Source organism: Agelaius tricolor, unplaced genomic scaffold (genome assembly GCF_023055355.1).
Source record: "Agelaius tricolor isolate 1412-34295 unplaced genomic scaffold, bAgeTri1.0.p SCAF_9, whole genome shotgun sequence".
NCBI lineage: Eukaryota > Metazoa > Chordata > Aves > Passeriformes > Icteridae > Agelaius > Agelaius tricolor.
In genome coordinates this window covers 4,703,786-4,826,885 of record NW_027269269.1, presented here as the reverse complement: position 1 = coordinate 4,826,885, position 123,100 = coordinate 4,703,786, and the positions used below count along the sequence as shown (strand labels likewise).

Below are 123,100 nucleotides of genomic sequence, written 5' to 3'. Positions count from 1 at the left end.
CTGCTATAAAAGTTGAGGAGAGATATCAGTCCCTAAAGAGAGGAAAAAATATGTAGAGCACTGTGGCTTGGGGAAATTGAAACATGGTCATCATCAGTGAACAGTCCGTAGGCTCAGGAAGTGGTGTAGACAGCATTGCATCCAAATTTGTCAATCCAGAGGATTTGCTTTGTAGGCAGTAATTTGATGAGGAATTTTTGCCCCTCATGAAGGCAGCTGGATAAGGTGCTTTTCCTTTTTTTTTTTTTGGATCCTCAAAGGCCTAAGAGACACAGCTTTGTTATATATATCTAGTATCAATCACAACCACTCCTCCAAAGCTTTTTGTCTCCCAGCTGAGTAAGGGCAAGAACTAGGATGACAGCTCTCCAGAAAAGGTTTCCTGACTTTGACACTTCTCAGAGGTAATCCCTTCCCTGCCCAGCAGCCCAGACAACTCTTGCCTCCTGCCCATGCCCTGCCAGGAATACCACATCTATCCCCACCTCCCTTGCAGGTGTCTCTCCAGGCCTCCCCTTCTCCCTGTCCTTTCTGAGGGCTGTTTTTCTTTGCCTCTAACCAGGGACAAACATCCAGATCGTTCCTGCAGGTCTCCAGCCTGTGCTCCCTGGCCTCTGGCTGCAGCAGCAAGCCTGGTGAGCTGTGCTCCCTGGCAGGGCCAGAAGCATTCCACATCTTGCCTGTGGGGTGCAGCACAGTCATATAGACCCAGCCACAGAACCAGGGTAACTTCCCTTAATTTCTTTTTTACCCTCAGTACCACCTACTGAAGGCTGCTCTGCTCCCAGAGATGGGACTTCTTCCTCTTGTGTCCCTTCTGGTGTGTCTTTCCTGCCTGTCTAGGTTTGGCTTGTCATGAAGGACTCTCTGCTGTGCTTCCCCAAACAAACTTGGCTCTTAGTTCTAATTTCCCCCCCTCATTCTGTGCACCTAAACCAATGCTTTTTTTCAATCTTATAAACAGAAAAGAAGGTATATCAAAAATACTACTTTTTTTCCTCACCGAGAATTCCCACACCATCAACCTTGTCACACCTTACATAAATATTGATGCAATTGTTGATCATTAGCCAGGCTTTCAGTTAACAGGGGGAGGAAAAAAGATTCTTTTCCACATGCTCAGGCCTTAATTAAGTTTTCACAGTCACCTTCTGATTTCATCACCCCTCCAGTGCAGGCAAATACAAGTGTGTATACACACATATGTATGTACATCCACAAACAGGTACTACAGCATCAGAAAGCCAGCTCCTTTCCTGTAGTGGCAGCACAAGCCTGATTTAACTTCTGCAACACTTTTGGGAGAGGTCCTGGTGTGGAAGTTAATTCCCTCAATTTAAAGAGTGAGGACAACTCACACACTTTTTCAATAACCTGGGCAGCACCAGACATAGTCCTCCCTCTGTGTTTGCTATCTGACTGGAGCAGTTGTGGAGAATTAAATTTTACTGTACAGCTCTGCTCAAAAGCAGACACACTGGGATGCAGCAGGAACATATTAAGCATTATCAGCAAGTTCTCACTTTTGCAATGGAAAGCAGGAAAAATGTGGAGGTCTCCGAAATCCTGTTGTGTCAGAGCAGGTAAATGATGAGAGCTAGGGTAGTATTCAAAGAACAGCACTATAAGTAATGCAACAGATAAGGTTCAACCTGCTAAAACCAAAACAATCCAATCATCTGCCGCTGTCTAAGGCCTCGTGTCTGGACTTTGTGCAACTCAGATGGGTTGAAAACAAGAGTATCAGTTCCCCTTGAGGAATATGCCTTGCAAAACACCCATGTGGTGTTGTGCACCTGGCCACAAACACCTGTCGGTGGTGAGGGGGTGCCTGGCTGGCACACTGGGGCAAGGTCTTAACTGCCTAAGGGCTGGCTTTGGAGGGCCTGGGGTGTTTGAGACCCTCTGGGGGGTATTTCCAGTCTCACAATTATGGAGGAACAGCCTTAGGCAACCTTACCAAAGCAGCCGGACAGACAGGATAGGATTCATCCAGCCAGGGAAGGAGGACATCCTGGCTCCCACGCCTGTCCTTTCCCTTCTCATGCCTCAACAACCATCAATGCCTTTGCAGGCAGGCAGTGATTTGGGTCAATGCACAGTCCCTGAACAATTTAATCCTGGAAAACAGTAATTAGCTCCTGGTGGTTGGGCAAGCAGGAATGGATTTCCCTGCAGTCACAACTGCTGTGATGCAACCGACAACCTATGGCGTGGGACCTGCAGCTGGGGGAGGAAAGGTGGGAACATGCAGAAGGCTCTAGATTGGTTTACAATAATTTCATAAGCAATCATTAGAGAATGTAACCCCAGGCTTTAAGCCAAGAATACAATATGCTAAAAATTATGGAAGCATCTGAACACGTTCCTGTTGGGTATTCTGCAAACTATGCTTTCCTTGGCCCCTCCTCAGGATAAATGCCTGTGTGGCAGAGGATCTTATTCCATGGACCATTTCCCATGCAGACACATTTGTGCTACTTTTTTTTAAAACTCTTCAACTTGATTTAGGCAAGACAGGTTCAAAGAAATTCCTGGATCTGGTCAGCTCCTGCTATGATGTCAACTGCCCCTTTGTAAAAGTAGGTATTAGTGTAAGAGAAGCATAAGGTTTTACATTTAAATTGATATAGGCAGCATGAGCCAATGTCTTCCTGGCAGAAAATTGTGCTCCTTTGGACTAACACACACGTGATTCCATAGTGTGGCCACTGGATATTGTCTTTGCTCCTTATAAACACCACAAGATCTGTATTATTGTCCCATGGGGAACAACAAGGTACTCCCAAAACAGAAGGGAGATCCAACACCAGCTACAGCTGTTGATGGAGCACATGCAACCACCATGAGTGCTGGAACATTTGAATATTTGTTCTCAGTGACAACTGAGAACAAAGCAAATGCGACATTTTACAGGAAATTTAAAGAAGCCAGGGTACTTCAAAAAAAACAAGGAAGCCTGGACTCCAATTATTGTTCCAGTGGTTAATAAAATCTTCAATAAAAGCACAATGGGAATCACTAGAAGTAATCCTTGTCATTTATCCCTTTGACAACCATCTGGGAAGTTTCATTTCACTGAAAGACCTATAATTGTGTTCAATCTCAGGCAAAGTATTTCCCAGATAAGAAAGCACTGACCACCTTATTAAGGGGCTTCCTGGGCAGAACAGTTGGGATGCTCCTTTGACAACAAATGGGATTAGGGGGAGAAGCTTCTGTTAGCTGACACATTTGATATACTTTAAAAAAAAAGAAAAAGAAAAAATACTAAGAACCAGAGCAAATGAAGGAAAAGGCTATGGTTTTTTTGTTACTTCCCAGATGTTTTTGAATACTGAAGAGCAATTTTGTGCTGTGTTCAATCTTTTCTGAGAGCAGGCACTGCTAGGAGATGTGATCTCCCTTCTCACCCTTCCCTTACATCTGATCCAGCACTCACATGGGCAAAAGGCAAAAGCTGAGCTTGAGATTACTGTTGGGAAGGACAAACAAGATGAGAAGACAAAAATAATTAGCCTTTCTGTGTCTTGGCAAATGAAGAAATCTATTGTAAAACTGTACAACCCCTAAATTCTGTGCAAGGGAATTGGTGAAACAGCCTCTAGTGGAAGCAGCCCCCAATTAAACTAAATAAAGCACAACACAAAACTGTACTCTGGCAACTTTGCTTGTTTCAGGTGATGGCTGTCTCTTAAGAACCACTGTTTGCTACTTACATAGCTACTGTTTATCCAACCTTACAGGCCAATGCTGTTAAAGAGATTCACCCCACAACAAACCAACTTGTAAAATTTCTTTTGCATCATTCCCACTTTGACAGGTTTCTAACTTTACAGTGCAGCTGGATGAGCCTTTCTCCAGCAGCAACACTGGCCTAAGAGGAGTTTTACCCTCCTCCAGCCCCATGGCTGCATCCTTGGTTGTTCCAGTATATCAGCCACACACCCACCTGTCCCACCCTCCATGCTACAGCAGGATTGCATCCAGGTGGGTTTTCACTGTTTCCACAGAAGGAGACTCCACTGCCTCTGAGCAGCCTGTTCCAGTGCTTACACTTTCACTGCTGTCATTTCCCATTACCCAAACTACTGTTTGGGACATCCTGAAACCTAAAAGTTTCAAAGGTGAAGTACAAAAAACTAAAATTAGTTTTTGTTTTGCTGCCATGATTTTATCTATCTCAGAGCCATACTTTGCCTATAAAAAAGAATACAAATACAAACAACAATATTACATGTATCGGAGTAATACTGAAGGCAAGAAAAACAAAACTGATGCATACAACTTCATTTCTTGATTCCAAAAAGTCTCATCCCTGTATCATGTCACAACAGCTTGAGTAGACTAGAAGACTCTAAGATTTCAATTGTTATATTGAAGATAATTATTAGTTAATAATGTGTAGCAGAAAATTTTAATAGACAAGCAAAATTATGCAAGTGCCTTGCAGTGAGAAACCCAGCACTGCAAGGTACAGCTCCATGCTTCCCTAATGGAGGAAAGCACAGTGGAGTGCTGAGTTGTTCTCAAGTTCAGGGAAAAGACTTCTCTAAGCCCTTTTGTGAATTTCATTAGTTGAAGGCAGGGGGAATACAGCAAGGTCTGTAGTATTGCTGCTTGTTCCATTTCATGTCAAAAGGCTATCTGGCTTGCTGCAGGGCAAGAAAGAGACTGCAGGCTGTGAAATCCCTTCTGTTTAGTGTGGGTAAATCTGTCTGGTTGAAACCTACTTGTTCTGCAGCAAGAATACTTTGTACCTTTCCAAAGCCATGAAATTCCAGGACCAGCATTCACCCCACTGGTTTTTTAATCTATGAAAAAGCTGGAAGCAGGTGTGGCCTTCAATCTTGGAGGAAGATGGGTAGAACAAATAAGTGTTCTTATAGCAGACACCAAGCATTTGAGACAGATTTATTTCATATCCAAAAGTGTTAATTAAGCTCACAGACTGACACATTAATATATACATAATTTTAAACAGAAACTACTAGCATTTTCAATGACAGGGTGCTCAGGTCAGAACTAGTAGAAAATCACTGTCTCCCATCAATTTGATATACATTTATCCTGGAAAATGGCTGTAATAGCAAGGAAAAGGAATCTTTACTTGTTAAGTTTTAACCAGGACAAGTCTAAACAAATGAAGAAATACTTGTGGGCTTCTCTAGACATTTGCATATCTTGAAGACTTAAAAAAAATGTGGAGGTGAGTTCAGAAAAACATCCACTTATCCCCATCTCCTGTGATAGTCTCTCCCTTCTCATGTGTTGCATGTTTGCCCTCACATAAATGACAGAATTTCAGTCATCAAATGGAAGACAAATAGTAAGAATAGTCCTGGAGTCACTTAGAGGAACAGCTGACACTGGAAACAGCAAACTGGCTCCAAACAAGGATATGGAGCTGGGTTTTCTGGTGGAAAACAATAAAAGTGCTGGTAGAAAAAAATTCTCATTACTATGACTACCAAAAGAGTTCCAAACAGCTCTGAGAACTTCAGCTTGGTCAGCTACTACAGGGTTAGATGTGCACATTTAGAAGTGACATCAGCACTGAAGAGACCACAGCAGCAGCAGGAGAGGAAGCAATCACCTACAGGCCTGCCACCAAATTCCTCCAAGCAGCTGAAGATACACATATCCAGTAACAATTGCACATTTTCAAATGATTCACAGTAGAGTGGAGTCACCTTCCAGAGCTACAAAGAAACCAGATGCATAGCACCTGATACTATGTTGATGCATAAAGAAAGAAGCTGCACGGGAAATGCCTGTCTGTCAGAGAGGTAACAGTCAGTCTGATGCAGAGATGTGTCAGATACATCTTAGCACTGCAGAAAGGACTAAAAGCACAGAACTGCTTTAAACAGTAAAGCAGGAATTGCTCTTCCAATACAAAACATATTTACTTGTTTCTGTTGAAGATACCAAATACTGTTGAAGCACCAGACTTCAGCCCTGAAAGGATGCAGAGTCACTGGAACAGCCAGAGATATCCACTTTTGAAAACAATATACTGGACTTTCCTTTTATTACAATCTAACTGCACTCTCTACAGCCTACGGCAAATGCAATCCTACACAACAAACAACTGAAGCACCACCTTGTACATGGATCTCCATTCCTCTTTGAAGTGCAATATATTTACAACCCCTCAATACATTTTGCCAATAAAGTCAATAGAGAATTAAGCACAAGCTGTTAGTTCAAACAAGTTTATCCACATAATGGATAAAGAATTGTTCTCATTAAAAAAGCCTGCTCTTGGTATGGCTCTTTCTTCCTACCAGTATTTCCTTTTGCTCTTTGAACTTGCTATGATTTGGTGATAAGATCCATGAATGTGAAAGTTTCAATGTGGTCTTCAGTTTCATTTCAGATGTTTGTCTTGAAAACTCCACGATATCCTCTAAAAATATACCCAGACATGTTCATGAGCTTATTTTAATCATATTTTGAATTAGCAGAAGACAGAAATATTGAAAACTTGTCTTTTTTGTCTTGACAACAAAAAATGAAGGGTCAGCTAAAGTGAGATTACACCAATTGATTCCAACTCCCAAGTATAGTAAGATATCAACTTTTATCTGTGTCACTCTGGTTGTTGTTCCTTACCTGTGCCTTGTACTTCCTACTTAAATAATCTTTACAGACTCTAAGTTTAACAGATAATCAATAAGCATTATATTACATTGAATCAGGAATATGTATGCTTTGATAAAGTTGTGATAAAAACTTCTTTATATTCAAACTGATGGTATTCTTTATGAAACTATAACTCAGTTGTTCTAAGATTACTCATACATATTGTAGCTTTTCATTTAAAGTATTTTGTCTTTACCAAAACAAGTTTGAAATCAATTCTCATTTAGATACTTTTCACCAAATTCTTTTTGTTTTATTACCTAAATTTACCCAGAAAGCATTCACTGGTGCTTTCATTGCCACAAAGCAAAGTATACCTACAGATAAACCTACAGTAAAACTCTGCCTTTTTTTTTATTATTATTATTTAGGAGGATCCAAACACACCACCAGCTATAATATTTGTTCTTTACAAACAGGCAGTTATATGCCATGCCGAAGGCCCAGTTATTTAGTCAGAGAAACAAGAGCTGTTTTGATAGTCAAATAGCAAGCAACTATGTGAATTTCTAAGTGCATTAGTGCCCCTTTGTACCTCCTACAAATTAAATTACTTAACCAAATTTGTGAAGTGTAATCATACCTGTTCTCTTTGTTGCTGTAATCAGTGGAACCACTTTCATATCTTGTAGTATTTCCTGCCTTGGTCTCCATTTCCTTGGCTTTAGAAGAGTCTACCTTATGATTATATTGGGAAAGCATCTATAGGAAACATTAAACAGGAATAAAAAGAATTACCTAAGAACTCAAACCAGATAGATTATAGATAGAACTAGGCCCTTTTAATTCTAGTATTTTGATACTAAAATTTGTTAGGGGAAAAAAGCATATTAGCTAACCTTTAGAACATTATCTGGTATCCTTGTTATTTCTGGAGGTGGAGGAGTATTGAGTAAATGGTCATAGTGTTCCAGTTTGGGCGGGGAAGGGTCCCCAGTATGTTTAAGATACCCATCAGAGCTTGCAGCAAAAGGAATTCTTTCTTCATTGTATGGTGCATCTTTTGCATCATTCTTTGTCACTGACTCAAGCTTTCCCCCTGGTGTTACCTGCTGCTGCAAAAGAAGTATTAAACACCTTCAGTTAATTTACGTATGTTAGGTAAAGTATTTAGTAAATGTTCTTACATAATTACTATTAGAAAGAACTTTTATAGTGACATATGTAAAAATAGTATTGGAAAAGAACCCCAAACTGACATTTTAAAATCTGCTTATGGCAAAGTGTGTGAAAATGTACATAATTGCTATTTACTACCTTAGCTTCTGCTTTTAGCCATCTTGTTTGAAAATCTGGACACTGTGGTGTTGCTGCATGACTGGGAAGAGGCAGTTCCTTTGTCTCTGGTGACCTTGATAATACTGTATTATTTGTTTTGGAAGAGTCCTTCACATCAGGAGTACAGAACACAAATACCATAGGAGAAGCCATCCAGTCAGCTGCTGCTATCAAGGGTGAGCGAAATAAAATTAAAAATATGTATGTACACACACACACACACATATATAATTACTACCAGTTCCAGTTTCATTTTCTAAAACATGTGTATCCTTTAGTTGATATTTTGCTTGATCCATCCAAATTACAGTATTCCTTAAAGGCAGGTAATGCAAAGTAGTCATTCTAGTCCCACTGCAGAATATAACTGAAGAAGCCCAACTTAAATCAGCATTGCTTTACCTTCTCATTTACCCAATTGTCACTATGTTGGTCTCAAGATTTTTAAAATAACCTATTTCTCCTTTCAAAGAAGTTTTAGCATTAATTTTGACAGTCTTAAATTACTGTCTTGCTAGTCCCTTTCTTTCCTGTCTTTAAACACATCCAATAGGTATTCTCAGGAAGAAAAAAAGCTAAGTTGGCAAAACAGTATTTTTATTTCAAACATGGATAAGCTGCAGTTACAAAATTATTAATTCCTCTGCATAATTCTAATTGGATAGGAGTACAAGAATGAGAAACAATTTATAGGAAGTAAGAAACTTTCCCATAGAAGCCACCAACATTTTTGAGACATTACTACTCATACAATGACCTGCCTTGAATTAAACATATTTAATCAGAAAAACAATTAAAGTTAACCAATCTGTTTACAATACACTTGCACATGCATTCTGTAAAAATGCATATGTATATTAATTTAACAGATTCTTTACTTACCATTCTCAGCTCTCTTACTTGATTTTGATGAAGGAGTAACCATGATTTCTTTGATGGTCATTTCTGGCAAATTCCCTCCATTATCATCTCCTCTTTTAACAAACCTGAAAACCAAATCCCCAATTAGCTCTCAAGTACTATGAAGAAGTCACAATTAAAGGAATATTGCCAACCTAGCCACTTTTCTAGTATTCATTTATGAATAAGCAAGTAAAAATTTAGTTTTCTCAAATATGAATTTTTTACAGATTTTTTCATGTGTGAGTCTACTGCAATTTGTGGTATGCAAATATTCAGTCCAGCCACAAATGATCAAATATACTGAGATTTCAGTCTAAGGCATTAAGAAAAAACCAAACCTAAACCAGATGTCCAGGGTACAACAGATGCCACAGATGATCAAGTCTGTATTAGGGGTTTTATTTTGAACTGCCTGTTGACTATGAAATTATATTGAACAAGAGGAAATCTTTTCTGCTTTTAAACTAATAAGGTCTTGTAAACAGGAAAAGATTTTAAATTCAATTTTTATGTCTAAATAAAATTGTTTATCTTAATCAAATACTATAGAGCTTTCAAGTAATTTTAGTAATTACATAACTATTTATAAGGAGAGATCCCCAAATTATTTTAAAATAAAATTTAGTGATTTCAAAGTGACAAGCTATTTAATATTGATTCCACAACACCGGAAACAGAAATTTTAAAAATTATTTTTTCGTATCCAAGATTTTCTAGTGAAAAAATCGCATATACAGTTAAGAGAATACTAGGCAAAAAGTGGAAACTTATCTAACCTACATACAAATCTGTGTCTTTAAAGAAAGTTATTTTAAATGTCTAAAAAGTAATCTTAACTATCATAACCAGATTTAGATCTTCTCTACAAAATGTCTAGGCTGCAAAACAACCCCACAACCCCAGTAAACAGTATAGGCAGTATATTTTACTGAGATGAACACATCTTAAACTTTGGGTTAAATAAAAAAGTAACTTTTCAAGTCAGTTTTGTCTTTGAAGTCATAGAGGTAGTTGAAATCATATGATTTTTAGTTTTTACAATGAGTAGAACCACTAGAATTTTTAAAGTGGTTTTCATGCATATGATCCTTGTTTTCAAAACAATTTCTCCAAATATCAAATATTTAGGTAAATTTAAAATGGAACTTATTGTTAATAATAACTATAAAAACATGACCTATTAACTATGTGCATGACCTAACTGCTGCAATTATTTTCCTTTATAATTAGAACAGTAAAAATCTAGAGAAGTCTTTTCAACAGAAGACTGGAGCAAAAGGAATAAACTGTAAGGTGGGGCTTATGTTAGGGACAATACAGTGCTTCTAAAAATTTACTGAATGCTTTACAAACTGTTTTCTGTTTATATTAATAAAGCTTCTGCAACCTTTACACTGGCTGTGTAATATCTAGGGCAGACAAGACCAGGCTGAAACCTTTGGTCACATACATTGTATTTTTCTCTTTGTAAATACATTGTGTATGGATGATTCTTATGGTGCACTCAAGGCAAGGAGCACAGCAGATGTATTTCATGTCAGCATCTGGCACTGCAATGGGTATGTGAAAAGATGTGTAGGGAGTTAAATGACACAGGACTCAGCACCTGAGAGATAACAATCACCCACCTCAAGACAAAAGAATGGCAACAGGAGCAAGAAATTAGTACAGCAAGAAGAAAATACAGAAGATTCAGTAGAGAAATAATCTGAATTCCAGCAACTTACTTTTTGATAGCCTGAGAAGTTTTCTGAATAAGTGACATGGTATAATCTTCATTCATACACATGGTGTGTTCACTAATGCCGAAGTGCTCAAGTTTCGGTGTCGCACACTCGTAGTCATCCATCTTCAGCTTACATTTCGGTGTTTTGGGCAAAGCCTGCGGTGTCTGCAGTCTCAGTGGAGTCTCACTCTTGGCCTTGAGCCAACGGGCACTCGAGGTGTGCTGTGCTTTCAGCGCGCTCCAGGGCCGGGAGAAGGCGTACTGCGAGAGACCAAAGTCAGAGAGCTGCGGGTTGCGCAGCGGGTCTTTGGGCAACGCCGCCTTCTCTGCAGAAGCAGAGAACTGAGGCACAGCATTTGCTTTTTCTTCATCAGATTTATTCTGGGCAGACATTGCCGATTCACTGTTAGCTTCATCCTCCTCTTCTTTTTAAGAAAAGAAATGAAAAAAAAATTATGTCAGAAATTTTGACATTTCCCCAGTATTCAATTTTTTTTTACTTAAAATAGATTCCTTCTTTCACTTTAAAGTACTGAACCTGAAGCTACACTCATATGGCTAAGCTATATTTATAAGTCACACATTTACTGAGTTTCACTCTATTGGTAAATATTATTTTCAGGGAAAATGAAATTCAAAGATTTTTACATAAATTTTTTTTTACTCCCTGCATGGAGATGAAAAGGTTTTTGGGGAAAGAGCAAAGGCTGCATACAGTACTAAAACGCTCATTCTTCAGAAAAACAGTATTGAGGAAAGGTTATGAAGCAGTAACTGAAAACTTGTGGAAGGGGACAGCTTTTTCGGTAACAATAGTTCACTGCAAAAATATGTAAATGCATAGTTTGTACATTTTTGGAGTTAGATAAAGCAAAACACCCCAAAATGTCTGTCAATTTCTGCATGATGTAGTAAGTAAAGGACAATGAATATGGTGAAGGGTCTGGAGCACAAGTGCTGTGAGGAGCAGCTGAGGGAGCTGGGGGTGTTCAGCCTGGAGAAAAGGAGGCTCAGGCTCTTCTGCCAGGTAACAGGTGATGGGACCAGAAGACACAGTCTTAAGCTGCAGCAGGGAAGATGCAGGTTGGACATTAGCAAGAATTTTTTCACGGAAAGGGTAATTAGACATTGGAATGACTTCCCAGGGAGGTGGTGGAGTCACTGGAGGTGTTTAAGGAAGGACTGGACATGGCACTCAGTGCCGTGGTCTGGTTGACTTGGTGGTGGTCAGCCACAGGTTGAACTTGACAATTCAGAGGTCTTTGCCAACTTAATTGATTCTGAGAGGCGGGGAGGGAGGCCATTTAAAGTAGTATACCTTCTGGTGTGCAGTGGTATTATCTCTTCAGATACACTTAGCTTAAAAACACAACTTAAAAAAATAATTTCACCTGTAGCTCTCTTTGGAGACTTTAAAGGCAAAGAGTATAGAAGGAAAGGCACTATAAAAAAAAAAAAAAATCAGAGCTTTCTGCCCTATCTATGTAAAACAGCTATAGGAGCTTAACTTGGACATCCATATGGTTCACAACCATAATTTTGTTTTGTGTAATGACTGGATAATGCTCAGAGCAAGTTAAGACTATGTCAAAAGCTTTTTGAAACCTGATTGGGCCCTGGGTACCAAAAGGGGTATGTGCAGTATTGACAGGTGTAGTACTTTAACTCATTTGGCACAACTGGATTTTTCAGACGGTTCTATGTGCATTTTCTGACTGGATTAAGGACCTCCTTCCCCTCCAATGATCAAGGTGCTACTGCTTGTCACATGCCACCTAATTCCTGAGCATTCTTGTCCCATTTGTGCTGTGAAACAGGCACTTTAGGATTTTCTCTAGGATGATTTAAGTTAATGAAACCATCACATGTGAATACAAACCAGCTGAGGTGCATCTACAATAGTTCCTCATGCATGAGAAGCTGAAGCAGCAGAAATCTGTGGGTCATCAAAACATGCTTGCTAACATGTTTTCTGAATATAATTATTACTGAAAAAAACCCAAAATGCAACATACACTAACCTAAAGGCATGCCAGAAGAGCTAATTCCAAGTGTTTGTGTTTTGGTTTATTCTCACAGCACCAATCCCAACAAAATCTACCCTCTGGCTATTATTATAAAGCAAATAACATGGGTGTACTTGATCTCCTAATTAGTAGAAATATACACATAGCTAAAGAGAAACATTTTATAAAAATGATACTTTTCTTCACATACTGTATTGACAAGAAACATTACCTGTAGAGTCTTTGACATGTGGTTTGTAGCCATATTTCTGGAACAGCTCTCTTATTTTTCCAAGATCTGCTGCATTTCTTTGCATCAAGATTTCACTTGCCTTCATAAATTCATTAACTGCTTTTTTTTCAGAGCAAATCTTACCAAGACTGGCACTAACATCTTCCTTTGGGGAGAGAGAGGGAAACATAGAAATACTGGCTTTCAAATCATCACATGATAGTTTACACATCAAGCATTTTGGGAGTAAGTATTCAATTGCAATTCAGATGAAGACAAGCAGCGAGGTCTTTTCTATACCTGAAAACTATCAGGTATATATACCTACAGAATACCAGGAATATATAGAACCCAAGTGTGTGGAATCTTATAAAAGTAACTGTAATGACAGTTCACAGCATGCTACCTGCTTACTGGTAACCTTGCCAAGGAATTATATGCTTTTACTCCAGAAAAATATGAGGTAACAGCAATTAGTCTGGACTCTTACTCCATATGTACAAAGAATAAGTGCAGAGAAGGTGGTTAATCTTACTTTTATATCACTCAATTATTTCTATATTGTTCATTTCTATAACCCATTTTTTCTACTTCTGTATAAGAAATAGACAACATTTTTCACATGGCTGAAGGTACTGAAACTTCTGTGAAGATTGATTTTATTCTAAAGGCTGGTCATGGAAAACAAGCAAGCTTCTCTTTTGTTGCAGGCTGCTGTTCCTGAATCATTCTCCTCATACCTTGGCACTGCTCCAACTTCCTTGTAACCTTTGTTCCTTGCTTACCTGAGTGACAGCAGTGACTGCAAACTAAGAAACATTGCTAAACCTACTTTGGGTCACCGAGTTTTTGGGCATTACCCAATATCCATGGCAATTAAGAGGACTTAGGTGTAAGTGAGTAAAAATAAAGGTTATAACTACTGAATTGTGGCTTAATGACCAAAACAGAACCATAAGTTTATGGAACATGCACACACATGTAATTTCTCAAGAAGGAAGAAAGTTGTTACCTTCTGAGTCTTGATTTCGCCACAGAGGTCATGCAAGACTGTGAGCGGAGATTCATCTTCATAGTCTTCGAGATGAATGTTCACATAAAAGAGTTTAGAAAGTAAAAGAGGTGTCTTAGTGTTTTAGCATGAAAGTAACATCCTACACGGCAATTTCTTGCATTAGCAGATGAGCTGTCAATGTGCACTCACTGACATTGAGCTGTGAATGGCCATGAGCTGTCAGTGTGCTCCCACAGCCCAGAGAGCCAAACGTGTCCTGGGCTGCATCCAATGGTGGGCAGCAGGGCCAGGGAGGGGATTCTGCCCCTCTGCTCTGCTCAGAGCCCACCTGCAGGGCTGCACCAGCTCTGGGGCACCAGCACAGGGAGGACAGGACCTGTTGGAGTTGGTACAGAGGAGGGGCACTGGGATGATCAGAGGGATGGATCTCTCAGCCTTTTCTCTCCTGCAAGGAAAGGCCGAGAGAATTGGGATTGTTCAGCCTGAAAGAGAGGCTTCTTCAGGATGAACTAATTGCAGCCTTACAGTACCTGAAGGGAGCTCACAAGAAAGAGGAGGACTTTTTTTACAAAGGCATGTAGTGACAGGACAAGGGGGAATGGATTCAAACTAAGAGAGAGAAGATTTAGATTAGCTATTTGGAGAAGTTCTTTGCTGTGAGAATGATGAGGCTCTGAAACAGGTTGCCCAGAGAAGCTGTGGATGCCCCATCTCCGGAAGTGTCCAAGCTCAGGTTGGATGGGGCTCTGAGCAACTTGGTCTAGTGGAAGGTGTCCCTGCCCATGGCTGGGGGCTGGAATTAGGTGATCTTTAAGGTCCATTCCAACTCAAACCATTCTGTGTTTCTATAATATTAGAGATGTTGGACTCATAACCTAGAGAGAGTCAATATAGACAAAACCAAAGAGAACTAGTTCCCGTCAGGCACTTCACAACACAAAAAACTGCTCTTTGTACAGCGTGTTAAACTCCACAGAGAAACTGCCCAGGCTTTCACCTTAATGTTGGCAGCTAATACTTGTATTAAAATTTTATCCCTAAAGAGGTTGGAATTCGGAAAAAAAGTGATATAGAGACCAGTGAAAAACAAATCTCAGCAGAAAATTGAATTCTTCAATTGTATTTGCACGTGGGCAGATGCATTGCTCACTTACGCAATGCAGCAGACATTACTTTTTTTCACTGAAACCAAGGCTAATGCAAGTAGTGTAAAAGAGGGCACCCGCTACGTGACAAGACATAGCACAGAGATAAACACAATTAGAAGCCTGAGCTATCTGTCCAGAGAGAGAACACACCCTGCAAACGTTTTCCTATATCGATCTACTTAAAGAAGAAGCAAGAACGTGCTTCTTATTTCATCCCATTCACCTTGGTTTTCTCCGTGATAAAAAAACTCAGCCACACACCCACAAAGGAGCTCAGAGAGACAACGAGACGAGGGAGCTCAAACAATTCCCAACCGAGCAATTCCCAGGCTGACCTCCGGGCCCACCACAGGCGCTCCCAGAGGAGCATGAGGGGCTGTGGCAGGCGGGAACGCAAATCCCGCAAGGAGGAACAGCTGCGAGCCCCTCAGGCCCAGGCGTGCGGCCACGGCCGCGGGCTGCTCTTACCGGCGTCCTCCCGGCGCATGGCCCGCTCCAGCTGTTTCAACTCCCTCTCCACCGTGAGGGCCAGATCCCGCAGCTTGCCGAAGAAGCCCCCGGTTACGTCCATGGCTCCGGGCGGGGGAAGCGGGACCGGGGCGGCCCCGAGTGAAACGAAACCGAACCGAACCGGGCCGGGCTGGGCAGAGCCGCGCGCGCCGCTGAGGGGCTTCAAACTGCCGCCAGAGCGAGCCCCATTGGCTCCGCTGGGCCCCGCCCGCCGCCGCCGCCTCCGCCTCTCGCGAGAGCCGCGCTCCTCGCCCGCCGCCATCTTGGCTCCTCCGGGGGGCCGCCGCCGCCGGAGCTTCCCGGTGAGTGAGGCTGGGGGGCGAGCTGGGTACTCGGGCAGCCATGCTCCCACGGATCCCCGTGGCCTCTGTTAGCGGCAGCGCTGGTTTGTGCCGTGCTAGAAGTGCTTGGGTGACTGACTTGGTCACGGCTGACAGAGTTCATGGAGGGTTTGGACAACTCTGAGGTACATGGTGTGGGTCCTGGCGATGTCGGGGGCAGGGCCAGTTGGACTCGATGATCCTTGTGGGTCCCTTCCAACTCCACGTATTCTGTGATTCCCTAAAGCTGATAAAATCCCGTGTAGCGTGAAACGTGGGCATTAGCGGGTGTGGGACTAATGAACAGTTTAACAAAGAGCATTTGTGTAAAGTTTGAACGTCATTCGGCGTTTCCTGCCCCTTACACCCAGCGTGTTGTGGCAGGGTCTATTGGTGCTTTCCGCTTACGCCACTTGGTCTAATTCAGGATATTGCTTCTCTCTACCAACCAGATTTCCCTCGGTCAGGATACGAGACTAGGTAATTACATACTAATAAGCTTACGGAGAGACTGTAGTCCAAAACCTCATGCTGAGGAAAGGCCAGACTTGGATCGAGAAGACAGAGCTGGAAATACTCTGTTTTGACAGCTATTTGAAGAAGGCCTGAGCGAAGTGAACCTTTCACTCTTGAGTATCTGTGACTGGATTTTTCTTAAATAATTTATGGAGGGTATGCTTTAATTGCAGTGTTAGAATAACTGAATAAATTCTTAAATTACATAGATTTTAATTCCCCTTTTCTGCTTCTGAAGTTTCCAGTGTATCTGGCCTTGTGCTGCCTGCTGTGTGTGATGGTTACCAGACTCTGAGCCTGAACCTTCAAACCAGCCAGCTACAAGGCAGTGGAGTGAGTGCAGAGCTTTTAATCTTTCTTGTCAAAGTTGTATTTTTCTCCCTAAGGTAATGAGTATTTATTTTATATTTCTTTTTATGTTTTAAGGCAAAATGTTTTTAACAACAGTATTACTGCGGAAGAGAATTCCTGGAAAACAATGGATTGGGAAGTACAGGCGACCAAGACAGGTTACCATTTCCATGAAGCAAGCAATGATCCGAAGGTTGGAAATTGAAGCAGAGAACGAGTATTGGCTCAGCCAACCTTACCTGACACAGGAACAGGAATACAAACACAACACGGAAGAGAGACGTGCCAAGTGGGAAGCTTTCAAAAGCCTGAAACAAGCCAAGTTTCCTGAGCACAGATACATCAGCGATCATTTAAACCACTTAAATGTGACAAAGAAGTGGACATGTTGAGTAACACAGCATGTTTATATTTGGCACATGTTGTGCACTACCCTGGGATCTGCTCTCATACCTGTTATGGTATTTCACTGTAATTAGCGTGGGTGACAAATAAGATGTTGCTGTGTGTACAAAATACTACATTAAAAGTAGTCCTCTGGAACAGCCTATGTTTTATTATTACTGCTTTGTTAGAGAAGTCCTTTGCATGCCTCTCTACTATCTGCCCACCCTCTGTTCTTCAGGGCTTAAATAGCAAGTTACCAGGTGCAGTGGTGGTGATTTATAGATAACCTAGTTTAGTTTCAGCTATCTATAACCTAGATAGCTTCAGTGATTGCCTTGTGAAAGCCTGGAGAACATTCCTGCTGTGTTGAAAGGGTACTGCTGGTACTGGCCACATGGCTTGGGCTGGTTACTCTCCCTTCCTCAGGGATTGTTCTGTGTACACCAGGTACTTGAGACACGACTATGACACTTGCCATCAGGTATGCAAGGACCAAGGGGAACTAGAACTGCAGAGACAGGGGGATGAGGCTGGAATTCATGGAATGTTATAAAATGTTCCATTTAAAAGAAAATTTTCTGGAAAGAATTGTTGATCTTAATTGCTAGTGTCATTGTCATGTCAGTGTCAACTTGGGTGTTACAGCTCTCTTACACAGATTGTTCCTGATCTAAAACGAACGTGGCTGATTCCTGTTGGAGCAGTCGACTTCTAAGTCAGGCTTAGTGTCCTGGAGGAATAAGATTTAGCCACAAGTCAGGCTTTTTATTCCCCCACAAGACCCAGTGACCTGGAAGATGTGTCAAGAGTGAGTGCAATCTTAGGTGTGTTGCAGCTGGAGTGTAAAAACCAGAGCAATGGTGAAGTTTTTCCCAGGTAGGCAGTTTTTCTTGGTGATCTAATAACACAGATGCTACAGCTGAGCACTTTTCAGATTCTTTCACATACTTTTATTAAGTTGATGTTGCATTCACTGATGAATTCAAGTGCCAAGTCCATTCATATCACTTTGGAAAAGAGGCTTAAAATGGTACTTTTTTATTAAACATGAATTATACTTCAGTGAAGTATGAACAGGTCTGAACACTGATGTACAAAATCTTGAATGCACTTCCATTGCTTATAAATGGCTTAAGAGAACTTTATGGAAAAGTATACATATGGGGAAATTGCAAATACAATTAAAACATGAAGGAACTTCCAGGCAAAGCAATGTGATTTTGTATTTATTCATTTATAAAAGCCCGTTTCAAAAAGTTACTTCAAGTATTAAACTATAAATGGCAACGTTTTCTCTGTGCATAGGATGAGTCCTATCTGTAACATACAAAAAAATACAATAAGTGCATCATTGTTACAGGTATCTTTTACACGTCGTCCCAAACTTAAATACAGCTCATTCCAAGTTTAGGCAGCACAATTAAAAATAACTTTGTGGAAGTAGAATATCTGGGACATTGTGATTAGTGCAAATGTTGATGACCTTGCTGGCAGATACAAAAAGAATGCAGAGATAAGAGGGATGTTTCATTCATCTAAGTTAAAAATGGAACAGATTTAACAGGTGGAATGCTGCCTCTCTCTGGGATAGCTTCATGATTGTAAATCATCATTCAGGAAGATTTAAGTTTCCCACAATAAAGCTGATAACAGGATAAGGGACAGGAGGAATCACAGAGGACCATGCTAAGCGTCTTTAAGTTGTCAGCTAAGCAGTGTAAACGGAAGGGAATCAGCATGTCACTCCCAATGCTTTGGTGACAAAGTAATACAAATTCTTCATCTCTGACACATCTGCTTGACTGCTGAGCATGAGCTCTCTGTTTCTCAGGACAGGGGGTAGGAAGAAAGATGGGGAAAACTCCCAAAACCAAAGAAATGTCCTGTAAACATTATCAGACTTCACTACCTCATGAAAACAAATTCAAGTAATGGCTTCAGAAAACAAATGGCCAAACACCGGTTTTAATCCGCATTAAACTACTTGTAGTTTCATGACGTTTCACAACAGTTACATAATTAAGAAAAATGTGTATAAAAAGCTCTATATACAAAATAAATTGATAGAAATGAGTGTAACAAATGTGTTCAGTACTAAATCCCTTCATGTGCAGCTGCTCTCTTTGGTGCCACTTAGGGATAGAAAGAAGAGCCTCTGAAGTGCACATTGCTGTTTTTTAGGTACTGTGAAAAGACATGTTTGTGAACTAAAAGTAACTGCTCTTTGGAACCTCTCTAAATGCACACCCAAATCCTCCAGTCAGACACAATTTTAGAGGGTGTCCTTGGAGAACATACACTATGAAACTCAAAGCTGTCGTGGTTTTGTTGTTATTTAACTTTTAAATAAAAATCTGGTCAGTCAGTGCTCCAGATCCAGGCAGATTTGGTCAATCTGTGTCAGAGCCAGCACATCTTGGTAAATCTGCCAGACATTAATACTGCTGCAAACGCTGCAGTTTTCCTCCTCTTGGGGCTCTGCTTAGCTACAACTGGACGATACTCCAGTTAGATCATGAAGTCTTTGTGTGCATACTCAGTGGTATTGAAATTCGTCCCAACCCAAAAGATGATTTATAATTAATAAAGAAGAACACAAGACCAAAGGAAAGAAACAGTACCTGAAAACTGTGAGTATTCAGCACTCTGGAGAACAGGACCAGTTTGTAAGAACAGCATACCAAAAGTAGCTTGGTACTTGCAAATTCCACACTCAAGAGGCAGCTTTAACAAAAATATTACCATGATTTCTACTTAAATCACTAAAAATAGAAGTACCCAAACTTCCTCTAAAGTAACCCTCAGATTATTTAAAATGGAGGTTTTTAATCACATCTGACTTATATCAATACAGTCTCAATACTGTAGGAAGTCAATTAATATCAAGTCAATTAATACTCCTCTTCCTGCCCTCCTCCCATAATACGCCTTTGGTAGGCACAGCAATGATGTGTGTGTTGCACACTCTGTGAGTAAATAACAGTAAGAAAAAAAAAAAAGAACAGTATTGTGTAGTTTTAAGTAATTTCTATTTGTGGATTTTCCTGCCTCATATTCACAGGGACAGGTTTTTTCAAGACATTTCAGAAAAATGAAATCCTCCCCTACATCAGGCTTCTGTTTTCACACTGCGCATTTAAAGCCATTTAAAAAAATTTTTGAGTGTATGTAGATTTTTTTTTTAAAGAGAAAAGCAGAAAGAAACAAGAAAGCAGTTTCTAATCACAGCCAATGTCAACTATCCTACAATAACTACTACATATTGCTTGTAGTAGTCATTACTTTAATGGATCTAAAAGCTTAAGGGCTGCTATTTTTAATGACAACTTAGGTATTTTCAAGACTCCCTGATACAGAGTAGGCTAAAGCACAAAACCAGCATTTACAATACAGCCCAATACCCTAAACAGTTGTTTTCTCAGGATCCATCCCCCTTCTGATCTCCTGACCATGGGCCAAAAGTACCCCCTTCCTGCAGCCCCTGCCTCTGCTAGCAGGGACACACGGATGGCTGCTTGCAGCCCAACAGCCCAAGAACCATCCTGCTCCCTCATGGACTTCTGGCACAGCACAGCCCAGGGAGCACTCAGGACAGAATCCAAAGGCAGAGGATGTCATCCTGGCTGCCTTAGCCATGATACCTCCCCCAAAGCCCAGGCCTGCCAGGAGAACCTAACCCCTCCATCCCACTGGCTGGCATGCCCTTAGAATTCAGCAGTACAATTCCCTTAGAGAACTTAATTCCTTTAAATCAGTCTGGGGTTTCTCTTAGTCCCCAGTCCCCCAGGCGAAAAAACCAAAAGGAGTTGGGGGTGGTGAATGTGGGAGAATCATCTTTCAATCATTTTACTACATTTTGTATTTGTAAAAGTGACTTTCAGTAATACCTGCTTTTACACCAACAGTAACTCTGGCCTCAGGATTATCCTAAACCCACTGCTCTCCTTTTCTTACCTCAAATATGAAGAAAAATCTAGGACAAAATATTCCTGTGATCTGCATAAATATGTTAGAATTGTGAGTTCTTAATGAAAAACCACAAAAATGTCCATCAGATATACAAAGAAGTGGTTTTAGAAGAGCAGCACTTGCTAGAAAATGCATATGGAGATAGCACAGTCTGTTTACTTGCAGTTTTTCCTGTAGATTCACTATCCTGACTAAAGAAATCAAACAAGTTCTGATGTTGGCCTACAGGATACATACATTCACGGGGGTGGGGGGGGGCATATGAAGCACTTTGGGGAGCAGGTGGGGGGAGCAAAGACCATATTGCTGAGTTCAGTGATACTTAGGATTCTGACATACATTTTGCTTATACTTCTGCTAGATGATGTCTGTGCATGGATGTATTATTTCAGCTATAATACATGGATGCAGTAAAAGCCAGATGAATCCCAGGCCCTCCATGACAGTTCCACCAGTGATTGGGGCTGCAAATTATGGTACTCAGAACAAGCCATTTAAACACGCAGTCTTCCTTCTCTCTTATCTTCCCCAAGAAATTTTGCTGGTGTGAGACTGCTGAGAGCTTATGTTAAGATGGCCACTTCTCACTTAACACTTGAGAAGAAAAAGCTAAACCTTTCAGATCAATGTGTAGCAAATGCTTTTGTAAGTTTTGGAATTAGCAAATGCAAAATTTCTTGTACAAAGTTTGAAGAAACATCCTGCAACTTTTATAAAACATGCAAGTTTGGACCATTGTTTCTGTCTCAAGAATATCCAACAGTGAAATCATAAGTTCTCAAAGAGTTCTTGTTCCAGAAGATTAATATTTAAGAAAAATTTATTATATCCAAAGACAAAAAATACTTATTTAAACCTTACAGTATACTTGATACCTTAGTATTTCCATCATAAACAAATTTAACTCAAGTAGCAATCAGTCTGGGAGACAAACCAAACAGGTTCTTTTGGACTAGATCATCAATTTGACTACTACCTTCAGTCTGTATGAAAAGGGCTCATGTCTATTTGTAATCAGCAGCAGCTGAACATCAGAAATCTTACAGACAGAAAAATAGTATTTGCCACTTTTTCCAGGTGCAAAATTGCAATACCACCCAAAGATGAGTTAGTCTTCTCTGTAGAGAAGTGAGGAAAAAAAAACCCCATGTTGTTTGCTGTAGGTCTTGAGCTAAGAATGGGATGGACTTGATTCCTCACACAGGAAACACACTTTGCCTTTTGTAAGCAGGTACATTGCTGCACAAAGCCATCAGTCTTTAGCAATTTCAGCATCACTTAAACAGGACTTGAAAGTGGGAGGCTAAAGGATGCAATTTTTCAGTGTGCTAACACAGATCGATGATGTAACACTAATCTTCTCTTAAGTACCTGATATTTGTACTTTAGAACCAATAAAACCTTGTGCCTTTATAAAAAGATAAAACAAAAGTATAAAACAGTATTTATAAACCATCAAGAGTCCCATGGAAAAAGCAGTACTCTGCTTGTTCTGTTTCTAGAAACACACAACTGCAATATGATTTTTCTCAGGAGTACTTTACCATTTTGTGGCTGCCTTACACAGAACACAGCAAACAGTAACAGAAAATGTAAGAACTGTTAATTCCTTTTTGGACTGTCTTTTCCTTGTATGCTGACTGACAATTGTTGGAAAGTAATAATCCATCTTTTTTTCAACTAAAACCCAAGTTTTCTTCTTTGAGCTCTGTCCTTGGTATAGTTAAATAAATCAAGTTAAAATGATGAGGAAGCTCAATCCTATAGCAAAAAAGCAACACCCAAGTTAAAGGCTTTTATGTTGTTGGCATTGCCTAGCTCCAAAGCACAGCTAGTAGAAGGAAACCTCGGTCCCAAAAGACTTGGAGAGCTGTGATCATGGGGTAGACTGGTTAATAGGAAGAGAGGAGAAGACATCATCCAGTCCCTTCCCCATCACCTGGCATCTGAACTATGTATACTCTCACTTCAGACTTGCTGACCATGCTCTAGGCTGACTTTTTTTTTTCTTCCTTTTCCTTTTTTCTTTCCTTCTGTACTCTGGAGACCTGCTATGGAAGTGACTTCTGCAGTGCCTAAGGTATGAAGTTTGCCCGTGAGGAGGTAAGAGTCTCTGCAATCTACCCCCACCACTGCAGCATAAAAGAAATGCATAGTTCCCACTCTGGACCTTGTGCATCCAAGCAGGGCACTTCTGGATCTGGCCCTTTGGTAGCAGTATATAATTCAGTGTTGCATAAATGCACATTAAGAATCTTAAGGCATCTGTCTTAACTTCCCTGCTCTGCGATAGTGCTTACAAGAATCCATTGTACTGTGCAGAAACTTGAATTTCTTGTCTCTTCCTAAAATGTTCATGTTCCATTTTTTCCTGCTCAATTTCTTCCAAACAAAATTAAGTAATATTCAAGCTCAAAATGGGTTGCAGAAACCTAGTGAAACAAAAAAAAAGGTAATTAATAGAATTATCCAATTAGCTTTGAACAAACAAATCATAGTGCATTACACAAATGCACCTGGGTAATATGATTTACAGACTTCTGATTAAGGTAAGTAGTTAAGACAACTGTAGCTCATAAATAGCCTTCTGGGAGGGTGTGGGTTTTTATTTCATACTTCTTATGTTTTGGAAGTTTATCAGTGCTAAGAACATCAATCCATCACCACTGATCTGCATCTAAAGTATTCTGGATCCCTGACTGGCAATTCTATTTTTGAATTAAATTGATAGATGAGGACACAAATGGTATTTGCCTAGGTGAAGCTGGGGGACTGGCCTTCTTCTGCAAATCAAGCTCTGTACACCAGAATCAGCCATGACTTTGCTTCTCCTGGGTGTTATGGGCCCAAAATTCCAAAATACAACTATTGGCTTGTTACAGGGTTTTATGGAAGTGCATTGAACAGATTCTGGATCTCACAGCTACTGTATAGTTGCTTAGAAATGCAGGACTGGAATGAACCATCTTGGCCTAAACTGTGATCAAATCCCACTGAACTCAGAATGGTTCAAACATTGTGTTACTGAGTTAATTTAAGGTAACACATACCCAAATGCTTTTGGATTGAGTGCAAGTATGCACTTTTATTTATACAATTTTTAAAACTAGTGTAGTTTGGGCAAATATAACACAAAGTACAAATTCTTCCTTTATTAAATCTGGCCTCATTTTAGGAAGAGAGGGAGGATAGAAAAGAAATTAATCTCAAACTATTACCAATTAATTGTCTAGCTTAAAACAGTCATCTATGCTCCCTCTCTAGGTCAGTGGAAAGAAAGATTAGGACCTTTCTGTAATACCCTATCAAAGGCTGCTGGGATGAGCTGCTCTCAGAAACTTCTATTCTGCTCCATGAAGAACAGAAAAGCCTTCGTGACCTATTTAGATCAGATTAGGTTTTATATAGCTGGAGGCTGAAAGGAACCTCTTGCTTGGGATATTCTTTAGCACATTTATGTAACATTAAGAAAAGTTGGAAAGGGGAAACTTACCATTGGTGAGTTCTCATGGTTGAGTAGGTTTTTCAGAAGTTGTAACTAACTAGTCTAATCTTGGTTTTGTATGAGTTTACACTGAGCACTCTGACCAACATGAGGCCAAGCATCACACCATCACCCACAAAGGCCTTTTAGAAAGATTTTTTTTCCTTGAAAACAAACCAACTCCCTCCCAAAACTATAATTTTAGGTCAGAAGTCTCCTTAAAAAATAAAAGGAAAGGAAACAAAAGTAATCCTAAAATTACTGAGCTTACCAAATTCAAGTGTAGTGTTTTATTTCTGATAAAAATGTGAATTACTTGCAGAAACATCACCCCCACCACAAAAACCACAACAACAACAACAAAAAAAAAAAAGACAAAAAAAGAGGTGGTAATGACTCAGCTATAGTTTCTACAGCTGTTAGTTGACCAAATAAGATTTGTTTGTCTTCCAGAAAGGAAAACTTAATGGTAACTTATAAGCTCACCACAGTAGAAAGTCAACATAAATGAAGTCTAATTTAGTCATTGGAAATACACCAAAAGAACTTTCATATATGCACCAGAAAGTGCTGTATTTCCTATATGCAAAGTGCACACAGGGCACTTTAATGCAAGAAACATTCCAGAAGACCACTGTCAATTCCAAATGTGATAGAGCAGCCTGTATGCAGAGACCTGTATTCACTTACTGATCTTCCTTCCTCAGGAACATGCAGCTTCCTAAAGAGCAGAACATGGCCCACCAATATATGACTAAGAAAAAGACATTTAAGGAGCTCTTCCTCAAGATAGCGTTTCATCTCAGAACTGCATTTAGCATCAGATTCTTTTCCCTGGTGAGGTAACAAATCCAGCACTACCCACTTTAATCTAAATTACAGGATTAGTCTGACTCATCCCAGGCCTAGCCAACCCATGTTTCCTGCACTACAGCATTACTCCCATTCTTGTCTTCTCAACAGCCACTCTGAATTTTGTTTAGACTTTGTTATTACCCATCCAACATCAGAGGACTCTTCTGCATTCCGTGACTAGTTGATTTTTGACTTTAAGATGTCAATTTTATTCATACATGTACAGAAATAGCAATCAATTATGTTAGTCTTACCTGTTTCTCATTGAGATGGTTGGTTAGTAATTAGCTGAGATCAACTTTCCAATGAAACTATAATATGCTTTTTTGCACCTAGAATGTGAGAAAATCTCAATTATGTGTTTTTGCAGATCTGCATAACAAATAGCAAAGATTTCAAACCAGAAAGCACATTGACCATGTTGTGCCTACTTTTACAAAAATATTTTCCTCCCCCTTACCAAACATAAAAGATCCCAAATCTCAGAACTGAAGTGCAAAAGTGGAATTACTTATCCATATACCATCCACTACCGTAACACAACAATTAATTTTGGAGCAGAACATGGGATGCAAGTTAGCCTTAATTCTAAACATCCTGACTTGATTCCATGGAACACGTTTTCTTCTATATCACTCCAGCCAATTCCTAAGGACTTTCTAGGTGCCAAAAATTAAAAAAAAAAAAAAAAAAAGGAAAACTGAACCACGAACAAAACCACTACCTGATTTCACATTTTCCTCTTCAGGGCCAGTTTCCACCCACTGACAATCACCGGATAGCAACCGATTTTGTGATTCACTGAGTGGTCGAGTGGTTACAGAGCTGAAAAGTAAGCAAAGTCAACAGGAATTCTGTAGCAGCTTCAGACATTTCTAGAATAGTGAAGTTATTTAAAAGCAAAGTTAATAACAAAAAAGTGCCAACTGGAAATGGCTGCCTGCCCCCAGCCCTAATTCCTCTACAGGCTTGTTCCAGTCATTAGTCTAAAATAAACCCCTACCTGACACAGGCCACTCACTTCTAATGGAAAAAACCCACGGATTGAGACACAAGAAATGGCACCCTGACAATAACACTGCCACACAGCTAAAAAAAAAACCTATGCAGTTCCATCTGGAAGAGCAGCCAAATGCTATCTTATCCCATGCAAATGCCAGGGCCGCCTTCTGAACAATCTTCTGAATGTAAAAGGATACTTTTCTGTTTGCACAAGGGTCCTGTTCTTGTGTAAATTCCACAGGTTATGTTGCACTGGAAGTAACTTCTTCTCTGTATTGCCTTTGAATCCTCTAATGTCTGGTAACTCAGGTTACTGCTGTTGGCAACAACCTTCAGCTTACAAATTCATTAAACTATGCAGAAGACTTCTAAGGTGGCAAATGTAAACAGAAACTGCACACAGACTCTTGTCGCTTTGAAAATACATTGAAGATACAAAACATGCAAATTTGAGAGGGATAAAAAGTAATGAGCTAAAAACCCCAGCATGAGAGATCTACTTCTCTTGCAAAATGTCTCAGCATTACTTGCTTAAGCATGCTTGAGGAGATGAAATACAAATAATACCTTGTCTTTCAGAAAAAAAACCCAAACCAAGCAAATAAACATTTTTTTTCCATGGACAATTATTCAGTCTTCCCAAGGACTTTTTTGATTGTTGCTAAGAGCCAGTAAGCTCCCTTACTTTCGGTATTACTTCTTCCTTAGAGCCTTACGTTACAACAAACCAAGACATAGTCAAGTTTTCAGTCTTAATCTATTCTGTCCTTCACTGAAGACTTACAAACTTACTCTGAAGAGACAAGAAGCATAAAGAATTCAAAAACTAACTTTGAAATAATTTTTTCTCTAGATAAGTATGAAACAGTACAAAATCAGTATTTAGGTGCTATAGCTACCTTTTGGCAGGTTCATTTTGGCTTGAGACTGCAAGTTGTTCTTGATCCATAATCACCAAACGAGTTGGGAAAGTACATCCATCTCCCAAACTAAATGAGAAACAAAGACTCAAATCACTGTTGGTAGCTCACTTAAGTGAACTGAACAAGGACCCACAGAAGAGGCAAAGGCTACAGGGTCAAATCAATTAGCTGAGCACAGTGCTGAACTCCAGACTTTAGCAAGGTAGTTCTACCACTAAATCAAATGATCAGTTAATTAAATCTTCGAGCTCAATTGATTCCCACTCTATCACTGAGTATGGATTGCTGTGCACAAGCACAAGTCTGTGGATTTCAGAAACACAGATGTATTTCAGTAGACTGTAGCCCTAATCTTCCCCTAAACCAGCATGCACACATGGCAAGACTCTGGTATTTACAACCTCAGAAGCTGTATAATAAATAACATTCTGGTGGCCATGCTTTCCCCTTCACTCATAATTCTGAAATTAGCTAAGCCTTCCTTTAAAGTTTATCAGGACAAAATGTGGTAGCAAAACAGATCGAGCAATCTACCATGGAGCTTCCGTCTGTAATCACATGGTAGTTGAGCAGACAGCTGAGTCAACTTAAGCTGCTGGTATAACCTCTGCAGTTTGATACCAAGACCTCAGCTTCACAAACAGGTTCAGCAACATTTTTACCTGATACACAGACCCCCAAGAGCAGTGTTGAAACACAGTTCCTACTCTATTCTGCTGAAATCTGGTAGTGGTTGGAGTGTGCAGCACATCAGCCTTGCTTCATAAGGCTTGTCTGCAACTCCCTAATGCTGGCTCAGCTGACATTTTAATTCCAGCATTTTTAATTATATCAGATTTTCCCCCTCCTGTTTCTTATTTACATGCAATTTCTTAGATGGCTTTTGATTCCTCAAGTGTCATCTACAGAAAAAGGAAAGCTGTCAAGCTTTTCCAGGGCCAAGAGAAGGTGTTTTTAAGCTGATGTTGTTAGGATGCAGCTGTTTGAGCTCCTCTGAGTTGCTGATTTCTGCTCTATAATCACTGAGACTATCACCAAAAGGTGTACAATTTTTGCAATATGCTTCTCAAAGCTTTTCAAACTTCTGCATTTAAAAGGCTCTTGTCAACAAGCTCCATCTTAGAATGAAAACTCTGTGTGGAGTTTGATCGTTTTCTCATGCACATTTTCCCTGCACCAATATTTATTTTACTGGATGTACAAGTTGGCTTTTCAGCTGTGCTTGATTTTTTAGTAGAAAAGGAAGCAAGGTGGAAGTCATGGAATCAATTAATTCCCTAATTCATTACTGTTCAGACTGAATACCTGGTAAAGATAGGAAGCAACCAATACTTCTTTTCATCTCCAAAAACCTCCCTTAGATTTTTGCTGCATCCAAGAGAAAAGCCATTTTTATCAGGACCATTTCGAAATGTGGGTGCACGGAATGTTTCTGTAAAATAAAAACATGCAATTCTTTAAGCCACTAAGGAGTCAGGGAGTGTGAAGAAACCAAAACTTCACTGCTAAGGAGCCAGTTTTGGGCAAGGTGAGGTGATCTTGATGTATATGTTATGAGGGGAGGAAAATTTAAAAAATCTCAAGTAATCAGAGGAAAAAAAACCCCACAGAGTTAGTGAAAAATGAGAAAATCAGGTAAGGAGGACAGTCACCTTGTCAACTCTCTGTCTTTACATTTAACAAAGTCTGAGATAAAGCTAAGTACCATCAGCATGCCAAAGATATCCACATACATCCCTTATTCCTTGGTGACTTGCTCTCTCTTCAGCTTCTTTGAGCAGACAACTTTCTCTTTTAAGAGTAATTTACCATAAGTACCGCTGGACCTAAGAGGTTTTTCCACATCTGCCAAATTAGGAAGCTGAATTAAGAGCATCCCGTGCTATCAGAGGAAGATGAAATCTATTATATTAGAAACAGACACACCATGAACTATAGCAAACCACCACCATTTTTGTACTCAGTCCAGTTACGCCCTTGGCCAAGAACTGAGAGGAATCATTGTTCCCCCTCCATACCAATATTTTGTTTTTTAAGATCATGATCCAGAAAGCAGATAAAGAACTGTGTGGCCAATTATGACCACTGACTTTTGGGTAAGGAATATGTTGAAGTTTTCTTCAAAGCTAAAAAGAAACTGAATATTCCTTACCTATAGATATGTCAAATAAAAATAATTCAAATAACTCTCCTATCAACCAATCAAAAAAAAACTAGCAAAAAAATTCTAGCCAAAAATTATTTTACTTTTAATCAACCCACTTATTTTTGAGGTTAGAAATTTAAATTCCAATGAAAAATATAAGATTTTGACTTACTCAGTTGTAGAAATACTCATCAGTCTCTGTCCCCCCACACACTGCAAAAACCACTCTCAAGTGTTTCCTAGCAAGAACTTCAAATACTTTAATTAAATGCACATAGCTTGTTTATGCTGATCAATGCCATTTAAAATGTTTAGGCATAAAAATATGGGAATCTCTTATTATCTAGGAAATGTGCATCAGTGTTCTCATTTTTATCACACTCTTACAAGCCACTTCCTAATAATAATGTTAGGTTTTTTTGACAGGATTTAAGAATACTTGTTTGCATCTAGTTCAAAATGTAGTACATGTTCATGTAGAGTAGAGCCTCTGACTTGGTAGGGGATACCCAGCTACTCTAAGTATTAGAGCAACAGTGATGAGTAGCAATTGGGTTACATCACAGTTAAAATCACAACAAAAATGCATGGTGCCACAGAGGTCTCAAAAATACAAACAAAAGAAATGAACAGTCATCATGAATCTGAATGCTTGGCTCCAGCAGAGGACCCCCCATAGGCTTCACCTTCCCTTTTGTTTCACGTTTAATTACTTCCACCAAATATGCTTTTTATTGCACAATATTGAAAAAATCAATATTGATATACGTGATGACATATTATGTAGGCCTCACATTCTCATTGAATTGTCATTTTTCTGGAACAGGAAAAGTTTCATATCCCAATGGACTGACCTATAGTTGATCTGTTTTTGCCAACTAGCCAGCAGTGGTAGCTGAAGAGTGACAGTATACTGATGAAGAACATGGCTGCCACAAAGAAAAGGAATAGTACGTGGAACTTTGCATGGGTATCTGGCAATTCATTCTGGGGAGAAAGAGAGAAAGAGATTAATATGTTAACACTTCCAGAAACTAAGGCACTATTGTTGCTGAACATTTCCTGCCACACCCAGACTGCTATAGGTCTTTCACCTCAGTTTTCACCAAGAAAGAAAAGCAGCAGCTTTTCCTTTCACGTCATGTTAAACTGGAAAAGGACAGCATTGAAATCTCATGGGTACCCCTTCCCCCAGTTTAGTACTGTGAGTGCACTTGTTCATCCGTGCTTTTCAAATGCATAGTAGGGGGCAAGGCAAAACATTTTCTATACCAGAAAATCTTAACTGTCCAGCCACAGACAAAGAGACATGGGGAAAATATGTCCAAAGCCACTTCCTCTGAAGGGGAAAAAAGTGCAATTCCTGCCACAAGGTAGTAATACTGTACCTAATTCTCAGCTGGTATAATGAACATAAAAGGTAAATGGCTGTCATGAACAAGTCCTAAACAAGACATGGGATAGATGTTCAATTTTTGATCACCTCTAATGTTTAAGCAACAACAAGCATGTACCTAGCAAAACAAATTTGCCACGTCTGACCAGGTAGAAGTGAATCACCAGAAATCTATGTGGAAAACAACAATTTCAGTATAACCACCATAAAGAAAGCAATTCCCACCCATATCAGATTGTCAATTCCACCCCAAACTATTTTCAGACTTTCAAAAGGCCAATGGGATTTGTAATAATACTATTCCAGCTCTATATCCTCAAAATCACAGCACTTTCAAGCAGTTGACCTTTAACAACATTATGAAAGCAGAGAGGCTATTTTTACTCAGCTACTTACTTAGCATTACTGCCATTACTTTTTTCCATTAGTGCATTCAGTACACCCATTTATCTACAGCTGACTTTCTTTTTTAAGCTAAAACACATTTCAATTAAGATCAAGTGCACATAGGTATATCCATTTCCCTGTACATAGCTTATATATTTATAGACAACAGATTACTAGTCTCCTTCCTTCTGTGATGATGTGAATACCTGCCTGGACTAGAAAAATTGTAGTAGGAACCACATTTAAACATTGACAGCAATATTGTATTTTACCTTTGGACAATTCTCTGCAGCTTTCCTGCGGCAAAGCTTTGCGCAAAGAAAGACAATTTATTAAACACTAGTATTATGTTAAGACAGGGTGTTTGAAAACAGCATAGGCTTTGTTAAGAACAAAATGGTTGGTGTGTAAATGTGCTCTTGGATGTGCCAATTCCCAAAGCACATCAGCAGCTTTAGCCCCTGTTCTCCAAGAAAATGAAGAAGTATGCAAGAGCCCACTACTAACTTCCAAGGCATGAAATCTTCTACTGAAGCATAGATGTACTGGAATTCAGATTGTGACTGGATCACTTTCAAGTGGTTGCTCAGCTTGGTCAGCATGACTAGACCAACTTCCTTCTTTGCTAGTTGTTTTCATCACAAATAAGAGTTATGTGAATATTCTGTATGATGAAACCATTCACAAAGGTCTGAAAAGCTCAGAATACTCCTGAGGTATCAAGTAATGGTTTATTAATTAAAAATCTTTCTGACTTCAGAACATATCCATTACCATTAGACGTAGTTTCAGCCAAAACCATAAAAAATAAATTGCCATTCTTTGCACGATTTTCTTCATTTAAAAGAGATCAGATAACAAATCAGTACAGTTTTTCTTCTTCTTAATTTTCTTCAATACAGAGAAGTTTGTAGGATGTATCTTTAGTATAACACCTGAAATTGAACCAGTGCTTGAGAAAACAAAGGAAGAAACAGAAAAGCTGGGTTCAAATTAGCTTTTAAATTCCAAACTTTATACCTTAAGAGTGGTATCTTGGCTAAGATGCCAACACTTAACTAATCTGTTGTAGGCAAGATGTATGGCTTTTAAATTCCATTAATATGTGCAAAAAGCTTAGGGAGAGCCCAAGCATCTACATTACAGTCAGGCAGATATACACAGCATTTTCAAAAGTGCTGGCTGCCATCAGATAATTCTATAGTAAGCAAATGACAGAAGAGTGCAGCTCTCTAAACTGCCATTTAAGTTCAGCTTCCTTTTTACTGGCCATTTTGTTACTTATTTACTGACAATTTGTGCAACAGTCCCTCTTCCACCTGCAGTAGGGATATGTTGTGTTTTGCGATCCACTGAATTCCAGCCTTGCAAAATACTCCACTTGCTGCTTATTCCTAAGCTTCACGTTGAAGCAAAGTAACTCTTTCTACCTCAGAGCACAAGGCAGTGTTCCCCAGCTGCCCAACTGATTTTTGTAACTTGAATTCCTATGGCTTTTTTGAAATTACACATTTAAACAAAATAATTCTCTACAAGGAATTCTCAGGAGCTTATTCTGATGCTAAAAGAGCAGCAGCAGCTTAGTCTTTGTGTGTTCTGTGGGTCAGAAAATCTAAGTTTATTTCACTTGCATCTTCCTAAACCAGCAGCTCTAAAACCTGGAGGATTTTTCGAATTATGCATGAATAATCTGCCTGATCCCCAAGGAGCATTTACCTCTTCTGACTACCCAGCCTCAGCCACTGGTTGTAACTTCCTGAATGACAGTTGCAGAACTGAAGCATCTTTCAAAGAAGGCCAATTCTTTACTGGAGAGAAGCATGCAGACTTTGAGTGTGTATAACAAGCTTATTCACAGTGGTGTACTAGCAGCAGTCCACGTGCCCCCGCATGTGAAAAGAGAGTGAAACTTCAGACACTGGTTATTTAAGATCGTTATCCTCAGCAGCAGCACCGAAGCAGAGACTTGCAGGTGAGAGAGCTGCAGAGTTTACAAAAGGAAGCAATTTGCACAACACAGTCTGGACTACTTAGCACACAATAGGCTGAAGCCAGTCACTATTCAAGAGTCCCCTACAAACTCATTTGATTGGTATCAGGTCATAAAATCCCTCAAACAAAAGTGCTGTCTGAGCTTGATTTGTTCTTCATTTTTCAGTAGACAGGTCCAGCCTAATCTTTGAAAAAAACTCAGATCTGATCTACATCCTTAGTACAGGCAGGAGGAATGAGTTCTAACTAATGATGTGGAACCACTCCTTTTTTTTACCCCCTTATTATTAATACAACCAAAGTTTTGAAGAAGCACATGTTATCCACCCAGGGCATGTATTACATCCTTTATTTAGCTATACTCAGGACTGAAAATTAATCTGGAGGACAGTGAAAGACACTGAAAACATAATGGTTTCAAGGAGGTGGCAGTGCAGCAAGAATAGGAGTAGACACAAATATAAGCTGGGAAGCATCACCAGGCACTGTGTAAACAAGGCATCAAGCACTGGGCATCCAGCCAGTGCTGGTGTTCGTGTCAAAGACATTTGGTTAAACTGGCATTTTATCTTAAACAATCTCTGATGTAGAAATAAAAATGTCATGAATATAGAAAAAGCAGTTATGAGTATAAATAAAGAAATCAGTAACATTCCCTTATCTACAAAACAGATTTTAACATCAGCATCAGTGTGCAAGCCTGTGGTAAACATTTCCAGCCAGTGTAGCTGTTCCAGTATTGTATGCACAAAAATCAAGACCTTTCTTCAGCACTTCTGCATAGAGTATGAAATGTGCTGTGTAAAAGTCTTCCATGTGTAAGGGAGAAATACAAAGGTTTTCTTCAAAAGAAGAATTTGGTAGGTGTGCATGTCTCACAATGTTTCCAAGTATCTGCGTAGGAGCATCATGTCTCTATGCAAGTATTATCAACAGTGCAAAACAATGGATTGCTACATTTGTCTACTTAGCACATACACCTCTCCACAACCTCATAACAAGTTCTTCCCCCAGGCTACATTCCTCAAGAAGCAGTCCATACTTCTTTCCAACACTGGATGTATCCAGCAGTTTGTTGCACAGTCTCTGAAAAACATCTGTGAGGAAGCAAAAAATAAGCACTACCTTCTGAAGGTATACTGTAACATTTCCTGTAGTCAAGCTCTGGGAGGAAAAAACAACCTTGATTTGCTCAGTTTTAGACCATGGTGCTAATAACACCAAGCTTGTGGGTTTTTAATCCCCATATGGGCCGTTTACTGAAGAGTTGGATTCGATGATCCTTGAGGGTCCCTTCCAATTCAAAATATTCAGTGGTTCTGTGCATCTAGACAGCCTTGACAGAAAATGTCCAAACAGCAATCTGTCTGATGCTGTAGCAGACAAAGCTGAGGATTAGCAATATACTGAAGCAATCTACAGACAGCACATGTCAGCAGCATTCTGCTTTGGTTTGCATACAGATGTACAGAGAACCTTCCAAGAGAGCACTTGCTTAAAAGCTTATATACAAGAGACATACAAAAATTTGCAAGCTTACATGATTATGGAGCTGCCACCTCTTTCTGGAAATGTACTTTATTAAGTCAGTTATAAACTCAGAAGTGTCTTAGCTTAGTGAAGGGGGTGACTTAATATGAGTAAAGTGAGTCAGAGACCTATTCTGCTGATAAGATCAGGGCATTGCCAGATTCAGTCTTGAAAGTATCCGGAATTGAAAGCAAGTACACAATTACATTGTCTATTGTTACATTTCAGAAGTAGTCCATTCTTGCAGGAAGCATTTTTAACAACTGAATCAATAATAAAAAAATAATCCCTCTTAAGTTTACTTCCTTTGCTTGAGAGTCCACTTCAACATTGTGTCTGATGAGCTTTGGAAGAGTCCTGCTGCAATTGTTGGTATTAAATGTTTGTTCAATGTGGGCAGTTGTCCTGTGGCCTTTTTTGTCTATAAAGTAATGTAGCAAAGCAAATTATTTTTTCTTTTTTTTTGCTTTAGAACTGACTGGTAAATATGTAAGAGCGCATCTACAGTTTCCTTAGAAATTGTATACAAAGCACTGGAAAGCAGCCAGGCAGATGTTTGGAAATGGCACATTCACAGATTGAAAATTTAACTATTTTACAGCCAAGCAAGACTGAACAGCAGAATCAGACCATTTAATTTGAAATATCTTTTAAGACCCAGCTATGACTGATAAACACATTATGGCTTTCATCTCACAGTACTGACAGCTCAATTCCCACATGGCTCCTTGCTCTCCCGTGACAGGCTGCTATACAGAACTCACAGGTTAAAGGAATACAATACTTTGGCAGATCAGACCCACAAGTTTAGATAACACAAACTTCTTTGCACAGTTTATCTTAACTAATGCCAACTGTCTCAGTACAGCTATTTTGAATACACGATCAAGCTTCTCTTACCCTGACATGGCAGCAACCTTTTGCTCCAATAAAGCAAATACCAATATCTACCACTGCAGATAATTACTACTTTTCCCAGTTACTCTGACAGCAGCCAGCATTTAAGAAATATATGGTATTATTTACCCAAAGATGTGATTGAGACCCTTCCACTTGCGGTAACTTTTTGCATGCTCATTAATGGAAATGGATTGAGGGAATTCTGCCACTAACACTTCAGCCTAGAGATAGGAAGGCACACTACAAGTTTTTCTAGATGAAAGAGAACAACTACAGAAGGCACTGTGTTCAGCCTGGATGTGACTGGAACAAAACTGATAGGTGCAATATAACACTGACATACAAGGATGGTTGCCTTCACATAAATGTTATTAAACATACTAAGATGGATGTATGTGTATTAACCATTTGACAACCCATAACAGTTGCAAAGAACATGTATAGCATTCATACTGTACATATCTTAGCATTCTACTCATACCAGATCATAAAAGCCACTAATATGAAGTTCAAACATGCCTATGTAGGGACTCCAAAACAGAGCTCAGACAGTTCCCAACAAATTAATCTGCCTTATCTGGCAGCAGATTATCCATAGATAAGTCTGGGAAGATACAAAATTGTTATTTATATTTCACATTTGTCGGTATTTATTATACACACACACATATATAATTATACATATAGTAATTGTTTGATAGGGTCTGTTCCTTCTTTAGCTTATCTTTATCTGTATCTCATAGTCTCATAAAAACCTGAGCTGTGCCACTCAATTTTGATGGAGCAGAGAAATTGCACAGTGTCCTCATCAAAAGTCCTTCCCCCCACTTACTCATCCCAGGCAGTGTAATATATTTACTTCATCAAAATTCATAAGGTTCTCCTGCTTCAGTCACTTTGATTGATGTCATTAATGACAGTGAACCGCAGAACAGAGTAAATGGTGAGTGACAACATGCTGATGCAGCCTTCAATAACACATGCGGTATTAAACAAATGAACAACAACCAAAAAAAGCCTTAGAACTTACTGTCCAAAACTTTATGAAGTACTGCAAGACTGTAGCAGCAACAAACAAACAGTACAGTAAGGAATACATTAAAAACAGGAGGAAGAATTTGTAGTTAGAAAATCCCACACAATTATTCACCCTAGAAGGAGGGGAAAGAGAAAAAGGTTACTAAGGTATACAAAAAATAAAACAAACAAAAAACCCACAATACATTGCAGAGCAAAATGTGTATGATGTCAGTGGTATGTCCAAAACACTCTGGCACCAGTGTTTCAGAAGCAATTTAAGCCACTATTTTGAAGGAAATTTCTCAGGCTGAATGATCTGGGCCTCTCCCATGAATTTTACCCCCCATGATTCTGTAGGACAGGACATGAGCTGGCAAAGCATTACAATACAGACAGTCCATACAGGAAGCAATTCCCACTACAAACTAACTGCAGGCACCACAGAAAGTAACAGGAACCTCACCATCAACTTCAGTGCATGCTGCTTGGTTACAAAACCACCTCTAAGTCAACTGGTGGTACTAATGTTTTTCACAGTGGTAGCAGATAATATTTTTACTGACTACCAGTGAACAGAAACTGCAGAAGAGTCTGAGTGAGTCATACATATCACCTAAAATCCAGAAATTACTCTCCCATTGCAGTGGTATCTCCTCTCCTGCTAACACCAACAGAGTAAACAAAAGAAAGAAATGGATTTTCTCACAGGTCTCGTTAATGTCAAGGTTTCTCAATATGAGGAGAAACTGCACGATTTGGACTACTGGGCTTACAACTTTAAAACTGCATCACACATTTATTCCCATATATTAAAGAACTTCTGTGGAAATCAAGGTTTACTCCAGAAGTCCATTTTTGAAGTAGCATCTAATTCATCATTCTTATACTGATTTTTTAAAAAATAAACTTACCATGGACAGTGGTGATCCATTTTTAATACACATCTGAAAGACAGAATTTCCAGCAAGTTAAGACAAAAAGTACATTTTCTTTCCAAGACACATAACTTTAGCTTCTACAGTTTTGGGTGTTGTTTTTTATTGATTGATTTTTTCAAATATTTTGCCCTACTGTATCTTTTTCAAGCCCTTCTCAATCATACAAATTCTCTATACTACAGCAGCTGTTCTTTTACCTAAAAGAACCATTTGAAATTCAGAACAGTTATGAAGAGAGTTTCTTAAATTAGCATTGGGAGCATTACTGAGCAACACCATGTACCAGTTCATTAAGCCACACTAGTTTTATGTGTTTGCACAGAAAACAAATCCAAAGGATCTGTCAGGGTTGTGTGGATAAGGTGTGTTAGCCTGGCATTCACTTCAACTAAGTCTACCTTAGGGTTATTTTTTCTACCATTTTGCATGCTGCTTGTCCTTTTTTTTTTTTTAAGTTAATGGAGGAAAAGATCAGCACAAAGGGCAATTTGAATAGCTCACATGCCACTTTAATCCAGTTTTAAAGTAAACACAGTTACTAGACATTTCAGACACATAGACATTCATTGTATTTGCTAACAAATTTGATTTTAGCCAAAAGATGTGTATTAGGTTCTTCAGTTAACAAGATTTCCTCAAGCTCAGCCTACTGAAGTCTTATGCATAGCCTCAGCCTTCAGTGCCTGTGCAGACTCCTCTGATGATTCATAATGAAAACAGGGGATAGCAATGATGTTTTTGAAATGTTAAAGGCATGTGACTCTAAGGCCAATTTTTGAGATAAACATTTCTAGCAGAACACATCTGTTTCAAAGCTACAGAAACAAGTACAATGAAACAGTTCAATAATAAGCTTTAGCTGGTGCTGGTATCTCAGACCTACCTTTCTTTACTTTCACTCTATATGATTTTTTACTTTTTAATTAATCTATTTTTTAATATAATCTTTGTTTTACAAGGCTACAAGCAGGTTTCCTAAAAAGTTCTGCCACTTTAGACTATAGGGCTGTACCATAATATTGCACCAACAGAAGGAACCGATCCACTGAAGACAGGAACACACTAAAGAGATGATTTCAGGAAAGGGAAAATTTGTAATTCCAGATTCAGACACTTACACGTCACAGGCAGAACAGTGGTGGCAGCGGTCAGGTTTGATCAGCTGGCATCGATCACAGTATCTGATTGCTGTATTTAAGTGCAAGGGTCAGGTCAGTAGAATTCACCTCATTTTATGAAAGCTTTCCCCCTTAACATGAACTGAATCTTAAAAGAGCTTCCTGCCCTTCCCTTCCACACCTGTTCTCACAGACTGTCACACACCTAATCTCATATGATGCGTAGTTTTGATTTTTTAAGGAATGTAACATATTAGAGTATTCAAAACTACCTCTTACTACTCTACTGATTCCATTTTCATTTACTCTTTGACTCCCAAGTCTTGCTATCCTTCATCCTCTGGCACTGATCCCCTTTTCACCTCTGCACAGGGTACTAAGGCATCTCATTGTGAAACTACATTCTGCACTGGCTTTCATTATCCACTTCACCAAACAATGATCTAGCAGACTGGTCAGTAAGTCAGATCTTCCTCATCTTTCCTGGATATTTTTAAACAGACCTTCAGGTTTTTCTCAATGGAAATAAGACACCAGCACAGACAGCTGGAAAGCAGGAGGAAAGGCAACACCTACAGCTAAATAGAAATTATAAGAGCTAGCAACAGCTTCCCAGACCACTCCAGGAAATTAAGACTGGGATTCTCTTATATGGGGGCCTGTATTTAAAAGAGCCAGGTGTCCTTAGACTTTCTTTGGAAAAGTCACAGTAAACTTTGGCAATGGTTATTCTGAGAAGTTTACATTTTTGGAAATTCTACAGGGTTGTTAGTTTCAGGAAAGAGAAAAAGATATATGCACGTACAAAAGCTACAGATTTTTAAAGAATATACATATACATAAGACAGCACTTTCACAGCTCATTCATCTATAAATTGGAATAAAATGCCTACATATATTAAAAGCAAATCCAGAAACAGTCCATAACTAGATTTCTACTGAATTGCAGATGGGAATGAAACAATACTTATTTGTTTTAAATTGCAAAAGCATGTTAAGATCTTAAGTATGTTTCTCCTCACACTGAATCAAAACAGCTCAAAAAGAAAAAGAAAAAATTTAAGTTAGGATAAAAGTCATTATAAAATTGAGCAACACATTTGATTTTCCCTTTTTCAAGCTATCGTAGCTATATTTGTTTGCTGTGTTTATTTTTAATTGCCACAGCTGGAGAGAACTGCTATCATCTCTCTTCCTGCTAGAAGACATTTTTCTTCTTTAATTTCAAGTAGTGGCTTTATGTTGAGAACCCCAGAAAAAAGAATGCTCTTTCTCTCAGGGGGATTAAACACCAGGACAAACAAATAACAAAACATCATGGCATTTGCAATATGTGCTTAATAAATTATTGATTCAATGGCAACAAATGAATAAACAGCAACTTGAGGAGCATAGAACTATCTTTATATCTCACCTCTCGATGCTGTTGTCGTATAGATAGGCAAGTCTTTGGCAGCTCTTCTTAAAATCTCCTGCTGGATTTCTGGTCTCTCTTCTTTTTCATATTGTTCTTTATCAAGTTTTGACAAGCAGAACTAAGAGGGATGTAGAAAATGGATAGGATGGGGAAGATTAATTATTACTTTGTTTTCCAAGGAAAAGACCCTTTGGGTGTTCCCATCCACTGACCCAAAAGCATCATGTAAACAAAAAAAAAGAATGCTACAGGAATTACAGGAGATCTTTAGAACTCCTAAGTTTCTGGATGTATTTAATTTCTGGATGTATTTTTAAGAAAATACATCTCTGCTCCATTATCTATAGTATTTTCTCTCCAACACAAGGGAACACAGAGACTCAGAGTGAGTTTTAAGGTACAACTCTTCCTTTAAGTCACTATAAGCATAATTTAAGCAAACTGTGAACAAGAGGAAGGTGCAACAAGTCCTTTGCTGCTACAAGGCATTGAAGTTCTCTTACCCCACTTCCTCTCTAACATACAGAGGGGTACAAACCAGATGGGGGAAAAAAGGCAGGCAGGGGGTGTGGTGAGCTTCACAGCCCCACAGAGAAGCTGGGAGAGTTTAACTGGATTTTTAACTCAGGAGTAGTCAACACTAGTCTCAAAATTCTTAAGTTGTATTGAAAGAACCTTAAGCAAAGCCTGTACAGTTTGGGAGTGTCCTACAATTCTGAGTAAAGCCTGACAAGCATTCCTGTTGAAACCTTACTGAAATGTAAGCCTTTACCAGAAAATCCTGGAGAGCTTTTACTCATTTGTGAAACACTTAGTTTGGTATCCGCTGAAACAGTATTTCCCAGTAAGCCCCACAAAAACCAGCTGACGAGGCTCTGTGCAGCGGGGGCTGAAATGACGATTTTCTTTGGTATTTTTCTGTTCCAAAGCACTTCTAAACTCTGAGCTTCCTGCATGGACTACAAGAGCTCTCTTTATGAGCACACATAGACAAAGCATTCATGGTAGAGAGTGGAAAAATGCTATGTGTGCAGCTGGAACAAAAACTGGCTTAGTGTGGTTTAGTATGATCGTATTTTCCTACCAAAAACATGTGCATGATTTGTTCACATGGATTCTCCTCTCATCCTGTACTTTTTCCTCTTTTGGATTACAGTCAGTTGGCAAGCAACAATGAAGACTCCACTTACAGCAAGGAGGAAGCAGTAAGACATTGCTGCAATTTCTCTGTGCTGTTTCCTAACCCAGAATGCAAGCAAGATGCCTCACAGCTCACAGAATCTAGTTAAGCCTCCTGTCACATGTAGCACCATCCCAGCTACTGCGCCTACACACCCTTTGAGGGTGAAACATGAAACATGTCTAAATAATACCCTTTTAAATAACCAGACACTAGAACTAACCTATGCGAAGGGTGAACTTAAAATTTAACATTTCAGCCATCACTAAGAGTTTGACCTAATTATTTAAATTTAACCACTCAGATCGATATTTATTCAAGCATGAAAACTGGAGATGCTCACATCAAAAGTTTAAGGCAGATGTGAAGCAACATTCCAGCAAACAGTAGTGCAATACACCTTAATCCTTACTACCCTTGTGAGACTGCTAGGTAACCCAGGTATCCACGACCTGCAATCAAGCAGAGGTTGCAGGAAACATGAGTACCCCCTCTAGATGACATTTCAAGGCAAACCATTAGTGCACAGAAAAGGAACCCACTAAAAAGATTTAAAGCTTTTTAAATTTGTCCATGTCACATCATTGTATTACTCTAAAAATCCTGGATAGGATTTTGGTTTTCCAAAAAGCTGCATTTCTTTTTTAATTTCAGAACTTAATAGGGCTATGAGACCACAGTCTCTCAGGACAATAGCAGGATATGTTCAAAGGCATCCAAAGTTGTCTGTTACCACACAGCAAACAGAATTCCCAATGAGGTTCCAGCAGTTCTTATTGAAAACAGAAAGAATCCCTTTGTTTCCTTCCTCTCTCTGTATCTTGTATAATGCTGATTGTTCTTTCTTAGGACAAATGCACAGGGATTACACTAAGACAACAGCAGCTGCAGAATCTTTTTTTTAGTTCAATAGTAAGATCACAGGATGCTATTTGTTTTGCAAGAATAGCCAATTTGAATGATTAAAAATATATACATTTACACTCTCACACAATGGAGAGATACTGAAGTCATCAACAAAAAGTTTGTTTTTAAGTATAAACAGCATAAATTACTCACTAGTACATGAACAGAAGGGATTTGCCCAGAAACAGGTGCTGGGTTTTAAATGTGGTTGGTTTTTTGCTTTTTAAAAATTTTTTGAGTGTGGTTTTTTGTTGTCCTGGTGGGAGAGGTTTTTTGTCCCTTTTCATTTAAAGCTAGCTGTAGAAGAAAATTTTATCAAATCTGATCTCTCTCCACAGTTAATATACAAAAAATTCATTACATGCCATATGCTGAAGCCATCCCTTTTACTTGCTGAATACAAAAAGCCTGCTAGATCATCACTGTAACTACAGGAAAAGTATTGTCAGGATAAGTTTGCTATTAATGAAGAATTCAAGAAGACAGTAAAAGTTACTAGGCATTAGCATTAAAAGCAGCTCTAGTTCATATAGCTTTATAAAACCTAGAATAACTAGAATGTAGTTTCAACTACGTTCTAACTAGTTAATCTGCTTAACTCAACCATTTTCCTGCAAAACCACCACAGAAAAAGCAAAACTAAATTACCCTGAAGACAAGTCCCTTTGAATTTTTAGGTTTACCAATTCATAGACTCATTTAGGTTGGAAAACATCTAAGGTCATCAAGCCCAGCCATAAACCCAGCACTGCCAAGTCCACCACTAAACCACATCCCCAAATGCCACATCTATAAATGTTTTAAAACCTCCAGGGATGGGGATACAACCACTTCTCTGGGCAGCCTGTACCAGTGATTGTGACAACAAGCCTTTCAGTGAAGAAATTTTTCCTAATATCTGATCTAGACCTCCCCTGGAGCAATTTGAGTCCATTTCCTCTTGTCCTGTCACTTGTTACCTGGGAGAAGAGGCTGACCCCCACCTGGCTACACTCTCCTTTCAGACAGTTACAGAGAGCAGTAGGGTCCCCCCAAGCCTCATTTTCTCCAGACTGAACACCCCCAGGTCTCTCAGCTGCTCCTCACAGGACTTGTACTCCAGACCAACAGCTTGTGCTCCATCTTCAACAGCTGCATTTAGACTTTTTGCTTAGCTAAACAGCAGAATAGTGTTAGGCTTTTTACACTTCATATTCTATAGCTTTAACATACAGATCTCTAAGCTATAATTAAGCACTACAGAGCAGTGTTTGCTTTTTCTTCAAAGCATGGGAATAACTTGTCTCAAGAATGTTTAAGGTTGACATTAGCACTAAATGTCAGTCTTGCTCAAAACAGAATAAAAATTCAACCCCCACAGAGCAACCAACACCTCAAACAGTTTAGACAGTTTAAAAGCTTTGTAAAAACAAGGAAGAGAAGTGCAATATTTTAAATTCAGTCCCTGTATTTAATCCTTACATACACACACATTAGAGAAAATGGAAAACAAGGTAATCCATCTCAGGCTTATTGGAGTTAATATGGTTCTTTTTCAAAGCAAAACTTCATCATGCATTCTTTCGCTATTATATAAAGCTTCTTTATGTAGTCACATCTCAGTGTTCCTAAACCTTAACCCTTGACTAGTAAGTGGGTTCAGTCCTCCAGGTCATAAGTATACATTGCATTACTACCCTTTCTTATTCAAACAACAGTTAAAACTGCCTAAAAAGGAAACATAAAAATGTTGTCACTGTACTTCATTTATCATTTTTAAAAATTCCACGTTTCAAGAAAGCCACTTCATAGCATAGCACTGTACAAGACTGCCAAACTTGTGATGATTTAAACACACATTTTGTATAAGGAAATGTCATTACACAAAGCATATGGTATTTTAAGATTAACTTGATCATTTTCATTCATGATACACTGTCATGCTGTTCTATTTTAGACAATGAGAAGGCAAAGGTGAATCATGCAGTACTGCAAACAAATTTCATCACTGAAAACAGTTCAGCTATTTATAAAAAAGGCATTGACATTTTCATAACATTATACTTACCTCATTAGACGGGGTTGCAGGAGATGTGAAAATTGTCTTCCCATAGGACCATACAAACATGACAAATGACAGATGAAAAACTACAAGGTAGACAACTGCAATAAAATACAAATCAGAATTTGGTGAATATAGCTGAAAAGAACAACAAAAAAAAAATCAACCCTGATCTTTGAGGAGGGCTAAGCAACTACACTTAGCACTCTAGGACTGTTCACTTAAAAAAAATAAATAAACATCCACCCTCACTCCCCAAATGTTATAGCTGCTCTTCCTCAATGAAATTATGTTTTTATTATAGATTACAAAGTGACCTTGAATGCTTCCAGGGATGGAACATCCAAAACTTCTCCGGGCAACCTTTGCTGCTGCCACAATAAAGAACTTCTTTCTAATACCTAATTTATACCTGCCTCCTTTCAGTTTGAAGTCATTCTCCCCTTGTCCTATCAGTCCATGTCCTGGCTACAAGTCTCTCCCCAGGATTCCTGTAGTCCCCCCTACAGGTACTGGAAGGTGCTATTAGGTCTCCCTGGAGACTTCTCCAGGATAATAAGCCCCAGCTCCCTTAGGCTGTCTTCAGCTGGCCAGGTGCTCCATTCCTCTGATCATCTTTGTAGCCTCCTCTGCACTCACTCCAACAGGTCCATGTCCTCCCTGTGCTGGTGCCCCAGAACTGGATCTAGCACCGCAGGTGGGGTCTGAGCAGAGCAGAGGGGCAGAATCCCCTCCCCAGCCCTACTGCCCACCATTGGATACAGCCCAGGACACCACTGGCTTTCAGGGCTGTGAGCACATGCTGCTGAGCCATGTAGGGCTTCTCATCAACCAACACCTCGATGTCTTTCTCCCCAGACTGGATTGCTTCTGAATCCAGTCTCTGCCCAGCCTGTACTTGTGCTTGGGATTGTCCTGACTCATGTGCAGGACCTTGCTGAACTTTCCAAAGTAGATTTTGAAGGAGAAAACAAATCGACAAAACGCACCCCCCAAAACCAACCAAACAAAATTCACCACCAAAAAAAAGGCCCCCACAAAACAAAACCACATCCAAACAAGAAACAAACAAAAAACCCCCAAACCCCAGAACTGAACACAGCCTCACAGCCTCACTTCTGGCATGTAAGTGACTAACCTTTCTGGATAAAGATGATGCTGTAATTCTGTTCTAGATTATCAGAAAGTAATTGATTACTTACTGACCTATGTAATTCAATTTAATTTCTACTTCTAACAGAAACAGCACAGTACTGTGCCATTACAGAAGGCACTGGTCATGAATGACAGTTAAAATCCCCAAACAGGGGTTTGGAGAGTACTGCTCTCCAGTCATGCCAGATGTGACTTAAAGATTTTCTTGCTATCTTTCAAATTATCTGAGAAATACAAGCTGGAAAAATCCTATTACACACAGTGGCAATAAAATGTAGCTGGGTTTAGGAGGGAGCTCAATAAATTTTCTAATGAGTATGCATGATATCACTGTCTTAAAGACCAGAAATGCAGACCTTATGACCCAGGAAGCTCCTTCCAATCTTGTTTCCTCTAATGGTTTCTTTTATCACTTGTCAAGAGGAAACAGATCAGTTGTGCCAGAACAGCAAGTCTTAGAGAAGTCATATTAAATATTTATATTATCTTCAGTTGCAGTAAAGTAGGAAATTTGACCTACTTTTCTGTACAGATAGAGTCCTTTAAGAAGGTGTATGATATACTTAATGGATAGCAAAAAAGGCTCAAAACTTTGGGAACCTCCAACAGCTCAGAAAATGTTTGTGCACAGTGACAGAAGTCATGGCTTTAATTTATCATCTTTCAGGATTTTCACTGTTTATTGCAATGAAAACAAACAAATTGCATTTGAGCTTTTGTTAGAGAATTATTCTTTTTACCTTTGCCTCTGATTCCTCCAACCTCAGAGGCAGACTTGGCAAATTTTCAGCTGTGGAGCTGACTGAAAATGCCAGAAACAAAACCCTTTTCTAAAGCCATCCTAAATCAGTCGCTTGATAGGAAAGAACTTGTGTATTACTGTAGTAGGCACTGCATTATTAGAAGTTGTCTGTTATGAAAAACATACTCTACATTCAAACACAATGTGGTTAAGCAATTAAAGAATGAGCAAATGGTTTGGAAGAGAGGAAAAAAGTACATAAAACTGGAGTGAAATCAGTGGCACAGATCAGAACTTTGGTGGAGAAGAGGGCAAGAGAAATTGAATAGAAGGAAAGAGGAAATGAGATATAGGGAAGGGCAAGGCACAGCAAAACTAACTTACACAGTAAACAGTTCTACTCTGTCTATAAAAATCACACTAGAATTCAGATTCTTTTGAAGGATTATTTTTAGTGCACACACAATGAGTCAAACAGCAGAACCTCAAAGCTTTGTCACAGGCTGTAAATGTCCCTAAAACCCACAGAATAACAGAGACCACAGCTGGCTGTGTCAAGGGTACAGATCTGTGCCAGTGCTACCAGTATTTATTAGATAGAGGCAGCTATTAAAGTGCTCTTCATGTCACTGAGCTCTTGCAATCTGTCACCATCATTAAATGCCAAGGGCCACTAGTCAGTAGCCAGTGACGGGCACCAGCCAGGGAAAGACCCTGCAATTGGCAGTCCATAGTGGCTTCATTCTAAATAAATTCTTGCTTCTTTTCCTACTCCCATGCTGCCTTTCCTACTGTGATTACACATAACTGTCCTGTCAATGCTCCCCAGGAAATGAGAAGGAGGGAAGATACCATTTTTAACAGCTTTACTTTAGCAGTCCATCTACCCACCACTTTGGGTATCAGCAGCTCCTCTACAGACTACTCCCTGAAGCATCTTGCATCTGTTTGCAGAACAAATGTAAACTGGGTTTATTCCTAGTCAGCTCATTTTCTTGTCATTACAAGCTAGATGGAAAATATAACAAAAACCCCCAACCCCAGTATCTGCCAGTTTATCCAGATTCAGAGTCACAAGGAAGTCCTGGCTAGACTAAGGCAACCCAGGATTCTCGGTGCCACGCTGTGACCTAGTGAAGTCAGTTCTCTTTAAAGGCACTGATGCATACTATGCCAAATTTATGGCCTCAAGAAGAAAATGTCTTAAGACATGCTCTCAGAATCCTCCTAAAATATGCTAAGCTCTCCTAAGATTTGCCCTTAACATTCTTTTCTGAATCATTCTTAATACTACTTTCAAGACAGTCAGATTACAGAGAGGCAATAATATAGAGCAGTGGTATATTACATTGTTAACAGAGATTCAGAGTCGACTTTATTCCTCCATCCTAATGGATATAAAACTAGACAAGAATATAAAATTACAAAGCAAAAATGAGCCTTAACAGGGTGAAGGAATCACCACTAATTTAATCAAAAGTTGCCATTATATTCAAATCACTTTACTGCAGTACTTATTACACTGGAGCAAAATACACTTGCTAAGATGCACATTATTGATTTACATAGCAATGTTTCTGGTATTTTGTTCTTTCAACTCTTCTGATGGTGATTCCTGGTTTTCATGAGCAGGCTTATAAGAACTTTAGAAAACTTGAGCCACCTTTCTTCTCAAATGAAAGAAGACTTCACATGTCATTTTCAAATCAACTTTCATGGTTGATAAATTCATGCATACAGATGCCTATGACATGATTCAAAATGGGAGGTGCAAGCAGCATGCAGGTGACAGCTATTAAGAGCCTAACAGGTTCCAGTGATAGTGTCAGTCTCATTAATTAATCTTGCATTTTCCTTCTCTGGTAGGTTTAGAAGAACCTGATCCAGTCAGATAGGCACTGCATTTGGGATAGTGATCTGACTATGCAACACAAACATTGCTCTGCCAGACTTCCTTAACTGATACATGAATCTTGCCTTTCAGGAAGAAATTAGAAAGTAAAACTTATTCCTCTACAGGTCAACAGCAAGTACAGCAGCAGCTTGCAGAATTTTGTGAAGTCAAGGTAAAGCCCAGCTGTAAAATGGGATGAAAAAATCCAGTGTAACACAAGCTCACAGCTTGAATGGCTTACAGTTTATTTTGAAGATTTTCCTATTCTTTCAGCTCTCCATTAGAAATTAAAAACCAACAAATTCCATCAAGATTCCTTCTTTTTACAGTGTTCTGGTAGATATTCACCAGGAAGAAAACTGATAGATTAGCTTCTAGTTTTGTGCTCTTTTACAAAATATTTAAGAGATGAGAGCTTTTACCAGTCTGAAACAGCTCTCTGTGGATAAAGTGCAAATCTGTGCTTAATCTACCACTCATGTTCCCCTATAAACCGCAATGAACTCCCAAATAAATATCCCAGCAACAATATACTAGAATTTTTTGTTAGTTTTTATCTCTGTCACTGTGTACTACTATCCACTGTGGCATGTACTTGCTAAAGCCAATATGAAGATTAAAATCTTTCAAAACAAGGCCTCAAACACTTGACCTGGATATTTAAAATTATAATGTGTAGCTACTTTTGAAATGGTTGTCTTTTGCACAATTCTAACTACTCCTTAAGAATGGAGTTCTGAGGAATTTGGTAAGCTGTTTGGAAAATATTAAGCAGTACAATCACAATTCACTCTCTTCCAGAAGTCTTCCAGGTCACAGGCCTAAACAGAAAATGGAATTGTGTATGTGCTGCAGTTCCTTCTCTCATCTCCTTTTTCTGTTCTTAGTAGGTACCCATTTAAAAATAAATGCAAACTTAAATCATAGTTGCATTACTTGCATTAGTCACAGATCTTGTCATCATCCCAAGTTTGTGGTATTAGAAACAAAACAGACTCAACTGTACAATATTTACCTTGTTTCTTAGCACTAATCTACGCACTACCCAGAGCTCACACATAAAGGAGTACATTTAAACTCTATGTCCCTTAGGATTTGCATGCAAAGCAGCTATTCACATCTTCATAAAAACTTTAAAAAATTACCTTTTTCGGCAGTTGAAGAAATGGTAACTGGAAGAGAAGAAAAAAAAAGTTAGGTAAATTTGTAAATAATTAAATAATTGGCTAAAAATGAGATATACGAGTTTGTTGACTTGTTCCAAAGCATACTTTAGGTGTTAGGAGAGTTTCCCCACCCAACACCAGAGTAAAACAGGAGTCAATATTCCTCCTGCCAGCCTTAATCCTTGGCGAGTTACTGGAAGAGCTGAAGGGATGCAGTTCCCTGGGCTAATGAAGCGAGCACACTCCACAGACAACAATTAGACATAATTTATGCATATTCCCCTTCCTATATGCACCTAATTTTTCTGAGTCAACAGCTAGGCCAACAGGTGTACCACTGGAAAGCAGAAAACAAAATTAAAAGTTCTTACTTTTCCTGTGAAACTGTTACACTCAACCTTCTTCCTTAAGTTTTCCTCCCCCCCCCACTTCTCTCTTCCTGTCACATACTATTTTTTGCCTTTTCCCCCCCCGACCTGAATTCTTCATACATAGTTAAAATCTCTCCACCTCCTCATTTCCTTTTATGCCAACAGCAAATTCCATTGTTCAAATCTACCTTGTACACTGCCTGACTAGTCCATCTTCCTGCCCTCAGGCTTCTCCAAAACCCTCACGCTCAGTTAATCGGTTCAGGGATGATGCTGAACAGAGAGCTGCTGGACTTGTAGGTTGCTGTGTTCATATCACTTCCCTTGCTGGATTTCTTCCTTGGACACTGAATTACTGAAACTCACTGAGGAAAGGATCCTTCCTGACTCCATCTTAAAGCTTCTGGTCACCAGCACGAGCAAAATCTTAACAGGGCACACTGTGCCTCCTGCAGTTTAGCTCACTACATATTTCTTCCCCTCTCCCAGCTTTGACACTTCTACTGTCATTAACCTGTGCAACAATTCAAAAGAGCCTTTTCCAGATGCACTCTTGCTGCCCATGTTACATCTGCAGGGCTTGAGTGTGCATTGCAGACTTCCTTCTGAAGGGAAGCTTTATTACAGAGGTGGCATTTGTCACTTACCTGTAGATACCTACAGGGAACGGGTCTATAACTGCATTATGCACCTGTGCCTCTTTTCATGGGCAGCAAGAGGCATAATGACATGATACCTGAGTGTATAAATGGCCCCTTTTTGTTCAGACATGTTTTAGAGTTTTTTCCTTCTTTCTTGCTCCCATCCCTTTCCATTAAATATCCACCCTCTGTCTGTACACAGAAGCCTCTGCAAAATGAATGGAAAAGGTTTCAATTCCTTCCACCTAAAGGAGGAAGAAATTACCATTTGGGATAGAAAAATGTTGCCTTCAAACTCAAGGAGGTCAATCCGAAAGAACAGCTTAATTTCACATTAGTTATGCATACTTGCACAGCCTGCTCCCATGTTTCTGCCTGAAACTCCATTGCATGCTTCAGAAACCAAATTATTTTTAAAGCAAATCCTGTAAGTGTTTTTGCTTAAAATTTTACCAATGTGTTATTTCTCCAGTTAAAATGTTTTCAACAATGCAAGGAGAAGATAAAAATTATTTTAAAAGTCAGAGGTAAAATAAGCTTGCAAAGTATGTTTGTTTAACTTAAATACTAAAAGTACTTTAGATTTAGCTTTATCTTTGGCTCCTCATATCTTAAGTAAACACCTTTGCACACATTCATTCATAAGCATGTAATTCCTTGGACAAGAAACATAAAAAGTTCTTAATTATTCTCTGTTGGGGGTGGGAGAACATAGTTATCTATAAAACTTCAGGATATCTGGATTTAATTGTCATTAAAGTACTCCTTAATTTGTAGCCTAATTTCTGCTCTCAGCACAAAACAAAGCTGTGAGCCAAATCTGATGTTTGAAGACTCAAAATAATGAACAGGTTTTGCATGCAAAAACAAGGAGAAAAAAAAAAGATAGTATTTTATCACAAGTGGGACTTCATCAAAAAGATCCCTAAATAACCTTCAAAAAATTAATTAAGCTTCACAGCACCAGGGAGATAATTTCTCTTTCACAAGTAAGTCCCTTAGGTTAGAATGCAGTTATTAGACTGTGTAGAACAATTTTCATTTGAGAAACTCCTGCAGTTTGAGGTAAAAGCCAACATGGAAATGCTTGTGATTTTCATCCTGTCTTAACATCCTCAGATGAAATAAAAGATGTCCTGTTCTCTTCTGTCTCAGAGGCTCATGCAAGTTAATGTTACTGTTTCTATCCTTTTCACAGTTCTAATGCCCATTGTCACGTAGATTAAATGAACAGCAACCCTACTAGTCCAAATCCACTCAGCAGATGGCACATCAACAGTTTTACAGGACCCTTATACTACAAAGCAAAGCCTTTCTTCACATACGTTAATAGTCAATCTTTATGTAAAAAAGACTTTTAAGTATTTGCTAGGCCAGCCATCTAACAAGAAGTTTTGTACCATTGAGAAATCAATTCTTGCTTTTGAACTGTACATCAGGGGAAAACACCTCAGAGAACATGACATTGCCATTGTGGGCTCCATCCCTGGCCTCTAGTTACAGGTTTGCTCCCTATCACTTTTCTCCTTTACTGCTCATGATGTTTAGATGGCTGCCAGCTTCTGCTAAATTAGTGCCATTTTCACTTCAAACATTTTTGAAATATGGTTTCTTGTTTGGGACATGGGATGGGGGAAAAATCCCAAGGCAGCACTGCCTTTTCACTTACTGATTTTTTTTTAAACAAAATAAACATTGCTTATGATTGATATGTTCAAATCATGATGCAACAGCACTATACACTAGATAAATGCATCAGCAAAAGTTAGTGCCTTAAGCACTGCAATCAACACAAACTGCCCATGATTCACAAACATAAGTGGTGTAAAACAGCTGCTCTTTGGAGGATTTTAAAATATATTGCCATATCTATCTATTGCTCAGCTATAAAAGGAAAAATATTCTTTGGATTTGCTTCTTAGTATTAAGTTCCTGGTTTAGTGAGAAGACTTATGAAGTTCTAGAAAGATATTGCCAGGGAAGGATAAAACATGACCAGACAGTGAAAGCTGCAGTTTACTTCAATGCAAAGAGCTCAGAAGCAGGCACTTGCATGCTCAGGCACATGGAGTTTTCACTATGGCCCCAGAATTTCAAAGGATTCAACCTCTCAGTGCTACAGCGCCAGGGGGTTGAACAAAGTGAACAAGTCCTGTCTGCCTGACTGCAGCGCAGAGCTTTATATTGGCTACCTCAGGGTTTCCAAAATCAGTCTAAGGAAGGAGTGCAGCAAACCTACTTGTAAAGAGAGGTAGACAGGCCTACACTGAACTTCCTGCTGCTGCATCTTGCCCAGAAACATACAGGTGCAACATGCTGTCAGCAGGCCCACTGAGCAGCTTACACACAGGATCTCCCAACATTTTGGGGTCCCTCCAAGATGAAGCACACAATTTCAAGTATGTGGAATCCCTTTCTACAGAATATTACCTCTAAAATACACCATACAGCCTATATTAGGCTGGATTCAAATGTACTTTATAACTCTGTCCACTTAATGGACAAGCACAAATTGCAATTTTAACTTTCACAGAGGAAAAAGTTGTTTTAGTTTTGATTTAGACACCTAGCATCACCCTTGGCAACAAAGACACTTTCCTTTGTGACCCCAGTGGTTGGTTACCCTTTCCTAGATACTTTTCCTCACATTGTTGTCTGTTATCTTTCATCTCACCTATGTCACAAGAATGAAAGAGGCAGGAGCCTACAGCTTTATCACAGGAAACAATCCTGCAGACACAGGGACATCATTAGCTGTGTAACAAATGAAACTGGGGGAAAATGTCACTTGTTGGAAGCATTCCTCTTGGAGTGTGAAGTGATAGAAATGTCAGCTTCAGAAAGCTTTGGAGCACTTTTTAAGCTGCTTCAAGGAAACCTCTCAGAATGTCTCATCTCTAAAAGAAAAGTGTTGGGGAGCTGGTTTGCTTTTACTTTCAGGCTTATTTTCAGGGTTGCTATGACGTCTTCAAGCATCTTCCAACTTACTGCGTAATAGGAAAAAACCAAATCTCTCTATTCTGAGGCAAAGAGGTGATATGATCTCCCAAGACCTGGCAAGAGGCATGCTAAAAGACATTTGTCTTCAAGCTTGGAATAAACCCCCCCTTCCCAATCACATTTTCCTACTCCCCTAAAAGGCATGTTCCAACCATAGCTAGATAAGCTTCTTGCAGAGGAAGAAATTCAACTCCAACCAATATAGAAGTATAGCAAAGGACAAGAACTGATCTTGTTACTGAAGTGCTATGCTTATTTCCACATCCACGCCCACGACAGCTCTGAGCAGGAGTCACACTTCGGTTATTCCAGCCATTCCACAAATTTCAAAGTAACATTCACATTTTGGCTGGCATTCCTTAAGGGTGGGAAGAAGTAGAGATAAAAGTGCAATTGCTTCCCTTCACTAGTTGCACAGCCTTAACTTTTCTCAGCTTTTCATGAAAAGAGGTACAAACAAATAACTAAACATACCTATACTTACCCATGCACATATATACACACAGACTCATATATTTCCAGAAATTACCAGTACTGAAATTCAACAGAAACCCCTACAGGCACTGCCCTGTCTGCAAAGGCAAGCACCACTGACATCATCTCATTGTTTAATTTGTTCAGAAAATGGCATTTTATTGAAAGTGTAACTTAGATTTATGGCTACATAATTTCCATTTGCAAAAGCAGACCCTAATCAGTCACAAGAAGCTGATAGAAACACTATTTACTGATACAAGCAGGACAATGAGTAAATTTCCATGAGCAAATACTCATTTGGCTTCTGTTACAGGGCAGCAACAGAACATGAAGACCTTAGCACTTCTCCATTGTTCTCTAAAAGCCTTAATTCTGTGACCTTCCCACACTGAGATATTTCTTATTTCCTAACTGGCAGGCACACAGTAGGTGCTCTCCTCCCTTAACAGCCCAGAGTTGTTTTAGAGAAATGATTCAAGATGACTAAGTTGACAGCATCATGTAGCCAAAAGCCAAAGCAGGAAGATGTTGCCAGGTTCCTGCTAAAAGGCTATGGGGGTCCAGGAATCACACACTCAATTGTCACCATGAATGCTCTTTGCAGAATTTTGAGCCATATAAGCTTAGAATTGTATTATCTTCATATTGTACTAGACTGATGTATTTCAACTTCAGATATCCAGGAACAGGACACAATAGGTTTCTCCACTCCCAGCATACTGCCAGGGGATTCAGAAAGCAACATTTTATAGAATGGTGCTGCAGGAGACGTGACTCCTTTGTGCTGAGCCAGCACCAAGAGTCACATTGCCACACCATGTGCCTCAGCAGCAGCACTGGCTGGGGCTGGTCTGCAGCACGGTTGCACCATCAGCCACGTCTGACACGATGCTTATCTCAGACGTGTGACCTGTGGTGGACAACTCTTGCTGCAAGGGTGCAAAAAGTTACCCCTCTTAACCATCTATCCACTCCCCTGTGGCAGACAAACAGAGAAAAAGTGAGAGCTCACACTTGGGGTCATGTTTGAGCCACCAATGAAGTCGGTAGCTACCACACTACAAGTCTGTGTGATCACCAACAGCAGGCTGTTGCAGGGGTGAAGGGGGAATGGCAGCGAGTGACCTCTCACTGTCCTGGGTCACACACAGCCATGAGAGGGGAAAGAAATGCTGTCAGGGCCACTGATGCCTTAAAGCACGAGCCAGAGCCCAAACTCCTCACACATCCTGTGCTCAGCAGGAGCACTTGAGATATTGCCTTGTGACTTCAAATGATCACAAGATGATGCCTTCAAAGGCACTGCAGGTACTGTGTATGTGTGAGAATCTGGGGTGGGAGGAAATAGGAGGAAGAAAATGCAGGCAGGGAAGAAACACTGGTACAAAGGGGGATGCTCTGTTTTACAACCACATCTCCTACACTCGTGATTGCCATGCCCATCGGTACAGGATTCAGCGTAGCATTATCACAGGGACAGGCAAAATGAATTCATATTTCAAACAAGTCAGTTCAATTTGCACTGCAGAATGTTTCTGTTACTTGTTACCAGCTATCATTATGATTTGTTTTATGGTTTAAACAATATGAACATGATTCTTTCACTAGAACAAGTAATTGAGAGCAGCTGGAGGCTGGCTGCCCAGAAAATACTCTCTTATCACAATAATAAAGCAACTTTTTATTTAACCAAGGTCTTTTCAGCCTCAATACAGAGAGCACATGCATAAATACAACCAGTCTACAGCAGAAATTAGCATAAGCAATGCAAGATACTTCTTGGGTACTGAGTTACATTTAGCAATGAATTTAGCTATGACAACTGGGAAGATTTCTGCCACGTATTGTGGGAACAGTAAATTCTGTGCTACACTTACACAGTTCAAAAACATAGCTACAATGGCAGCTGACTTCTGGAACCCACAAAATCCTACAGATGGCTCCTTACTGCTGCATCTATAAAATATTCTTGAAAGTTATACCAAAGGTCTCCTAATGGTCTTCTCAACAAGGGTGCCTGCACTTTTCAAATGATTTCAAACCCAAGAGTTACACTTGGTCAGCATGCAGAAGAAAGTGTGGCCAGGTCTTAACCTCAGTCCCACACTTGCGTCCGCACCAACTACTGTGTATTAAGAGATGTATCAGCCCAAATTACTAAAGGATTTTTCAAAATATGAAGTTAGCCCTCTGCTCCAGCAATGCACCTAGTCTGCTGTCCCTGAAAAGCCCCATTCCCCAAGAAGCACTACTCACTTTCAATTTACCATAATTGCTCAAAACCCCCCTAATGCGACTTGATTTTCTTGGGCTATTTAATTACTCTTGACGCTGCTCATTCTATTTGCATTTTGATGGGTTTAAAACCCTAAATTACTTCTACACACTTTCTTCAGCTGGTTACTCATATTACTGGACTTCATTCAATTTTTTACCAAAAATTCTGTTTTATCATAACAGTAACAGCTTTATTGCTCAGTAGCATGGAAGTGCTGGGCATAAATTGCTTCCAATATTGTCTTTAAGCTATCAGACAGAGCCAAAAGAAAGCCTGGTTTCTTCTCAAAAGACAAAGAGAGCTCTTAGTTGCATCAGTCAGTGAGCTGTGCTCTCTCTGGCACATCAGCGAACAGGAAAAAGCAGAATTGACAGAAAGGCAGGGAAACTCAGAAGCATCTGAATGGAGCTAGCTAATGTCCACACCACTAATTAATTACATTTGCATTTGAAGGAAAGGTATTTATCCTCGGGCTGGCCAGATCAAGCTCATAGTAACACTACACTCAAGTATCTACACATGTGAAAATGCTTGTTGTGTTAGGAATAACTCCAGTAGTTCTGTAGCTGACACTACTAGGACAATTGCAAGAGAGAGCAGTGACAAACAGGATAATCAGCTGGTGTTGACAAACACGGTGCTGTACAGAGCTGTCTTACACACCCTGCACAAGAGCAGGTGCTCTGCAGGTAATACCAGAAACTGTCAGTATATATAAAGTAAAAACCAAAGCAAGCAAAAATCCCACCCAACCAACATATATTTTCATAACAGTATTTTTGAAGTCATTAACAATCTGCCAACTCTTTTTGATGAAAACAACACCAATATGCAGTTTGTGACTGCTGGTCAATACCTGCCTTGAATATAAAGGTCACTTAAAGCTGACAGACTTATGGCTGAGGACATTACTAGTAAATCCATTTACTTCTACACCAGACAGACGAAAATAAGCAAGTCTTCATTTATCTATTCCACACAGCTGGCAGGAGAGCAGAGGTGTCAGCTCATGGAGAACAAAAATTCCAGACACAGCTGCTGTGACCTGCAGACCTGAACCCCCATCCAGCAGTGAGAATGGTCAGCAGCCAAGAGGGACCTGCTTTGCTAATCAGGCTCCTTTTTCATGTTTGGCTTCAGACTCTTCCAAAATCAGTTTCCTTGCTTACCTACTGGCCCAGCTTGCAACAAGTGTTTCCTGAAATGTGAGGATAAAATCTCCTTGCAAAACTCTGCGGATAAAGATCTCCTTGTAAATCTCCTTACAAAGCATTAGGCACTCTGTTTTCTGAGAGGAGGAATTTGCTATCACCAAGTTCACTGAGTAATGGAAGAAATCAAACTGCCCATCAAGCTGACCTCCCCTCATGCATTATGTCACTGGATTCCCTAAGTGAAGTTTCAAGTTTGCAATGTTGGTCAGGTTTGACTGGTATTTGCCACCTGAGCTTAACTATGGAACTGCCTATGTTAAGAGTTGATTTTCAGCCAGCAGTACATTGACAACAGAGCAGCCAGTAATGTAACCTACGTGGATTCCCATCAAGATATTAATAAGCCAAGCTCCTGGATTCAGCCCTTTAAGGAACTTTGTATTGAAAGACATGTCATTTAAAAACAAGTATATTAGTTGTGGGAGAGTAGTGATGGGAACGCCTGTCTTCAACAAACTGGACTTGTAAATATTAATAAATATTAAGTATTTTTAAAATTATAAAACTATTTATGAAATAAACAAAGGTTTAAAGACCTCTCATGGTGATTTAAGGAATCTGTTCATACATGGGTTATCAAGTTGATTGGTAACAAATGCTGGCATCTTTTGATGCTGGAGGCTTTGCTGCTTGTTCTTTTCGTAAAACAAAATGTTATACATTAAACCTTACTTAGACTGAGACACCCCGAGACAAAGCTTGACTAGCTAAATCTACACCCTAGCTTCTTTGCAAAAAGGAAGAAATGGCAGCAACTCCCTAGAAACATAAAAAATGATCCAGGGGCTGCAGAGGGAAAAATCCACTGGCAATAAAAGGATAGAAAGTTTTGGATAGAGGACTAGGTCAGAAGGACACCATTTTGATGCAGGTCTCATTTAAGTACCAGGTTACTTAGGAATATGAAAAAGTGACAGCACAAAGACTGTATGAGCCACTGCAAAGGGATTTTTGGATACTCCAGAACATCTAGACTGAATCTTTGATAGTAGTCCAGAGCTAACAGAGAGGCAAGCGTACAAAAGAGCATGGCCTATCATCCAAGAGCTCTCATTCAGTAACTATTGCTTCCAGCAAATAAATAAACAAACCAAAAAATCCTCAGAGCTCACCTGCCTGCTGACAGTTCACCACATATTCTTGGAAAGCATAAAGTCAGGACTCTAAGAACGTTAACTGAAACACTAAGTCCTAATGCAATGTGTGCCAAGGGGAGAACAGCTCTGTCTACTCCTCCTCAGAGATGCATTAGGGCTCCCAGGAAAAAGCACTGGAGGTAACAGCAGGGCTGGCATGCTGCCTAACAAGAAACAAGCAGGGCTTGAAGCATGCATGGCTCCTACTGAGAGAATTAACTTCTGTCATCTTCCTAGGCTATCACCCACCATAGCAACACAGTACATCTTTGCTTGCAGGTGAAGTACTGGAGTGGGGCACTCTGGTGGGAACCAATGTTTGTGATGTCCAAGAAAGGACTGCTGCTTGCAGCACAAAAGTCAGCAACCACAGTGAGTTGTAGGAAGTTAGATCAGGAGAGTGGTTGCTTCTAAAGACCAAAAACTAGGAGTGAGTTGGCCCAGATCCTTAAGCCTGTTGTCATCATTTGGGATGGGGGCAGGGTGTGCAACTGCTTGACTATAGCCTCCAGCAAGAGGAGAGCACTGCCCCGTGGTGGGAGACTACCACAAATCCTGAGACATGGAAGCACAGCTCCTGAGGCCCTGCATGTACCTGAAAACTCTCCCAGATCATTGTTTCTGCTCACAAAGAGTTTCCACTTCCACTCTTAACTTGGCAATAGGGTTCTACAAGTGAGGGAAGTAGTGAGAAACATAGGATATTTACAGCTTTCAGGATGTTAACAGAAAATAGCCACACAAAAGAGAAAAACATACCTGAATCTAGTAGTCAAGGGTTTTTAAACTTTCCACTGTCAAAATTTATGCTTTGTCTAAATTATGAATTATTACAGAAGTTCAAGCCTACTCTCTGCACTGCTTGCTGCTTTAGCTTTATCTCAACAGCTATCTACCATGGAACACAGTCATAGTATCACTGTATGCAATTACAAAGCTGAAGTCAAACTTTTTAAAAATACAATTATTTAAACCCCCCAACATGAAACTTAAGGAGCAGCAGATTAAATAGATAAAATACACTCACACAAAACATCCCACAAAAATCCTATGCATAGATTGCATCCTTTTTCAGATACTGTAAAAAAGCCACTTGAGTGTTAGTCACATAGGATTTTGCAAAACAGAACAGAAACCACACTGCTCCAAGAGCTCTGCTTCAAGTTTTGGTCTCCGTTGCAATGTTCAGGGTAAATCTGCAGGGCACAAACCAACAGATGTAAAATCCTTCAATCAATCACAAAGCAATATACACTTCCTTTCTCTCTTTGTTTAAATCCGAACTTGACAAAGCTGAAAGGAATGACTACTTGCCATGAAGAATGATACAGTAACAGGTTCTCTGCATTCACACCTATGACAAGGCAGTAGATGAGGCACTTGACTTAAGTTTTAAGTCCACCAAACAAATAATGTCTGTTTCTTTCAAGGTTATTTAAATTTAATTTGAACTTTGTTTCATTCTCTCTGCAGTGGCAGCTTGCCTAATTCTAGATTAATTTCTTCAAGCTCTAAATTTTTTTTGTCACAAAGAGGTTTAAAAAAGGAAAAAAAAACAAACCCCAAAGCCCAAACAGCTATCCCTGCACTTAGCACTTCACAAGAGATGCACAAAAATTGCCCACACTGGAGACAAACACACATCGAGATGCACAAATGAAATACCACAAACAAAAGACTGCTGCTTTGAAACCCTCTCTCTGCAGATCATATGATTGAAATGGTTCCATGCTTCACATTTAAGATAATGCTGCACCACGTACAGCATCAGAGAGACTGCTGCAGAAACTGCAAAGGCAAAGCATGCTGCTCTTATGATCTGCTTGTCTTTGACAATCTCACAAGAAAATTTTAAGAGTCAGAGGAAAAGATGAAGAAGGAATGGCTGAGCCATTTGGTCGTTTGAGAAAAAGGAAAAGCAGAGGCATGAAATGCTGCAGAGGGGGAACTTGACTTCTAGCAAAGATAAGGGAAGATGGTCAAAGATTAGGTATTCCACTGAAGATTGTGGGGAGGAAGGAAAGCAGAAGAGTGGGAAAAATCTGGCTTTTTTTGTTTCTTGATGCGGGAGAGAAGGAGTTAAGCACATCCCAGAGAAAACAGTTTAGTGACAGCAGAAGGAGGAATATTGGGGAAGTGGCTAAAAGAACAAATGAATTTGTTGCAATCTCATTATCTCTTTTATAACTGAATCACACCTTGGTGGAGATTCAGCTTACAGAAAAAAAAGTGGTCTGTGCTTACTTTCCAAGTGTTTCTGTTACATTTTATACATTCTAATGAGAAAAAAATGTATACTCATCCTATTACAGGAAGATTATGCACCAGCTGGAAGAAGTTAATGACTGAGATCAAAACTCCATAAAAGCTGTTTCAGGAATCTACAGTTTGTAACACTTGTAAGAAAAGTACATGTTAAACCAGCATAAAATCTTACAGTTGTAAGAAACTGTTTAACAAAGTGATGCACTGAATGGGTGAAAAATGAATGGCATGGACCCTCAGCATTAACGGGCACAATTTTAGGCAGACAATTAGAATCTATCTTACTCCCATTTTCCACCACAGTCCCAAGTTCCAAGAGTAAAAGCAGGTCTAGTGCCGTCCAAGCATTTCAACTATCACAGGTATATGAGAACTCAGCTCTGAAACCAATCTTTAAACCCTGTAAATTCTTTAATTATGAAAAGCATATGAAATTAACTCATAAAAATATGAGTCAGTAGAGAACAAAGTTTTAATTATTGAAATTTCAACAGACAGAAGAACCTGAAGTTCACTGTATGTAGAGGGTCAATGACCTCAAAGTAATGTCTGCTGAAAATATACGCTTGAAATTCTGGTCCTTTTATCCATAGCGTCTTTCGGGAAAACAGAGACTCCCAAGTGATGAAGGAACATAAAACTCCTGATTAAAAATGAAAGTGATATTTAGATCACTGTTCTAACTCTAGAGGCATACAGAAATCTCCTACTGCTGTTACCAGAGAAAAAACTGAGAGAAGTTATTTTCCATAATATTAAATGCTCATGGTATCCAAGTCCTTTCAAAGCAAGAAGCAAAGCTTTATAGCCCACATCTAGAAGGCAATCAGGAAGCACTGCAGCAGTGAGTGATCATGGCTACAAGAAAGTAAAACAGGAAGAGCTCCTGCTTTAGCTCAGACACTTACTCAGCTCCTTGCTTTCCCTAAGCCCCTTCTCTACTCTACTCCAAACCCATCCTGCCCGTGCAGCAGTTTCAGACAAGTGCTGAGGCTCACAGTAGGTGTCACACAAAGTATGCACCACTAAGTTTCATCAAAGCTGTTGGACAGCAGAAGAGACAAGCCCAAACTCCCTGCTGGCAGAGCTGCTCTGAGCTCAGCTGCTCATTTTCTGCCTAGTCCCCTGAGCAAGCTGGGCAGCACCGAACTGGTCACTGCACCACACTGCTTGTTAACCAGATAGTCATTAGGGATCAAGGAAAGATGCCAACTGCTGCAGAGCTGTCAGGAATGGTTTAGCAGATGTAGGAGCTGGGGTGGGCACTGCAGATAGAGGGCTGGGAGGGAGAAGAGGGATGGAGTCCTTCTGATGACAGAAGAAAGAGCAGATACAAGATAACTCTTCAAGAAATCAGGCTGTTGCACTTGGAACATTTTTTCATTAGAGGACTGCCAAGCGAGCAGATTGCATTTTAATGTAAAAGGCACATGTCCACCTGTCCCTATAAACTAGTATGACCAATACAGTGCAAGGCACCATAGAAGATAATCTTTCTCCTCAGCTGAGCACTTAGTTTTCCAATAATCTGTATCCAGTCTGACCACCTCAACAGGAATTCTAATTATTTATAATAACAGAAAAGGTTCTCATTTAAGATGATAATATGCATGCTTATGCTGAGAGATTACAACAAAATTAAGTGTATGCAGAGTGGTTCAATTTCTGTATTTTTAAATTCATGAGAGGCATGTAAACATAGTTAACTAACTAATGATCTAACCTGTTTAATTTGTTTTCCTTTTCTTGACAGGTGACCCTCTTTTCCTACAGGAATGCCTTTTACATGCTTAACATGCAAACATTTTACCCCAGTGCTGATACTTCAGCTTTTTCTGTAGATTGAAATCAGAACTGCTGTTGGTATCACCTTTGCTTGAGAGATATGGCATTAGCATTTTCAGCAGAGATTTCTTTTGGAGGAGGCAGATGGAATTACCTTCTCTCTGTTTATGCAACAGACTCTTCAGATGGGGTGTGTTACAAGGGATCACCATGTGCTTCTCATAAGGGCCGTGCTTTGGGGAAATCAGAGCTAGCTCCCTACTGACAAGAGACATTGCAGCAAGGAGTATAATTTGTACTACTAACACGAAGTTATGCATTCTAAAGTACAAACTTCTTTGTTTGCCAGGATTTTAGACACCCTAGACATTACACTGTATCAAAAAAAGCAAACCTTCTGCAACTAGATGCTATGAAAAGAATACACAACTAGTTTCTCCCATAGCTTTCAAAATCAGAGTTTTCCATACTTTGCAGACCCTGAAGCATGAAAACATTCATTCACAAGCCTACTAAACATGTAAAAAAGTCATTATCCTGAAAACTCCTGGCTCAAGAGAAGAGTCAGGACTGTGATTTTCAGAAAATGTATAATAAATGTATTCTTCAGTATAGAAGTAAAAAGCTAACCTGATCAGGATTTTTTGCTGTTTTGTTTCTTTTTAGTAACTCCAGTCATAACACTTTAGTTAGGGGCTGCAGACAACTCAAAGTTAACAAACTCCTCTTTTTCTCAGTGCAAGACTGCACTACCAAAGTCTGGAAGTGTTTTTTAGCAGAAGGGTTGCCTGTAAGAAATGAGCTGACTTCACCCACCAACTACATGTGGCAAAACTGTCTTGTGACCACCCTTAAACCAGTCTGCACTACAGCCCACCACCTACAAAAACGTTTGGGATAGATAATAAGATCCAAGCCAGTCATAAATGAAAGCAAACCATGAGAGAAGCATTTCACTCTTTCTGAGCATCTGAGGGATGTGGTAAGCAAACACAATCAGTCCAATTCAGCAGCAGCATAATATAGCCATTGTTTACAAAAGCAATGATGTTAAAAGCAAAACATGTTTTGAAAAGATGAAGGAACACATGAAATGGTTTCAAACTAACAAAAAGCTATTTTACAACATCCTTTATGCATTGCTAGGTGTGTTTTCTTGCAAACAGAGCTCTGGGCAAGTTATGTGTGAAAAGAAGAAATAATCTAGTTAGAAAGTGTTCAGTCAGCTTTTTCTACTTCAAAACGTTTTCAAAAGCCCTTTGAGACCTGCCTTCAGTCTTTTGTAGTTCCACATATGCACTGAATTTTTACACTATGCTGACATTCCCTCAACTTACACACATTTGGCTGTTTTCACCTTTCCAATTAGCTTAATAACTAATTTACTTGATGGATCACAACTACACAGCAATAGTGGTCTAAACAAGCCAGTGTTCAACATCTTCAGAGAGACAGAACAATACTGGCAGTTCCCATGGGAGGAAAACAATAGACAAGCTCATGAGTCTGCTTTCATCTTATCCACACCAGTTCTCCTTGGTGTTCACAGCCAGTGTGTAAGTAATATAATTTAGGGTTATAGAAGAGGCATAATCCAGTAAATACATACTAGGAGTGAGTTATAGAGAAGCCTGAGTCCATCAGACACCACATTGAGCAATATGTGAGCACCCCATCAGAGGAGGGTGGGGCAAGCAGCACAGAGAAGCAAAACTGAAAGGAAAAGGGTGAGGTGATGAAAGAAGCAGCCCCAACTTCACCATCTTCTCCTTTATGATACTACACTAAGCCTGGCTTCCCACTTGATCTACTAACTGAATATATGTTCAACCTTTAATAAATGACCAAGGACTTCAAGGAAAAAAAAAGAAAAAAAACAAACCAGGAAGAAGTAATAATTGGGAAAATACAAGATTTCCCTCTTCCTGTTTCCTTGTTAGTATCACATCTAACAGTTAAACTGTTAGAATAAACTTTGAAAAAACACTGATGTCTGTGGGGTTTCAATTTCTCTTTTACTCAGTATTTACTTGAAATTTTCTATTGTCTCCTCATTTCTAAAGCTTCCCTTCCTCCATCTCTCTTTCCTTTAGTAGGCACAGATCAGCCTCTGCCAAAAGCCATACCAAAGCCATATCCCTGCCTCTGCACCCCCCCCATGTGAACACCGGCAAAGGCCAGCGTTGCCTTATTCATCAGCTGTGTGCTGGAGGCACATCCTTGCTCTTCCTCGTAGCACACAGTGCTGTCCTTCCCAAAACAAACAGAACATAGGGAGCACCAGCAGAAAGAAAAACTACCTGCCAAGACAAACAGAAAACCTTGTATTTTGCTCTAAATCCTCTTAATCCTGGTTTGAACTCAACCGCAGAGTAAAACCACGCAAAGGAAAAAACCCACAATGCCAAAAAGACCCAAACACAAAATCTCTTTCCTCTCACTTGGTGAGATGACTTTTTCTCAGGAGTCTAAACAAAATTCAACAGATTAAAAATAAACAACAAAAACCAAAACCCTCCAAACTCTCAACAGAAAAAACTCACAAGACAAATAAAATCCTTGGTCATCGAGCATGATTTAGACAAGTAACAACTGAAAAATTCAGTGGCAGCAACAGAAGTCAGTAAATATTTTGCTGATTAAATGACACTTTTTCTTAAAAGCCTGTATGCACAGACATTAATAGAGCTGATTTGTGAGCAAAAAGAGTCAGTCTTCTAGAAACCAGACTTAGAGACACAGAAGCTCTTGCTTCAACGGGAGCCAATCTTCTCAATAATTTTCACACAAGCGAAACCTTAATGAACTCAGAAGAGCTCTTTTCAGCTTCTCTAAGTTCATGATAGAACAAATCATTCACAGCACCTAGTCCTGACCCACTCTGTGATCAAGACACAAAGCTGGGACTCAGAGCTTGAGGCTCTGTTCCCAATTCAAGCAGAGACCACCTGTTCGACCCTAGGCAAGCCTCTTAATCCCTGAGTTTTTGTTCTTTGTTTAAAAATAGCCCTAATCTGCCTTTTGTCATACTAATCAGACTGTAGTGGGTACAGAAAACTTGTAAAATGTGAGTCTATAACCTCCCACAGCCCCTTTCAGGACTACTGTTACAGCTACCCATGCCCCAGACCTCCAGTAGACTGACTCAAATTTGTTTTCAAATGTTTATAGTTTTAAGCATGATTTCCCAGAAAACCTATTTATTCACATAGACAACTGCACAATAGTTATTTGGCAAATTTGTATACACTGACATATTTGCAACTATCTCATGTCAACATTTCACTTAATACCTCAACAAGCATTATTTTACAGCTATGTCTCTACTATTTAAAGTTCAAATAACATTTGTGCCAGTGGTTCATGCTCCAGTCTAGATCTCCAAATACAAAAGGTTGTGAAATAACATCAGCATACAGAAAAGTTATCCAAAATACTAAGTCATCACAGAAAAAAACAAAGTGATTATTGCTAATGGAAGGCTGTATATACCAGTTTACCCAGATACAAAGTACATGCAAACATTTTTTTTTCTAGCTAAGGATATCAAAGCATGTAGTTTACACAAATAAGAAGTAGTACCAGGACCTACAGACACTAGACAGACCTATATGTGGCTTAAAATAGTTCTTAGTACTTTCGAGGTTCTTCCTCATTTCAGCTTCCTTACTTAAACACGCCAAATGCTCAATAACCCATTCCTTAGTTTTCCTATGCTGCTTCCAAGTTTCAGCAATTCTGATGAATACTGCACATCACAGTTCCCCTCCATTTACCCTGCCCAGGGAAAGCCAACATCCTCCTGAACGGAACTTTCCTCCTGAAGACAGCAAAGGGTAAATATCGCCCTGACCGACATCGGCTGCAAGTCAGATTTATATAAAGACGAGCCCTAGTCCAGAAAGCCTGGATACGGCCTGACAAAACCCCCTAAGACCTAAATCCTTTCCCCAGCCCGCTTAAGTTGGATGTTTCCAGCCTCATAATGCTTCACCGGCACCGGGCTTCTGAATGAAAAGGAGGGAGGGGAACCCCCTATACACCCTTAAGGAGTTATTTGATACATCAGACGGATGAACAACAGTAAAATAGAGGGGAAACTCCTCACGAGGAGACACGAGGGGCTGAGCTCTCGAGAAGTCCCTGTCCCCAGACGAAGCACCCTGAGCCTCCTCCTCTCCCCGGAACCTCCACAGGCGGCCCCGGGCCGGGACCCCGCCACCATGAGGCACCTGAGGGCGGGAGGACAACAGGTAAAGCCGGCCCGGAGGGAGCGCCCGAGGCAGGGTTTCCTTCCGCCGCCCGAGCGAAAGCCTGAGGCGGGCGCAGGGAGAAGGGAGCCCGCCGGGGCGCAGGGGAGGAGGCGGCCGGCGGAGGGTCCTGCCCGCCCGGCCGGTAGCTCCTGCCGCCCGCGACCCTCCCGGTCCACTCACACACACACAGCTCCACCACGTAGGCGTAGTAGGACCAGGCCACGACCAGGGCGATGAAGGCCACGGGCACCCAGGCCAGCACCTTCTGGCAGCACTTGAGGACGTGGGACGGCGCCATCTTCCCTGCCGGGCACCGCGGCAGCGCCGGCGCTGCGACGGGCGGGCGGCGGCTGCAGCTCCGGCCGCCGCTGCGGAGCCGGCCCCGGGCGGGCCCTGGGCGGGCCGCAGTGGGCGGGACAGGGGCGGCCCCAGCGCCCGCCACCGCCCCCTTCTCGGGGTGCCGGAACGCCTCTGGATCACAGAACGGTAAAGGATGGAAGGGACCTCTGGAGATGATCCGGTCCAACCTCCCTTGCCAAAGCACGGTCACCTCGAGCAGGTGACACAGGAACGCGTCCAGGTGGGTTTGGAATCTCTCCAGAGAGGAAGGCTCTATGACCTGCCAGGGTAGCCTGTTCCTGTGCTCTGCCCACCCTCCAAGGAGAGTTCTTCCTCATGTTGAGGTGCAACTTGTGTTTTAGTTTATGGCTATTGCTCCTCGTCCTGTCACTGGGCACCACTGAAAAGAGCCTGGCACCATCCCCTTGCCACCTGCCTTGGTGATGCATTTATATGCATTGACGAGATTTCCACGTTGCCTTCTCCTCTCTAGACTAAACAGGCCCAGCTCCTGGAGTCTCTCCTCATAAGAGAGATGCTCCAGATCCTTAATTATCCTTGGAGGGTCCTCCACGGCACCCTCTCCAGTAGCAACTTGTACTGAGGAGCCCAGAAGGGGACACAGCGCTCCAGATGTGGCCTCTACGGGGCTGAGTCGTGGGGAGGATCCCCTCCTTCGACCTGCTGGCCATATTCTTCCCCATGCATCCTTCGCCATTGCACCTCGGGGGACCCTCCGCCTCCCTCTGTTCGCACGGGCGAGATCCTCCTCCAGCCATAAAACCTGCTCTTAAACCTCCAGCTTTTGCCCTTTTCTTGTCCTGGCCGGACGGGTCGGTGTCGGGCAGAAAGGCGGTGGGACAACTCCGGGCCGTGCTGCTGCCTGCCCCTGCTCGCCGAGCACTTACACCGCTCAAGCAGCCTGTTGGGTGCCGCAAAGGGAACTTGAAAATGACTTACTGCTCTTTGTTTCACCGGCTGTTCCTGAGCGGCGCTGAGCGCCTGACAGCTGCGGCCACACCGCGGCCTCGGCCGGGCACCGCCGCCGGCGCTGCCTTGCGGGGCTCAGCCTCCGGAGGGCCTGAAATCTTTAGCCTTACTTTGGCATTGCCGTGGGTGGGATGCCGAGGTCGGAACGGCCCGCGCCATGGCAAAATTCCCCATCTCCCCGCCGAGCCAAAGGGTGCTCGCGCCAGGAGCGCGTCCCTGGCCCCTGGCGGCTCCCGCGGCGCTCCGGCGCCATCTGGCGGCAGCAAGAGGGGCCTCCTGAGCCGAGGGAAACGGAGCAGAGAGCATCCATAGGGAACTGACAGCATCCATAGGGAACAGACAGCATCTTAACAGCTGACAATGAAGGAACACGCTGGCCAATTACCCAAGACACAGCCTCTGTATGTGTGGCAATGTGTGTGTGTTCATCTGGGTATCAGAGCAGAGGAATGAAGCAGCGACCTGTGGCCCTGATGTACAGGGCACGGACATGTGCCCAGGGATCAGGGAAAGATTATCAGTCTGGGATCTGAACTCTGGGTATGGGCATGCTTGTGCACGCTGTGTAGAGGAGCATGATCAGGATGGTGGGGAAGGGAATTGTAAGACTTCACGCAGTAATGCAAGGGCTGCAAAAGACTGCAGGAAAGGGAGAGAGCTGGTGTAAGAATTTGGTGTGGCCCACTCCTAACAGAAAGATGTACAGCAAGGGAGGAGTGACTGGTAACATGGACAGCATCTTGGTTATGACATCTAGTCACTGACAAGAAGTACTGACAAGGATGGAGCAGTTTGGATTTAAGGTGAACTAGGACAGTCTTGATCTGATGTGCTGGTTAGCACATCAGGGATATAGCTGAAGTATTCCAGTTAATTGTGGCACTTGGGGACATGCTTGAGTAGTGAAGATGGCAATGCTGGGTTAGCAATTTGATTTTATGAACTTAGAGGTCTTTTCCAACCCTAATGATTCCATGATTCTGTTTCTTAAGGGTATCAAAACATGCCACAACTGCTGGCATGTGCTTTACCTCAAGATCTCATGGGACTGTTAACACTTGGCCTCAAGACAATGGGAAATCATTTAAATTCTTGGTGTCAAAATAGTATTTGTTAATAATGCTTTTAGAAGGACCTGAGTTTGATACTTCTATGCACTTTTAATAATTTAATTGCTGTGTTAGTTTCTTAGTAGTGTATTCAGTGAAGAAACATTGTACTTCCAAGCCTTCAGGAATTTAAAAAGGGACCTGGACCTGCCAAGCAAAGTTACAAACAACTTTTACCAAGAACATCCTGCATGTTACTGTGGCTGTAAGTGACTCCTAGCTGTTACTGTGCATTAACCATCCTCTTGGCTGTGCTTCCACCAACTTTTCTGACAAAATCCCATTCACAACAAACACAATTCCTAACATGAAGAATAAGGACCACAGCCATGAATAAAAAGGTTTAGCCAGCAAATAGTTCACTATGCTAGGGAAGATGTGAGGGGATCCAACATGATCCTCCCTATCCAAGTCTTCCCTGCTGACACAAAACTGCAGTTTCACCCACAGAGGTATCAGTGGAGCCGTGTGTGTTGACATTCCCCCCTTTTAGCAGGTCCATACTGAGCTTTTAGCAGGTCCATACAGGAACAGCCACATGTGGTTTGGATGCAGTCTGACGCTGGCAAAGCTGGAAGCTGTGACACAGCCGGTGTTTCAGTTCTGGGTCAGACAGATGCCTTGGGCAGGATGGAAGGCCAGTGGCTGCAGTATAAACCTTGGACAGGACAAACTCTATCAGCTACAACCCAGCAGCATTTCCATGCAGTGTTTCCAGAATGACAGGAACTGAAGCGAGACTGAATTAAACAAGGACAACACCAAGGTCGTGAGGTGGCAGAGAGAGATTATTTATCCCCTGACAGTGCCCCCCACTGAGGAGTTTTGCTGCACAAGAAGCCCCTTGGCACAGCTGGCAGGAACTATCATCTTCCACTCCTGAAAGCCACCTGGGATGTCTCTACAAGGACCTCTTGAGAAGAAATCAGCTCCTTGAATAGAAGTCATGCAGGATGGAAGGAAGCTCTGCTACAAATTGCTGAACACCTGTTTGACTTCAAATGGCTGCAGTGCAGCTTGTGCAAACTTTGCTGCCTCATTTGTGGGGAAGGACAAGAAATGACACTTGGAGCAGATTCTAGGAAGGTGAAGAGCAACTCAGAATGTCATGTTGTGGGAATAGCTGCTCACCACACTCTCACTGGATCCCATGACTGTCAAATATTGAAAAACAAAAGGCATCTCCTGTCCATTTTCACATCACACCTCCACTTCTGGCTGCCCACCTGCTTTAGTCACATTGAAAAATGTGTAAGAGAAGTGAAATGTTTCCCCTTTGTAGTCTCAGCACCAGTTAGGGTCTGTTGCAGTCTTCCAGATGTTTGTTGGTCCCAAAGCAAGGCCCTGCAAACACTCTTGTTACTCAGAACTTCTCTCTTTACTATTTAGAGGTTATAATCTCCAACAATTTCATCTCCGTTTTGCTTCTGTATTTTTTCCCTCTCAAAGTAGCTCATCTTAAACTCCAGGAGCATGCAATCCCAAGGCAGAAGCAACTAAACTTTAGATGGAAGACTGATGCAAAATCATAATTTGTCTCATTTATTCCTTGTAATATGAGACAAATCAAATTTTTGGAAGCTTTGAATTCCTGATGTACACATAAACCCAAGAGAGATTGTGTAAAATGTTTGCTCTTCACATTCCAGTACAGATCATGTAATCTTGTACACGCCAACTACCAGGGATTACTATCCCTTTTTTGCACTGGATCAAATTTATAAATTGTAAGGATGCATGTTTGGTCAAACAGCATTTTAAAAAACCTAATTTCAGCCATATTGATTCAGTTCTTGCTTACCTAGCATCCTTTTGTTCAGTGATATTCATGTTTGCCTTATTTTTGATTTATTCTAATAGCTCTTCTGTTTCTTCTTTTGACTTCAGGACTTATCATTTAGTCTCCTTTTCTAAGGATTAGTGGCAAAGCATTTTTTTTTTGTATCCTTTCTTTTCAATAGTGAATGTCATCTTCTACCCTGTGACTCATTTGCCATTGCTCTAGGAATTACCTTCTGTGCATTATTTGAGTGATGTACACCACCTTTTCAGTAATGTTTGCTCATTCCAACAGTATCAGTTTCAAAGTAGATTAAACCACAGTAAGAGGCCACATAATTTAAAACAAAAAAATCTGTATCCTGAAAAAAGAAGAAAATTTTAGAACGCTTTATTGGAAAGTCTTAAATTAAAACAATTGGTTTTCTTTGGGGTGATTTAGAGCCAGTTGCTCCATTTAGAGCCAGGGCTGACATTAAAGCTGAGAAATTTTCCCTAGAGCAGTGGACCTGAGGCACAGTGTTGTGGTAGAACGCCTCTGTAGAACATCCTTTCTCCAGGAAAGTGCTTGTGACATTCACAAAGTACAGGCTTAGTCCAGAGAGGCTCATCTTCTGTGCTCCCTTTGCAGTCCATGGAGAAAGGCCAGGCCCTCTAAGGCTGTTTCAGAGCAGGGAGCTTGCATCTGAAATCCCATGAGAAAAACTCCCACACATTCCTCTCAATTACCTATGGAATATTCCTCCTTCTATTTTTTCAAACCTGTGTGTTCTGAAATCTGGCCAACACAAACCCAGTCATAAACAGTGCTCTGCAAGGTGTTGTGTCCATTCTCCCACAGCCTGATGCCATCCCATGTTACTTCCACCACTCACTCAGCCTGGAAAGGCAGGCCAGCCTTGTGCCAGAGGCAGAAGTGAATAACAGATTCGTTTAAAAAAGACTTCCAAGATCACCAAGTCCAGCCATTAATCCAGCACTGCCATGTCTACCACCACTAAACCATGTCCCCAGGTGCCACATCTACACATCTTTTCAACACCTCCAGGGATGGTGACACAACTGCCTCCATGGACAGCTTATCCCCAGTGCTTGACAACCCTTTATATGAAGTTTTTTTTCCCTAGCATTCAATCTAAACTCACAATGGGCACACAGGTAAGGAAAACCATGGTCTTTTACTCCTCAGGGGATGAGATGCTGTAGCTGAGCCCCTGCAGGTGTAAGCAGTGCTGAGCAGGTTCCCTGCAATGTTGGTGTGCAGGAACAGCAGCCCAGGACAGCAAGCAGAGCTCTGCACTAGGGCACTCCAATTAATGAACTGGAAACATTATTAACTAAGCCAACATCAGCCTAATGGGAAATCTGTCTCCACATACGCTGTATGATTTTTTTTATTATTGCGTCAGCTAGGAATTGTTTAATAAACAAAGCCAATGGGAAACATTCAAATAAATGAGTGAAGAGACACACACTTGTTTGCTGATTAATTTTGTGCATGCTCAAGTCTCTCAGGTTTTCTGTTCTGCAAAGGGCTTTTGGCTTCTTATTGGATGACATCTTCAGCTTCTGTAGCAGGAGCTTCTGTGGCCAGCTGGGCACTAGAAGAGAGTGTCTACATCTGCCATCCTGATGCTTCCCTTGTGACCAACTGCATTACAGGAGCTGTTTGTTGGGGCAACTTGGATCTCACTAATAATGATCACAACATCATTTGGGCATGTATTTTCTGTTTAGAATGACTGAAGGCTTTTTTCTGCATTGGAGTAGTTTCCTGAACCAGCTGTGACTGTTTTACAGGAAAAAACAAAACTGAAGGTATAAGGCATGCTTGGCCTCTCCTGTGAGAACTCCAGCATAAGAAAACTCATTTTAAATTTTGATGTACACTTGTTGATCCATTTCTATGTTTTAGTCCAAGTATGGCCAATATACCTGAAATTTATACTTCCTCTAAGCAACATGATTGTTCCCATTCTTGCCCTTTATTAGGCAGTGATCCTTTTTATGTTATATGCACTGAACATGTGAAGTGCCATGAAACCACAGTCCATGGCCTGGTTGTTTGTCTGCTATGCAGAACATGTACTGCTCATTGTTGCCTGTTTTGTTAAAACCTGCCAGCTTGGTTTGAATCCAAAGGGACTTTTGCTTTTAGAAAGAGGCTTGTACAAACTGAGACACCGGAATTAATTTCTAGAAACAATCAATGAATTTCAATTACTTCTAGTATATCACACTGCACTTTTGCCTTTGCTTCATTTGGAAATGAAGAATAAATGGTTATTAGACATTATCTTAAAGTAAACAAACAAAGAAATGCAAGAAGTGCTATGGGGATACAACAACTAAAATTCTGTAAAGCAGTTATATGCTGTAGGTGACTGCACGTGCTTTTGTGTATCCTTGTGATATATTATATAAATTTTTGAGACTTTTGCAATGTGCAATGTGTTCATCTTTATTCCATGTAAAATTCAGATGCAATGTGGTAGATTAAAAAAAATCGATTTTATTTAGCTTTTCTATACATTCCTGTTCAGAGGAAGAGTTCCTTATGTTAAAACAAGTCACAATTGATTAGCCATCACAATATTTAGACTGGTAGCTGACATAAGCCTTAACTAAATTGTGTTGAGTAATGCTCATAGCAGGCTGCAAATATCATACAGTGACTAAAAGGAACTAAAACATCAAACACTCAAACTATAATGAATTTCTTAAAAAACAGGGTGTATCTAAATACATAAATATCTCTTTTAATCTAAGATATTAAAAATGAGAAATTATTTTAAGACTGTTTTACAAACCATTTTAGTTGACAAATAACAATAAACTTACAAATTAAATGCAGAGTCTGATTCTTCAAGCCTGGTGGACAAATCATCCCTGGCCTTTAAAGGAGTTCCTTTCCAGCTGCACTTTCAGGATAACTTCTGAAAATTATTCATAAGTCTGTTTTAATTTCCAATCAATCTTTTTTTTCTTTTTACTATAGACACAAAATTAATATCAAACCCAAACATATCCCTTTGATTTTCCTCTGAACTTGAAATCAAAGCTTTTGCTGAAAAATAAAACTTGAAATCAAACTTTTGCTGAAAAATAAAACTTGAAATCCCTGAAAGCAGATACTGCTGATTGCACAAACCCAGATAGAAATGAGCACTGAGGAATTAAACTTCTAGATACACTAAAGCTAAATGAGTTAATTTTTCCAAAAGAAAACCAAACATCTTGTAATAAGGAAGTAATTAGTAAACAAAAGAAACCACAAAAGCAATAAAAAAACATCATAAACCTATTAACTTCACACAGAATAAAATGCTAGGGAATAATTTCCACTCCAAAGTAAAAACGATTTGCCAAAATATTAACAGCAACAAATAAAAGGCAGCCTTGCATTAAAGCCAGAGCTGGCACAAAGCACACTGGGTGAACACATACACACTTCTGTGCCAGGGAAGCTCTTCTTCAATAGTGTCATTTTTTGGATAATTCGGGGAAGTGCAGCTGGCTGTGGTACTATGGTGCCAGTCCCACTGCCCCACCTTTGCTCCCACCATGAGAAGCAACAAACAATTTCCAAACACACAAAGAAAACCAGCACCTGCTATCCTTCTGCCCACATAGCACTGCATGAGCTCAGTTTGAGGCATTTACTTCATTTGGATTTTTTCCTGGGGGAAAAGGGATCCTTGATGGTCACTGGTGCCTGATCCTCTAGACAGTCTCAGGACATCCCCACAGGCATGATCTTGTTCTGGGTGCATGTCCATGACAGGACTACCAGCATTTTCTCTTTAACACTTTAGATTAAAGCTTCAAGCTGAGGCCATGAGGGAAGAGTTACTTTGCTGGCCTCTCACTGTATTCCCTAGGAGTCACTGTGCCAAGGCTCAGGCAGGAGGACTTGTCCTCAGCACAAACATGATAGCTACCAACACATCAAACACATTCTCAGTAATCTCAGTATTTCTTAGGAGGGACCTTTAGGGTTTCCCAATGCATTCTCTCCTATCCCTGCACCAAGTGAGAGCTGCCCTGATGTCTTACCTATCATGGAAATTGCCCCTCTTCTTACAAACCCCAAAGAAATGACAACTAAGCATGACATGTTGAGCTTTGAAGCAAACACAGATGATGTAATGCAACAAACAGATGGATAGTTCCTCACTGAGTGGTTTCTTCATTATTTTTTTGAGACATTTCCCTAGTCCATGTTTTGAGTCTATTATCTCTATTATCACAAACCTATCCTGAAAGGTTAAGCTTTCACCCCAGCCAAGACAAGTCAGACAACTGAGAGTGGGAAAGAGGAAGAACCTTGACAGCTTTACAGATAAGTCTATCTCCTATATATATGGCCAACCAGGAAGAGTGATCTGGACCTGGCTTTTAGCTCCTGGGATTGTAAGAAAGACAAAACATGTAACATGCACACCTGTGTATACAGAGGTGGACCTTATGTTATTGCAAAAAAATGTTCATCTGTAATTTCTAAGTGTTAGTCTTGATTTGTTCCTCTTTTTAGTGTTCAAGATCTTAGGTCTAACTTTGCATTTGGAGTAATAAACATTTGTATTTGGTTTTTTGTTGGACATATTCGCTCAACAATGGCTTATTATAACCTTGATTTCCTGAGATACTTCAGGTTTTCCTGTCACAACTTTTAGTGAGATAAAACAACTATTTGTTACGCATTCATCTTCTGCAATACAACTAAAGCAGAATAGTAATGAGTCAAATTGTAGCTACCACTGTGTTTGATAGAATTAGGATTTTTTTCTTCCCGTTTATACTATGTGGAAGAGGTCTGAGACACTCAATACACAGTCATTGATCAATGTACAACTTTTAAACCCTGCATCAAGCCCATCACTCTTGTATTTTTCCAGTTTAATAATAACACCATGAGGGCAGACAAACCAGACATCCACACAGGAACTGGTGGAATCAAGCATCAGGAACCAGCACATGAGCAGATCCCCATAAAAACGTGTGAATTTTCCTTTTTGATTTAGGATAACTTGGTTTAAAATGTGTTGTGCAAGTGATTTTGCCTTGTGGACCTCTGCCCTTGCTGGAGAAGGAGAGCTGCTGTGTTGGTGGCTGAGATGATATTCACTCCTTCAACAGGAGATGATACTGCTGCGATGTTCCTGCCTGGGGCCATTATTCAATCCTGTGCATCCTGTATCCTACAGTGCAGGGTCAGACTCCACAGAGCAGTAAACAACACTATTCCCCAGAACAAGAGTACTTTGGTATGGAGGCCAAAAGCGACACCAGTTCTGTAAACCAAACTGATTGCACTGGAACGATTATAAAATTATTGCATTAGAGTCTGGGTTAATTAAACTTTAACTATAGCTAAAAAAAAAGAGCATTTTTGATTTAGTTATTATGTAAACAGGACAGACAAACTCCCCTAAAGAAAAACCACTTAAGCAAAAGAAAAATGGAGTGCTTTAAAAAGGACTTTTCCCAGTTTGCTTCCAAAGTTCTTTGACTTCTTTAATGCTTTCTTTTTTCACACACTTCCAGAAACCTTGAATGCCTTGCTGCTGTGGTACCTGTTAATAAAGTTAAAGTGTGTTTAGCATTTGCACAAAAAAGACTCCTATTCCCAGACTGTGTAAATACAATATATAATGTGCTGCTGCTTCCATAGTTCACATGTGTAGTAACAAATTCTTAATGGCAGCACTCATCCCAGATTCATCCCAGTAAGGACTACCCAATTTAAAAAATATATATATATTTCTATTCATTAACTCTACCTGTGTTTCTACAAGCATTTACAAGAAATTTGTAGAAATCATCTGTGGTTTTTACAAACAATTATGTCAGCTTGTTACCCTCAAGCCTCGATGAATTCGGTTCCTCAGGACTCCAAGAAACTCGCTGTGGCTGAGGCAGTCATCTCCATCTAGATCAAAAATCTTGAAGATGGTATCCAAAACATTATCTGACAGATCCTGTCCTGTTGCCACCTTCACTGCTCTCTTGAACTCAGCTAATAAAGACATAATATTACATCACAAGTGACTGAACTTGCAAAGAAAACAGAAAGCTTATAAATAGCAGGATTCTGTCCAATTTACAATGGCTTGTGGGTATCCTAACTGGAGAATTTGGGATGTGTAAACTAGTAAACTATTAGGAGGACTCAGTTCATGCGTTCTTGAGCTTGCTTCTGTCAGTGTCATATTTTCTGAAAAATCCCTTTGCCAGGATTTCTTCTCCTGGGAATTTGAGAAGCCTCAGAGAAAAAGGAAAATAATATTATCTCATTGCTTCTCCCTGTTTTGCTGCTTTGGAATGTGGTTGGAGAGTGTTTATCCAACAGGTGGTTGTTTGATTGGTTTCATGTGAATTGTTTTGACTTAATGACCAACCACCGACCAGCTGTGTTGGGACTCTGAGGAGTCAGGCACGAGTTTTTAATTAGTATCTTGTTAAGCCTTCTGTCTGTATCCTTTCTCTATTCTTTAGTATAGTTTTAGTATAGCATTCTTTAATATAGTAACATAAAATAATAAATTAGCCTTCTAAGAACATAGAGTCAGATTCTCAATTCCTCCTTCATCCTGGGGATCCAGAAAATACCACATGCTTCTTCTTTTGTAACACTATTAATTTTATCATAAGCTTTAGCAAGGCACTGCTTCTCAAGCAACAGTACAAGTGATAATTTTTGCTAGAAATAGATGAAAATTTACATACTTTTGGCTCTTTCCTGTTCATACAAATGGTGTTTGCCTCACTATCCTCTCATTAAAAACCTTACCATTTTATATCAAGCCAGCTTCATGACAATTTGTTCTACAAGAAAACTCTTCTGAGAGAACAGTAGGTTATATACTCCATCTCAACTAACAATCTCCTCAGCAACTCTACAGAAACCCAGACCATCAAATGGTCAATGCACTGCTTACAGTACATGGTTTTATATATCTGTAGTTCTGGTTTTGAGAGAAGCTGGCTAGCTCCTCTTAAATGATGTTGAAGAGTTAATGAGGATTTGTGGCAGAAAAAGCTGCCATACCTCTCTGGAGATGTACTTTCATCTTCAGCTCTTTTTCCTTCTCTCTTTCCACCACCACGTGCAGTATAGAAACACCCACTAGCCCCTCTTTTTGTCCTGTGGTGCACAGAATTTGGAGTTTTGGCTCAAGGAAGATGAGGAAGTGTGTGGGGCTGCCACAAAACAGCAGCTCGTAAGAGCGGAAGGATTATTGTTTACTGTAGCAAGCACAATCACAACACATGAATTGGATCCATTTTTGAAGGCATCACGGAAGCGTGAATTTCAAAAAGGAACTGGAAGTTATTGAAGAGTAGCAGTATTGTAGATTATTACAGCAAGTTGTCCAATGAAGTAATAAATGCAATATTAACATGGTTCTGCTCTCATAAACAAGTGCTGTTTATAAATAGTGTTATAAATATGATTATTTCTGAAGCTTACTAGGGGGAATAGCATTCCTGACATAGCTCTCATCTTCGTCTCTTTCAACAATTCCTGTATAAATGTAGTTGGTTTCACAGTTGGTTTAAATAGAATTAAGTTAAAAATCCTTCTGTAAAAGGGTATATCACAACTTGAAAAAGACATAAAACATGGGATGTTTATAGTAGTCTTAATTTTGTCTTTGAAAAGATGCTAACTGTTTCATCTTTTGAAGCTGAATTTAAATCCAGACATGGCGCTATCCTTTCTTTGAATGTAACATCAATAAAAGAAAATCTTCTACAACAGTGGGGCATAACAATTTTCAAGCAAAGAAGGGCCACCTTACCAGAGAGAAAAGATGAGTTGTGAACTCAGAAGAAAAAGAAATCTAGAATAAAAGGAAAGACTAAAAGACTGTCTTATATTTAGATGAATGTTCATATGTGTGTGAATACACATGATAATGTCCACATTATCATGCAAACACCAAGACAAAGAACTCAGCCAGATTCAGGAGAGAATTAGACATATAGGCATGTAACATCTGTGAGTTACCTCAGCAGCTGGCTGATTTTGATTACAGTGGGGTTCAGCACAAAAACAGACTAGTAATGAAAGTCACAAGTTGCAAATCCTTTAGTTTTCTTTGGTTCAAATCCTATCCAAACATATATCTTTCAAGAATATGTATTTCTCTTTCCTCTTCTCACATCTCTCATCTTTTTCCACATGAGCCCATCAAATATTAATTTCAATGAATGTTAGTATCTTTTTAAATTTCCTTAGGAACTTTTTAATAATGTTGCTATTTTGAAATAACTTATGAGACTTGTCCTTCAAGAGTAACAACTAAGTACAACCTCAGGATTAAAACAAAAAGCATTTGTATGTCCACAAAACTTTTGATTCATTGCTCCTCTTTCTCCTGTATGGGAAGGAAGCAACTCCCTTCCTTGAAATCTTTATTTTAAACCCCACTTTACGACATTGTTTCTTTTTGATAGACATAACTGCATAACACATCCTCCTCAGCACAGGGAGAACATGGAGTGAGTCCAAAGGACGGCCACAAAAATTATGTGGTAATTTTTGGGATGGAGCACCTCTTCAGTGAAGAAAGGCCAAGAGAGTTGGGGTTGTTCAGCCTGGAGAAGAGATACCTCAGGGCAGACTTTATTGTGGACTTTCACTATATCAAGGGAGCTTATAAGAGAGTTTTTACCAAGGCCTGTAGTGACAGAAATAGCAAAATGCTTTCAAAGTGAAAAAGGGTAGATTTAGACTGGACATAAGGAAGAAACTTACAAAGTTGTGGCTGTCTCATCATTGAAAGTGTTGAATCGTCTGGTTGGGTGGAGATTTGAGCAACCTAATCCAGTGACAGAGTTCCCTGGCTATGGCAGAAGGTTTAGAAAAATGACCTTTAAAGGTCCCTTCCAACCCAAACTATTTTATGATTTATTAGTCTGCTGTCATTAATCCACATATGACAGCACATTAGAACTTTGAAATTAAAACATTTTGGAAACTTTATATTATTATTTTTTAATAAAATAGAACTAAGTCCAAATACAGAGCGGTATAATATTTTTGGATTTCACTGTGGTACTTTGGGATAATAATTTACATTATTTCATAATTAAAATGATTTTTTTTTGCCTTTAAAAAAACACACATGAAAGATGTACAGCACTTACCCCGCTTAACAGGACGATTGGCTACAGTAAACATCTGCATGGCAATGGAAAAGTCTTCCAGATTATTTGTAAACTTGCAAAAAGTCTTGAATTCTTCCAAACTGATGTTCTAGAGTATCACAGAATTCAGATTATATATAATGAATATACATTCAAATCCCAATTATTCTATGTCATTAAATCTCGTGGGACTTAGTGTTTAGATGTGACTGCCTACTCACTGTTGATATTTGTATTTCTCAGCTGGACAATTATCATTGCTCTTACTTGTATACAATTCAAGGGCTGCAATACTTCATTTGGCAACTGGTTATCGCATTAGATACCCACATTCAAATGAAAACCTCTGCACAGAAAGGAGGAAGGAAAACAAGTATACTTTGGGTACCAACCTCTCCTGTTTCGATTCTGTCTTTCACATTCTGCCAGTAAATTTCATTGTTTTCCTCATCAGTGAAGTACAGCAACCATGCCACAAAGTCTTCTTTTCTCATGACGCTCAAACCCTTTGAAAACTTGATGAATTCCATTTCTTGGACTTCTGTTTGAAGATTTTCCATGAATCTAAGTGTAAACAGATATTATCCACCACTTGATACTTCCATCCCTGTATCACCACTACTACCTTAGCTACCAAGTGCCTCAGACACCAGCTCTGAGCCACAGACACTTTCGACATTGTTGTTTAAAACAGATAAACCCCATAGGTTTAATTTCCCCTGCTCTCGCGGATGTTTCCAGGGCTGCATTTCCATAAGGACACCAGCAGGGCGCGCTCTCGGCCTGCACAGGGGGCTGCTGCCAGCAGAACTTAGGGACGCATTGGACATCTCGGTTTTACTCGGGTTTAAAAATGCGCAGATAAGGAGATTAAAAATCGGTAAGGCAGCAGCATAATGAATGAATGAATGAATGAATGAATGAATGAATGAATGAATGAATGAATGAATGAATGAATGAATGAATGAATGAATGAATGAATGAAAGAAAAAGGACTTGGGAACTGAAGGTTTGACACATGATTTATGAGGTTTCATATTAAAAAGAGAGGAATGACAAGATTGCAAAGTGCCTAAAAAGACGAGGCAGTAATAATCACAAAGGTGAAAGAGGAAACTTGAATTTATTGCTGTAGGAGAAGATGACTGAAACTATCAAAGATTATAACTACGTACAGAAGTTTGGTGAATCAGTTCTGTGCTCACTAGAGGATAGATCAGAGAGGATTACAATTGACTTGTACAGAGTTAAGAAGAGAACAGAAAATGTTGCAGGGCTTTGGGAAGGTAAGAGAGCTGTCTGAAAAAGGAAAGAGTCAACATCAAAGTTTTTAGGAGGCACCCATTCTTTTGGGAAAGAAAGAAAAAAGTATTACAAGAAGCAAATAATAACCTGAAGGTACAGAGTTGTAATTGTGAGTTGTAGCTTCAAGTTTTTTCTGTTTGGTCTATATGGCTAGTATTAATTTTGAAAAAGTTAACACAGACAATACAGTGTGATCCATTTGATATTTTCCACTTCAGAAATGGGGCAATCCAAAAACAAGAGGTGATTTTAAAATAAAGGCTAAAACCAGTGGTGCTTGCCAGAATCCCCTCCATATTGCTAAAGAACCCTTCTTTATTGAGTTGCAGAAATTATTGACAAGAGGGAATGAAATACTCCTATATTAGGACAAAGCAATTAATTGGAGAAAAGGACAGCTAAGGGTCTGTGTAGCCAATATCAGCAGAGGTTCATTTGCTCATCCGTGTTTGCCTGGCCTCACTGGGTTTGAATTCTTTCCCTTGAAATGACAGCATTTGAGTCCACACAGCTATCTTTAGCTCTTTAATGAGATCACTTGGACAATTAGTAGCTTGAAGCTCTGTGAAGTCTATAAGGGGTTAGCTAAAGACTGCTCTTGAAGCATAAGCTCTCTCTTGTATTTTCCCCTCTAACAGGTAGAGCTGCACATGCAAATAAAGGACCAAAAAATGCTTCACAGCTCAGGACATGCAGGTAAATGAAAGCCTTATAGTGAGGCAAATTTAAATTTCAGGCTGGGGCTGAGTTAGGGTAACACGGAGGAGGGGTACAAAATGCTGTCACATTTTATATCTGCCTTTTTCTGGTCTAGTAAAGGGGATTCTAAAGTATAGCCAAACACTAAGATGTTCCTCCGCAGTCCACCTTAAGGACTGACACACTTTCCATTCCCCCAGCTCTCCCTCTCAGAAGTGGATGAAAGACCAAAGGACCAGGTAGTGCAACCAGTGTGACTGGGCATCCCTTTGTTTTGCAGAGTGGCAAGAGCTGCCTTGCTCAGCTTGCAAAACACTCCTCTGTTTTCAGGCCCAGCTCCTGTCTTTGTAACTCACAAGGAGACTGCTGCCTCTGGCCAGCATCACAGCCAGCACGTGCCAGGGAGATCAGCCCTGGCACAAGCAGCCCTGCCGCACCCACGGCCCCCAACAGTCTCCCCAGGTCTTGGGAAGGGAGGTCAAGGTGCACAGGGAGAGAACAGCATGGATCTGGCATGTAGACCAAGCCTGGAGTCAGCCCAGCAGAGACTGAGTAGGGCCACTTGGCTGCATTTTGAGAGTGGCCATCACAGGCAAGGAGGAGATGGTATTTGGGATGTGTGGTTTGTGGTGGGCTGGAAGGCACAGCCAAGACTGTGCAGAACAATTTCTTTGACTGTAGTTTCTAACTCATGTAACGTCTGGTCTGGAGGAGGAGAAGTTGCAGAAAATGAGGTCACTCACAGAAATATGCCTAGAACTTGGATGCAGAGAAATGAGACAACATGTGTTTTATTTTCTTGGACTTTTATCTATGAAAGGTGGACATATTTTGCAACAGACTTAAGATCTTGAGAATTGAGCTATTTATTTTGGGGAGAAAGCTCTCAGTCATTTGCTTTACTGGCTGCTAGCCACAGGCAATGACACAGAAACAGATTCTTCCACCTTTTCTGAATATTGTATTTCCTTAAGCAGACAGGCCATGGTGATCTGCCTTCTAGTCACACCCAATAAGGCAGATCAATCATTCCAACATGATGAGGAAGGAGCCCACCAAGCTGCACACATCAGCCTGCTGAAAGGGGCAGCAAAGCCAGAGCAGACAGTGAAGGGTTTGGCTGTGGCACTTTCAGTGTGTTCTTGCTTCTGCACCCTCTTCTAATTGAAGTTCATTTCAACTTGTAGGCTTGCTTCTGGCAAGCCAGAGTGGGAAGATTTCCTGCCATATCAAATCCTACTTGGAGCAGTAGCTGAAATGTGCAATTTAAAATTTATGTGATAGCTTCCCATATTACAAAAATTAAAATACTGTGAATCATCGCATCAGCATTCTAGGTCACTCTTATTCCCAGATGTGAGAGTTAAAAATCCTAATGAGGTTTTTTTTTAAAGTAAAAGTTATTAAAAGTTATTAAAAATAACTTTCTAGTTAGGAAGTAAAACTTGATACATAAATGTCGAGACACCACTAGGGATACTTGCTTTTGTATCTTCTGGATCACAGTGCAATGTGTTTCAGCTGTGAAGTCCTCAAAATATATCCAGATATTAGGAAAAACAAACACAGGAATAAAATTCCTGCTCTCCCAAAGTCAGTGGGATCTTGGCTGGGGACTTGGTAGGGAGTCAGAATTCAAGTACAGGAAAAGGATTCTGATTGTAGATATGCTCTACAATTAAAAAATTATTACACTGGGAATACTCTTATGCTATAGTAGGTTGAAAATGAAAGAAAGCTCTAAGTTTCCAAGTAACAAAAAGGAGAGGTAAACCATAAATTTATAAGATGGGGAAAGGGCCAGGAATAGAGAGCACTTTCTTTAAGACAGCCCACGTTATCCACACTCTCTAAAACACCCACGTTGAAGGCCATTGGCCAAATTTGTTATCATGTTACAACAGCATCCAGAAACCTTATCAGGATTTATCCCTCATTTTGTAATGGGCTCTAGTATAGAAAGAGGGAGTCTCCCAAGGCTTTTGGCAGCTCAGCTTTAATAGTGCTAACCCACCACAAATAGTAGTGAAAATGTAATGAAAGAGGGGAGATCTCAGGAATGCAGTTATTCCCCCCTCCAAGTGGAGAATTCTTCATGGCACAGAAAGAAGGAGATTGAAACACTTAAGGAAATATTGGGGAAAGTTTTTTTTCCACCTCTTGACCTGAACTGTCTGTGCAGAGCTTCAACACTCTTAATACAGGAACTGACCAGTTCCTGTCACACTAGTTTATAGGAAGGAATCTAACAACAAAAATAGTGGTGGATATACCACCACAGCATTTGCACCATGCTTTGGCTCCTCTTTGGATGCCAAAGTCCTTTTGAAGAATTGATAACCCTCTCTGCACCAGAAGACTATGGTAAACCAGCTGCAGCTTGCCTTTTTGCAATCTGACTTTCAAACCAGAATACAGAAAATCTAATAAAGGTAACCTTTAGAAAACATTTAGATCTATGCTTGTAAATTCAGGCTTGCAAGCATTAAGACAGTTAATCAATCTCACAATTTTCAGAATTGCAAGCAAAACCCTCTTTGATTTACTGTCCTTAGCATTTCCAAACCAAAAAACTCGCTTTCATTTTTAAGTGTTCTATAGAAACGAACCAAGCTACTCTTTTGCTAAGCTCACATGAAAGGAAGAAAAATATTTTTCTCAACCTCTTTACGAAGTATTTGGGAAATATTCAGATTAAGTTATGACAGGAATATCATGAAGCCAGATTTTGTTGCTGTTCTTCCCTTCCTCACTGCCTGATCTTGGCTATAACGGATGTAATCTCTATGTATTATGACTCTCTATGCACACACATAGATAAAAGTGTAGGAACAGAGACAAGCAATCATATTCTATTTCTGCAAAGCAATTCCAAATCCCCAGATGAAAATCACTGAAAATATATAAGCTGTCATCACAGCAAAAGCACAGCATGCTGGCTGATGATGACACCTGAAAGAGATCCTGCATCCATGCACTAGCACACACACACCACAGCCCCCCCCCAAAAATGTCAGCACTAGCAGTGGGGTCCAGCCTGGATCATTTTGGCTTCTTAAATGAAAGCTTCCAAATAAAATGTATCAAGAAATTCAAAATACTGAAGGAAAGAAACAGGATAAGTAGGGAAAAGGCATGATCTCTGTATGGTTATACAATTTGTCCCCATCAATCTAAAGCAGAAATTAAAAAAGAACCATAATTGAAGAATGTTTCTGGTAAAAAATTCTATTAACTGATGAAACAAGAAGCAAGAAATCAGGTAAGAGAATGACATAAACTGGATCGAAACATTAACTTTCCTCATACTATTAAAAGAGGCCCATTGTTTAACCATACTGGGAAGTACTTTTTTTGCAAGACATCCCAGAAAAAATACAACAATCAGAGAGTTTTTTGAATATCCTTTCCACACTCTCTGCACTTTTTTCCTTCAAGGAGAATGTAAGAGATTTAAGCTTGCTTGGGGACAGATTACAGAAAAAAATCACAGCAGTCGTAAACTGTTTAGGGAGTGAAATACTGTCTCCTCTTTTATTTGGGATTAGACATACTTAAACAAGATCAGTAAGGGACTTTTTTCAGGGGAAAACAACCCCCAGTGTCTGTCAGGAAGAAATATTTCCTATATCTAGAAAAGTAAATAGTTTTCTACTCTAGAATAAAAGATAGTACATTTGATGTAGTTGGAAATTAAAGCACAAGTTAGATTTTTTTTTTTTAAAGAAAAGACTAAAAATTATTTCTATATTAAAAACCAGGAGAAATCCATACTAAAGAATAAAAAAGCCTTGAATTCTGGGGACATTCTCTGAGAAAGGACCTGGCATTAGAAGATAACGTTATTGTTGAGGTGTAAAACTGAGTGGTGTCATCTGAAACAGAAACTTGTTCGGATCTTCTGAAAAGAAAGACGGCTTCCTGTATTAAATCTACCCTCTTTGTTACATGATTTTAGGCTTACTGCATATTCTTCTATATTTCCCTAAGAAAGGTTACAGGAGAATACTCTTCTAGCTGTACTTGACTAAGAGGCCACACCTTTAGTAGTGTAATATACATAAACATAATCCAGAAATTTATATTTCCTAACATTTGCTAGGGAAACATTTGGTTTTGAAATTGTAAATTCTTATTAATAATTACTATAATGTCCTTATGTTAAGGACAATACAACTAATAAGAACTCATCTAGCAGTCTGGAGCTGAACATGTGTTCCCTGAGTCCTACCTTAAGAAGCCTGAAGATCTCTGTAAGAATCTTTACATTTATAAAAACACTGCCTGAGGATTGTCTGTGTGTGTATCAATATCTGGGATTGCCCAAGAAGCAAGCACCAGCTGGAGACAGATGTCTAACCATATTCCCTCCCTATTCTCAGTGTGCCTCCTCTGTTCAGGGCAGTAGGAAAAGAGGCACAAGAACTGGTTTACATCAGCCTCACATTGCCCCAAGAGATGTAGAGAGTTTCCATTTTCTTTGTGCCATCTAAAAAGGAGAACAGTTTGGCAAATTAATTGCCCTGGTATATTGACTGTGGCTGTCTGACATTTTTGAAATGTTTGGACTGTGGGCTAAAAGGCTTGGATAATGCTGGTGTGCATGTAGATGCAGATGGTTGCATACTTACAAAAGGATTTTTTAATGCCAGACAAACTGAAAAGAGGGAGCGTGAGGAAAATATAAGTAATGAGATAAGAACAGTGGTCTCACCTTTCAGAATTCCCATAAGTACAGTGAAATTTCAGAATGAAAGCATTCCTGTTTTTTGGGGTGAATTATTTTTATATTTTTAGTGGTTTTTCCTTTTTTTCTTTCGGGTGGTTTGGTGTTTTTTTTTTTTTTTTTTTTTTTAGTTTTAAAGACTCTGAAGCACAGCAATATCTGTGTATTTAACTGATGTGACAAGTTTTAGTGTGTCCTAATCAAACATAATCACCTCTATTTTCTACTAAGTACTACACTGATCAATGGAAAAGCTTTCTAGGCAAGAACTTGGAAAATGATAAAAGCATTTACCATCATTATTTTTTGCTTTTGAGAATGATCTATGTCTCTACAGCTCATCAGTCATCTCTTGTAAAAACAATGTGGCACTTTGATCAAACAGCCAACAATAGCTTCCCACAGAAGGTAAAGTGTTATGAGAGGCCATCAGATAGAAATCACATTTTCTCTGAACAATAGGAACCCAGAAATGATGTGCTTGATTTACTTGCAAATAAAATCATGTGAAAGGTGATATCCTCACAGAGGTTAAGAAGACAGCGATCCTTTTATTCACCTTTCTGCATGTTAAACAAACTCCAGTGTCACGTGGCAGCTGAGATGGAGTGTCTACGCAGTGATAAAGAGGCACATTCCAGCCCCACGAAACATAACTGCCACCGTTGAAAAATTACCTGCATTAAACCTTACACTTATCCCACAAATTTTAAGAGCAAGATGTGGGAGTTTGATTTTGATTACAGGCCTCTATCTGTGTGGCAGGCAAAGGTCTTTAACCTATGTGTTCTGAATGTACAAGGTACATAGTTTCATCAATGTCATGCCTCATTGGGTCAATGTAGGATTTTATCTAAAACCTGAGGCTTTTCAGTTTACACTGTATATGCAAACACAACCTTTTACTGGTGCTCTCTGCCTTTTGTTTCATTGAGAGGATCTATGGTATTTATAGAAAAGGGAGCTGGAGACATCTTAGACTAATTTTACTCACTTAGATTCCTATTGAGCTGAGGTCTTCAAAAGGGAAAGGTTGTTTATTTGAAGACTGGTATGTACCAGAGCCACTGGAGCCAAACACTTTTTAGTCTACTGATTGCAAAAACATTCATTTTTAAGAGGGCTGCCACACATTCTCCACTTCTGAATGCAAACTGAAGCAAAACACATTATTCTAATTTATTTTTGCAGTCTGTAAATGACTGATTATTTTTGTAAAAAAGGTAATACTGATAGATAATCTTCTCTTGATGCCATGCTACAGTATGTGTGTCAAGACTCAAACAGGTATCTGCACAGTCTCATTGCAAAAGTAGTCCAAATGGTAGGGGAAAAGGCACTGGGAAAGTTTCAACAGAAGCTAGAATTTGAAGCAAGTGGAGAAGTTGCCTGTAGCTTACCATGACAGCTGTAATGGGAAAGGAAGTATTTCAACTTAGAAAGTGTTTTTTAATTGATTAGAAGTCACTTTTTCTGTGACTTGGTCATTGCTTAATTTTCTGAATCAACTCAGTGTGATGTCAGATAAATGCCCGAGTTGGGGTAAAGCACAGGGGGTAGGAACCAGACTAGTTCCTGTTATGCTTGCCTAGCTGAAAAAATACCTGAAAAACTCGGAAAAGCGAAGTTTTTCCTTTCCTTGTCTTCCAAAGAAATGTACCAGCAACACAGTATTAACACCACAGCTGTCCAGTTCTGTTTCCTATAAAACAAAAAAACCTATATGTTTGTTATGCTTTGCATGATCATTAATATTCACCATTAATCTAAAAATATTTATTTGAACTAGAATTTCCCTAAAGATACTTGAAATTTAATTATTGTTCCCAAAGCTATCACACAGGATCTCAGAGCTGAAAAACTCTTCCACATTAACTGCTAACAGTGTATTATAAGTTCTGCTTCTAAATACTCTATATGAAAGATAAGAACAATTTCCAACCACCATCAGTGCATTTTATTATAATATTTTATTATTTTTATGATTAAAATGGAGAAGGTTGCAAGTTAAATCTTTAAGAAACTTTATTCTTAGGTGAATAGAAGGCTTAAATAAAGTTAGTATCTGTAAGGAAGTTTTTAGTTAGGTATTTCTAACACGTTACAGCTATTTAAAAACATTCATGATAGTCTAATGAATGAAGCTAGGAAAATACCAACACTGATAATGCTCTAGTATATTATGGTCTTATTATGGTGTCATCCGGTATTGTGGTATTCTTCATTTTGTGCGCTGGGGGGTGCTGTGCCTGTTAAATAAACAGGTTCTTTCCACTTCAAAAAAAAAAAGGGTTCAGTGTTGGTACCCCTTGGCCCCAGGGGGTGAAATATGGGAGGGACAGATGTCCCAAAGTTGAGACTGTGCCTTTTTGGAGTGGGACAAAGCATCCTTAAAAGTCGACCCTAGAAGCAGCTCTGGTCCGCGTTCAGTGGTGAGAGCGCTGGACATGAAAGGAAGAGGTCACCACTGGCACAAGAAGGACTCCTTCTCCTCTTGATGAACTGAGGATTGAGTATTCTGAAGGATGGTGCCGGACCGAGAGTCGATGATTTGGGGGATGTATTGTATTGGGAATTTGGTGGGGAGGAGGAGGAGATGTATTTGTGAAGTTTTCATTTTCCCTGTGTGTTTCTTTTTTTTTTCCCTTTCCCTTGTAGTTTAATTAATAATTTTTTTTTTCTTTTCCTAAGTGGGAGCCTGCTTTGCTTATTCCTGGTCACATCTCACAGCAGAAACCAGGGAGAGGGTATTCTCATGGAGGCACTGGCATTGTCCCAGTGTCAAACCATGACAGTGACCTTTCTATAAATATTTTTAAAATGTGAAGAAGAAATTCCTGCAGAGAAGGGATACACACTATTCCAACTCAATCTTCAACAAGCCTAAACCCAGACATAATGCTGGATTTCTGCTCTATGCTTCTTTCAGCACCAGCATACTGGCATTTCTTTGAACACAGCAAAACACTAAGCAATACGAAAAGAGAATTTTTTTTAAGTCTGTAGGGATTTCAGCATACTATTTTTATGACATCTAAATAGCCTCTGTGTCTTTTATCTGGTTGAAGAGGTAAGATGAAAGACGAGTCTATTCATAAGATTTAATACTAATGGTTATTTAGCTTTCAGCATCATCAATAACAAATCCCATTAGTCCCCCGTGTTCCATGCTTACTGCATACATGACAAAGTTATTTTATAGTTAAAGCAGAAACATTCCTCATTTCTACTACAAGCCACAGTTCACCAAATGCCAGTGATATGAGTTATGTATGAGTGAACCTAGAAAAAAAACACTTTTCAAGTGATATGCAAACTGCACTTACTGAACTTTTATTATTTAATTGCAGGCAAAGAATATTTAAATACCCAGAAGATCCATCCTTCTGAAGTTTAAACACTTCAGATTACTGTGAAGACTGATGCATAAACATTGGTATATGCTTTTTTGAAAGCCAAAAGTCAAACATTCATGTATGCTTATTTGAAATTCAAACCCAAACTATTTATATCAGAATACAAAATTTTCTAAAAAGAAAGAGAGAAGAATCCACATATCCCTCACTGTAGCTAGATTGTAATCTGCTTTTTGTGGGTTTTGCTTACATGTTTAAAGGACACTTGAAAAATGCAAGGAATAAATTTGCTAATGTAATTTTAAAGACTGAACTCATGATTACACAAATTAATGCTTCTAATTTAATTACTCCATATTGTAATAAGTGCTGTATGAAAACAAACTAAAAAATGAGGTTTAAAATAACCTTTTCAAAACTAAGTCTGTGATAGTGAAAGTTCTTTTCTTCTATTAACATTTTTCTAGTTACAAGCTAGAAGAAGGCATACAAACAATACCTACCTCATCTTATCTAAGATGACAAAGCCTATCCCAGGATTTATAACAAATATGCACCTACTTGCTGGCTACCTTCTTTATCAGTTGGAATTCCACAGAGAAACTGGCAGATGTCCAAACACTATGTTAGTGAGAGTTAAATATATTTTAGAACTACAAAACAGTACATTTCTTTAAAGCACAGAATGCAACAGGAGACCACAGAGACTACACCTTAAGGGTGAAATTAAAAAAATTGCTTTTCCCAGAGTTAATGTTATTAAATTAAAGTACATGTTAGTACATAATTCCTTTTTGTCCACAGAATCATTAGGAGCTTTTGCTGCTGATCTGTATAAATTAGTACCGACATGACAAATCCTTGTTAGAAGATAATGAGAATTCTATTAATATTTCCAACACCTCGCCCTCGTGAGCTTGGTACACTTGGAATGTCTCTCTTGGCAATAAGAATGAAATGGTAACCCAATCCCAGGCTGTAAAGCAGACCAGACTGGTAGATTTAAGTCACTATCTAAACTGAGTGAAAGTTTGCATTCTGGTCTATCTGGCTGCTTCAGGGCCTGGGATGGTGCACCACAGAACCCTTTTGATCTGTGCATTTACAGAAAGCTGAGGCATAGAGTGGAGAAAGGATCCCAGGGGTCTGAGTTTCATCTTGATACAAGCACAGGATGGAGCAGAGACATGTACCACAAGTGGGGAACTCAGACATGTTCCAGAATCCCAAAGACCACACAATCTGATGCCACACAAGTCTATGAACTAATGAACATGTGTGTACATATTACAAACATAGGCTAATTTTCCTAGAGTAATGTTAACGCCTCCTACACTTTCAAAAGTATCATGAACTGCTGAATTATGCAATTATTCCTTTTTAAGCAAGATCAGATAACACAAGTTATTTCCTTATTACATTACATAGGCTGTTAACATAAGAGGCCTGATGCTGCAAACACTGAGTCATGGGCAAAGACCTATCTAATCCTGTAGCTCCCCAGTGAGCTTTTGACATTTAGGACCTGATACTGCAGCAAGTACCAACAAGTGTCACTGGAAAGAAACTTATCGCACAGTGAGATGGGATTTTCAGAATAATGTACCTAACTGACTTTCAAAACTCATCTGAAATGTTAATAGACTTACTGTCTCTAAATTCTTACCACCTTTCCTTGCAGAATTTTGCCTGAGGCATGACTGGAAAGCATTCATCATGATTCAAATCTGCAATTCGTTTCTTGTTCTCTTGCTTGCTTCCTGAGATGGTATTTGCTGTGCAATGTCTTACTTCACTAGAAATTCTAAAAATAATATGTATTTTGGATTGAATATTTTTTTTTATTAAAGACAGAAGGAGAGTGAGTAGATGGAAGAATGGGCAAAGAAGTGAGGTTGGGCAAGGAGGACAATACCTTAGTTTCTGTCTGCTAGTGATGTTTAAAATATTTCCAAAGGTAAGACTAAATCTTTGCAAATTTTTCTGAGTCCACTGCTCTGCAATCCTCTTTGTTTTTAAGCTGCTAGCTCAGTCAATTCACCATGCCAGGCTGCTATCGCAGCCTAGCTTCACACACTGCTAAAGAGAATTCAAGCTTTCTGTCATTTTGAGAGTCTTGCAGATGCTGGAATATATCCTAGGACTCAGTTCTGGTAAGAAGGTTTAAAAGATGTGTCCATTATTAAATTAATCCTAACAGTTACAGTCAGTCAAAAGAACTGTAAGCAGGCCAGCTAGTGGGACCAGGAGATACAGATCTCCAAAAGCAGTTCTTTTTGGCAAAGCCCAGACAGTCTCTAGTGGGTCCCAGAATAAAACTGTGTATTTTGTGATAAATCAACTTTCCTCCTAATGTAAATCCACACTGAAGTTTTTCATGTTTTGCAATGCATGTTCTTACTAGGTAGGATTCAAGAATACCTCAGGTCTGATGCAGAAGGGCTGAAATATGCACAGATGATTCTACAGAGGATATAGCAGACAATATTTGAGAAGTCTGACAGAACATCTTCTAAACAATAAACAGCATCCAATAACACCCATAATTCCTATTACTGGGAGGATCAGCTCTTTTGTTAATGACAACTAATGCCATGGAATCACTCTGCTGTACACTTACGCCTTTTGTAATGAAGAACATGTAACTTCATGGACATCTTCAGGTTTCAGTGCATCACCCACAGCTCTGCATCAATTCACATAAGGAGGTACAGAATACAAATGGTTTCCAGCTGGTGGGGCTAAAACTAACCTAGATGCTGCAGGAGATACTTTAGGCCCCAAATAGAAACAGGTTGAACCATGCCTTGTTCCAAGAGGGTTGACTGTGCCAAGAGTTGGGGAATGGCACTGCAGCACTGTAAAGCCTGAGGCTGCCTGACCCACGCCCTGCTGGCAGCCTGGGAAAGCAGCTCCTACCCACAGCTGGGGACAGCTCCTCACAGGAACCCAGGCCCTGCCTCTCTGTTGTGGCATACTTAAAAAATGTAACTTTGCACCAAAAAATGAGATTCCATGACAAGGACTCCCTTCAGGAGGTGTGATGTCCTATGAAGCCCACTCTTTTGATCAAGGTAGACCTGGCCTCGAAGGCTGAGCAAATCCATTCTCAGCACACACAAACCCTCTTGCTCTCGGTGCTGAAAATGGCTCATGTGGCCTGACATCAGCTCCTCAGCCAGCCCCTGCTCAAATATGATTCCTTCTCTCTCTTGAGGTTACAATGTCATCAGATCATATGGAAAAAGAAAATAATTTCCTTGTCTATGAGGTAGAAAATGACCCAGCACTTTTTCAAAAATCTAACATTTTGGTATCAGACAGTTTGGTTCTTTAGGGGGGTTTGCCTGTCTGGAGAACTTTCTTTAAAGCACATCACACTGCTTTTGATTTAAAGTATCTAAAAGCTTTTCAACAGAATTCAGTGTTAAATTGCTGACACAAAACATACATATTTATGTTGGAGAAGATAGGTCAAGAAAAAATGTGCATTCCATCTGAACTGAGAGGTTACAAGATTAATGACCGACTCTTTGGGGAGGGATATAAATTTTAGTCTTGGACTAGATTCTTGTAAAATCTGATGTCTTGCACCCCTGTTACAGAGTACTGCTGCACTAGAAGAGCACAGTTCCCAGTCACCACCTTCCTTCAGTTTTAATCAGTTTTTAGTTACAGTGAGCTATGCAGACTTAGAAGCACTGAGTAGAAAACTTTAAACCAGGTAGAGATTCTAAGGAGCAGATGGGCAAGTTATGATGACATGCACAGTTCCTGTGGTTGAGGAGATACATCACAATTCTGCAGTGTCCGAAGGTCCAAGTGTATAACCTTGCCTTGACCAGGTAAACAGAGAGAAATGTGTGAATTACTATTGTAATTTACTTCTTTTAGAACCACGGGGAAAAAAAAAGAGAGACATAGACAGTCTAAAACAACTTATACTCATATAATATGAAATTGTTCATGTGTGAGTCTAAAAGTACACTGCATATAGTCAGACAATTTCATTAGTTTTCTGTTTAAAAGAGATGAGTAGCTGTGTCCCCAACTACTAGTTAAATATTAAAAAAAAATCCCCAATCATACTTTTCACACTTTGTATTCACTAGTTCACTAGGGAATCCAGAAGCATATCTTTAATCATTTGGAAATGAGATAATTCATGTATTTCACAACACTAATTTCATTTCAAGAACAAATACAGAACACTGTATTGTCATTCCTTTTCTAACAGTAGCTAAAAGTAATTTATAAGTTTACCCATTACATAAAGTATATTAAATGAGAGGTATTGAAAGTACTTGGTAACTCATTAATCTAAACTGAAGGGCCTGAGAGCAAAGTCCCTGATCTAGACAGCTGGTTTGTCCAGTAGATATTTGCCACCATCAGCATTGTTTTCACAGCCAGGACACTAAAGCACCTTACACTGTTCGAGTATCATTTCAAGGAACTCAGGGCAGGAACACAGAAGCAACAGGTGCTGCTCACCAGGCAATACCTTTTCAAAAGAAACAAAATCTTCTAGATCATGCACTTTCCTACTGTAATCTAGATCACTTCCAGGCAGGGAGTTTGGCTCTCCTCTTCCATGAACCATGGTCATGGGTTCAGCTGGATGTTCCATTTGAAGAACAGTTCTGCCAGGAAGCCAGATGGAGAATTTCCTCTGGCCTATGGGGAGGGTGTTTGAGCTGAGGCAGTCACTGCCTCTGTTGACTTCTGCACCATTTTCTCCAGTCTGATTAGAAAAACCAGACTCCAGTGTTTTAAGTCTGCCTGCAGCTCTCCTTCACTGTGTGCATCTCTGCTACAAGACTGCCTGCTCTGCAAAATTCAGCACAGAACTTCCCAAAAGATGGAGCCAGTTAAGGCTGGGCAGATTTTTTTTGCTTTTCTTCCAGCATCAATTATAATATTGGAATAAGAAAAGTCCTCAATTGAAATACATGTATCTGGATAACCAATTCCACTGTAATCCCATTCAAGGGCCAATACTAAGTGGTGAAAATTTGAATTTTAGATGTGTAAGTCAAAGTGTCTGTAAAAAGGCAGAGATACAAGCACCCTGGGAGAACAGTAAACTGATTTTTCTTTTCCTTATATAGTAACTTGATGAGTATTAAATGGTATCACCATAAAGTAAATAAATGACTGGGACCTTTGGCCACACAGGGAATACACCTGCATATACCTGCTGGTTAAACAAAGCTGCAGACTACCATTTAAACTGTATTTTCCTAGGTTGGTGACATTTGTCATCTGGTATCAGAGACTGGGTTTACTTTGAAAAAACAGCAAACTCATATGCAAATTGAGAAAGTGTTGTGGAAGTAAAGAACCATTCCAAACACCAAAATTCTGTTGCAGTATCTCAACTTTCAAAAAACATAGTCAACTATGTCAACCATAGTCAGTCATATTTTTATGATTTGTCTATTTTTCTTAAAGGTAATACAATGATTTACCATAATTATAAAACATAAAAGGTAAAAACATATCCAATGACTACACTGTATAGTCAGATTCACTGCTTACAATGATAATCAATTTCTTTGGTGAGAAACTGAGACAGGAAGAAAATAAAAATTAAGAGAAATGTGATAATTTGGATTTTGCCACGTAGAAATATAGAGACTACAATAATTTCAAGTTAGCTGTATTCCCCAAAGCTATTTAATTCTTCTTTCACACTAGGATTCCATTTATAGTCTTCTATGAAACTGTATTGAATAGCATTTTCTGGCTACAGTAACGACAGATTTTTCTCAATGGAAAACTCTGAAACAAACTTTGAAGCAAGAAAAAAAAAAGTAGAGACATTCCGGCTCAGGTATTTAATTAGCTCACAATAAGCTTATGTGTTTATAACTAATCTGTCCAACTGTATCAAAGTTTCTCTGGAAATTTTATACTATAGCTGTGCATTCATGCAGAATAAAGATCCTTTTTCTTTCACTGTCATGGCATTTAAGTTTCAATTGAAATAGGTTTTGAAGAGCAGACAACCCCATTAATCCTAGCTATTTTAATCTGGTGATTGATGAAAAGTTTCAAGAAAGGAGATGGTTGTTTGTCAGTCAAACAACTTTTAACCCAATTTTGAATATACACTGAGGGAGGAAAACTTGTGAATCAGAAGAGAGTTTATGCCTAATAAATTTTAAGGGTGTTAGCAATAGCAACTTCCACTTTTTCCTCAGGCATGTGAAGAAGTAAAGAACATGAGCAACTCTTTGTAGAAACTGCTGATGCATGATTTACAAAGCAGAGCCCTCTATAAATTCCATATTGAATGTTTTAAATATGAACAGCGGCTTCTGCCTCATGCCCAGTGTAAACCAAAAGTTTACAGCCGACAGCAAGTTGCTGATGTAAGCATCATCTTTTAGTAATAGATGGAGACAATCCAGCTGTATTCTCCCCTTCTTTAGAATCACAGAGTAATTTAGACTGGAGAAGATCTCTAGATTATTGGGTCCAACCATTAACCCAGTACTGCCAAGTCCATCACTAAACGTGTCTCTATGCACCATATCCACATGTGTTTTGAACTCTTTCAGGGATGGTGATTCCACCATTTCCCTGGGCAGCCTGTTACAGTGCTTGACCAATGACAGTGAAAATTTTTTTCTAATATCCAATCTAAATGTCCCCTGGTGCAACTTGATGCCATTTTTGCTTGTTCTATCAGTTGTTATATGGTTCATCAGCTTCTTCTGTGGTGTTCTAGTATACTCAGGATTCTTCCTCTCTGTTTTCAGTCTCACTCAACGTCACCCAGGCTACAGAATATCTTGTCTCTGTGCTGACTACAGACTCAAGAATACACTCTACCTCAGAAGAAGGGAGGTTGAGGTGGCTGGATTCAGGGGAAAAAAAAAGAGAGCAGGAACTTACCTGTCTCTTTCATTGATGAGATCTATTTACCATTTGCTAGTGGACTGCAAAACAGTGAAACTTCTTTTCCAGCTGGACAATCATACTCTAGGATTGTTTCTTCTGGTCTGCATCTACACTGCCTCTTTCTGGAAGTGGACTTACTAAAATAATTCTTGCCTTTGTCACCTCAATGACAATAATCACATTTCAAACCAACTCAGAATGAGCTGATATCACTGCAACAGCAGCATTTAGGTAAGCTTAAGCTATAGATTTCCGTTTGGAAAGCCTTCTATTCTCATGCGGCAATATGGAGCTCTTCCTGAGATTTTCAAAAATACAAGAGTTGCTTTAAAAGAGAGGCTCACAGAAACCAACCAAGTGAATACACAGTCATGAAACACACTGATTCCATCCATTTCATCAGAAGGCTCAGAAATAACAAACATTTTTCTTCCCCAGTTAGAAAGCAGTTGACAAATCATGCCCTTTCATTTAATTAAAGCATTAATACTTAGGCTTATATACTTATCTAAAAACTGAAAAAATAACAAAGTTCATGGGAAACACTACAATGTTTTTGTAAGGAAAATGTATCTCTATTTCATACCCGAAGTACAGTTTCATCTCCAGCTGCTTTCAAGTCATCTTCCTTCCCAATGATTCTCTGTAGCTGTATTTGTTGAAACATGAGAAAAGAACAGGAAAATTACAAACTTGATCTTCTAAGAGCCTACTTTTTTGAACCTTGATTTAATTGCACCTTTTCTTAATTATACATTTCTGCAAGGTTCTCTAGTCATGACAAAATATTTGCATACTTGAGAATATTTTGCTATTCAGACACACTTTTCCCTAGGAATGTCTTATCTACTGTGATTAATATAACCAAACATTAATCTATCCCTTGCAGACCAGTGCTTACTCTATTCTTAGAGGAGATTTCCTAGCACCAGAAGCTTAGTTTTCACTTCAGAAGATTTTGAAAGTCTGGGGTATGGCATCAAGGATCATTCCAGAAATACAAATTATCCTTATTTTCATGCTGTCCTTCTAGATAGTTTTACATAGTTCTGTTACAAACATGATCTTCTGGACATGAAAAACATACCTGTTCAAATGAGGTACTATACAACTAACAATAAAGTATAATTTAATTAAATAAGAAAACATTTTTTCCAGAACTGGCATTAGGCAGAATGTGGTTTGAGTTTTCCCCTCCACCCTTGGAAAAAACTAATCTTGAATGTATTAGCTAAGAAGATTTTTAGAATTACTGAAATGACTCACATTTGAAAACATAACTTTCACTGTCCCAAATAAAGTTTTAAGTAATATAAGCCATGCATTAATTTTCAGTACCTCAAGTATATCAGAGCTGCAAGGTTTCTTTGACTGTATTTCAGCTTCAGAGATGAACACTGCCACAAGAACGAGCGACTTAATATAGCACAAAGTACACCTACCTTCCAGATGTTTGCATGAATCCTCAAAAGGACAGCAGAAATGAAAGAACAAGGGACTTAATACATTTCAGGTAGAGATACGGAATTACACCAATCACTCTGGATTTGGAGACTTTAAAAGATGCTTTTAAAGCTCAAGAATTTCAAAACTGCTGGTTTGCTTCTCTAGCATTTCTGACTGATTCCTCAACCTGCTTATTAAAACCTGGGAAAAGTTCATTACTAAATTTCCACAGTCATTATCCTGGGGAGCTTTTAGATCTCTTAGATCTCTCCTTTGTTGTTAGTTTTTTTTTTTTTTTGTTTTTGTTTTTGTTTTTGTTTGGGTTTTTTTTGTTTTTCAGAGAAGCAGTATGGGCTTGTAAACAATAAGAAAAAAATGCTGTCAGTTTGTGTTGCCAAAAGTCATCCCTTGACCTTCAATTTTTGCGTAATTAACCTGTTCTGGGTTTGTTTGGGTTTTTTTTATCCTCAATTTTTTAGTTTCTCAGAATGCTTACTTTCTACTATTAGTTTTAAATTGCACATCTTGATAGTATTTACCAAAAGAAATGCTATAAAATAAGGCAATTAAACACCATTTGTTCCTCCAAATTATCTTGATTTTTGATCATTTACAAAACAAATTACTAGTACAGTAAAAGCATTGTAAATTTCTTCATAGCAAAATAGCATTATACAGCTGTGGGTAAAACCACAACTTCTTGTCCATATTCTCACTGAGAAATCACGTTTTTTCTTACCTGAAAAGTCAATCACTTGATCACACATAAGGAATACAACTGCAAAACCTTTCCAAACAGGAGTAAAATTGTATTTTTCTCTTTTAGATTTTATTTCTAAAGGACTCTTAAAAAAAAATCTGCAGAGTAGATTGCAGTAGCAGAGGCTACTGAAGAGCACAGACACATAGCATAATTATTTTCACACATATTCTGAAAGATTTCACTTATTGTTTTTTTACACAGTATGTAAATTCTTAGAGTGCTTGAAACTATTTCCAGAAGTTTGTTGGGTTTTTTTCAGCATAGTGCAGCAACTACTCACAGAGGGAGAAGAATTCTGCCCTCAAGAAATGGACTCCTCCATGTAATATTTATTTGTATTTAATATTTATATCTGCTCACCACTCACTATAATAATGGCTGATTCAAAGATAATGAGACCTATTACGCACAAGTGAAGCCTCTACTAAAGATAGAAGTAATCTGTTCTGAACAGCCTTTCTGGCAGAAAGACTATGGCAGTCTTAAAAAAAAAAAAGAAAGAAACAAAAGAAGTTGGTTTTGCATCTTCCAGTTGCTTGAGAGAGATCAGTGCTTGTGGAAGCTCTAAGACAAATGCTCTGTGCCACAGCTGCTGAGTGCTGGGTGCTGGCTCATTCAGCCCTAGATGAAGCTCTACAAGTATTTTGTGGTATCTGCTCTCCAGCAGAAGTGTGTAAGACAGTCTATTTGGAAAGTCTAAGTCATACAGCTCTTGCATGTGCCATCAGAGCTACTCTGCCTTTATTCCCAATAGTTTTGAACTGTCATTAATTTTACTTAGACATCTTTAATCACGACAGATTTACAGAGTTAGGGAAATTCCTTACTTGCTGGGGATTTTGGGAACTTTAGTAGCCTTATTCATGGTGGGAGGTCTCAGATTAATGCGCATGGGTTATTATGTGTCTGGAAATCCCCCTCACCAGGACTCAAGTGAATGTCTTGGAAGTGCAGAGTTCACGGAAGTCTCTTACTGTCCTCACAGAGATGCAGATAACATGGCTCTGAGAAATGATTCTGCTCTCTGGCAGGGGCTGATTAAAGGGTGGCAACTAAGATCTGTGAACATGCCATTTCTACCTTGTCTGCTTCACCCTGGAGTTGCAGGGCAAAGCAACAAAACTCTCTTGGCCCTAATACTGAAACGTCTCTTGTACTGTGAGTGTTTACGACTGAGACGTGGACAAAGCAGAATTACACTGGCTTCAACACAAAGAAATAGGGAGGAGAGAGAACAAGAGTATCCCTGTGAAGGGAGAGACTTTTACTGGAAATTAGGGAAATGTGCATTGAAATGGAAAGGCTATAGAGGACAAGATAAATCTCCTTGTTAAAAACATGAAATTGCATTCAAGATCTCCTTTCCCAAACATCCATTTTTGTCAGCAGAGAACGCTGGGAAATTCTGCACCTCACACTCCTGAAGTGCCTGGTCCATACAGGTTTGAACAGCCTATATCCCATCACATAATGCAGGCACTGAGGACTGGGGTTGGAGTTTCTGCTTGTCACTCATTTCCCCTTCCTGAATGACCTGCTTGACACACCTTGTGCCTGTTCATGCAGGAACATGGGAGAATTGAGATATACACAATTCAAAGAATGATGGACATTTTGCAGACCAAAAGGGAAGTTCTCATCTCAAAGACTCTACAGTCTAGATCAGCAGTCAGACTCTACAGTCAGACATCACAGTCATGTCTAACCAGTAGATAATGGTGGGAAATGGGGAGCACAAGGGTGACAATGTAAGAGAAGGAATCAGCAAGGAAATTTCTTTTCCCACTGTGCCCTGCCTACAGACACTGCCTCCTGCTTAATGCTTCTTCACTATTCCTTTCCACTGCATTTTCCTTACATACATTTCCTGATGTAATTATCAAATATAGTGTGGAAATCACTACAGAATAGTTCAGATATATTTTGCTAGGATGTCAACTGGGACAACACAAATGACAGATTAGCCACATAATTTACTGATTTATTAGCTATCTAGAAACCTTCTATGATGCATACAGAACTAAAGTGTAGAGATGAACACACACACATTTATTTCCACATTCTTACATTCAAAAAAAAATTATTTTTAAACCTAATCGATAAAGTTTTGCTTGAAAATAGTCTCCTCTGTAAATATTATGAAAACAGTCACAAGAGAAAACTCATCCTCTGACTAATTTGCATCCTATGGCACTTCCTTTCCCAAAAAGGAAATGCAAAGTAACAAACTATTTAACTAGAATAATTTTCATTTAACTTGATTGCCTCTACTGAAATCAAATTATTTTTAATGATTTATAGAATGTTTTCACTTCTACATTTGATGATTTTCTGTTGTTTATACTGGCTGATTCAATTAGAATTACCTGAAATGGGTAATGATATTAAATATATAATATTTACATATTGCCCATCTCCCCAAAAGAGCAGTGTAAGAATCTCCTTATTTGCTTAACTGACAGTACTTTTTTAAAGAAAGCACCGCTAATGTGGCATTTTGGTGCAGAGGCACTGCAAGCTGAACATGTTCACTAGTGTTCATGGAGTTTTTTTGCTTATAACATACTGTTTTGCAGCTGAATAATACAGCCATAACAGACTTATATTGGTAATCAGGGAACTGCTAGTCTGATAACAATTCACTATAATTGCACCTGGTTTAGTAGGTTAAAAAATACAGGCTAAGTAGAATTTGATGTCCTTTTAATCAGCAAAATAATTAACATTAACATGTGTAGCAACAAATGGGTGTGGGGCTGTGCTGCTTTTGGCTGGGGTAGAGTTAATTTCCTTCACAGTGGCTGGTGTGGGAGTGTGTTTTAGATTTGTGCTGAACAGAGGGCTGATAACACAGAAATGTTTTTGTTATTGCTGAGCAGGGCTCACACAGAGCCAAGGCCTTTTCTGCTTTTGTACTGCCATGCTGGGGAGGGGGCTGGGGTGCTTGGGAAGCTGGGAGGGGACACAGCCAGGACAGGTGACCCCAAGTGACCAAAGGACATTCCAGACCATCTGACATCATGCTCTGTGCTTAAAGTGGGGGAAAAGAGGAAGAGGGGGACATTTGCAGTGATGGCTTTTGTCTTTCCAAGTTGCCATTACACGTGGTGGGTCCCTGCTCTCCTGGGCATGGCTGAACACTGCCTGCCCATGGGAAGCAGTGAATTCCTTGTTCTGCTTTGCTTGTGTGCATGGCTTCTGCTTTGCCTATCAAAATGTCTTTATGTCAATCCATTCTCTTACCCTTCTGATTCTCTCCCTGATCCAGCTGGTGGGGGAAAGAACAAGCAGCTGCCTGGGGCTTGGCTGCTGGCTGGGGTTACACCACGACAAAGGTATCTGCAGGTTCAGTTAGGGGCTTCTGGAAACACTGTCTTGGAAAATTACCTAATTTGAAGAATTATATTCAAATAGTTCTACTAAGTCTAGAAGTATTTTTGCAACGTTTTAGAACAGATTTAAAGTATGACTCATTAATTGTAACCTTGCTAAGAGACAATTCACTGAAATAAAGGTGATAAGTGCAAAACATGTGAACAGCTATTCTATTATTAATTCAGAGTTTAAGGCTATGAAATTCACCTAAATAAATTTTTGCTAATTTCTCTATCAACAGGTCCATCTTTAAAAGTTTTAGATTTTAAGGTTCTCTAGAGTTTGGAGTTCATGATCAACTTTAACATCACCCTAGTGACTGAAAATATTTGAATCGTAGCAGCTATGTCAGCTTCTTATAAAATTGTCTCTCCACTTACCTCAAATATGAATTAAGGATCTGAAATAAGTTGAGGGATTCTATTAAAAATTATGATTGTTAATTCTGCATTCAACTTCTGACAAGAAGTACTTAGTTAGTCTCCTGTTAAATACTTAAAAGTTGAATAAGCTATACAATTAAAGCCTATTCTTAAAAACATCAGAGCAAGATTTTCTTAGTTTTTAAAGTATCTACCTTTCTGCCCATAGTTTAGATATAATATGGGAAAAACCCTGCTGTTTCTCTTCAAAGTGTGAATTGATAAAAACCTTTCTGCAACAGCAAGCAAAATACATAAAGACCAAAAGAGGATGGGGAATTGAAGAAATTGTTCAACATATTAAGAAAACAAAAGACTCTTCCAGATGATTATTTAAATTAGCTCATGGGATTAAGGGATATACACTAATTCCTACCTTCCCAGTAGCAGATATTTACTTACAATTCTAAGGTAACATTTATACAAGTGGATTCAATTATGATAAGTATTTCTATCATAATACTTCAATATGCGCTTCTTTCATATAAAATATTTTAGTAAGCATGTGATCATAGACGGGACTGAAAAATAGGCTTGATGATTTTAATGAATCTTCATTGAGCAAATATAACCCATGGATCTATTTAAAATTAAAATGTATGTAAATACACCTACCTTAAAGAATTCTTTCTTTTCAACTTGTTCATTGCCATCTGCATCCAACATTTTAAAGGCAATCTGAAGTCCCGTCTGGGGTTCTGCAACAAAGTGCAAAAGGACTTTATTGAAAATACCACACACTTACGCTAGAACTCAAATACCAAATGTAAAATAAGCATTGACTCTGGTTCAGTTCTCCATTGTTATGTACACACATGGTATTTCCAGTGAACCATACACACCTCTTCCAATACAAGCAAACTGTTTAAACACCTTTTTACTATCATTTCAAGGGATAATTAATGCAATGGCAAAGTAAGAAATGACAGCAGTGCCTAAGTACAAGCCATGAATGTCCATCTGACCCCAACAAAAATGCTGTATCTCTTACTGGCCAGATCTTAAGATGTTCCCAAAGGATGTCTCTAAAATCCCATGTCACTTATGCAGTCTAGCTTTGCCTTTTTAATAAGAGCTCCTTTTCAGGTGAGAAGAGTGGAAAACTCCTTCTGGCCATTTTTGACAAAGGCATGTTTTGTGTGACTCCCATCAAGATGATTTTTTTCAGGAATTCTACACAATTTTTCCCTGCATTTCCTTCCCCGAGTGGATGTTTCTTTTCAACACAAAAATGTAATGAGTTCTGAATCTTGAAGACTCTATAAAAGCACAGTGTGTTTTGAGCTCCTTCCCACAATTTCCTAATCTTAATTTGCTTACAGGAGGCGGCCTTGAACATTGGCAGGCCCACACAGGAGCAGCATGCTGCTGAAATGTAGGTACAGTTCACTGTAGCAGCAAGCCCTTATCCCAGTAATCTCTGGAGCAGGTGAAGTAATGCCACAACCCAGTCATATCAGGCATGGACTTTTTGTCTCCGGAATATATTGATGCTTCCAAGAACAATGCTGGACTCATGAGGGCAGCAAAGTAGTATCTCTAAAAAACTCCACTGCCTTCAGAGTTTTGCTTCTGGAAATATATTCTTCTAGTTGCATTCTGAAAAGTTCTATAACTTACTTTTTTTAAAGAGAATTTTTCTGCAAAGGGAACAAGTTAAAGAGATATCCCATTTCTTTCAAGTCATAACAAGATGGTTAAAAAGAGTACTATTTTTACATTTTAGAAATAACTACAACTTCATCAGTCAACTAATATTCTGTGTGAAGCAATCTTGTGATGCAGGGGTATTTTATAAATACCATTGCAATCTGCACAGCAGTGCTGTCCCCAGCAACTGGGTTGATTTAATACTCAAAACTGGCTTCTTTTCCATGGAAATGCCACATGCTAAATTTGTGTTACTAGTACAAAAGCAAGAAAAGGCTATCCAATAACATATTTAGAGAATAAAAGTAATTGATGTATTTAATAGCAATTCATACCATCTGTGTTCCAATTTTCAGATAAGAGAGCTGTTAGTGAAAATATAGACCTAAAGCTGCTTATACTGTTTAGAGATGACATACTTATCTGATATGATGTAACCCCAAAGGTATGTGTTTGTAAAATAAGCATAGTTCAAAGACTACCACAGATATATTTGTATTTAATTAGAATCAGGCAAAATTCCAAAATCTGAACAGAAGTGCTTCATCCTGGCTGTGAGTGCAGGTTAGACCTAGGTGCTTCCTCTCCTAATATTCCTGCATTGACCAAGCTGTCAACTTGTGTGACTGGGTAATTGAAACAAAGCTCTAAGTAAAGGTGACAGCTTCAGTTCCTGGGCTTCTTCACCAAGCAGGGCTCCATTAACTATTGCTAGAAATGAAATTCAATACAGCACTGGAGGAAAAAAGATAGTGATGACACAAGGCACACAGAAAAGAGAAAAGGAGGTCATGGGGAAAAAATAAAACCTTTGTGTATCACAAAATTACATTTTCAAGTTCAGTGTTTTTACAGACTCTGATTTTGTATGACAGGCAGCATGGAACCAGGAGTCTGATGACTCTTTTTCCATTTCCCTATTGCTCAGATGGTGACTTGAAAGTAATTTAAATATTGATGCCTCCTTTAAGAAATCTCACATTAATTCTCACTAGTGAGAGAGATAGGTTGTGTAACTTGGGGCTGACTGGCAGGGGATACTTGTTAGGCAAAGATAGAGGCACTAACACTTGTTGACATTTGCTTTCAAACTGATCAGTATGATAACCTTCTGTGTAACCAAAGCAGCAACATTACCACTGCATTTGTATCCTGCATTAAAAGGTGCCTTTGTTTTTGCAGTTCAATGCATTCCTATATAAATTCTGTGAAAAACAATGTTACTTGATTTTCTGGAGAAGTGGAACAACTTTCTCTGATACTGCTTCATTTCCTAATTGTTTCAGCCAATAATTCAGCATGAATTCACTTTCAGCTGCCATAAATTTCTAAAGAAATACAATCTTTGGCACCTATTTCTGCAACTTTAAGGTATTCTTCTGAAGGAATAATTTGGCTGTCATGGTTGTCCTTTTTTAATATAAATTCATCTTTTATGAGTTGCAATAAATATTTTAAAATCAGTATCCTACCTGGGCTAAACTCCTGTCTCTGATTTTAAAAGACACTTGAACACATGGTCAAGCAGTGTGTAGCATGGGACAGTCACCACTGCTGAAGCAGTGTATTTGTATGTTAAAGCTTAATGCATATCTATATATATATATAATTTAATACTGTGTAGTAGCTGAAGTTGCCAAAGAGATTATCCACCTTTCATGCTGTGCAACAGGAACTAATGTAGTTCTGCTAAGAAATGAGGTGAGCTGCAAAAGGGCCACTTGAATTGTGCAAGAGGTGCATAATGATAAAAAGGCTGGACATACTCTCTCCAGTCTGTGGAGAACAACATTACTTGTTCATACTACACCATGAGAGGGGGGATTTCCAGAGCAAGGAAAATTTGTCAATTTATTTAAAGCCGAGCCATGGATCTTGCAGCCATGGAAGTGATGAGGGTCACACGAGAGTGATGCCTCTACAGTCTGTCAGAAAAGAAGTGATTGTGTCCTTCTCTCCTTTCCCCATGCACTGATACAATAAATCTATTATGCTTTGTTGCTGAAAATGTTAGACTTGTATAAGTCAGTTAAACAAGACTGCATGTGGACTATTCTGTGGACTATTCCATGGACATGCATATGGACTTCGCTACTGCTCTCGGGGTCTTGCCATGTAATGCTCATTGACACATCTGAAATCCCGGTGGTTTTAAGCACCACCTACACAGCAGAACAAAACACAGGGTGGCAAGCATGGCATGGAGAAAGTACCAGACAATCCCAGGTCACTTCCATGCACAAAACCAAACAATGCCTGTTGCTTGTAGATAAAGCAAGTACGAAACAAAAGTTGTTTTAAAAAAAAGTGCCTGAGTGAAAAAGGAAGGAAGCAAAGGAGGGGGGCTGAAATACATGTACAATACTTGGAGGAAATAAAGCCAAAAGGAACAGAGGATAAAGAAAAGGGACTTTAAAGGCAGACAAAAAGACACTGAAGAATTCTGCTGTTTATGTATTGCAGCCATTGCAAATCTGAACACAATAAAAACAGGCAACAACCTGAGACACTACAACAGTTTTTCACACCCCTGCATGAGCTATATTGCTAATGTCTCATTGTCCAAAATGACTAAAACTACTATTCAGAAGAAAAATTATTCCTCTTCCCATCCAGTTCTTCTTCCCCTTATTATGTGGTTCTGTAATCAAAGTCTCCACCCTCTCAAAGGATTTCAAAAGACTTTTCTGATCCCATAGTGCAGGAAGTACCATGATTTTTGAAGTATTGCTATGTGCCAATGATGACATTGATTTCCATTTATATTAATGCATTATCACCCTACATATAATAGTTTTTTATGTTTTACTACAAAGCAGAAATTTAGAAGCTAAAGAATATCAGAAGAAAAGTTCTTGGTAAACTGTTAGCAGCTGAGTATTTGTGCCTATATATTTTAAATATATAATACTTACTTGTAAGAATTGTCAGCAAAAACAGATACTCTGCATAAGAGATCAACCCTGAAAAAAAAGTTTAAAAATTATTTGTGGAAAACCCCAAAAACTTACAGCAAAATTTGAGAGATTAAATCTTAGAAATATAAAAAATTGTAGTTTGATGTTTTATTAAATACCTGTATAAAAGTAAGCAAAGTTACTATTTAATAAATTTTTCACTTCTGTTTTTAGTACTCTGAAGGTAAAATTCCCTAACCCCAGACTCATCAATGTTCATGTCTAACCAAGAAAGTAAGGTTTATTTGGTATTAACAAAAGGCCTACACTAAATCTTTGGATTCTCACTGAAAACATTCAATGTTTATATAAAAGGCAAATAAATTAAATGTGCTTTGTCACATTTAGTACCTGGGAGGAGAACTACTCTACCATTACCCTAAAGGATCAAAGTCCTCCATCTTTTGGCAGGCTCGCAAAAGGCGGAGAATAGCTTGCCTCTAATTCTCAAGGGAACATGGCAACACGCAAAGCTGCCAAGCTGCTAGATTGTGCTGATAGTACTGCTGGGCCCTGTGCCAAAAGGAGGCTTCTTTTTTATTTTTTTTTTTTTTTTGGAACATGTCCTTTCTACAAGGTGAAAGTATTTTCCCCCCTTTTGAAGGAAAATTCCAGTGTTTTCTTTTGAAATACCGCCTTAAGTGAAAAGCCTGAACAAACACAAAGATGTGATAGCGTCAAAATAGAGTGTGCAAGCTAAAGATAGAGAGTGCAGAATGAGGGTGGCTAAACAACAGAATCTGAACCATCTGCCCTGCAATAATGTTTGGGGAAAAAATGTAAAGGGCTTTTTTATAAATCACTTTTCAAAATAACTGAGCTACTTTTAACTTGTGAGCTAAACATTGTATAATGCTGAAGCTGCTTAAAATAATGAAGTTCAAACATGCCTATCTGTGCAAAGATAAACTATTTTTGTAATTTATATTTAGTTAATTGATAGATAAGGAACCCACTTAAGCTTCAGTGATAAACAATTAGCTTCTGATAAACTACTATGCAGAAGCAACAGCATTTGTATTTGACCTCAGATAGTGACTTAACACTTCTAAGTACCAGAGCTCAGAAATATTAAATTGCTAAATGCAAGAGTCTGAAAATATGAGAACAAGTCTTAGCTAAAGAGAGGTCTAATTCTGATCCTGTTGCCAACACACTCTGGTTCTGTCTCTCAGCTTTCCTCTCCATCAAAATAGGACTATTTACTCTATTATCCTACATGAATGGTGTATATCAGCACAGTACTACAATCATACAATACATAGTGGAAATAAAAAATACTTTAATCTCAAAGACATAGTCTTGCTTATAAGTTTTAGCATTTCTGTCATTGCAAGAATGCAAATTATCTTAATTGCTGTAAAACTTGGAGTTGTATTCTTAAATGAAGCATCTAGGTTTTCTACAAGTTTGAAATCAAATAAACAGAGAAAGCACTCCTGTCCCAATTTTTTTAGCTTATATGCCTAAGACAAGATTAAAAAAGGAAAAAAGGATAGAAACAAATCGGTGGCAAAAAGAATCAAGCAAATAGTGTCATAAGTAGTGATCAAGATTCCTAATTTTGCTTTGTGTGTGACACAGCAAAAGAATGTTTAAAGGAAGAATTTTAAGGAAGACAAGGAGGTAACTTCTCAGGTCTGTACAGAAAACACCTCCCTGTCAAGGACTGCAGTAACCACCAAGCAATGAAGGAGGCCATTACTGGGCAGAGAGAAGTGGGACTCTGTCCCTCAGCTGTCTTGAGATTTTCTGCATGGGATAGTCTAAGGAAAACCTGGAAGCTGAAGACAAGTGGTTTATGCTGGTAAAACAGAACAAGGAGATCCCAGTGTGGGGATACAAAATTAAGAGATGAGACACTCAAATAAGCTGTGGAAAAAAATGTGTTTATCAAAGCCTTTGAAAGGATATTAACATGGCAGATTATAGTTGTAAAAGTCTGAGAAAAAATAAAGTTGTAATAATTGAGATACAAAATACTGAGTCCCTGGAGAGTTTTAGCTTTATAGCTAGACAGGGATCATTATACCTTATAAAATTTTGCAGAAAGAATCTGCAAAATTTTTATGGAGATGGTAAGATGTGAAGAAAAGATCAGTTTGAAGACACCACCCTGCTGATTGGCTCAAGGGAGAAGCACCTGAATTGAAGAGGGCTGGAAAGTGAAGCTTTGCAAGAAATGGTAGGAGTTTTCATCATCTTACTGTAATCTAACTGAAAAGTTACTATAGTGAAATGGGTAAAAAAGGTTAATAATAAAAATATGTAGAAATATTCTGTATTATTCTTTAAAACCTGACTTAATGATCTAAAGAAAATTCAGAGCCTGACTGATATTTTCTGGAAGACTGATGGCACTAAAATAATTTATCATAAGATTTTTAAATTTGTGGACTCATTTCCATTAAAAAACTTACTTTAATTTTATTGTCCTATATGCAGTGAGCGGCCAACTTACTTCATTCATAAAGTAAATAAAATATTTTGGTAATTTTCTTTTTTACTCTACAGAAATCATTACAAAGGTACTCAAATTAAAAGATGTAACATAGCAAACTCAAAAAACCCCAAATAAAACAGCCCACTGAAAATTAAATTAATATCCAAGCACAATTTAAAAGAGAAAAGCTTCACACACTGTTGAATGACTCAGCATACTTGCAGCCAAGAATATGAAGTTTGCATTGGCAAAATACTGTCATTTTCTAAAGCTAAAGGAACCTTCCCTAACCCTCCCTAGAAATATCTGTCCTCAAACTTACTAACAAATGCTGACAGTACAATATCCTTATTGCTGAATTAATCATAAGTATACCTACAAAATATGACACAGATTTTAAAACTGCCCACTAGAAGGCAGAATCCCCCAGCATTACATTTTACAAACCAGACTGATGGCAGTTTTCTGTCTCCTTTACATTTAAATAACAATTTGAAGGTAGCTAAAATAACCTCAGCTAAACAGTTGGACAGGGGTAGATTAATTATTCTGGTACTTGTAAAAGCATAAATATTTTTATTTTTAAACTGTGATAATAATGCATCTCAAAGCAAAAGCATCAAAGTCACTAAACAGGCATCATGACCAAAAATTGTAAAAACTCTTGAGTGTTGTGGGGACATATGGATGACTGCACTGAATATTTTTACATCGCCTCAAACTCCTACTTGGCCTTTGAAGGACAGAGATTCAAACACACAGTGCTAAGCAAGGGCAGATCTTTGCCAGAATGCAGAAGACACCAACTCTGAGTGTATCACTGAGCCCACTTTGTGCCAAGCACTCAGCTGGGAGACGTGCTATAAGAGGAGGCTGCATTGATTTGCTGTTTTCAGTTTCTCTTTGTGGATTCCTGGTTTTCCCAGGCAGCATGCTCTGGGGATTTGCAGTGTCCATCACTAGAAAAAGAAAGGCTCTAAAAAGCAGGTAAAGAGAGAGAATATCCAAAAATTCAAGACTGAGAATACTTTCAGCTAAATCCTAGGAAAGCATGTGATGATTGGAAAAGGCAGGGAATGACTTTACAAAATCCAGCCTCTCCTGGGATAGGAAAAAATTGTTAATTTGTTCAGAGATGTTTCAAGGCTTTTGGGGTATGCTTTCACGGGCAGACTGACAAGCAAGGCACCCAGCTGGAGACCTTTGCAGGTCTGTAAAAGGATGCAAGAAATGAACTGCAAGCAGAAGAGGCTGTGAGACTGAAGGGTAGGTGAAATGCTGCAGGGTGAGATTGAGAGCTGCTCTCTTGGCACAAGCTTCCAGCCCTGTCTGAGGATCTGCTGTGCATGGAGAGAGCATGGCTCATGCTGGCCAAGGAACTGCAGGAGTGCAACAGCAGCTTTATTTTCCAGAAACATCCACAGGATAAGAGATTCAGGCTGAACTGTATGATACAGAAAGTTTGTGAATAGGTGCTGTCGGTCTTTCTCATTAGTTTGGGAATTTTGGTCTTTTGTTACTGTGAAATGGTTAATTGCTCATCTATTTGGTTTTCTTGATCCTCTTGTTTGTTTTCTCTCTTCAATTAATTTATGTTAATGAGATGTTTATTTGGTGTTCTTTAATCCCCTGTTGTTACACTAACAATATCCCCACTCTTAGTTTTCTCTCTTTATGTAGTTCAATATAAAGTGGAAATGCTGGGTGAAAAGAAAACAAAGCACATCAACACTGTGAAGGGTCACAGAGCTCCCAAAGAGGGAGAAATAAGTTCAACTGCTCTTGGAATCAGGGATACCAACTTAATGTAACTAGGTACAAGTTTTATTTTTATTCGTAGTTTCCATGCATTTAAGTAATATAGAGGAACAGTCAGGTTATTAACAAAAAGTCCTAAAAGTCCATTTTGTGTTCAAGTCATCCCTTTAACCCTTTCCTCTTCCAAGTAGGCTTTTCAGTTTCTTTCACGTCTCCTCCTGCACTTAAGAAGGCTTTCAACTCCCAGCTTCTTTACTCTCTCTTGTATAAATGAGAGATTTGCCAAGGAGGCAGCTACTGGCTAGATGAGGATGAAATAAAATCCATGAAAACCTCTTTAAAAATACATTCAGCACATACCATACAATGAGATAAAAAGCAAGATTTATTTTGCATTATCAAAAGTGCTCATTACCTTTATCACCAAGCTCTCTAAAAAAGGTTGGTCCTGGTTTAGCTTTGGCAACATGCAGCAGTGCAGCATCTACCTCCTTTAAAGACACAAACAAGAAAATATAAAGCCAGTTTTGAAAGAGAGTTAATCACTTCAGTAACAGAAAGAATGCAAGTTCTTTTGAAGAAGGAAAGGAACATTTTGCTTACCTTTTTTGTCAGTTTCTTGGCTGAGGCTTTGCCTATAATAAAAAAAAATCGTCATCATTCAATAACAAACTGACTTTGAACTTTGATCAGGTTCTGTGGCATTTCTTCAGATTTTTATGGGAAAATACTAAGTAATATGAAACAGAATATTTTGCAACAGACAGTTTGTTTCTAATTCCCATAATGATCATGAAAGGACAAGATTTAAAAATAATATGAGCAGTCTGTTCAAATGTTATCTCAGCCTAGATTAAAGCACAGCCCACTTTCATATTGATGACCAACTTACTAGTATGACTTCGCATACTGTGAGCTACAAATGTCACACAGATTCCAAAGCAAGACTACACAGCAAGAAACAGCTGTAGTATTTACAAAGGGATTTCCATGCACACATGAGAGTCCTTGAAGTGCAGGTTGAGTATGTGTAAGCTAAGAAATACTAAAAAAAAAATAAAATGTTGATGCTTCTATTAAGCAGAAGTAAATTGAACAATTCTGCTTTCTGAAAGAGCATCAGACAAAAACCATGCAAACTGCTAAGTGTTGCTTAGCAGGTTCAAGTGTATACACTTAAATAGGGGAGCCACTGGCAGTAGAGGTTATGCTCCTGTGCAAATCACATGTTTGAGGAGCTGCAATGTATCTGTAGGTATGTATGTAGCTGCAATGTATCAAGAGTGGAACATTCCAGCTGGTTAGGCAGGGATCACAGAAACCCTATGGTCAGGGACCAGCAGGAGCTGTGCATGTCCCTTCTCAGTCTATCTCTTCAGCATCTCTCATACAATTCTCCAAACCCTGCTGTCCTTCACTCTTACCTCTCAGCCCATCACGCTCTTCCTTCATCACCATTTCCTCTGGATTCCAGCCAGCCATTCCCTCCTATCTATTCACACCGAGTAAGCACAAACTGAGCCACTTGGATGTGCTCTGTGGACTGGTGCCCCTTTGTGCAGCAGCCTGCTTTGCTCCACACTGTCTCCAAGGCTACCTTGCTGTTTCACAGGCATTTTGCATCCAAAGGGTCACCAGTGCAGCACCACTATCTGGAAATGGGCATGATGGAGGCAGCCTGGTGGGCAGCTGTCAACAAACATCTACCAAGCATTTTCACAGGCCCATAATTTGGCCAGATGGAGGTGCTTTGTCAGTAAAATAGTGAATTTCCACAGCACTGGCAAATGGCACGCCCAGCTGCAAGGGGTCTCCACTGGCAACTTTTGCCTTGGAACATCTCAACCAGCAATAGCTCATTTTTCAGCACAGGCAAACCAGTACCCTGGCCTCTGCTCCCTCAATTAGCAGTAACAGTTTTGCTGATAAATTCCTCTCCTCACATCCCCTCCCCCAAATCAGCCTAAGGCAGACACCTGGCACATAACATTTCAACACAAATGTTTAAGTTTGACAAAAGTTATAAGCAACTAAAATTAGGGTTTTAATACTGGAGTGTTGAGTGACCCCAGCAACAGGTGCAGCCAGTACCACCTGTTACTGTGGATGAATTCATTTTTGTGCAATGCCTATACATACATTAACACCCATATACAGGCACATCTATAAAGCTCCATAGGTAGAGCTTACCTTTTAAGTAAAACAATGCATGAAATCCTCTACTTTGCTTCATTTGAGACAAAAGAAGTCAGACTAGTAACATACTGGGGAAAGCAGCAACAATAGCTACATCCAGTAAGGCTGAGTCCTGAGCAGTGTGATGTAACACCACAATTCCATCTAACAGCAGTCCCTGCTGCAGAGCATTTTCATGAATGGCTGCTAAGCAAATTAAGTGATTTAGATCTCAGCTTTGAAATGTCACTGCTTCTGTACAGCACATTTCAATGTGAAACTGAACTGAAACTGTTTTTTTGGCCCTATCAGACCCACCTAGAGAGCAGCCTTATCGAAGGGAATGAATCAGGCTGTAGGTCTGCAAAAAAGGGTATCTGAAAGAAAGGGAAAACCACCCTGCAATGTTTTTCACTGTACATGCTCCTTGTACTTGATGTCTGCACTAAAGCCAGCCATATACCCTTATGTAGTTAACAGCAGCCTCATTCCTTTGATTCTCCTGGTGATCCCAAGAACATCACATCTGGGTCAGCACCTGCTACCACAGCAGTGTACTGGAGAGCAGCCTTTTGCCAGCATCCAGGAGGATGATGAAGAGAGACAAGCTGAACTTTGTGAGCTGGAACAGCAAAGGCATGGATAAGTGATGCAAGGTAAGGAGAAAGCACTGGGAGCTACAAGCTGAGACAATAGCCAGCCAAGTTTGTGAGGCTGTACACTTGCTTGAGTGTTTTTGTGTTTCTCTCCTTTGTGTTGCATTCAGCACAACAACGCTGAAACTCCTCAGCTACACGGTTTTGAGGAACAACATATCCTCACTGAGAATTATCAGATCTTGATAAAGATTAAGAAAGGGAAGGGAAGTCCATTGTAGACGTACAGACTCTTCACCAGCCAGCACTTACAACTGCAACTGCCTAGAGCTCACAGAAATGGCTGTGGCAGCCATCAACATCTGCCCTCCTGCATCCAGCCACGGCCACCCTCCAGAGGACATTTAAGATGTTGACTGACCTCCTTCAGAGGCAAAAAGACAGTAACAGCAATGATAGAGATGCTCATGCTACCCTCACATGGGGGAAAGGACTGGAAGAGCAAAAGAAGTCTTTGCTGAGTGGCAGAAGAGGGAGAGAAGAGTCACAAACACCCCAGGATGTGGTGAGAGGCAGCACCAGCTGGGTCAGAATTGGTCCTTGCAGCAACTGGACGAGAAGCAGCTGCTAAAGTAAGACAGGAAAAAAGGCAGGAGGGAAAGGCACAGATTGAGAGAGAAACAAAGAGATTTCTACTTTTCAAAGCAGTAAACACAGTAAAGTAATAAATATGGACTCTCTTAATAGTGCTCTTCTCACATGGGCAGATGTCAGCAAGCATGTGCACTGGAGGGTAGGAATCTTTTGGAAAAAACACTCTGACACTAGGGACAGTAGTGTTATCTTTCACACTGGGATTTGTGTAAGATATTAGAATACAGTCTTACAATAATATAATAAATTAAACTGTGGAATGAGTTTCCTCCAATAATTATTTTAATGTTTTCTAAGAATTACATCCAGTTATATTTCATTGGTACTGTCACCATATAAAATAATGTGTGAAGACGCAAATCTCTGTTTTCACCAGGAAACATACTTCTTGAATGCTAATTTAGCTCTTGGTGCTTATTTTCTCAATTTATTTACTTCTTAACAGTGAGAACCCTTTAAATACAAAAAAGGAAAGCTCTATTAATATAAAATGTACAGCCCTCTGAGGAATCAGGTCTTTTAAGACCTTGTCTAAAATAATTAGGAGAATGTTAACTCTGCTCTGCAGAAGATGCATTACAAAGGTTTGACCAGTTTTCTTACCCAGCTTGTACACTGAAGAAAATAAGTGCCTCTTTCTTCCTATGAATTAAATATTGGTGCTGTGGTTCCTCACACATGACTACAATACATCAGGATCTTAGTTTCTCTCTGAGGACTACAGGCAATAGATGTAATTATTAGGGACTATTTAATCTAAAAAGTAAAAGATCTGCATGATTCAATTTTCTTTAGTTTTATTATTTTACTTTGATAGATTCTTACGAATTGGAAAATTAATAACATAGTACCAAACTTATTTGTAGCAGTTAGTCTTACTTTGATATGAAAAAAAAGAAACTTGGAATTTTTATTGTTTTGAACTTGATTGAATGAGAACTTTTTTTTTCCTACAGACCTGCCACAACTATGCTGGAATGCTGGTTTAAAGGACAGTGAGTATTTTCAAGGGTCTCTACATATTTTACAGATGCAATCATCTAATTTTCACCACCTACAGCATATCCATGAAACAATGAGGTACAGAGGCTCTTTTCATGGACAAAAAGGCATTTTAACTTTTTCAGTTGTATGAATACTGAGTCTGCTTATAAACACACAAATTCTGTGCCATTAGCCATGAAAGTTACTTGACAACTGTAATTAAGAAAACACTGCCAAGAGCAGCTCCATCAGTCTTCATTTGCCCTCGGCAAATCTGGGTATTTTGTCACATTTCTTACAACAGAAGTGTTTCCATCATCTATGGGTTTTTTTCACTAAGATGTAGAACGGACCTGACATCAGTGTTAGGATTACTGTTAGGAAAGGGCTGAATTGAACAAGGATGGACTTGCACACACAGTAACACCCTTTTACACCTGTAAAGCTAAGGACCGGCTTAGATCTGACAAAAGATGTTTAGATTCAAAGAATGAGCAAAATCACGAATATCAACAACTCTAACAACAATAATCAAAGGACAAAGTAAAAGTAGTTACTACTACTTGCAAGAAAACATGATTTTACATGTCTGCAACATTGTCTTATTTTTGTAATATGGAAATTTAATTTAAATTTTGAATCAATCTTTCTCCACAGCCTGAAATTCAAATGTGAACAGTATAAAATAGGTATCCTTTCCTAGAAGAACAAACTCCTGTCCTTTTCATCAGTAAAGTCACTAAGAAGGTTTGACCCGAATCTCTTTTTAGCTCCATTTCAAACAGACAAAATTACAAAAATAAAAGAAAAATTGACCTTCCAGCTTTTTAATTTTGGATGGCATTCATTGCTATCTTTGCTGAATATTGACCTTGTAGGTTCAAGGTCATACTGAGGTATTATAAAACCATTTGTTTTTTTATGAAAAATTAGGATGAGAATAGCATTAAGTTATTCACAATTGAAACAAACTCTCATTCTCCAAAATGATGAGTGAAACAAACCTTTTAAATGGGATGGGTTTTCAGCACAGTCCTAATTTGAGGATCACGGCATTTTAAAAACCACACCCACTGTATGCAGCTCATGCTGTGGCCTTTACAGCAGAGCCCACCCTGCAGCCTTGCCTGCCATGGGAACGAGGATTTGCATTTTTTCCTTTTAACTGACTGCCAGCTTTCACGCAAGCTGAACTCTGAGAATCCTGCACCAGAGAGCTGGGTTAGATAAGAGTCGTGTATGTTGATTTCCTTGGGGAGATGATGTTAAAATTTCTGTTTAAATTAGCCTGAAATAGAAGATCTTTGACATTCAATAGCTTGCATTTCATTCTCAGCTCTCTTAGATAATTTTAATGATACCGGACAAGTATGTTATATTAACAAAGTGTGCCTTTTTTAACCTACCTTATTTTTGTTCTCATTCTTTGAAGCTCTTCTATACATTTATAAAGTACTTACTGTTAATGAAACCAATAAAGGACAAAAATTCAAGCTAGTAATTATTTCTTTAAGGCCTCCTTTTGAAGTACTGGTGATGTTGGAGATAAATGAAGGATAGCAAAAAAAATTTAGGCTTTTGAGAGCATGACAAACCAAGTGGTCAAATTGCTATGCTAGCTCCTGGCAAACCAATATCTGAATAATAAATGAGCATGCAATTTAAATGAATTAAGAATCTACTTCAGCTAGAAAGCTTTTACTGAACTCCTGCATTGCTCCATTGAAAGATAATTGATAATAGTAATTTCAATCACATGAATTAGTAAAGTGAACCACCTGAATTGAATTCAAGTATGCCCAGTGGAAAAGGCAATTTGCAATAATAGAAGCTTCTGCTATGCTTTACAAAACAAGCTTTGCATCTGTCCTTCTTTACTTAAAGCAATCGTCCCTCTGAGGAAACAAGAAATACAGAGTGCTGGGATGGGGCCAGCACTGGCAAATCTCCATTTCAGAAGAGCAGTTGCATCAGAGCAAGTCAATACCAGGAGGTTTCTCAGTGAGTCAGGCAGCCTGGGGTAAAAAGGATGGGATGCTGATGCAGGGAGGAAACATCAAAGGATGACACCGTCTTTTAGTAAACTGAAACAGACAAAAGAATTAAGATAAGCAAGTTTTCAAAACCTCTTAAAGACACCATGGCACCAAGTCACCAGGAGTTCCAAAATAACCAAAGGCACCAGGGTAAAAGCAGATGCTGTGGTGCCTAGTACAGTGCTTGCAAACAGCTCAGTCCTCACTGGAACTGTAGCAGGAGTCTGTGGGAATGGCAAGGAGAGCAGGGGAATGCATTCTCCTTAGATTTTATCCAGGGAAAGTGACATACTCCCAGATCCGCTCTCTTTCTAAGAACGTATCCGAGCTGCAGATAAGGAAAAGATGAGAATATGTTCAGACTTCCAAGCTTACCACAAGACTTGTACTGCAAGGACATATAGCATACAGAAAGTCACCTCTCCCAGACAACTGGAGCAGTCTCACAGGCCTGTAAGGGCAGCTCTGCAAAGGGAGCATGTGAGGCAAGCTAAGACTTCATGTGAAACACACAAGCAGCAAGAAGCCAAGCAGAGAGCACAACTGCAGCTGAGCATTTCCCCAGCAGGAGAGGCTGCCAGTCCTCTGGGCAGGCAGAGCTCAGCACTGGAGGGAGCATCTGGAAAAAAAAAAGTGTCATGTGAAATGCAAGTTCTCAAACTCCCAAATAAGCACCTCATGCTTGGTTCCTCTGGCTTCATTTAGATGTCTAAAAATTAGGTGCCTAAATCTGAGTTAGTGATCTCTGTGGTGCTTTGCTGTAACTATGATGGTGTGAGGACATACCCAGAAAAAGATTTATAATTAACTCTGAAATCTGCTGCTCCTATTTCAGATGTGAGGAAGAGCTCATATGCCCAAAAGCTTGTCTAATTTTTCCAACTTAGAGCAACTGGTCTAATAAAAGATATTATCTCTTTCTGCAAACTTATCCTGACTAATGACCTTAGGCTGCCTTTACAGTCAAGGGAGAGAAACAGACAGAGAAAGGACAATTTATTCCAGGTTGAGACAGGTGTCCAATGCAGGTCTTGCACTTATCAGTTTCCTTTTTATAAAGAAATGCTACAATTACTTCCTCTGACCTGACACTCAGCTTTTATGCATGTGAGTTGAGCAAGTGAATCCTTCTGCATGCAACCAGATAACTCACACTGTGACTGCTTTCTGTATTTGTTACATCTGTAATCTGTTTTTTCCAATCTCCTATCTAGCAGCCCAATGTTAGCAGTGCTAAGGGCATGTATTCTCTGTTTTAATAAGAACTTAATCAGATGCAAGGACAAAGTTTACTACAGTTCAAGAGATGGAATGGCTGCACAATTGCAGCAATAAAGTCTTATAAAGGACAACTAAGATTACCTGGAAGGAGCTATACCCCTAATACATATTTCTGAGACCAGAAGGGTAGAGAACAATTTCTGCAACTTACAGAGAACACTATGCAGTTCAGACTTTTGGGATTGATGGCATTTCCAGACTGCACAAAACCATAGTCCTTCCCACAAAGAGCAGGCAAGCAGAACCACAACCCCCAAAAATTCCTGTTACAATGTTTAAGATTGTAGTCAGTGTTATCTAGCAAAGAGACCAGTATAAGCTAGACTGTGCCTTCAAGAAGACTCAATTAAGGAACTTTAATCCAACTCTGAACTAAAGAAGGTTTAATTTGTGAATCATCACTCTCCTTATGTCATCATCTCCTATTGTTAACAACACCTAGATTTTAAATACTACAGTGTCAGAGCACATTCTAGATTAGGATGCTAATGTCAGACGAAGATAAACTATTATGACAGCCTCCTAGCACTAGAGGTCTAGTTCTGTTCCTCTCCTAGGGAGCATTGGAAGTCATGATCCCTGGCCTAAGGGTTCTGCCATCTACTTTATGGCTAGAGAAGATTATGATAGAAGAACAAATAAAGAGAGGTAAGGACAACAACAGTGAAATGACACAGTTAAAAATCTGACTGCATACACAACTTGATCAACTTGCATCTTAATTATAAGCAGAGATTAATTTGGATTCAGAATGAAAATGTGTGCAAATCATCCCAAAATTAAAATGAAGGAAGAAAAGGTCAACATCCTAACAAAGCCAGAAACTGGTTCTTATCTCATTATGCAAAACTTGATTTAAGCTTATGTGCTCAATATAAAGGCCCCATTACCACACTAGCAACTACTCCTTTTGTTTCATTCAGCTACTTCCTTTACAATATGTATTCTGAAGATCTTCCCTGTCATGAGAAATTGTTACTTTTCACATGCATCTTACAAAGTGCAAACTCCCTCCCCCCACCCCATAACCAGTTAAAGACTAAGCACAAGAATATTAAAGATTGCTTATTACAAATTGGGTTCTCTTGCTGGCAAACATAACTGAGGTGCCACGTGGAGAATTCTTCCATTGTGTGAGAATGTATCATTAGGATAAAGCTACCTTACTAACCCTGGAATAAGAAAAAAGAGGACATGTCAGAGAGGACCATCTTTTCCACTTTTTTGCTCTGATGCAATTTATCCCCTAAGCACAAACAGCAAATCATTTCAAACTATGTCAAATTATATGAAGTAACTGTATGGTTTATTAGCCTTTGATGTGTACTGAATACTCCAACATGAAAGAATTACAGATAACAATGCCAGAAGTAACCACGTGGGTCAACGAGGGTCAACCACTTTGTCCTATTGCTCCCAACAGACTTTGACTCACGCATTATCTCATCAGTTTAGGTGCACAAAAATACATGTTCACACATTTGAAAGATAGTATAAATACTAAAATTTGTTTGGAAAATGGCCTCAAGTTGCACAAGGGGAGATTTAGACTGGAAACATTTTTTTACTGAAAGGGTTGTGAAGCATTGAAACAGGCTGGCCAGGGAAGTTGTGGAGGCACCATACCTGGAGGTACTTAAAAGACATGTGAATGTGTTGCTTAGGGACATGGTTTAGTGGTGGACTCCACAGGGTTGGAGTCTGAGTTAATGGTTGGATTTGATGATTTTAAAAATCCTTTATAACATTAATAATTCTATGATTCCATGATTTGGCTTCAAAACACAATGGAATCACTAAGGTTGGTAAAGACCTCTAAGATCATTGAGTCCAGCTGTTAATGCAGCACTGCCAGGTCCGCCAGTAAACTGTGTCCCCAAGTGCCACATCCACAAGTCTTCTGATCACTTTTGGGGATGGTGATTTTACTGCTTTTCTGGGCAGCCTGTTCCAATGTCTGACCACCCATTAGCTGAAGAATTTTTCCCTAGTACCCAGCCTAAACCTTCCTTGGTGCAATTTGAGGCCTTTTCCTCTTGTCCTGTCACTTTTTACCTGGCAGAAGAGGCTGACCCCACGTGGCTGCACCCTCCTGTCAGGCAGCTGCAGAGAGTGATGAGGTCCCCCTGAGCCTCCTTTTCTCCAGGCTGAACACCCCCAGCTCCCTCAGCTGCTCCTCACAGCACTTGTGCTCCAGAGCCTTCCCCAGCTCCGTTGCCCTTCCCTGGACACGCTCCAGCCCCTCAATGTCTCTCTTGCACTGAGGGGCCCAGAACTGAGCACAGCATTGGAGCTGTGGCCTCAGCAGTGCTGGGTACAGGGGGACGGTCACTGCCCTGCTCCTGCTGGCCACACCTGGCTGATCCAGGCCAGGATGCCATCGGCCTTCTTGGCCACCTGGGCACACTCTGGATCGTGTTCAGCTGCTGTTAACCAGCACCCCCAGGTCCTTTTCCACCAGGCAGCTGCCCAGGCACTGCCCCCAGCCTGCAGCACTGCCTGGGGCTGTTGTGACCCCAGTGCAGGACCTGGACTTGGCCTTGTTGAACATCATGCAATTGGTCCTGGCCCTGTGATTCAGCCTGTCCAGATCCCTCTGCAGAGCCTTCCTGCCCTCCAGCAGATCAATACTCCCACCCAACTTGGTGTCATCAGCAAACTGACTGAGTGCCCTTGATCCCCTCATCCAGATCATCAATAAAGATATTAAACAGGGCTGGCCCAAATACTGATCCCTGGGGAACACCACGTTGTGACCAGCCCCCAGCTGGATGTAACTCCATTCAGCACCACTCTCTGGGTTTGGCCATCCAGACAGTTTTTTACCCAGTGAATAGTGCACCCACCCAAGCCATGAGCAGCCAGCTTCTCCAGGAGAATGCTGAGGAAAACAGTGTCAAAGGCTTTTCCAAAGTCTAGGTAGACAACATCCATAGCCTTTCCCTCATCCACTGGGCAGGTCAAAAATTGGTGGAATGAATTCAACTCCTTTGTTTGTGAAATAGTTTGCTTCTTAAACTTATTTGTCCAAGCACAAACTTTAGGATATTGTAGATATTGCTTATTCCTAGTGGAACAGAAAGAAAAAAAAAATCTAATTATTTACTGATGAAGTAATTTAAAATTTTAGAAGTAAAATTAGAAATATTAAGTGAAAAAGTTTTATTTATTAATGGTATCAGCATGAAAAATGCACTGGTTACTCTAATTCTCTTCAGATAAAGGACATTTATTGTGCTTGTGTCCAAGCAGTAAACAGCTGACATATCAGTGCATCTAGGCAATTTAAATTACTGCAGTGGGTAAGCAACCAGGAGCATTGACATTTCACATAAATTGCATGGGTTCTCAAGAGTACTGTAAATATAAATAGTACTTAGATCCAGTTTATGTAGAAGCTTACTTTTTTTTACTGGTTTTCCTGTTTCACCCTATCACATATCAAAATTATTTACACCATCATTAATACTTTCTCTTTTGTTATGTATTGTATTTTTTAAAAAAGATTTATTTCTACAACAGCAACATGCAGTAAAAGGTCTTAGAAATATTGCAAAAAATACTCAAAGGA

The 123,100-nt window shown here is 39.5% G+C and overlaps 4 protein-coding genes across 14 annotated transcripts; 1 reads left to right on the top strand and 3 right to left on the bottom strand.

Annotated features, from left to right (window-relative positions):
* Positions 1-4,916: 4,916 nt before the first annotated feature.
* Positions 4,917-15,728, bottom strand: SKA3 (spindle and kinetochore associated complex subunit 3). The gene is made up of 9 exons (XM_071434087.1): positions 15,425-15,728; positions 13,806-13,870; positions 12,794-12,959; positions 10,557-10,980; positions 8,809-8,912; positions 7,906-8,093; positions 7,488-7,703; positions 7,232-7,350; positions 4,917-6,412 (listed from the first exon to the last, which is right to left on the bottom strand). Exons 1-9 carry the CDS (start codon positions 15,726-15,728, stop codon positions 6,379-6,381), a joined length of 1,620 nt encoding a protein of 539 aa, XP_071290188.1. The 3' UTR covers positions 4,917-6,378.
* MRPL57 (mitochondrial ribosomal protein L57) lies at positions 15,642-17,196 on the top strand. 5 transcript variants are annotated; one of them, XM_071434082.1, is made up of 3 exons: positions 15,642-15,768; positions 16,541-16,635; positions 16,729-17,196. In XM_071434082.1, the coding sequence occupies exon 3, from the start codon at positions 16,734-16,736 to the stop codon at positions 17,043-17,045; it is 312 nt and encodes a 103-aa protein (XP_071290183.1). In that variant the 5' UTR covers positions 15,642-15,768; positions 16,541-16,635; positions 16,729-16,733; the 3' UTR covers positions 17,046-17,196. The 5 variants fall into 5 exon arrangements, with proteins under 5 accessions (XP_071290183.1, XP_071290186.1, XP_071290184.1 ...); XM_071434083.1 differs by lacking the exon at positions 15,642-15,768 and adding an exon at positions 15,793-15,932; XM_071434084.1 differs by lacking the exon at positions 15,642-15,768 and adding an exon at positions 16,281-16,458.
* Positions 17,197-17,964: 768 nt separating this feature from the next.
* ZDHHC20 (zinc finger DHHC-type palmitoyltransferase 20) lies at positions 17,965-73,816 on the bottom strand. 7 transcript variants are annotated; one of them, XM_071434075.1, is made up of 14 exons: positions 66,802-67,013; positions 49,181-49,207; positions 44,251-44,345; positions 40,115-40,235; positions 38,701-38,770; positions 37,556-37,588; positions 36,655-36,775; positions 31,475-31,510; positions 30,274-30,406; positions 28,579-28,705; positions 27,250-27,339; positions 26,073-26,173; positions 25,603-25,680; positions 17,965-23,441 (listed from the first exon to the last, which is right to left on the bottom strand). In XM_071434075.1, exons 1-13 carry the CDS (start codon positions 66,917-66,919, stop codon positions 25,643-25,645), a joined length of 1,110 nt encoding a protein of 369 aa, XP_071290176.1. In that variant the 5' UTR covers positions 66,920-67,013; the 3' UTR covers positions 17,965-23,441; positions 25,603-25,642. The 7 variants fall into 7 exon arrangements, with proteins under 7 accessions (XP_071290176.1, XP_071290178.1, XP_071290179.1 ...); XM_071434077.1 differs by lacking the exon at positions 25,603-25,680; XM_071434078.1 differs by lacking the exon at positions 31,475-31,510.
* On the bottom strand, positions 73,331-113,285 carry MICU2 (mitochondrial calcium uptake 2). The gene is made up of 12 exons (XM_071433835.1): positions 113,228-113,285; positions 112,407-112,438; positions 112,219-112,294; positions 110,853-111,004; positions 103,611-103,693; positions 98,432-98,453; positions 97,576-97,638; positions 88,329-88,426; positions 80,387-80,558; positions 79,995-80,103; positions 76,700-76,857; positions 73,331-76,414 (listed from the first exon to the last, which is right to left on the bottom strand). Exons 1-12 carry the CDS (start codon positions 113,283-113,285, stop codon positions 76,310-76,312), a joined length of 1,128 nt encoding a protein of 375 aa, XP_071289936.1. The 3' UTR covers positions 73,331-76,309.
* Positions 113,286-123,100: the final 9,815 nt, after the last annotated feature.

Excerpts from the sequence above, each read along its gene's own strand:
- SKA3 (XM_071434087.1), bottom strand. The coding sequence starts at position 15,728 with ATGGCGGCGGGCGAGGAGCGCGGCTCTCGCGAGAGGCGGAGGCGGCGG. Across the intron at positions 8,094-8,808 it reads AAGTAAGAGAGCTGAGAATG|CAGCAGCTGACTGGATGGCT; the intron begins GTAAGTAAAGAA and ends CACCCTTGATAG. Across the intron at positions 6,413-7,231 it reads TACAGCAACAAAGAGAACAG|AGGATATCGTGGAGTTTTCA; the intron begins GTATGATTACAC and ends GTATATTTTTAG.
- MRPL57 (XM_071434082.1), top strand. The coding sequence starts at position 16,734 with ATGTTTTTAACAACAGTATTACTGCGGAAGAGAATTCCTGGAAAACAA.
- MICU2 (XM_071433835.1), bottom strand. The coding sequence starts at position 113,285 with ATGGCTGGCTGGAATCCAGAGGAAATGGTGATGAAGGAAGAGCGTGAT. Across the intron at positions 111,005-112,218 it reads TAGAGAGCTTGGTGATAAAG|TGATGGACACTGCAAATCCC; the intron begins GTAATGAGCACT and ends TTCTTTTTCTAG. Across the intron at positions 98,454-103,610 it reads AAAAGAAAGAATTCTTTAAG|GATTCATGCAAACATCTGGA; the intron begins GTAGGTGTATTT and ends TGTCCTTTTGAG.
- ZDHHC20 (XM_071434073.1), bottom strand. The coding sequence starts at position 66,919 with ATGGCGCCGTCCCACGTCCTCAAGTGCTGCCAGAAGGTGCTGGCCTGG. Across the intron at positions 37,589-38,700 it reads CACTGTTCTGCCTGTGACGT|ATGTGTATTAAAAATGGATC; the intron begins GTAAGTGTCTGA and ends TCTGTCTTTCAG. Across the intron at positions 31,511-36,654 it reads ACTTCATAAAGTTTTGGACA|CTTTGCCGCAGGAAAGCTGC; the intron begins GTAAGTTCTAAG and ends CTTTGCGCAAAG.